General features: G+C 43.9%; 1 protein-coding gene across 3 annotated transcripts; it reads right to left on the bottom strand.

The window, feature by feature from the left end:
• Window positions 1–56278: 56278 nt before the first annotated feature.
• TMEM192 (transmembrane protein 192) lies at window positions 56279–87601 on the bottom strand. Of its 3 annotated transcripts, none has more exons than XM_020900090.2 (6): window positions 87497–87601; window positions 75790–75936; window positions 71341–71605; window positions 64697–64831; window positions 59094–59196; window positions 56279–58773 (listed from the first exon to the last, which is right to left on the bottom strand). In XM_020900090.2, exons 1-6 carry the CDS (start codon window positions 87503–87505, stop codon window positions 58635–58637), a joined length of 798 nt encoding a protein of 265 aa, XP_020755749.1. In that variant the 5' UTR covers window positions 87506–87601; the 3' UTR covers window positions 56279–58634. The 3 variants fall into 3 exon arrangements, with proteins under 3 accessions (XP_020755749.1, XP_070330789.1, XP_020755748.1); XM_070474688.1 differs by having other exon boundaries at window positions 87479–87573; XM_020900089.2 differs by lacking the exon at window positions 87497–87601 and adding an exon at window positions 77780–77883.
• Between the last annotated feature and the right edge of the window lie 56578 nt (window positions 87602–144179).

Raw genomic sequence — 144179 nt, forward strand, 5'->3', positions numbered from 1 at the left:
CGTGTTTGATGGGGAATGGGGGATGGCTCTGGAGTCAATGCAGGGGAATCGGGCCTCATCTCGAGTTGATTTGGGGTACATGGAGATGCATCCTGTTGCTGGCGTGACCTCAGGGTCCCTCTAGGCTTGTGAAACTTCGTGGGGACTGTCTGGAGATCCATCAAGCAAGTCCAGGCGCCTTACATGTTTGATGGGGATCACGGAATTACTCTGCATGCAATGCAGGGGAATCGGGCCTCATCTCGCTTCGAGGGGGAAGTCTCATGGTTTTTCTCGAGTTGCGGCGGGACCTGAGGTATATTCTCGAGTTACGGCAGGGATGGCTCTTCAAAACTCGTGTTTGTTCAGCGACATCAGGACTCCTGTCTAGTTACGAGGGACACCTCAGGAATCTCTTCGAGGCTTGGCAGGACAAAAGGGACGCTTCTCGAGGTGAGGCGGGAGACCCAGGGTCCCTTTCCAGTAGCCACAGGGATATTGGGATTCCTGTCAATGTTCAAGAGGAGTCAGGCATCGTCACCTTTTGAAGCAGTGAACTCCGCGTGCCTCTCGAGGTGTCAAAGGCATGTGAGGCAATTCCGTCGAAATGAGGCGGGGACCTAGGGCTTTCTCTAGGGACTCCACAGGGGATTCAGACATCCCTTCTCCTTGTGAGATGAAAGATGAGCCTGTATTCAAGCCACTGCAAGGAAATCCAGCCTCCTTTCGAGTCAGGGCTTCTCGGTGTATATTCCACTTGAGGCAGCAAACTCAGGGTCCCTCCCTCACACCTATTGCTGAGAGAAGCCTCTCTTGAGGGGCTTGTGGAAAATTGGCATACGTCTTGAGTCTAAGCAGGCAATCAGCTCTCATCTCGAGAAGATTTGGGGTACACGAGCATTCCTCGAGTTGCTGTGCTGAACTTGGTGTTCCTCTAGACTTGGGACGGTGTTCTCGGGGAATCTCTGGAGTTGCCTAAAGGAAGTCAAGCCACTGGTCGTGTTTGATGGGGAACGGGGGATGGCTCTGGAGTCAATGCAGGGGAATCGGGCCTCATCTCGAGTTGATTTGGGGTACATGGAGCTCCTTCACGTTGCTGGGGTGACCTCAGGGTCCCTCTAGACTTGTGACAGTGTTCTTGGGGACTGTCTCGAGATCCATCAAGCAAGTCGAGGCTCCTTACATGTTTGATGGGGATCACGGAATTGCTCTGCATGCAATGCAGGGGAATCGGGCCTCATCTCGCTTCGAGGGGGAAGTCTCATGGTTTTTCTCGAGTTGCGGCGGGACCTGGGGTATATTCTCGAGTTACTGCAGGATGGGTCTTCAAAACTCGGGTTTGTTCAGCGACATCAGGACTCCTGTCTAGTTATGAGGGACATATCAGGAATCTCTTCGAGGCTTGGCAAGGCGAAATGACGCTTCTCGAGGTGAGGCGGGAGACCCAAGGTCCCTTTCCAGTAGCCACAGGGATATTGGGATTCCTATCAATGTTCAAGAGGAGTCAGGCATCGTCACCTTTTGAAGCAGTGAACTTCGCGTGCCTCTCGAGGTGTCAAAGGGATGTGAGGCATTCCTTCGAAATGAGTCGGGGACCTAGGGCTTTCTATAGGGTCTCCACAGGGGATTCAGACATCCCTTCATCTTGTGAGATGAAAGACGAGCCTGTATTCAAGCCACTGCAAGGAAATCCAGCCTCCTTTCGAGTCAGGGCTTCTCGGTGTATATTCCTCTTGAGGCAGCAAACTCAGGGTCCCTCCCACATACCTATTGCTGAGAGAAGCCTCCTCTTGAGGTGCTTGTGGAAAGTTGGCATACGTCTTGAGTCTAAGCCAGGGAATCAGCTCTCATCTCGAGAAGATTTGGGGTACACGGAGCATTCCTCGAGTTGCTGTGCTGAACTTGGTGTTCCTCTAGACTTGGGACGGTGTTCTCGGGAATCTCTGGAGTTGCCTAAAGGAAGTCAAGCCACTGGTCGTGTTTGATGGGGAACGGGGGATGGCTCTGGAGTCAATGCAGGGGAATCGGGCCTCATCTCGAGTTGATTTGGGGTACATGGAGCTCCTTCGCGTTGCTGGGGTGACCTCAGGGTCCCTCTAGACTTGTGACAGTGTTCTTGGGGACTGTCTCGAGATCCATCAAGCAAGTCGAGGCTCCTTACATGTTTGATGGGGATCACGGAATTGCTCTGCATGCAATGCAGGGGAATCGGGCCTCATCTCGCTTCGAGGGGGAAGTCTCATGGTTTTTCTCGAGTTGCGGTGGGGACCTGGGTATATTCTGAAGTTACGGCAGGGATGGGCTTTCAAAACTCCTGTTAGTTCAGCAACATCAGAACGCCTGTCTAGTTACGAGGGACACCTCAAAAATCTCTTCGCGTCTTGGCAGGGCAAAAGGGACGCTTCTCGAGGTGAGGCGGGAGACCCAGGGTCCCTTTCCAGTAGCCACAGGGATATTGGGATTCCTCTCAATGTTCAAGAGGAGTCAGGCATCGTCACCTTTTGAAGCAGTGAACTCCGCGTGCCTCTCGAGGTGTCAAAGGCATGTGAGGCATTCCGTCGAAATGAGGCGGAGTCCTAGGGCTTTCTCTAGGGTCTCCACAGGGTATTCAGACATCCCTTCATCATGTGAGATGAAAGACGAGCCTGTATTCAAGCCACTGCAAGGAATCCAGCCTCCTTACGAATCAGGACTTCTCGGTGTATATTCTACTTAAGGCAGCATATTCAGGGTCCCTCCCACATACATATTGCTGAGAGAATCCTCGTCTTCATCAGCTTGTCGAAAATTGTCATACATCTTGAGTCTACGCCAGGGAATAAGCTCTCGTCTCGAGAAGATTTGGGGTAAACGGAGCATTCTTCGAGTTGCTGTGCTGAACTTCGTGTTCCTCTAGACTTGGGACGGTGTTCTTGGGGAATCTCTGGAGTTGCCTAAAGGAAGTGAAGCCACTGGTCGTGTTTCATGGGGAACGGGGATGGCTCTGGAGTCAATGCAGGAGAATCGGGCCTCATCTCGATTTGATTTGGGGTACATGGAGCTCCTTCACGTTGCTGGGGTGACCTCAGGGTCCCTCTAGACTTGTGACAGTGTTCATTGGGGACTGTCTCGAGATCCATCAAGCAAGTCGAGGCTCCTTACATGTTTGATGGGGATCACGGAATTGCTCTGCATGCAATGCAGGGGAATCGGGCCTCATCTCGCTTCGAGGGGGAAGTCTCATGGTTTTTCTCGAGTTGCGGCGGGGACCTGGGGTATATTCTCGAGTTACGGCGGGGATGGGTCTTCAAAACTCGTGTTTGTCCAGCGAAATCAGGACTCCTGTTTAGTTACGAGGGACACCTCAGGAATCTCTTCGCGGCTTGGCAGGGCGAAATGACACTTCTCGAGGTGAGGCGGGGGGCCAAGGGTCCTTTTCCAGTAGCCACAGGGATATTGGGATTCCTATCAATGTTTAAGTGGAGTCAGGCTTCGTCAAGTTATGAAGCAGTGAACTCCGACTGCCTGTCGATGTGTCAAAGGGATGTGAGGCATTCCGTCGAAAGAGGCTTGAAACTTGGACTTTCTCTAAGGTCTCCAGAGGGGATTCAGACATCCCTTCACCTTGTGGGATGAAAGACGAGACTGTATTCAAGCCACTGCTAGGAAATCCGGCCTCCTTTCAAGTCAGGGATTCTCGGTGTATATTCCACTTGAGGCAGCAAATTCAGGGTCCCTCCCACATACCAATTGCTGAGAGAAGCCTCCCTCTTGAGGTGCTTGTGGAAAGTTGGCATACGTCTTGAATCTAAGCCAGGGAATCAGCTCTCATCTCGAGACGATTTGGTGTACACGGAGCATTCCTCGAGTTGCTGTGCTGAACTTGGTGTTCCTCTAGACTTGGGACGGTGTTCTCGGGGAATCTCTGGAATTGCCTAAAGGAAGTCAAGCCACTGGTCGTGTTTGATGGGGAATGGGGGATGGCTCTGGAGTCAATGCAGGGGAATCGGGCCTCATCTCGAGTTGATTTGGGGTACATGGAGATGCATCCTGTTGCTGGCGTGACCTCAAGGTCCCTCTAGACTTGTGAAACTGTTCTTGGGGACTGTCTGGAGATCCATCAAGCAAGTAGAGGCTCCTTACATGTTTGATGGGGATCACGGAATTGCTCTGCAGGCAATGCAAGGGAAATCGGGCCTCATCAAACTTCGAGGGGGAAGTCTCATGGTTTTTCTCGAGTTGCGGCGGGAACCTGAGGTACATTCTCGAGTTATGGCAGGGATGGGTCTTCAAAACTCGGGTGTGTTCAACGACAGCAGGACTCCTGTCTAGTTACGAGGGACACCTCAGAAATCTCTTCGAGGCTTGGCAGGGCAAAAGGGACGCTTCTCGAGGTGAGGCGGGAGACCCAGGGTCCCTTTCCAGTAGCCACAGTAATATTGGGATTCCTCTCAATGTTCAAGAGGAGTCAGGCATCGTCACCTTTTGAAGCAGTGAACTCCGCGTGCCTCTCGAGGTGTCAAAGGGATGTGAGGCATTTCTTCGAAATGAGGCGGAGTCCTAGGGCTTTCTTTAGGGACTCCACAGGGGATTCAGATATCCCTTCACCTTGTGAGATGAAAAAGGAGTCTGTATTCAAGCAACTGCAAGGAAATCTGGCCTCCTTTCGAGTCAGGGCTTCTCGGTGTATATTCTACTCGACAGAGGACACTCAGTGTCCCTCCCAAATACCTATTGCTGAGGGAAGCCTCGTCTTGAGGTGTTTGTGGAAAATTGGCATACGTCTTGAGCATAAGCCAGGGAATAAGCTCTCATCCTGAGAAGATTTGTGGTACATGGAGCATTCCTCGAGTTGCTGTGCTGAACTTGGTGTTCCTCCAGACTTGGGAAGGTTTTCAGGGAATCTCTGGAGTTGCCTAAAGGAAGTCAAGCCACTGGTCGTGTTTGATGGGGAACGGGGAATGGCTCTGGAGTCAATGCAGGGGAATCGGGCCTCATCTCGTGTTGATTTGGGGTACATGGAGCTCCTTCGCGTTGCTGGGGTGACCTCAGGGTCCCTCTAGGCTTGTGACACTGTCTTGGGGACTGTCTCGCGATACATCAAGCAAGTCCAGGTGCATTTCTTGTTTGATGGTGATCACGGAATTGCTCTGCATGCAATGCGGGTGAATGGGGACTCATCTCGCTTCGAGGGGAAGTCTCATGGTTTTTCTCGAGTTGTGGCGGAACCTGAGGTATATTCTCGAGTTATGGCGGGGATGGTTCTTCAAAATTCGTGTTTGTTCAGCGAAATCAGGACTCCTGTCTAGATACGAGGGACACCTCAGGAATCTCTTCGCGGCTTGGCAGAGCGAAATGACGCTTCTTGAGGTGAGGCGGGAGACCCAGGGTCCCTTTCCAGTAGCCACAGGGATATTGGGATTCCTATCAATGTTCAAGAGGAGTCAGGCATCGTCATCTTTTGAAGCAGTGAACTCCTCTCGAGCAGTCAAAGGGATATGAGGCATTTCGTTGAAATGAGGTGGAGACCTAAGGCTTTCTGTAGGGTCTCCACAGGGAATTCATACATCCCTTTATCTTGTGAGATGAAAGACGAGCCTGTATTGAAGCCACCACAAGGAAATCCAGCCTTCTTTCGAATCAGGACTTCTCGGTGTATATTCTTCTTGAGGCAGCAAACTCAGGGTCCCTCCCACATTCATATTGCTGAGAGAAGCCTCGTCTTGAGGAGCTTGAGGAAAATTGGCATACGTCTTCAGTCTATGCCAGGGAATCAGCTCTCATTTTGAGACGATTTGGGGTACACAGAGCATTCCTCGAGTTACTGTGCTGAACTTGCTCTTCCTCTAGACTTGGGACGCTGTTTTCGGGGAATCTCTGGAGTCGCCTAAAGAAAGTCATGCCACCGGTCTTGTTTGACGGGGAACGGGGGATGGCTCTTAAGTCAATGCAGGGGATTCGGGCCTCATCTCGTGTTGATTTGGGGTACATGGAGCTGCTTCCTGTTGCTGGCGTGATCTCAGGGTCCCTCTAGGCTTGTGACACTGTTCTTGGGGACTGTCTCGCGATACATCAAGCAAGTCCAGGCGCATTTCTTGTTTGATGGTGATCACGGAACTGCTCTGCATGCAATGCAGGGGAATAGGGCCTCATCTTGCTTCGAGGGGGAAGTCTCATGGTTTTTCTCGAGTTGCGGCGGGACCTGGGGTATATTCTCGAGTTATGGCGGGGATGGCCCTTCAAAACTCGTGTTTGTTCAGCGACGTCAGGACTCCTGTCTAGATACGAGGGACACCTCAGGAATCTCTTCGCGGCTTGGCAGAGCGAAATGACGCTTCTCGAGGTGAGGCGGGAGACCCAGGGTCCCTTTCCAGTAGCCACAGGGATATTGGGATTCCTATCAATGTTCAAGATTAGTCAGGCATCGTCATCTTTTGAAGCAGTGAACTCCTCTCGAGGTTTCAAATGGATGTGAGGCATTCCGTCGAAATGAGGCGTGGCCCTAGGGCTTTCTGTAGGGTCTCCACAGGGGATTCATACAACCCTTCATCTTGTGAAATGAAAGATGAACCTGTATTCAAGCCACCACAAGGAAATCCAGCCTTCTTTCGAATCAGGGCTTCTCGGTGTATATTCCAATTGAGGCAGCAAACTCAGGGTGCCTCCCTCACCCATACTGCTGAGAGAAGCCTTCTCTTGAGGGGCTTGTGGAAAATTGGCATACATCTTGAGTCTAAGCCAGGCAATCAGCTCTCATCTCCAGGAAATTTGGGGTCCACGGAGCATTCTCGAATTGCTGTTGTGAACTTGGTGTTCCTCTAGACTTGGGACGGTGTTCTCGGGGAATCTCTGGAGTTGCCTAAGGAAGTAAAGCCACCGGTAGTCTTTGATGGGGAACGGGGGATGGCTCTGGAGTCAATGCAGGGGAATCGGGCCTCATCTTGTCTTGATTTGGGTTACATGGAGATGCATCCTGTTGCTGGCGTGACCTCAGGGTCCCTCTAGACTTGTGAAAGTGTTCTTGGGGACTGTCTCGAGATCCGTCAAGCAAGTCGAGGCTCCTTACATGCTTGATGGGGATCACGGAATTGTTCTGCATGCAATGCAGGAGAATCGTGGCCTCATCTCGCTTCGAGGGGGAAAGTCTCATGGTTTTTCTCGAGTTGCGGCGGGGACCTGGGGTATATTCTCGAGTTACAGCAGGGATGGGTCTTCAAAACTCGTGTTTGTTCAGCGACATAAGAACACCTGTCTAGTTACGAGGGACACCTCTGGAATCTCCTCGAGGCTTTGAGGGCAAAAGGGACTCTTCTAAATGTGAGTCGCGAGACTCAGGCTCCCTTTCCAGTAGCCACAGGGATATTGGGATTCCTATCAATCTTCAAGAGGAGTCAGGCAGCGTCACCTTTTGAAGCAGTGAACTCCGCGTGACTCTCGAGGTGTCAAAGTGATGTGAGGCATTCCGTCGAAATGAGGAGGGGACCTAGGACTTTCTCTATGGTCTCCACAGGGGATTCAGACAATCTTTCACCATGTGAGATGAAACACGATCCTGTATTCAAACCACTGCAAGGAAATCTGCTCTCCATTCAAGTCACGGCTTCTCGGTGTATATTCCACTTGAGGCAGCAAACTCAGGTCCCTCCCTCACACCTATTGCTGAGAGAAGCCTCCTCTTGAGAGGCTTGTGGAAAGTTGGCATACTTCTTGAGTCTAAGCCAGGGAATCAGCTCTCATCTCGAGACGATTTGGGGTACACAGAGCATTCCTCGAGTTGCTGTGCTGAACTTGGTGTTCCTCTAAACTTGGGATGGTGTTCTCGGGGAATCTCTGGAGTTGCCTAAATGAAGTCAAGCCACTGGTCGTGTTTGATGGGGAACGGGGGATGGCTCTGGAGTCAAGGCAGGGGAATCGGGCCTCATCTCGAGTTGATTTGGGGTACATGGAGCTCCTTCGTGATGCTGGGTGACCTCATGGTCCCTCTAGACTTGTGACAGTGTTCTTGGGGACTGTCTCGAGATACATCAAGCAAGTCGAGGCTCCTTTCATGTTTGATGGGGATCACGGGATTGCTCTGCATGCAATGCAAGGGAATCGGGCCTCATCTCGCTTCGAGGGGGAAGTCTCATGGTTTTGCTCGAGTTGCGGCGGGGACCTGGGGTATATTCTCGAGTTACGGCGGGGATGGCCCTTCAAAACTCGTGTTTGTTCAGTGACGTCAGGACTCCAAGTCTAGTTACGAGGGACACCTCAGGAATCTCTTGGAAGGCTTGGCAGGGCAAAAGGGACGCTTCTCGAGGTGAGGCGGGAGGCCGAGGGTCCCTTTCCAGTAGCCACAGGGATATTGGGATTCCCATCAATGTTTAAGAGGAGTCAGGCCTCGTCAACTTTTGAAGCAGTGAACTCCGCCTGCCTCTCGATGTGTCAAAGGGATGTGAGGAATTCCGTCAAATGAGGCGGGGACTTAGGACTTTCTCTAGGGTCTCCACAGGGGATTCAGACATCCCTTCTCCTTGTGAGATGAAACACGAGCCTGTATTCAAGCCACTGCAAGGAAATCCGGCCTCCTTTCGAGTCAGGGCTTCTCGGTGTATATTCCACTTGAGGCAGCAAACTCAGGGTCCCTCCCCCACACCTACTGCTGAGAGAAGCCTCCCCTTGAGGGGCTTGTGGAAAGCTGGCATACGACTTGAGTCTAAGCCAGGCAATCAGCTCTCATCTCGAGACGATTTGGGGTACACGGAGCATTCCTCGAGTTCCTGTGCTTAAATTGGTGTTCCTCTAAACTTAGGACGGTTTTCTTGGGGAATCTCTGGAGTTGCCTAAAGGAGGTAAAGCTACTGGCCGTGTTTGATGGGGAACAGGGGATGGCTCTGGAGTCAAGGCAGGGAATCGGGCCTCATCTCGTGTTGATTTGGGGTACATGGAGATGCATCCTGTTGCTGGCGTGACCTCATGGTCCATCTGGGCTTGTGACAGTGTTCTTGGGACTGTCTCGAGATACATCAAGCAAGTCGAGGCTCCTTACATGTTTGATGGGGATCACGGAATTGCTCTGCATGCAATGCAGGGGAATCGGGCCTCATATCGCTTCGAAGGGGAAGTCTCATGGTTTTTCTCGAGTTGCGGCGGGGACCTGGGGTATATTCTCGAGTTACGGCGGGGATGGACCCTCAAAACACATGTTTGTTCAGTGACATCGGGACTCAAGTCTAGTTACGAGGGACACCTCAGGAATCTCTTTGCGGCTTGGTAGGGTGGAATGACGCTTTTCAAGGTGAGGCGGGAGGCCGAGCGTCCCTTTCCAGTAGATACAGGGATATTGGGATTCCTATCAATGTTTAAGAGGAGTCAGGCCTCGTCAACTTTTTAAGCAGTGCACTCCGCATGCCTCTCGATGTGTCAAATGGATGTGAGGCATTCCTTCGAATGAGGCTGGAACCTAGGAATTTCTGTGGGGTCTCCACAGGGGTTTCAGACATCCCTTCTCCTTGTGAGATGAAACACGAGACTGTATTCAAGCCACTGCAAGGAAATCTGGCCTCCTTTCAAGTCAGGGCTTCTCGGTGTATATTCCACTTGAGGCAGCAAACTCAGGGTCCCTCCCTCATACCTGTTGCTGAGAGAAGCCTCTCTTGAGGGGCTTGTGGAAAGTTGGCATACGTCTTGAGTCTAAGCCAGGCAATCAGCTCTCATCTCCAGGCAATTTGGGGTCCATGGAGCATTCCTCGAGTTGTTCTGCTGAACTTAGTATTCCTCTAGGCTTGGCACATTGTTCTCGGGGAACTTCTGGAGTTGCCTAAAGGAAGTCAAGCCACTGGTCGTGTTTGATGGGGAATCGAGCATTGCCCTGGAGTCAGTACAGGGGACTCGCGCCTCATCTCGAGTTGATTTGGGGTACATGGAGACCTTTCACGTTGCTGGGATGACCTCAGGGTCCCTGTAGACGTGTGACAGTGTTCTTGGTGTCTCTCTCGAGATCCGTCAAGCAAGTCGATGTTCCTTACATGCTTGATGGGTTCACGTAATTGCCCTGCATAAAATGCAGGGGAATTGGGCTTCATCTCGCTTCGATAGAGAAGTCTCATGGTTTTACTCGAGTTGCGGCGTGGACCTGGGGTATATTCTCGAGTTACGGCGGGGATGGTCCTTCAACACTCGTGTTTCTCCAGCAACATCAGGACTCCTGTCTAGTTACGAGGGACACTTCAGGAATCTCTCGAGGCTTGGCAGAGCAAAAGGGACGCTTCTCGAGGTGAGGTGGGAGACCCAGTGTCCCTTTCCAGTAGCCACAGGGATATTGGGATTCCTCTCAATGTTCAAGAGGAGTCAGGCATCGTCACCTTTTGAAGCAGTGAACTCCACGTGCCTCTCGAGGTGTCAAAGGCATGTGAGGCATTCTGTCGAAATGAGGCGGGGACTTGGGCTTTCTCTAGGGTCTCCACAGGGGATTCAGACATCCCTTCATCTTCTGAGATGAAAGACGAGCCTGTATTCAAGCCACTGCAAGGAAATCCGGCCTCCTTTCAAGTCAGGGCTTCTCGGTGTATATTCCACTTGAGGCAGCAAACTCAGGGTCCCTCCCTCACACCTACTGCTGAGAGAAGCCTCCTCTTGAGGGGGCTTGTGGAAAGTAGGCATACGTCTTGAGTCTAAGCCAGGCAATCAGCTCTCATCTCGAGAGGATTTGGTGTACACGGAGCATTCCTCGAGTTGCTGTGCTGAACTTGGTGTTCCTCTAGACTTGGGATGGTGTTCTCGGGGAATCTCTGGAGTTGCCTAAAGGAAGTCAAGCCACTGGTCGTGTTTGATGGGGAACAGGGGATGGCTCTGGAGTCAATGCAGGGGAATTGAGCCTCATCTCGATTTGATTTGGGGTACATGGAGAAAATTCATATTACTGATGTGACCGCAGGGTACCTCTAGACTTGTGACAGTTTTCTTGGTGACTGTCTCGAGATCGAACAAGCATGTCGAGCCTCCTTACATGTTTGATGGGGATCACGGATTTGCTCTGCTGTCAATGCTGGGGAATCGGGCCTCATCTCGCTTCGAGGGGGAAGTCTCATGGTTTTTCTCGAGTTGTGGCGGGGACCTGGGGTATATTCTCGAGTTACGGCGGGGGATGGCCCTTCAAAACTCGTGTTTGTTCAGCGACGTCAGGACTCTCTGTCTAGTTACGAGGGACACCTCAGGAATCTCTTCGAGGCTTGGCAGGGCAAAAGGGACGCTTCTCGAGGTGAAGCTGGAGACCTAGGCTTGATTTCCAGTAGTCAAAGCGATATTGGGATTCCTATCAATGTTCAAGAGGAGTCAGGCATCGTCACCTTTTGAAGCAGTGAACTCCGCATGCCTCTCGAGGTGTCAAAGGGATGTGAAGCATTCCGTCGAAATGAGGCGGGACCTAGGGCTTTCTCTAGGGTCTCCACAGGGGATTCAGACATCCCTTCTTCTTGTGAGATGAAAGACGAGCCTGTATTCAAGCCACTGCAAGGAAAACCATCCTCCTTTCGAGTCAGGGCTTCTCGGTGTATATTCCACTTGAGGCAGCAAACTCAGCGTCCCTCCCTCACACCTACTGCTGAGAGAAGCCTCGTCTTGAGGGGCTTGTGGAAAGTTGGCATACGACTTGAGTCTAAGCCAGGGAATCAGCTCTCATCTCAAGATGATTTGGGGTACATGGAGCATTCCTCGAGTTGCTGTGCTGAACTTGGTGTTCCTCTAGACTTGGGACGGTGTTCTTGGGGAATCTCTGGAGTTGCCTAAAGGAAGTCAAGCCACTGGTCGTGTTTCATGGGGAACGGGGGATGGCTCTGGAGTCAATGCAGGGGAATCGGGCCTCATCTCGAGTTGATTTGGGGTACATGGAGCTGCTTTGCATTGTCGGGGTGACGTCAGGGTCCCTCTAGAGTTGTGACAGTGTTCTTGGGGTCTGTTTCAAAATCCGTTAAGCAATCGAGGCTCCTTACATGTTTGATGGTGATCACGGAATTGCTCTGCATGCAATGCAGGGGAATCGGGCCTCATCTCACTTCGAGGGGAAGACTCACGTTTTTTCCCGAGTTGCAGCGGGGACCTGGGGTATAATCTCGAGTTACGGCGGGGATGGCCCTTCAAAACTCGATGTTTGTTCAGCAACGTCAGGACTCCTGTCTAGTTACGAGGGACACTTCAGGAATCTCTTCGAGGCTTGGCAGGGCCAAAGGGAGGCGTCCCGAAGTGACGCAGGACTCCCAGGGTCCCTTTCCAATAGACACAGTGATATTGGGGTTCCTATCAAAGTTCCAGAGGAGTCGGATATCGTCACCTTTTGAAGCAGTGAACTCCGCGTGCCTCTCGAGGTGTCAAAGGGATGTGAGGCATTCCGTGGAAATGAGGCGGGGACCTAGGGCTTTCTCTAGGATCTCCACAGGGGATTCACATATCAGTTCATCTTCTGAGATGGAAGACGAGCCTGTATTCAAGCCACTGCAAGGAAATCCGGCCTCCTTTCGAGTCAGGGCTTCTCGGTGTATATTCCACTTGAGACAGCAAACTCAGGGTCCCTCCCTCACACCTACTGCTGAGAGAAGCCTCCTCTTGAGGGGCTTGTGGAAAGTTGGCATACGTCTTGAGTCTAATCCAGGGAATCAGCTCTCATCTCGAGATGATTTGGTGTACACAGAGCATTCCTCGAGTTGCTGTGCTGAACTTGTGTTCCTCTAGACTTGGGATGGTGATCTCAGGGAACCCCTGGAGTTGCCTAAAGGAAGTCAAGCCACTGGTCGTGTTTGATGGGGAACGGGGGATGGCTCTGGAGTCAATGCAGGGGAATCGGGCCAAATCTCGATTTGATTTGTGGTACATGGAGCTCCTTCGTATTACTGGTGTGACCTCATTTCCCTCTAGACTTGTGACAGTTTTCTTGATGAATGTCTCGAGATCCATCAAGCATGTAGAGGCTCCTTACATGTTTGATAGGGTTCTCGGAGTTTCTCTGCATGCAATGCAGGGGAATCGGGCCTCATCTCGCTTGGAGGGGGAAGTCTCATGGTTTTTCTCGAGTTGCGGCGGGGACCAGGGTTATATTCTCGAGTTACGGCGGGGATGGCCCTTCAACACTCGTGTTTGTTCAGCGACGTTACGACTCCTGTCTAGTTACGAGGGACACCTCAGGAATCTCTTCAAGGCTTGGCAGGGCAAAAGGGACGATTCTCGAAGTGAGGCTTGAGACCCAGCGTCCCTCTCCATTAGCCACAGGCATATTGGGATTCGTATCACTGTTCAAGAGGAGTCAGGCATTGTCACCTTTTGAAGCAGTGAACTCCGCGTGCCTCTCGATGTGTCAATGGGATGTGAGGAATTCCGTCGAAATGATGCCGGACCTAGGGCTTTCTATAGGGTCTCCACAGGAGATTCAGACATCCGTTCATCTTGTGAGATGAAAGAGGAACCTGTATTCAACCCACTGCAAGGAAATCCGGCCTTCTTTCGAGCTAGGGCTTCTCGTGGTGTATTTCACTTGAGGCAGCAAACTCAGGGTCCCTCCCACATAAGTATTGCTGAGATAATTCTCCTCTTGGGGGGATTGTGGAAAGTTGGCATACGTCTTGAGTCTAAGCCAGGGAATCAGCTCTCATTTCGAGGAATCGGGCCTCATCTCGCTTTGAGGGGGAAGTCTCATTGTTTTTCTCGAGTTGAGGCGGGGACCTGGGGTATATTCTCGAGTTACGGCGGGGATGGCCCTTCAAAACACGTGTTTGTTCAGCGACGTCGGGACTCCTGTCTAGTTACGAGGGACACCTCAGGAATCTCTTCGAGACGTTGGCAGGGCAAAAGGGGTGCTTTTCGAGCTGAGGCGGAAGACCCAGGGTCCATTTTCAGTAGCCACAGGGATATTGGGATTCCTATCAATGTTCAAGAGGAGTCAGGCATCGTCACCTTTTGAAGCGGTGAACTCCGCGTGGCTCTCGAGGTGTCAAAGGGATGTGAAGCATTCCGTCGAAATGAGGCGGGGACCTAGGGCTTTCTCTAGGGTCTCCACATGGGATTCCGACATCCCTTCGTCTTGTGAGATGGAAGACGAGCCTGTATTCAAGCCACTGCAAGGAAATCCGGCCTGTTTTCGAATCAGGGCTTCTCGGTGTATATTCCACTTTAGGCAGCAAACTCAGGGTCCCTCTCACATACCTAGAGCTGAGAGAAGCCTCCTCTTGAGGGGCTTGTGGATAGTTTCAACACATCTTGAGTCTAAGCCATGGAATCAGCTCTCATCTCAAGACGATTTGGGGTACCCGGAGCATACCTCGATTTGTTGTGCTAAACTTGGCATTCCTTTAGACTTGGGACGTTGTTCTCGGGGAATCTCTGGAGTTGCCTAAAGGAAGTGAAGCCACTGCTCGTGTCTGATGGGGAACGGGGGATGGTTCTGGAATCCATGCAGGGGAATAGGGTCTCATCTCGAGTTGATTTGTGGTACATGGAGCTCCTTTGCATTGTTGGGGTGACCTCAGGGTCCCTCTAGACTTGTGACAGTGTTCTTCCGGGCTGTCTCGTGATCCATCAAGCAAGTCGAGGCTCCTCACATGTTTGATGGGGATCACGGAATTGCTGCACATGCAACGCAGGGGATCGGGCCTCATCTCACTTCGAGGGGGAAGTCTCATTGTTTTTCTCGAGTTGCAGCGGGGACCTGGGTTATATTCTGAGTTACGGCGGGGATGGCCCTTCAAAACACGTGTTTGTTCAGTGACGTCGGGACTCCTGTCTAGTTACGAGGAACACCTCAGGAATCTCTTCAAGGCTTGGCAGGGCAAAAGGGACGCTTCTCAAGGTGAGGCGGGAGACCCAGGGTCCCTTTCCAGTAGCCACAGGGATATTGGGATTCCTATCAATGTTCAAGAGGAGTCAGGCATCATCACCTTTTGAAGCAGTGAACTCCGTGTGCCTCTCGAGGTGTCAAAGGGATGTGAGGCATTCCTTCGAAATGAGGCGGGGACCTAGGGCTTTCTCTAGGGTCTCCTTAGGGGATTCACACATCCCTTCATCTTGTGAGATGAAAGACGAGCCTGTATCCAAGCCACTGCAAGGAAATCCGGCCTGCATTCGAGTCGGGCCTTTTCGGTGTATATTCCACTTGAGGCAGCAAACTCAGGGTCCCTCCCACATACCTATTGCTGAGAGAAGCCTCGTCTTGAGGTGCTTGTGGAAAGTTGGTATATGTCTTCAGTCAAAGCCAGAGAATCAGCTCTCATCTCGAGACGATTTGGTGTACACGGGGTATTCCTCAAGTTCTTCTGGTGAAATTGGCGTTCCTCTAGACTTGGGACGGTGTTCTCTGGGAATCTCTGGAGTTGCCTAAAGGAAGTCAAGCCACTGGTCGTGTTTGCTGGGGAACGGGGGATGGCTCTGGAGTCATCACAGGGGAATCGGGCCTCATCTCGAGTTGATTTGGTGTGCATGGAGCTCCTTAACTTCACAGGGGTGACCTCAGGGTCCCTCTAGACGTGTGACAGTGTTCTTCGGGACTGTCTTGACATCCATCAAACAGTCGAGGGTCCTTACATGTTTGATGGGGATCACGAAATTGCTCTGCATGCAATGCAGGGGAATCGGGCTTCATCTCGCTTCGAGATGGAAGTCTCAAGGTTTTTCTCGAGTTGCGGCGTGGACCTGGGCTATATTCTCGATTTACCGCGGGGATGGCCTTTCAAAACGTGTTTGTTCAGTGACGTCAGGACTCCTCTCTAGTTACGAGGGACACATCATGAATCTCTTCGCGGCATTGCAGGGCAAATGGGATGCTTCTCGAGGTGAGTCGGGACACCCAGGGTCCATTTCCACTAGCCACAGGGATATTGCGATTCCTATCAATGTTCATGAGGAGTCAGGCATCATCACATTTTGAAGCAGTGAACTCCGCGTGCCTCTCGAGGTGTCAAAGGGATGTGAGGCATTCCGTCGAAATGAGGCGGGACCTAGGGCTTTCTCTAGGGTCTCCACAGGGGATTCACACATCAGTTCATCTTGTGAGATGGAAGACGAGCCTATATTCAAGCCACTGCAAGGAAATCCGGCCTGTTTTCGAGTCAAGGTTTATCGGAGTATATTCCACTTGAGGCAGCAAACTCAGGGTCCCTCCCACATACATATTGCTGAGAAATGCCTCGTCTTGAGGGGCTTTTGGAAAGTTGGCATACGTCTTGAGTACAATCCAGGGAATCAGCTCTCATCTCGAGATGATTTCGTATACACAGAGCATTCCTCGAGTTGTTGTGCTGAACTTGTGTTCCTCTAGACTTGGGACGGTGTTCTCAGGGAATCTCTGGAGTTGCCTAAAGGAAGTCAAGCCACTGGTCATGTTTGATGGGGAACGGGGGATGGCTCTGGAGTCAAGGCAGGGGAATCGGGCCTCATCTCGATTTGATTTGGGGTACATGGAGCTCCTTCATATTACTGGTGTGACCTCAGGTTCCCTCTAGACTTGTGACAGTTTTCTTGATGAATGTCTCGAGATCCATCAAGCATGTAGAGGCTCCTTACATGTTTGATGGGGATCTCGGAGTTTCTCTGCATGCACTGCAGGGGAATCTGGCCTCATCTGGCAGCGAGGGGGAAGTCTCGTGGTTTTTCTCGAGTTGCGGCGGGAACCTGGGTTATATTCTCGAGTTACGGCGGGATGGCCCTTCAAAACTCGTGTTTGTTCAGCGACGTCAGGACTCCTGTCTAGTTACGAGGGACACCTCAGGAATCTCTTCGAGGCTTGGCAGGGCAAAAGGGACGCTTCTCGAGCTGAGGCTTGAGACCCAGCGTCCCTCTCCATTAGCCACAGGCATATTGGGATTCCTATCTCTGTTCAAGAAGAGTCAGGCATCGTCACTTTTGAAGCAGTGAACTCCGTGTGCCTCTCGAGGTGTCAAAAGCATGTGAGGCATTCCGTCGAAATGAGGCTGGGACCTAGGGCTTTCTCTAGGGTCTCCACAGGAGATTCAGACATCTGTTCATCTTGTGATATGAAAGAGGAACCTGTATTCAACCCACTGCAAGGAAATCCGGCCTTCTTTCGAGTTAGGGCTTCTCGTGGTGTATTTCACTTGAGGCAGCAAACTCAGGGTCCCTCCCACATACGTATTGCTGACATAATCCTCCTCTTGGGGGGCTTGTGGAACGTTGGCATACGTCTTGTGTCTATGCCAGGGAATCAGCTCTCATTTCGAGACGATTTCGGGGACAAGGAGCATTCCTCGTGTTGCTGTGCTGAATTTGGTGTTCCTCTAGACTTGGGACGGTGTTCTCGGGGAATCTCTGGAGTTGCCTAAAGGGAAGTCAAGACACTGGTCGTGTTTGATGGGGAACGGGGATGGACTCTGGAGTCAATGCAGGGGAATCGGGCCTCATCTCGAGTTGATTTGGGGACATGAAGCTCCTTTGCATTGTCGGGGTGACGTCAGGGTCCCTCTAGACTTGTGACAGTGTTCTTGAGGTCTGTTTCAAAATCCATTAAGCAAGTCGAGGCTCCTTACATGTTTGATGGGGATCACGGAATTGCTCTGCATGCAATGCAGGGGAATCGGGCCTCATCTCGCTTCGAGGGGGAAGTCTCATGGTTTTTCTCGAGTTGCGGTGGGGACCTGGGGTATATTCTCGAGTTACGGCGGGGATGGCCCTTCAAAACTCGTGTTTGTTCAGCGACGTCAGGACTCCTGTCTAGTTACGAGGGACACTTCAGGAATCTCTTCGAGGCTTGGCAGGGCCAAAGGGAGGCTTCCCGAAGTGACGCAGGACTCTCAGGGAACCTTTCCAATAGACACAGTGATATTGGGATTCCTATCAATGTTCCAGAGGAGTCGGATATCGTCACCTTTTGAAGCAGTGAACTCCGCGTGCCTCTCGAGGTTTCAAAGGGATGTGAGGCATTCCGTGGAAATGAGGCGGGGGCCTAGGGCTTTCTCTAAAGTCTCCACAGGGGATTCACACATCCCTTCATCTTGGGAGATGAAAGAGGAGCCTGTATTCAAGCCACTGTAAGGAAATCCGTTCTCCTTTCGAGTCAAGGCTTCTCGGAGTAGATTCCACTAGAGGCAGCAAATTCAGGGTACCTCCCACTTACCTATTGCTGAGAGATGCCTCGTCTTGAGGGGCTTGTGGAAAGTTGGCATACGTCTTGAGTCTAAGTCAGGAAAACAGCTCTCATCTCGAGAGGAATTGGGGTACACGGAGCATTCCTCGAGTTGTTGTGCTGAACTTGGTGTTCCTCTAGACTTGGGACGGTGTTCTGGGGGAATCTCTGGAGTTGCCTAAAGGAAGTCAAGCCACTGGTCGTGTTTGATGGGGAATGAGGGATGGCTCTGTAGTCGATGTAGGGGAATCAGGCCTCATCTCGAGTTGGATTGTGGTACATGGAGCTCCTTCGCATTGTTGGGGTGACCTCAGGGTCCCTCTAGACTTGAGACAGTGTTCTTCGGGACTGTTTCAAAATCCATCAAGCAAGTCGAGGCTCCTTACATGTTTGATGGGGATCAAGGGAATCGGGCCTCATCTCGCTTTGAGGGGGAAGTCTCATTGTTTTTCTCGAGTTGCGGCGGGGACCTGGGGTATATTCTCGAGTTATGGCGGGGATGGCCCTTCAAAACTCGTGTTTGTCCAGCGACGTCAGGACTCCTGTCTAGTTACGAGGGACACCTCAGGAATCTCTTCGAGGCTTGGCAGGGCAAAAGGGACGCTTTTCGAGCTGAGGCGGAAGACCCAGGGTCCATTTTCAGTAGCCACAGGGATACTGGGATTCCTATCAATGTTCAAGAGGAGTCAGGCATCGTCACCTTTTGGAAGCAGTGAACTCCGCGTGCCTCTCGAAGTGTCAAAGGGATGTGAAGCATTCCGTCGAAATGAGGCGGGGACCTAGGGCTTTCTCTAGGGTCTCCACAGGGGATTCAGACATCCCTTCATCTTGTGAGATGAAAGACGAGCCTGTATTCAAGCCACTGCAAGGAAATCCGGCCTCCTTTTCGAGTCAGGGCTTCTCGGTGTATATTCCACTTGAGGCAGCAAACTCAGGGTCCCTCCCTCACACCTATTGCTGAGAGAAGCCTCCTCTTGAGGGGCTTGTGGATAGTTGGCATACGTCTTGAGTCTAAGCCATGGAATCAGCTCTCATCTCAAGACGATTTGGGGTACCCGGAGCATACCTCGATTTGTTGTGCTAAACTTGGCATTCCTTTAGACTTGGGACGTTGTTCTCGGGGAATCTCTGGAGTTGCCTAAAGGAAGTGAAGCCACTGCTCGTGTCTGATGGGGAACGGGGGATGGTTCTGGAATCCATGCAGGGGAATAGGGTCTCATCTCGAGTTGATTTGTGGTACATGGAGCTCCTTTGCATTGTTGGGGTGACCTCAGGGTCCCTCTAGACTTGTGACAGTGTTCTTCCGGGCTGTCTCATGATCCATCAAGCAAGTCGAGGCTCGTCACATGTTTGATGGGGATCACGGAATTGCTGCGCATGCAATGCAGGGGGATCGGGCCTCATCTCTGTTCGAGGGGGAAGTCTCATTGTTTTTCTCGAGTTGCAGCGGGGACCTGGGTTATATTCTCGAGTTACGGCGGGGATGGCCCTTCAAAACTCGTGTTTGTTCAGCGACGTCAGGACTCCTGTCTAGTTACGAGGAACACCTCAGGAATCTCTTCGATTCTTGTCAGGGCAAAAGGGACGCTTCTCAAGGTGAGGCGGGAGACCCAGGGTCCCTTTCCAGTAGCCACAGGGATATTGGGATTCCTGTCAATGTTCAAGAGGAGTCAGGCATCGTCACCTTTTGAAGCAGTGAACTCTGCGTGCCTCTCGAGGTGTCAGAGGAATGTGAGGCATTGCTTCGAAATGATGCGGGGACCTAGGCGTTTCTCTAGGGTCTCCTTAGGGGATTCACACATCCCTTCATCTTGTGAGATGAAAGACGAGCCTGTATCCAAGCCACTGCAAGGAAATCCGGCCTGCATTCGAGTCGGGCCTTTTCGGTGTATATTCCACTTGAGGCAGCAAACTCAGGGTCCCTCCCACATACCTATTGCTGAGAGAAGCCTCCTCTTGAGGTGCTTGTGGAAAGTTGGCATATGTCTTGAGTCTAAGCCAGAGAATCAGCTCTCATCTCGAGACGATTTGGTGTACACGGGATATTCCTCAAGTTCTTCTGGTGAAATTGGTGTTCCTCTAGACTTGGACGGTGTTCTCGGGGAATCTCTGGAGTTGCCTAAAGGAAGTCAAGCCACTGGTCGTGTTTGATGGGGAACGGGGGATGGCTCTGGAGTCAATGCAGGGGAATCGGGCCTCATCTCGATTTGATTTGGTGTACATGGAGCATATACGCCTTGTTGGGGTCCGGCCTCAATTTGACAGGATTTCGGGTCTCGACACCCAAAACGTCGAGGTCCTTACATGTTTTGAGGGGTCAGATCTTGAGGCAATGGGGGAATGGGCTTCATCTCGTTCAGGGGAAGTCATGGTTTTTTTCAGTTCGGCTGGACTGGTTTTCCGATTCAGTTTGAAGCGCCAGGATGGAGGGACGCTGAATCTGTTTAAAGGAGTCAGCCATTCTGTTTGAGGGAAGATGTCTGGAGCTCATTAGGGAACTGCCATCTCGGTGAGTTGGGCATTGAGTCTCCTAGCACGTTGCTTTACCTATTTGTGAGGGTTCGGGCATCATTTGAAGCATGAACTGTCGGGCTCTTCAATGGATGGGATTCCGAATGGTGGACTAGGTCTCGATCCCAGGGTCAATTCTTTGTTGAGTGCGACCTATCAGACTGAGACTCGGTTTTCGAGGCATGGTTTTATATTCGATTTGGGAACTCAGGTCCTCTCATTACAGGAAATGCATCTCTTCGAGGCTTGAGGCATTGGCTATTCTTTAGTAACCCAGGATCCATTCCTATCAGAGGATTTCGGATCGACCTTTTTGGGACTGCGTTCATTACTTGGCAGTGTCTCGGTCCTCTGGAGGTTAAAGAGAAGTGAATCCGGAATGTGTTTGGGATGGGCTCTCGATGGTCTGCATGGGAAATCGGCCTCAATGAGAGTTTATTCATGAGGGTCGCTGTTGACTCAGTTCTCGGATATTTCATTTGCCAAATCCGGGTCCACACATTTTGAGAAACTCTTGATGGGATTGGAATTTCTATGCTGTAAACAGGAACTCTCACCGACGTGACGACTCCCATGGTCCTCTCCCTGACTGGGACTTGTCCTCTGATGCGAAGTCAAGCCCTGCTTTGAGGGAACTGGATGGTTTCTATGAGTTGGCTCACTGGTTTTTTGGATTGGCGATGGTTCGGACTTTGCCTCGACTGTGTCGTTTACCATGAGCTCAGATCTCTCGAGTTGAGGCTAAAGTGATTGTCACGAGTTAGCTCAGCGTCCTCTATCGGCCACGCTTGGATCTCTCTGTTGATGAGGCGTGCAACCTGAGCGTCTCGGTCCCAAGTGTCAAATGGGATTGTCGAAAAGTAAGAGCCGGTATCTTAGTGAACAAGGGATTCTTTGTCAGCGAGGAAGAAGGGACCGGTAGCAAACCAGATCCTTATAGCCATTTATTTGGATTCTGACTGTTTCAGGTAGGATTCACCTTTCAGGTCCCTAGATCGAATAGATCCATTTGGGGGATTCTTGGAGGGTGCTTTCTAGGGTCATAGTTCAATCGTAATTTGGTGAATCAAAGTATCTGGATGAATTTTAACGGTTTCTTGGGAATCTCGGGTTCTAACTTGAGGCAACCAACTCTGGGTTTCAAACTTTTAGATGTAGGGGGCTTATTGTATTTGGGATAAGCCTGCATTTCTCGTTGGAATGGGCTAACTGGAATGTCTAGGTGTGTAAATTGTTCTCTGACTTAAATGTTTTGAGTCTGGAGTTGCTGTCAGTCAACGGGTGCTTACGTGAGGGGAAGGTCATGTTTTCTCGAATTGGTGGGGACCTGGGTATATTAGTTGCGTTGTGGCTTAAACTGTTTGTTCACGACTTTCCTGTCTTTACGGGGACACTCAGGAACCAGTTGAGGGCAAGGTGTTGTCGAGTGACGGATTGCCCGGTCCATTCAGGAACGCTGTTTGGGAAAAAGTCCGAGGAGTTTGGATTCGTCCTGAGGATCTCCACGTTCTACGGGTTGAAGCCTGAAGCGCTTGGTGAGCGTCAGCTTTCTTTCTGGACACCTCAGGATCCTCTTCGCTTGCAAGGGAAAAGGGCCGTTCAAGGCCTGTAAGGAATCCGTTCCCTTTCACAGGCTCCGATATTGTTCCACTAGAGGATGGATTTACCTTTGAGAGTGAACTCCGATGCTTCTGATTCAAAGATTGAGGTCCGGGAAAAGTTTTTCGAAAGAATTGGACCGCATCCCAGGTTTCGAACATTTCTCTGACTTGGAGAGGGGTTCGAGCTAAAGGAATCGCCTTCGGTATGGTATCGGGACTCACTCGAGCAGCAATCAGCCTCCCAAATTGATTGTGGACATGAGCTCCTTGGCTTTGGTGACCTCAGGTCCTAGAATAAGGAACGTCTCACTGTCAAGCATCAAAAGCAGCTCCTTAATGTTTGATGGGGACAGAATCCCTACTGGTGGGGTAATCTTGGATTTCTAGGTCAGACACGTGTGGGTATTCTCGAGTTAGGCTGGGTTTGCCATCAAACTCGGTTTTTCACGCGTTGGCTTGTGTTACGAGGACCTGATCTCGAAGCTACTGCAAAATGGGGTTTCAGTTGGGGAACCCATCCATCATCAGTAGCCCTACAGTTATTCAAAGGTTCAAGGATCGGTACTCCCTTTGAGGTAACTCTGGTTCTCGAGATGGGGGGTGGGTAGCATTTCGGAATGGGGTGGACTACACTGTTAGTCACCACCAGGATCCTTCGTTCGGAATGAGTTCTGATCAGCCCTGCAAAAACGGGTTTTCGAATAGGCTTCTCAGGTCTTCTCAGGCACAGATAGGATTCCATATTTTAGGGTCAGGCATGTCACCTTTAGCAGTGAACCAGTGCTATATCTTAGTTGGAATTCGTCAATAGACGATTTGGGTTCGGAGTACCTCGATTTGGTCAAACATCCTTTCTTGGAGATGGGGATCTGATTCTATGAAGGAAGCCTTTCTTCTATGGGGGGATGTTTTTCCTGAGGAAATCGTCTTCAATGTTGCTGGGATCCTGGGGGTGTGGAGGCATCTGACAGCAGGGAATCGTCATTGACTTTGATTCAGCATCGTTTGTTCTGATTGGAATTTTTCCCTGCTGACCTCAAACGTGATCCTGAGTTGTAAGGACACATGTCCTATGAATGGGGATCGGGCTTCTGCTAGGGCTTTCTCTAAAGTCTCCACAGGGGATTCACACATCCCTTCATCTTGGGAGATGAAAGACTAGCCTGTATTCAAGTCACTGGAGGGAAATCCGGCCATATTTCGAGTCACGGCTTCTCGGTGTTCATTCCACTTGAGGCAGCAAATTCAGGGTACCTCCAACTTACCTATTGCTGAGAGATGCCTCGTCTTGAGGGGCTTGTGGAAAGTTGGCATACGTCTTGAGTCTAAGTCAGGAAATCAGCTCTCATCTCGAGAGGAATTGGGGTACACGGAGCATTCCTCGAGTTGTTGTGCTGAACTTGGTGTTCCTCTAGACTTGGGACGGTGTTCTGGGGGAATCTCTGGAGTTGCCTAAAGGAAGTCAAGCCACTGGTCGTGTTTGATGGGGAATGAGGGATGGCTCTGTAGTCGATGTAGGGGAATCATGCCTCATCTCGAGTTGGTTTGTGGTACCCGGAGCTCCTTCGCATTGTTGGGGTGACCTCAGGGTCCCTCTAGACTTGAGACAGTGTTCTTCGGGACTGTTTCAAAATCCATCAAGCAAGTCGACCCTCCTTACATGTTTGATGGGGATCAAGGAATCGGGCCTCATCTCGCTTTGAGGGGGAAGTCTCATTGTTTTTTTCTCGAGTTGCGGCGGGGACCTGGGGTATATTCTCGAGTTATGGCGGGGATGGCCCTTCAAAACTCGTGTTTGTCCAGCGACGTCAGGACTCCTGTCTAGTTACGAGGGACACCTCAGGAATCTCTTCGAGGCTTGGCAGGGCAAAAGGGACGCTTTTCGAGCTGAGGCGGAAGACCCAGGGTCCATTTTCAGTAGCCACAGGGATACTGGGATTCCTATCAATGTTCAAGAGGAGTCAGGCATGGTCACCTTTTGAAACAGTGAACTCCGCGTGCCTCTCGAAGTGTCAAAGGGATGTGAAGCATTCCGTCGAAATGAGGCGGGGACCTAGGGCTTTCTCTAGGGTCTCCACAGGGGATTCAGACATCCCTTCATCTTGTGAGATGAAAGACGAGCCTGTATTCAAGCCACTGCAAGGAAATCCGGCCTGTTTTCGAATCAGGGCTTCTCAGTGTATATTCCACTTGAGGCAGCAAACTCAGGGTCCCTCACACATAGCTATTTCTGAGAGAAGCCTCCTCTTGAGGGGCTTGTGGATAATTTCAATACGTCTTGAGTCTAAGCCATGGAATCAGCTCTCATCTCAAGACGATTTGGGGTACCCGGAGCATACCTCGATTTGTTGTGCTAAACTTGGCATTCCTTTAGACTTGGGACGTTGTTCTCGGGGAATCTCTGGAGTTGCCTAAAGGAAGTGAAGCCACTGGTCGTGTTTGATGGGGAACGGGGGATGGCTCTGGAGTCAATGCAGGGGAATCGGGCCTCATCTCGAGTTGATTTGTGGTACATGGAGCTCCTTCGCATTGCTGGGGTGACCTCAGTGTCCCTCTAGACTTGTGACAGTGTTCTTGGGGACTGTCTCGAGATCCATCAAGCAAGTCGAGGCTCCTTACATGTTTGATGGGGATCACGAAATTGCTCTGCATGCAATGCAGGGGAATCGGGCCTCATCTCGCTTCGAGGTGGAAGTCTCATGGTTTTTCTCGAGTTGCGGTGTGGACCTGGGCTATATTCTCGACTTACCGCTGGGTTGGCCCTTCAAAACTCGTGTTTGTTCAGCGACGTTAAGGCTCCTGTGTAGTTACGAGGGACACTTCAGGAATCTTTTCGAGGCTTGGCAGGGCAAAAGGGACGCTTCTCGAGGTGAGGCGGGAGACCCAGGGTCCCTTTCCAGTAGCCACAGGGATATTGGGATTCCTGTCAATGTTCAAGAGGAGTCAGGCATCGTCACCTTTTGAAGCAGTGAACTCTGCGTGCCTCTCGAGGTGTCAAAGGCATGTGAGGCATTCCGTCGAAATGAGGCGGGGACCTAGGGCTTTCTCTAGGGTCTCCACAGGGGATTCAGACATCCCTTCATCTTGTGAGATGAAAGACGAGCCTGTATCCAAGCCACTGCAAGGAAATCCGGCCTGCATTCGAGTCGGGCCTTTTCGGTGTATATTCCACTTGAGGCAGCAAACTCAGGGTCCCTCCCACATACCTATTGCTGAGAGAAGCCCCTCTCTTGAGGTGCTTGTGGAAAGTTGGCATATGTCTTGAGTCTAAGCCAGAGAATCAGCTCTCATCTCGAGACGATTTGGTGTACACGGGGTATTCCTCAAGTTCTTCTGGTGACATTGGAGTTCCTCTAGACTTGGGACGGTGTTCTCGTGGGAATCTCTGGAGTTGCCTAAATGAAGTCAAGCCACTGATCGTGTTTGATGGGGAACGGGGGATGACTCTGGAGTCAATGCAGGGGAATCGGGCCTCATCTCGAGTTGATTTGGTGTACATGGAGCTCCTTAACTTCACAGGGGTGACCTCAGGGTCCCTCTAGACGTGTGACAGTGTTCTTCGGGACTGTCTCGAGATCCATCAAACAGTCGAGGCTCCTTACATGCTTGATGGGGATCACGAAATTGCTCTGCATGCAATGCAGGGGAATCGGGCCTCATCTCGCTTCGAGGTGGAAGTCTCATGGTTTTTCTCGAGTTGCGGCGGGGACCTGGGGTATATTCTTGAGTTACGGCGGGGATGGCCCTTCAAAACTCGTGTTTGTTCAGCGACGTCAGGACTCCTCTCTAGTTATGAGGGACACATCATGAATCTCTTCGCGGCATTGCAGGGCAAATGGATGCTTCTCGAGGTGAGTCGGGACACCCAGGGTCCATTTCCAGTAGCCACAGGGATATTGGGATTCCTATCAATGTTCAAGAGGAGTCAGGCATCATCACATTTTGAAGCAGTGAACTCTGCGTGCCTCTCGAGGTGTCAAAGGGATGTGAGGCATTCCGTGGAAATGAGGCGGGACCTAGGGCTTTCTCTAGGGTCTCCACAGGGGATTCACACATCAGTTCATCTTGTGAGATGGAAGACGAGCCTATATTCAAGCCACTGCAAGGAAATCCGGCCTGTTTTCGAGTCAAGGTTTATCGGAGTATATTCCACTTGAGGCAGCAAACTCAGGGTCCCTCCCACATACATATTGCTGAGAAATGCCTCGTCTTGAGGGGCTTTTGGAAAGTTGGCATACGTCTTGAGTACAATCCAGGGAATCAGCTCTCATCTCGAGATGATTTCGTATACACAGAGCATTCCTCGAGTTGTTGTGCTGAACTTGTGTTCCTCTAGACTTGGGACGGTGTTCTCGGGGAATCTCTGGAGTTGCCTAAAGGAAGTCAAGCCACTGGTCGTGTTTGATGGGGAACGGGGGATGGCTCTGGAGTCAAGGCAGGGGAATCGGGCCTCATCTCGATTTGATTTGTGGTACATGGAGCTCCTTCGTAATTGCTGGTGTGACCTCAGGGTCCCTCTAGACTTGTGACAGTGTTCTTGATGAATGTCTCGAGATCCATCAAGCAAGTCGAGGCTCCTTACATGTTTGATGGGGATCACGGAATTGCTCTGCATGCAATGCAGGGGAATCGGGCCTCATCTCGCTTCGAGGGGGAAGTCTCATGGTTTTTCTCGAGTTGCGGCGGGGACCTGGGTTATATTCTCGAGTTACGGCGGGGATGGCGCCTTCAAAACTCGTGTTTGTTCAGCGACGTCAGGACTCCTGTCTAGTTACGAGGGACACCTCAGGAATCTCTTCGAGGCTTGGCAGGGCAAAAGGGACGCTTCTCGAGGTGAGGCTGGAGACCCAGCGTCCCTCTCCGTTAGCCACAGGCATATTGGGATTCCTATCACTGTTCAAGATGAGTCAGGCGTTGTCACCTTTTGAAGCAGTGAACTCCGCGTGCCTCTCGATATGTCAATGGGATGTGAGGAATTCCGTCGAAATGATGCCGGACCTAGGGCTTTCTATAGGGACTCCACAGGGGATTCAGACATCCCTTCACCTTGTGAGATGAAAGAGGAACCTGTATTCAAGCCACTGCAAGGAAACCCGGCCTCCTTTCGAGTCAGGGCTTCTCGGTGTATATTCCACTTGAGGCAGCAAACTCAGGGTCCCTCCCACATACCTATTGCTGACATAATCCTCCTCTTGGGGGGATTTTGGAAAGTTGGCATACGTCTTGAGTCTAAGCCAGGGAATCAGCTCTCATTTCGAGACGATTTGGTGTACACGGAGCATTCCTCGTGTTGCTGTGCTGAAATTGGTGTTCCTCTAGACTTGAGACGGTGTTCTCGGGGAATCTCTGGAGTTGCCTAAAGGAAGTCAGGCCACTGGTCGTGTTTGATGGGGAACGGAGGATGGCTCTGGAGTCAATGCAGGGGAATCGGGCCTCATCTCGAGTTGATTTGGGGACATGAAGCTGCTTTGCATTGTCGGGGTGACGTCAGGGTCCCTCTAGACTTGTGACAGTGTTCTTGGGGACTCTCTCGAGATCCATCAAGCAAGTCGAGGCTCCTTACATGTTTGATGGGGATCACGGAATTGCTCTGCATGCAATGCAGGGGAATCGGGCCTCATCTCGCTTCGAGGGGGAAGTCTCATGGTTTTTCTCGAGTTGCGGTGGGGACCTGGGGTATATTCTCGAGTTACGGCGGGGATGGCCCTTCAAAACTCGTGTTTGTTCAGCGACGTCAGGACTCCTGTCTAGTTACGAGGGACACTTCAGGAATCTCTTCGAGGCTTGGCAGGGCAAAGGGAGGCGTCCCGAAGTGACGCAGGACTGCCAGGGTCCCTTTCCAATAGACACAGTGATATTGGGATTCCTATCAATGTTCCAGAGGAGTCGGATATCGTCACCTTTTGAAGCAGTGAACTCCGCGTGCCTCTCGAGGTTTCAAAGGGATGTGAGGCATTCCGTGGAAATGAGGCGGGGCCTAGGGCTTTCTCTAAAGTCTCCACAGGGGATTCACACATCCCTTCATCTTGGGAGATGAAAGAGGAGCCTGTATTCAAGCCACTGGAAGGAAATCCGGCCTCCTTTCGAGTCACGGCTTCTCGGTGTTCATTCCACTTGAGGCAGCAAATTCAGGGTCCCTCCCACTTACCTATTGCTGAGAGAAGCCTCGTCTTGAGGGGCTTGTGGAAAGTTGGCATACGTCTTGAGTCTAAGTCAGGAAAACAGCTCTCATCTCGAGAGGAATTGGGGTACATGGAGCATTCCTCCAGTTGTTGTGCTGAACTTGGTGTTCCTCTAGACTTGGGACGGTGTTCTAGGGGAAATCTCTGGAGTTGCCTAAAGGAAGTCAAGCCACTGGTCGTGTTTGATGGGGAACGGGGGATGGCTCTGGAGTCAATGCAGGGGAAAGCGGGCCTCATCTCGTGTTGATTTGTGGTACATGGAACTCCTTTGCGTTGTTGGTGTGACCTCAGTGTCCCTCTAGACTTGAGACAGTGTTCTTGGGGACTGTCTCGAGATCCATCAAGCCAGTCGAGGCTCCTACATGTTTGATGGGGATCACGGAATTGCTGTGCATGCAATCAGGGGGATCGGGCCTCATCTGTCTTCGAGGGGGAAGTCTCATGGTTTTTCTCGAGTTGCGGCGGGGACCTGGGGTATATTCTTGAGTTTTGGCGGGGATGGCCCTTCAAAACACGTGTTTGTTCAGCGACGTCGGGACTCCGTGTCTAGTTACGAGGGACACCTCAGGAATCTCTGCGAGGCTTGGCAGGGCAAAAGGGACGCTTCTCGAGGTGAGGCGGGAGACCCAGGTTCCCTTTCCAGTAGCCACAGGGATATTGGGATTCCTATCAATGTTCAAGAGGAGTCAGGCATCATCACCTATTGAAGCAGTGAACTCCGCGTGCCTCTCGAGGTGTCAAAGAGATGTGAGGCATTCCGTCGAAATGAGGCGGGGACCTAGGTCTTTCTCTAGGGTCTCCACAGGGGATTCAGACATCCCTTCATCTTGTGAGATGAAAGACGAGCCTGTATTCAAGCCACTGCAAGGAAATCCGGCCTCCTTTCGAGTCAGGGCTTCTCAGTGTATATTCCACTTGAGGCAGCAAACTCAGGGTCCCTCCCTCACACCTATTGCTGAGAGAAGCCTCCTCTTGAGGGGCTTGTGGATAATTTCAATACGTCTTGAGTCTAAGCCATGGAATCAGCTCTCATCTCAAGACGATTTGGGGTACCCGGAGCATACCTCGATTTGTTGTGCTAAACTTGGCATTCCTTTAGACTTGGGACGTTGTTCTCGGGGAATCTCTGGAGTTGCCTAAAGGAAGTGAAGCCACTGGTCGTGTCTGATGGGGAACGGGGGATGGCTCTGGAGTCAATGCAGGGGAATCGGGCCTCATCTCGAGTTGATTTGTGGTACATGGAGCTCCTTTGCATTGCTTTGGTGACCTCAGTGTCCCTCTAGACTTGTGACAGTGTTCTTCGGGACTGTCTCAAGATCCATCAAACAGTCGAGGGTCCTTATATGTTTGATGGGGATCACGAAATTGCTCTGCATGCAATGCAGGGGAATCGGGCTTCATCTCGCTTCGAGGTGGAAGTCTCATGGTTTTTCTCGAGTTGCGGTGTGGACCTGGGCTATATTCTCGACTTAGGGCGGGGATGGCCCTTCAAAACTCGTGTTTGTTCAGCGACGTCAGGACTCCTGTGTAGTTACGAGGGACACCTCAGGAATCTCTTCGAGGCTTGGCAGGGCAAAAGGGACGCTTCTCGAGGTGAGGCGGGAGACCCAGGGTCCCTTTCCAGTAGCCACAGGGATATTGGGATTCCTATCAATGTTCAAGAGGAGTCAGGCATCGTCACCTTTTGAAGCAGTGAACTCCGCGTGCCTCTCGAGGTGTCAAAATCATGTGAGGCATTCCGTCGAAATGAGGCGGGACCTAGGGCTTTCTCTAGGGTCTCCACAGGGGATTCATACATCCCTTCATCTTGTGAGAAGAAAGATGAGCCTGTATTCAAGCCACTGCAAGGAAATCGGCCTCCTTTCGAGTCAGGGCTTCTCGGTGTATATTCCACTTGAGGCAGCAAACTCAGGGTCCCTCCCTCACACCTACTGCTGAGAGAAGCCTCCTCTTGAGGGGCTTGTGGAAAGTTGGCATATGTCTTGAGTCTAAGCCAGGCAATCAGCTCTCATCTCGAGATGATTTGGGTACACGGAGCATTCCTCGATTTGCTGTGCTGAACTTGGTGTTCCTCTAGACTTAAGACGGTGTTCTTGGGGAACCTCTGGAGTTGCCTAAAGGAAGTCAAGCCACTGGTCGTGTTTGATGGGGAACGGGGGATGGCTCTGGAGTCAAGGCAGGGGAATCGGGCCTCATCTCGAGTTGATTTGGGGTACATGGAGCTCTTAGTATTACTGGTGTAACCTCAGTTTAGCTCTATTCTTGTGACAGTTTTCTTCGGGACTGTCTCGACATCCATCAAACAGTCGAGGCTCCTTACATGTTTGATGGGGATCACGAAATTGCTCTGCATGCAATGCAGGGGAATCGGGCATCATCTCGCTTCGAGGTGGAAGTCTCATGGTTTTTTTCGAGTTGCAGCGTGGACCTGGGATATATTCTCGATTTACCACGGGGATGGCCCTTCCAAACTCGTGTTTGTTCAGCGACGTCAGGACTCCTCTCTAGTTACGAGGGACACATCATGAATCTCTTCGCGGCATTGCAGGGCAAATGCGACGCTTCTCGCGGTGAGTTGGGACACCCAGGATCCATTTCCACTAGCCACAGGTATATTGCGGTTTCTATCAATGTTCATGAGGAGTCGGGCATCATCACATTTTGAAGCAGTGAACTCTGCGTGCCTCTCGAGGTGTCAAAAGGATGTGAGGCATTCCGTGGAAATGAGGTGGGACCTAGGGCTTTCTCTAGGGTCTCCACAGGGGATTCAGACACTCCTTCACCTTGTGAGATGAAAGAGGAGCCTGTATTCAAGCCACTGCAAGGAAATACGGCCTCCTTTCGATTCAGGGCTTCTCGGTGTATATTCCACTTGAGGCAGCAAACTCAGGGTCCCTCCCACACCTACTGCTGAGAGAAGCCTCCTCTTGAGGGGCTTGTGGAAAGTTGGCATATGTCTTGAGTCTAAGCCAGGCAATCAGCTCTCATCTCAAAACGACTTGGGGTACACGGAGCATTCCTCGATTTGCTGTGCTGAACTTGGTGTTCCTCTAGACTTGGGACGGTGTTCTCAGGGAATCTCTGGAGTTGCCTAAAGGAAGTCAAGCCACTGGTCGTGTTTGATGGGGAAAGGGGGATGGCTCTGAAGTCAATGCAGGAGAATCGGGCCTCATCTCGAGTTGATTTGGGATACATGGAGCTCCTTCGCATTGTTTTGGTGACCTCAGCATCTCTCTAGATTTGTTACAGTGTTCTTGGGACTGTCTCGAGATCCATCAAGCAAATCGAGGCTCCTTACATGTTTCATGGGGATCACGGAATTGCTCTGCATTAAATGCATGGGAATCGGGCCTCATTTGGCTTCGAGGTCGAATTCTCATGTTTTTTTCTCGAGTTGCGGCGGGGACCTGGGGTATATTCTTGAGTTACGGCGGGGATGGCCCTTCAAAACGCGTGTTTGTTCAGCGACGTCGGGACTCCTGTCTAGTTATGAGGGACACCTCAGGAATCTTGCGAGGCTTGGCAGGGCAAAAGGGACGCTTCTCGAGGTGAGGCGGGAGACCCAGGGTCCATTTCCAGTAGCCACAGGGATATTGGGATTCCTGTCAATGTTCAAGAGGAGTCAGGCATCGTCATCTTTTGAAGCAGTGAACTCGCGTGCCTCTCGAGGGGTCAAACGGATGTGAGGCATTTCGTGGAAATGTGGCGGGGACCTAGGGCTTTCTCTAGGGTCTGCACAGGGGATTCACATATCCCTTCATCTTGTGAGATGAAAGAGGAACCTGTATTCAAGCCACTGTAAGGAAATCCGGCCTCCTTTCGAGTCAGGGCTTCTCGGTGTATATTCCATTTGAAGCAGCAAACTCAGGGTCCCTCCCTCATACCTATTGCTGAGAGAAGCCTCCTCTTGAGGGGCTTGTGGAAAGTTGGCATACGTCTTGAGTCTAAGCCAGGAATCAGCTCTCATCTCGAGATGATTTGGTGTACACGGAGCATTCCTCGAGTTGCTGTGCTGAACTTGGCATTCCTCTAGGCTTGGGACGGTGTTCTCGGAGAATCTCTGGAGTTGCCTAAAGGAAGTCAAGCCACTGGTCGTGTTTGATGGGGACGGGGGATGGCTCTGGAGTCAAGGCAGGGGAATCGGGCCTCATTTCGAGTTGATTTGGGGTACATGGAGCTCCTTCCTATAACTAGTGTGACCTTAGTTTAGCTCTAGTCTTGTGACAGTTTTCTTGATGAATATATCGTGATCCATCAAGCATGTCGAGGCTCCTTACATGTTTGATGGGGATCACGGAATTGCTCTGCATGCAATGCAGGGAATAGGGCCTCATCTCGCTTCGAGGGGGAAGTCTCAAGGTTTTTCTCGAGTTGCGGCGGGGCCCTGGGGTATATTCTCGAGTTACGACGGGGATGGCCCTTCAAAACTCGTGTTTGTTCAGCGACGTCAGGACTCCTGTCTAGTTACGAGGGAAGCCTCAGGATTCTCTTCGAGTCATGGCAGATAAAAGGGACGCATCTCGATGTGCGGCGGGAGACCGAGGGTTGATTTCCAGTAGCCACAGGGATATTGGGATTCCTATCAATGTTCAAGAGGAGTCGGGCATCCTCACCTTTTGAAGTAGTGAACTCCGCGAGCCTCTCCAGGTGTCAAAGGGATGTGAAGCAGTCCATCAAAATGAGGCGGGGACTTAGGGCTTTCTCTAGGGTCTCCTTATGGGATTCACACATCCCTTCATCTTGTGAGATGAAAGATGAGCCTCTATTCAAGCCACTGCAAGGAAATCCTGCCTGCTTTCAAATCACGGCTTCTCGGTGTGTATTACACTTGAGGAAGCAAAATCAGGGTCCCTCCCACATACCTATTGCTGAGAGAAGCCTTCTCTTGAGGGGCTTGTGGAAAGTTGGCATACGTCTTGTGTCTAAGCCAGGAAATCAGCTCTCATCTCGAGATGATTTGGTGTACATGGAGCATTCCTCGAGTTGCTGTGCTGAACTTGGTGTTCCTCTAGGCTTGGGACGGTGTTCTCGGGGAATCCTCTGGAGTTGCCTAAAGGACGTCAAGCCACTGGTCGTGTTTGATGGGGAACGGGGGATGGCTCTGGAGTCAATACAGGGGAATCGGGCCTCATCTCGAGTTGATTTGGGGTACATGGAGCTCCTTCTTATTACTGGAGTTACCTCAGGTTCCCTCTAGACTTGTGACAGTTTTCTTGGTGAATGTCTCGAGATCCATCAAGCATATCGAGGCTACTTACATGTTTGATGGGGGCCACGGAGTTTCCCTGCATGCAATGCAGTGGAATCGGGCCTTGTCGCTTTGAGAGGAAGTCTCATGGTTTTTCTCGAGTTGCGGCGGGGACCTGGGGTATATACTCGAGTTACGGCGGGGATGGCCCTTCAAAACTCGTGTTTGTTCAGCGACGTCAGGACTCCTGTCTAGTTACGAGGGACACCTCAGGAATCTCTTCGAGGCTTGGCAGGGCAAAAGGGAAGCTTCTCGAGGTGAGGCGGGAGACCCAGTGTCCCTTTCCAGTAGCCACAGGGATATTGGGATTCCTATCAATGTTCAAGAGGAGTCAGGCATCATCACCTTTTGAAGCAGTGAACTCCGCGTGCCTCTTGGTGTGTCAAAGGGATATGAAGCATTCCTTCGAAATGAGTCGGGCATTTAGGGCTTTCTCTAGGGTCTCCACATGGGATTCAGACATCCCTTCGTCTTGTGAGATGAAAGAAGAGCCTGTATTCAAGCCACTGCAGGGAAATCCGGCCTCCTTTCGAGTCAGGGCTTCTCGGTGTATATTCCACTTGAGGCAGCAAACTCAGGGTCCCTCCCTCACACCTACTGCTGAGAGAAACCTCCTCTTGAGGGGCTTGTGGAAAGTTGGCATACGTCTTGAGTCTAAGCCAGGGAATCAGCTCTCATCTCGAGACGATCTGTGGTACAGGGAGCATTCCTCGATTTGTTGTGCTAAAGATGGCTTTTCTTTATACTTGGGACGGTGTTCTCGGGGAATCTCTGGAGTTGCCTAAAGGAAGATCAAGCCACTGGTCGTGTTTGATGGGAATGGGGGATGGCTCTGGAGTCAATGCAGGGGAATCGGGCCTCATCTTGAGTTGATTTGGGGTACATGGAGCTCCTTCGCGTTGCTGGGGTGACCTCAGGGTCCCTCTAGACTTGTGACAGTGTTCTTGGGGACTGTCTCGAGATCCATCTAGCAAGATGAGGCTCCTTACATGTTTGATGGGGATCATGGAATTGCTCTGCATGCAATGCAGGGGAATCGGGCCTCATCTCGCTTCGAGGGGAAGTCTCATGGTTTTTCTCGAGTTGCGGCGGGGACCTGGGGTATATTCTCGAGTTACAGCGGGGATGGCCCTTCAAAACACGTGTTTGTTCAGCGACGTCAGGACTCCTGTCTAGTTACGAGGGACACCTCAGGAATCTCTTCGAGGCTTGGCAGGGCAAAAGGGACGCTTCTCGAGGTGAGGCGGGAGACCCAGGGTCCCTTTCCAGTAGCCACAGAAATATTGGGATTCCTCTCAATGTTCAAGAGAAGTCAGGCATCGTCACTTTTGGAAGCAGTGAACTCTGCGTGCCTCTCGAGGTGTCAAAGGCATGTGAGGCATTCTTTCAAAATGATGCGGGATCCTAGGCCTTTCTCTAGGGTCTCCTCAGGGTATTCAGACATCCCTTCATCTTGTGAGATGAAAGATGAGCCTGTATTCAAGCCACTGCAAGGAAATCCGGCCTCCTTTCGAGTCAGGGATTCTCGGTGTATATTCCACTTGAGGCAGCAAACTCAGGGTCCCTCCCTCACACCTACTGCTGAGAGAAGCCTTCTCTTGAGGGGCTTGTGGAAAGTAGGCATCCTTCTTGTGTCTAAGCCAGGCAATCAGCTCTCATCTTGAGATGATTTGGTGTACACGGAGCATTTCTCAAGTTGTTGTGCTGAACTTGCTGTTCCTCTAGACTTGGGACGGTGTTCTCGGGGAATCTCTGGAGTTGCCTAAAGGAAGTCAAGCCACTGGTCGTGTTTGATGGGGAACGGCGGATGGCTCTGGAGTCAATGCAGGGGAATCGGGCCTCATCTCGATTTGATTTGGGGTACATGGAGCCCCTTCTTATTACTGGGGTGACCTCAGGATCCCTCTAGACTTGTGACAGTTTTCTTGGGGACTGTCTCGAGATCCATCAAGCAAGTCGAGGCTCCTTACATGTTTGATGGGGATCACGGAATTGCTTTGCATGCAATGTAGGAGAATCAGGCCTTATCTCGCTTCGAGGGGAAAGTCTCATGGTTTTTCTTGAGTTGCGGCGAGGACCTGGGGTATATTCTTGAGTTACGGCGGGGATGGCCCTTCAAAACGCGTGTTTGTTCAGCGACGTCAGGACTCCTGTCTAGTTATGAGGGACATATCTGGAATCTCTTGGAGGCAGGGCAGGGCAAAAGGGACGCTTCTCGAGGTGAGGCGGGAGACCCAGGGTCCCTTTCCAGTAGCCACAGGAATATTGGGATTCCTCTCAATGTTCAAGAGCGAGTCAGGCATCGTCACCTTTTGAAGCAGTGAACTCCGCATGCCTCTCGAGGTGTCAAAGGGATGTGAGGCATTCCGTCGAAATGAGGCGGGGTCTTAGGGCTTTCTCTAGGGTCTCCAAATGGGATTCAGACACCCCTTCGTCTTGTGAGATGGAAGACGAGCCTGTATTCATGCCACTGCAAGGAAATCCGGCCTCCTTTCGAGTCAGGGCTTCTCGGTGTATATTCCACTTGAGGCAGCAAACTCAGGGTCCCTCCCACATAACTATTGCTGAGAGAAGCCTCCTCTTGAGGGGCTTGTGGAAAGTTGGCATACGTCTTGAGTCTAAGCCAGGGAATCAGCTCTCATCTCGAGACGATTTGGGGTACACGGAGCATTCCTCGAGTTGTTCTACTAAACTTGGCATTGTTTAGATTTGGGACGGTGTTCTCGGGGAATCTCTGGAGTTGCCTAAAGGAAGTCAAGCCACTGGTCGTGTTTGATGGGGAATGGGAGATGGCTCTGGAGTCAATGCAGGGAATCGGGCCTCATCTCAGGTTGATTTGGGGTACATGGAGCTCCTTCGCATCTTTGCGGTGACCTCAGGGTTCCTCTAGACTTGTGACAGTGTTCTTGGGGACAGTCTCGAGATCCATCATGCAAGTCGAGGCTCCTTACATGCTTGATGGGGATCACGGAATTGCTCTGCATGCAATGCAGGGGAATGGGGCCTCATCTCGCTTCGAGGGGGAAGTTTCATGGTTTTTCTCGAGTTGCGGCAGGGACCTGGGTATATTCTCGAGTTATGGTGGGGATGGCCCTTCAAAACACGTGTTTGTCAGCGACGTCGGGACTCCTGTCTAGTTACGAGGGATACCTCAGGAATCTCTTCGAGGCTTGGCAGGGAAAAAGGGACGCTTCTCAAGGTGAGGCGGGAGACCCAGGGTCCCTTTCCAGTAGCCACAGGGATATTGGGATTCCTATCAATGTTCAAGAGGAGTCAGCCATTGTCACCTTTTGAAGCAGTGAACTGCACGTGTCTCTCGAGGTGTCAAAGAAATGTGAGGCATTCATTCGAAATGAGGTGGGGATCTAGGCCTTTCTACAGGGACTCCTTAGGGGATTCACACATCCCTTCATCTTGTGAGATGAAAGAAGAGCCTGTATTCAAGCCACTGCAAGGAAATCCGGCCTCCTTTCGAGTCAGGGCTTCTCGGTGTATATTCCACTTGAGGTAGCAAACTCAGGGTCCCTCCCACATACCTATTGCTGAGAGAAACCTCCTCTTGAGTGCTTGTGGAAAGTTGGCATACGTCTTGCGTCTAAGCCAGGGAATCAGCTCTCATCAAGAGACGATTTGGTGTACACAGAGCATTCCTCGAGTTGCTCTGCTGAACTTGGTGTTCCTCTAGACTTGGGACGGTGTTCTCGGGGAATCTCTGGAGTTGCCTAAAGGAAGTCAAGCCACTGGTCGTGTTTGATGGGGAATGGGGGATGGCTCTGGAGTCAATGCAGGGGAATCGGGCCTCATCTCGAGTTGATTTGGGGTGCATGGAGCTCCTTACTTTGCAGGGGTGACCTCAGGTTCCCTCTAGACGTGTGACAGTTTTCTTGGTAAATGTCTCGAGATCCATCAAGCATGTAAAGGCTCCTTACATGTTTGATGGGAATCACGGAATTGCTCTGCATGCAATGCAGGGGAATCGGGCCTCATCTCACTTCGAGAGTGAAATCTCACGGTTTTTCTCGAGTTGCGGCGGGGACTTGGGATATATTCTCAGTTACGGCGGGGATGGCCCTTCAAAACGCGTGTTTGTTCAGCGACGTCGGGACTCCTGTCTAGTTACGAGGGACAACTCAGGAATCTCTTCGAGGCTTGGCAGGGTCAAAGGGACGCTTCTCGAGGTGAGGCTGGAGACCCAGTGTACCTTTCCAGTAGCCACAGGTATATTGGGATTCCTCTCAATGTTCAAGAGGAGTCAGGCATCGTCACCTTTTGAAGCAGTGAACTCCACGTGCCTCTCGAGGTGTCAAAGGCATGTGAGGCATTCTGTCGAAATGAGGCGGGGACCTTGGCTTTCTCTAGGGTCGCCGTACGGTATTCCCACATCCCTTCACCTTGTGAGATGAAAGAGGAGCCTGTATTCAAGCCACTGCAAGGAAACCCGGCCTCCTTTCGAGTCAGGGCTTCTCGGTGTATATTCCACTTGAGGCAGCAAACTCAGGGTCCCTCCCTCACACCTACTGCTGAGAGAAGCCTCCTCTTGAGGGGCTTGTGGAAAGTTGGCATAAGTCTTGAGTCTAAGCCAGGGAGTCAGCTTTCATCTCGAGAGAATTTGGGTACACGGAGCATTCCTCGAGTTGCTGTGCTGAACTTGGTGTTCCTCTAGACTTGGGACGGTGTTCTCGGGGAACCTCTGGAGTTGCATAAAGGAAGTCAAGCCACTGGTCGTGTTTGATGGGGAACGGGGGATGGCTCTGGAGTCAAGGCAGGGGAATCGGGCCTCATCTCGATTTGATTTGGGGTACATGGAGCTCCTTCGCGATACTGGTGTGACCTCAGGTTCCCTCTAGACTTGTGACAGTTCTTGGTGATTGTCTCGAGATCCATCAAGCATGTCGAGGCTCCTTACATGTTTCATGGGGATCACGGGATTGCTCTGCATGCAGTGCAGGGGAATCGGGCCTCATCTCGCTTTGAGGGGGAAGTCTCATGGTTTTTCTCGAGTTGCGGCGGGGACCTGGGGTATATTCTCGAGTTATGGCGGGGATGGCCCTTCAAAACTCGTGTTTGTCCAGCGACGTCAGGACTCCTGTCTAGTTATGAGGGACAACTCAGGAATCTCTTCGAGGCTTGGCAGGGCAAAAGGGACGCTTCTCGAGGTGAGGCGGGAGACGCAGGGTCCCTTTCCAGTAGCCACAGAAATATTGGGATTCCTCTCAATGTTCAAGAGAAGTCAGGCATCGTCACTTTTGGAAGCAGTGAACTCTGCGTGCCTCTCGAGGTGTCAAAGGCATTGTGAGGCATTCCGTCGAAATTAGGCGGGGACCTAGGCCTTTCTCTAGGGTCTCCTTAGGGGATTCACACATCCCTTCCTCTTGTGAGATGAAAGACGAGCCTGTATTCAAGCCACTGCAAGGAAATCCGGCCTGCTTTCAAATCACGGCTTCTCGGTGTGTATTCCACTTGAGGAAGCAAAATCAGGGTGCCTCCCAAATACCTATTGCAGAGAGAAGCCTCCTCTTGAGGGACTTGTGGTAAGTTGGCATTCGTCTTGAGTCTAAGCCATGGAATCAGCTCTCATCTCTAGACGATTGTTGGTACAGGGAGCATTCCTCGATTTGTTGTGCTAAACTTGGCGTTTCTTTAGACTTGGGACGGTGTTCTCGGGGAACCTCTGGAGTTGCCTAAAGGAAGTCAAGCCACTGGTCGTGTTTGATGGGGAATGGGGGATGGCTCTGGAGTCAAGGCAGGGGAATCGGGCCTCATCTCGAGTTGATTTGTGGTACATGGAGCTCCTTCGAGTTGCTGGCGTGACCTCAGGGTCCCTCTAGACTTGTGACAGTGTTCTTGGGACTGTCTCGAGATCCGTCAAGCAAGTCGAGGCTCCATACATGCTTGATGGGTTTCACGGAATTGCTCTGCATGCAATGCAGGAGAATCGGGCCTCATCTAGCTTCGAGGGGAAAGTCTCATGGTTTTTCTCGAGTTGCGGCGGGGACCTGGGGTATATTCTCGAGTTACGGTGGGGATGGCCCTTCAAAACACGTGTTTGTTCAGTGACGTCGGGACTCCAGTCTAGTTACGAGGGACACCTCAGGAATCTCTGCGAGGCTTGGCAGGGCAAAAGGGACGCTTCTCGAGGTGAGGCGGGAGACCCAGGGTCCCTTTCCAGTAGCCACAGAAATATTGGGATTCCTCTCAATGTTCAAGAGAAGTCAGGCATCGTCACTTTTGGAAGCAGTGAACTCTGCGTGCCTCTCGAGGTGTCAAAGGCATGTGAGGCATTCCGTCGAAATGAGGCGGGGACCTCGGGCTTTCTCTAGGGTCTCCACAGGGGATTCAGACATCCCTTCATCTTGTGAGATGAAAGATGAGCCTGTATTCAAGCCACTGCAAGAAAATCCGGCCTCCTTTCGAGTCAGGGCTTCTCGGTGTATATTCCACTTGAGGCAGCAAACTCAGGGTCCCTCCCTCACACCTACTGCTGAGAGAAGCCTCCTCTGGAGGGGCTTGTGGAAAGTTGGCATACGTCTTGAGTCTAAGCCAGGCAATCAGCTCTCATCTCGAGATGATTTGGGGTACATGGAACTTTTCTCGATTTGATGTGCTAAACTTGATGTTCTTCTAGACTTGAGACGGTGTTCTCGGGGAATCTCTGGAGTTGCCCAAAGGAAGTCAAGCCACTTGTCTTGTTTGATGGGGAACGGGGGATGGCTCTGGAGTCAAGGCAGGGGAATCGGGCATCATCTCGAGTTGATTTGGGGTACATGGAGCTCCTTCGCGTTGCTGAAGTGACCTCAGGGTCCCTCTAGACTTGTGACAGTGTTCTTGGGGACTGTCTCGAGATCCATCAAGCAAGTCGAGGCTCCTTACATGTTTGATGGGGATCACGGAATTGCTCTGCATGCAATGCAGGGGAATCGGGCCTCATCTTGCTTCGAGGGGGAAGTCTCATGGTTTTTCTCGAGTTGCGGCGGGGACCTGGGGTATATTCTCGAGTTACGGTGGGGATGGCCCTTCAAAACACGTGTTTGTTCAGCGACGTCGGGACTCCAGTCTAGTTACGAGGGACACCTCAGGAATCGCTGCGAGGCTTGGCAGGGCCAAAGGGACGCTTCTCGAGGTGAGGTGGGAGGCCCAGGGTCCCTTCCAGTAGCGACAGGGATATTGGGATTCCTGTCAATGTTCAAGAGGAGTCAGGCATCGTCACCTTTTGAAGCAGTGAACTCCTTGTGCCTCTCGAGGTGTCAAAGGGATGTGAGGCATTCCTTCGAAATGAGGCGTGGACCTTAGGGCTTTCTCTAGGGTCTCCACAGGGGATTCAGACATCACTTCATCTTGTGAGATGGAAGACTAGCCTGTATTCAAGCCACTCCACAGACATCCGGCCTGTTTTCGAGTCAGGGCTTCTCGGTGTATATTCCACTTGAGGCAGCAATCTCAGGGTCCCTCCCTCACACCTATTGCTGAGAGAAGCCTCCTCTTGAGGGGCTTGTGGAAAGTTGGCATACGTCTTGAGTCTAAGCCAGGGAATCAGCTCTCATCTCGAGACGATTTGGGGTACAGGGAGCATTCCTTGATTTGTTGTGCTAAACTTGTCTTTTCTTTAGACTTGGGACGGTGTTCTTGGGGAATCTCTGGAGTTGCCTAAAGGAAGTCAAGCCACTGATCGTGTTTGATGGGGAACAGGGGATGGCTCTGGAGTCAATGCAGTGGAATCGGGCCTCATCTCGAGTTGATTTGGGGTACATGGAGCTCCTTCGCATTGCTGGGGTGACCTCAGGGTCCCTCTAGAACTTGTGACAGTGTTCTGGGGACTGTCTCGAGATCCATCAAGCAAGTCGAGGCTCCTTACATGTTTGATGGGGATCACATAATTGCTCTGCATGCAATGCAGGGGAATCAGGCCTCATCTCGCTTCGAGGGGAAGTCTCATGGTTTTTCTCGAGTTGCGGCGGGACCTGGGGTATATTCTCGAGTTACGGCGGGGATGGCCCTTCAAAACTCGTGTTTGTTCAGCGACGTCAGGACTCCTGTCTAGTTACGAGGGACACCTCAGGAATCTCTTCGAGGCTTGGCAGGGAAAAAGGGACGCTTCTCGAGGTGAGGCGGGAGACCCAGGGTCCCTTTCCAGTAGCCACAGGGATATTGGGATTCCTATCAATATTCAAGAGGAGTCAGGCATCGTCACCTTTTGAAGCAGTGAACTCTGCGTGCCTCTCGAGGTGTCAAAGGAATGTGAGGCATTCCATCGAAATGAGGCGGGGACCTCGGGCTTTCTCTAGGGTCTCCACAGGGGATTCAGACATCCCTTCATCTTGTGAGATGAAAGACGAGCCTGTATTCAAGCCACTGCAAGGAAATCCGGCCTCCTTTCGAGTCAGGGCTTCTCAGTGTATATTCCACTTGAGGCAGCAAACTCAGGGTCCCTCCCTCACACCTATTGCTGAGAGAAGCCTCCTCTTGAGGGGCTTGTGGAAAGTTGGCATACGTCTTGAGTCTAAGCCAGGCAATCAGCTCTCATCTCGAGATGATTTGGTGTACACGAAGCATTCCTCGATTGTTGTGCTGAACTTGGTGTTCCTCTAGACTTGGGAGAGTGTTCTCGGGGAATCTCTGGAGTTGCCTAAAGGAAGTCAAGCCACTGGTCGTGTTTGATGGGGAATGGGGGATGGCTCTGGAGTCAATTCAGGGGAATCGGGCCTAATCTTGATTTGATTTGGGGTACATGGAACTCCTTCGCATTGCTGGGGTGACCTCAGGTTCCCTCTAGACTTGTTACGGTGTTCTTGGGGATTGTCTCGAGATCCATCAAGCAAGTCGAGGCTTCTTACATGTTTCATGGGGATCACGGGATTGCTCTGCATGCAATGCAGGGGAATCGGGCCTCATCTCGCTTCGAGGGGGAAGTCTCATGGTTTTTCTCGAGTTGCGGCGGGGACCTGGGGTATATTCTCGAGTTAAGGCGGGGATGGCCCTTCAAAACTCGTGTTTGTTCAGCGACGTCAGGACTCCTGTCTAGTTACGAGGGACACCTCAGGAATCTCTTCGAGGCTTGGCAGGGCAAAAGGGACGCTTCTCGAGGTGAGGTGGGAGACCCAGGGTCCCTTTCCAGTAGCCACAGGGATATTGGGATTCCTGTCAATGTTCAAGAGGAGTCAGGCATCGTCACCTTTTGAAGCAGTGAACTCATGGTGCCTCTTGGGGTGTCAAAGGGATGTGAAGCATTCCTTCGAAATGAGGTGGTGACTTAGGGCTTTCTCTAGTGTCTCCACATAGGATTCAGACATCCCATCGTCTATTGTGAGATAGAAGATGAGCCTGTATTCAAGCCACTCCACGGACATCCGGCCTGTTTTCGAATCAGGGCTTCTCGGTGTATATTCCACTTGAGGCAGCAAACTCAGGGTCCCTCCCTCACACCTATTGCTGAGAGAAGCCTCCTCTTGAGGGGCTTGTGGAAAGTTGGCATACGTCTTGCGTCTAAGCCAGGGAATCAGCTCTCATCTCGAGACGATTTGGGGTACAAGGAGCATTCCTCGATTTGCTGTGCTGAACTTGGCATTTCCTCTAGACTTGGGACGGTGTTCTCGGGGAACCTCTGGAGTTGCCTAAAGGAAGTCAAGCCACTGGTCGTGTTTGATGGGGAATGGGGGATGGCTCTGGAGTCAAGGCAGGGGAATCAGGCCTCATCTCGAGTTGATTTGGGGTACATGGAGCTCCATCGCATTGCTGGGTGACCTCAGGGTCCCTCTAGACTTGTGACAGTGTTCTTGGGGACTGTCTCGAGATCCATCAAGCAAGTCGAAGCTCCTCACATGTTTGATGGGGATCACTGAATTGCTCTGCATGCAATGCAGGGGAATCGAGGCCTCATCTCGCTTCGAGGGGGTCGTTTCATGATTTTTCTCGAGTTGAGGCGGGGACGTAGGTATATTCTCGAGTTACGGTTGGGATGGCCCTTCAAAACTCGTGTTTGTTCAGCGACGTCAGGACTCCTGTCTAGTTACGAGGGACACATCAGGAATCTCTTCGAGGCTTGGCAGGGCCAAAGGGACGCTTCTCGAGGTGAGGTGGGAGACCCAGGGTCCCTTTCCAGTAGCCACAGGGATATTGGGATTCCTATCAATGTTCAAGAGGAGTCAGGCATCGTCACCTTTTGAAGCAGTGAACTCCTGCGTGCCTCTCGAAGTGTCAAAGGGATGTGAAGCATTCCGTTGAAATGAGGCGTGGACTTAGGGCTTTCTCTAGGGTCTCCACAGAGGATTCAGACATCCCTTCATCTTGTGAGATGGAAGACAAGCCTGTATTCAAGCCACTGCAAGGAAATCCGGCCTTTTCGAGTCAGGGCTTCTTGGTGTATATTCCACTTGAGGCAGCAAACTCAAGGTCCCTCCCACATATCTATTGCTGAGAGAAGCCTCCTCTTGAGGGGCTTGTGGAAAGTTGGCATACGTCTTAAGTCTAAGCCAGGGAATCAGCTCTCATCTCGAAATGATTTGGGGTACCCGGAGCTTTTCTTGATTTGTTGTGCTGAACTTGCTTTCCTTTAGGCTTGGGACGGTGTTCTCGGGGAATCTCTGGAGTTGCCTAAAGGAAGTCAAGCCACTGGTCGTGTTTGATGGGGAATGGGGGATGGCTCTGGAGTCAATACAGGGGAATCGGGCCTCATCTCGAGTTGATTTGGGGTACATGGAGCTCCTTTGTATTACTGGTGTGACCTCAGGTTCCCTCTAGACTTGTGACAGTTATCTTGGTGAATGTCTCGAGATCCATCAAGCAAGTCGAGGCCTCCTTACATGTTTGATGGGATCACGGAATTGCTCTGCATGCAATGCAGGGGAATCGGGCCTCATCTCGCTTCGAGGGGGAAGTCTCATGGTTTTTCTCGAGTTGCGGCGGGGACCTGGGGTATATTCTCGAGTTACGGTGGGGATGGCCCTTCAAAACACGTGTTTGTTCAGCGACGTCAGGACTCCTGTCTAGTTACGAGGGACACCTCAGGAATCTCTTCGAGGCTTGGCAGGGCAGAATGGACACTTCTCTAGGTGAGGGGGGAGACCCAGCTTCCATTTAAAGTAGCCACAGAAATATTGGGATTCCTCTCAATGTTCAAGAGAAGTCAGGCATCGTCACTTTTGGAAGCAGTGAACTCTGCGTGCCTCTCGAGGTGTCAAAGGCATGTGAGGCATTCCGTCGAAATGAGGCGGGGACCTCGGGCTTTCTCTAGGGTCTCCACAGGGGATTCAGACATCCCTTCATCTTGTGAGATGAAAGACGAGCCTGTATTCAAGCCACTGCAAGGAAATCTGGCCTGCTTTCGAATCAGGGCTTCTCGGTGTGTATTCCACTTGAGGCAGCAAACTCAGGGTCAATCCCACATATCTATTGCTGAGAGAAGCCTCCTCTTGAGGGGCTTGTGGAAAGTTGGCATACGTCTTGCGTCTAAGCCAGGGAATCAGCTCTCATCTCGAGACGATTTGGGGTACAAGGAGCATTCCTCGATTTGCTGTGCTGAACTTGCTGTTGCTCTAGACTTGGGACGGTGTTCTCGGGGAATCTCTGGAGTTGCCTAAAGGAAGTCAAGCCACTGGTCGTGTTTGATGGGGAACGGGGGATGGCTCTGGAGTCAAGGCAGGGGAATCAGGCCTCATCTCGAGTTGATTTGGGGTACATGGAGCTCCATCGCATTGCTGGGGTGACCTCAGGGTCCCTCTAGACTTGTGACAGTGTTCTTGGGGACTGTCTCGAGATCCATCAAGCAAGTCGAAGCTCCTCACATGTTTGATGGGGATCACAGTCGTGCTCTGCATGCAATGCAGCGGAATCAGGCCTCATCTCGCTTCGAGGGGGTCGTTTCATGATTTTTCTCGAGTTGAGGCGGGGACGTAGGTATATTCTCGAGTTACGGTTGGGATGGCCCTTCAAAACTCGTGTTTGTTCAGCGACGTCAGGACTCCTGTCTAGTTACGAGGGACACCTCAGGAATCTCTTCGAGGCTTGGCAGGGCCAAAGGGACGCTTCTCGAGGTGAGGTGGGAGACCCAGGGTCCCTTTCCAGTAGCCACAGGGATATTGGGATTCCTATCAATGTTCAAGAGGAGTCGGGCATCGTCACCTTTTGAAGCAGTGAACTCCTTGTGCCTCTTGGGGTGTCAAAGGGATGCGAAGCATCCTTTGTCCTTCCTTTGACATGAAGCGTGGACTTAGTGCTTTCTCTAGGGTCTCCACAGAGCATTCAGACATCACATCATCTTGTGAGATGGAAGACTAGCCTGTATTCAAGTCACTCCACGGACATCCAGCCTGTTTTCGAGTCAGGGCTTCTCTGTGTATATTCCACTTGAGGCAGCAAACTCAGGGTCCCTCCCTCACACCTATTGCTGAGAGAAGCCTCCTCTTGAGGGCTTGTGGAAAGTTGGCATACGTCTTAAGTCTAAGCCAGGGAATCAGCTCTCATCTCGAGACGATTTGGGGTACACGGAGCATTCCTCGATTTGTTGTGCTAAACTTGTCTTTTCTTTAGACTTGGGACGGTGTTCTTGGGGAATCTCTGGAGTTGCCTAAAGGAAGTCAAGCCACTGGTCGTGTTTGATGGGGAATGGGGAATGGCTCTGGAGTCAATGCAGGGGAATCGGGCCTCATCTCGAGTTGATTTGGGGTACATGGAGCTCCTTCGCATTGCTGGGGTGACCTCAGGGTCCTTCTAGACTTGTGACAGTGTTCTTGGGGACTCTCTCGAGATCCGTCAAGCAAGTCGAGGCTCCTTTCATGCTTGATGGGTATCACGGAATTGTTCTGCATGCAATGCAGGAGAATCGGGCCTCATCTCACTTCGAGAGGGAAGTCTCATGGTTTTTCTCGAATTGAGGTGGGGACCTGGGTATATTCTCGAGTTACGGCGGGGATGGCCCTTCAAAACACGTGTTTGTTCAGCGACGTCAGGACTCCTGTCGAGTTACGAGGGACACCTCAGAAATCTCTTCGAGGCTTGGCAGGGCAAAAGGGACGCTTCTTGAGGTGAGGCGGGAGACCCAGGGTCCCTTTCCAGTAGCCACAGGGATATTGGGATTCCTGTCAATGTTCAAGAGGAGTCAGGCATTGTCACCTTTTGAAGCAGTGAACTCCGCGTGCCTCTCGAGGTGTCAAAGGAATGTGAGGCATTCCGTCGAAATGAGGCGGGGACCTAGGGCTTTCTCTAGGGTCTCCACAGGGGATTCAGACATCCCTTCATCTTGTGAGATGAAAGACGAGCCTGTATTCAAGCCACTGCAAGGAAATCCAGCCTCCTTTTCTAGTCAGGGCTTCTCGGTGTATATTCCACTTGAGGCAGCAAACTCAGGGTCCCTCCCTCACACCTATTGCTGAGAGAAGCCTCCTCTTGAGGGGCTTGTGGAAAGTAGGCATCCTCTTGAGTCTAAGCCAGGGATCAGCTCTCATCTCGAGATGATTTGTTGTACACGGAGCATTCCTCGAGTTGTCGTGCTGAACTTGGTATTCCTCTAGACTTGGGACGGTGTTCTCGGGGAATCTCTGGAGTTGCCTAAAGGAAGTCAAGCCACTGGTCGTGTTTGATGGGGAACGGGGGATGGCTCTGGAGTCAATGCAGGGGAATCGGGCCTCATCTCGATTTGATTTGGGGTACATGGAGCTCCTTCGTATTGCTGGTGTGACCTCAGGTTCCCTCTAGACTTGTGACACTTTTCTTGGTGAATGTCTCCAGATTCATCAAGCATGTCAAATCTCCTTACAAGTTTGATGGTGATCATGGAGTTTCTCTGCATGCAATGTAGGGGAATCGGGCCTCATCTCGCTTCGAGAGGGAAGTCTCATGGTTTTTCTCGAGTTGAGGCGGGGACCTGGGGTATATTCTCGAATTACGGCGGGGATGGCCCTTCAAAACACGTGTTTGTTCAGCGACGTCGGGACTCCTGTCTAGTTACGAGGGACACCTCAGGAATCTCTGCGAGGCTTGGCAGGGCAAAAGGGACGCTTCTCGAGGTGAGGCGGGAGACCCAGGGTCCCTTTCCAGTAGCCACAGAAATATTGGGATTCCTCTCAATGTACAAGAGAAGTCAGGCATCGTCACTTTTGGAAGCAGTGAACTCCACGTGCCTCTCGAGGTGTCAAAGGCATGTGAGGCATTTCGTCGAAATGAGGCGGGGACCTTGGGCTTTCTCTAGGGTCGCCTTAGTGGTTTCACACATCCCTTCATCTTGTAAGATGAAAGACGAGCCTGTATTCAAGCCACTGCAAGGAAATCCGGCCTGCTTTCGAGTCAGAGATTCTCGGTGTATATTCCACTTGAGGCAGCAAACTCAGGGTCTGTTCCACATACCTATTGCTGAGAGAAGCCTCCTCTTGAGGGGCTTGTGGAAAGTAGGCATACGTCTTGAGTCTAAGCCAGGGAATCAGCTCTCATCTCGAGATGATTTGGGGTACACGGAGCATTCCTCGAGTTGCTGTGCTGAACTTGGTGTTCCTCTAGACTTGGGACAGTGTTCTCCGGGAATCTCTGGATTTGCCTAAAGCAAGTCAAGCCACTGGTCCTGTTTGATGGGGAAAGGGGGATGGCTCTGAAGTTAATGCAGGGGAATCGGGCCTCATCCCGATTTGATTTGTGGTTCATGGACTTCCTTCCTATTACTGGTGTGACCTCAGGTTCCCTCTAGACATGTTACAGTGTTCCTGGGGTCTCTCTCGAGATCCATCAAGCAAGTCGAGGCTCCTTACATGTTTGATGGGGATCACGGAATTGCTCTGCATGCAATGCAGGGGAATCGGGCCTCATCTCGCTTCGAGGGGGAAGTCTCATGGTTTTTCTCGAGTTGCGGCGGGGACCTGGGGTATATTCTCGAGTTACGGCGGGGATGGCCCTTCAAAACACGTGTTTGTTCAGTGACGTCGGGACTCAAGTCTAGTTACGAGGGACACCTCAGGAATCTCTGCGAGGCTTGGCAGGGCAAAAGGGACACTTCTCGACATGAGGTGGGAGACCCAGCGTCCATCTCCAGTATATATATATATATATATATATATATATATATATATATATATTTGTATAACAGTTTTTCTAGTAGAATTTTTGGAGTTTTCCTGGTATTCAATCACATTATTCAATCCTAAAAGATGATGCTGTTAAACTGCTGCACTCAATATGCCAGAAAACTTGGAAAACTCAGCAGTGGCCACAGGACACTTTTCACTCAAAACCAACGAAAGGCAGTGCCAAAAAATGTTCAAACTACTGTTCAATTGTACTCATCTAAAACGCCAGCAAAGTAATGCTCAATATTCTCCAAGCTAGGTTTCAACAGTTTGTGAACCATGATCTTCCAGATGTTCAAGATGGATTTAGAAAAGACAACAGAACCAGAGATCAAATTGCCAACATCCACTGGATCATTAAAGAAGCAAAAGAGTTCCAGAAAACCATCTACTTCTGCTTCACTGACTAGGCCAAAGCCTTTGACTGTGTGGATCACAACAAACAGTGGAAATTTTTTAAAGAGATGGAAATACCAGACCACCTAACCTGCCTCCTGAGAAATCTATATGCAGGTCAAGAAGCAACAGTTAGAACTGGACATGAAACAATGGACTGGTTCCAAATTGGGAAAGGGGTACATCAAGGCTGTATATTGTCACCTTGCTTATTTAACTTATATTCAGAGTACATCATGCAAAATGCCAGGCTGGATGAAGCGCAAGCTAGAATCAAGACTGCAGGAAGAAATATCAATAACCTCAGCTATGCAGATGACACCACCCTTATGGTAGAACGTGAAGAGGAACTAAAGTGTCTCTTGATGAGAGATGAAAGAGGAGAGTGAAAAAATTAAAACTCAACATTCAAAAAACTAAGATCATGGTGTCCAGTCCCATCATTTCATGGCAAATAGATGGGGAACAATGGAAACAGTTAGAGACTGTATTTTCTTGGGCTCCAAAATCACTGCAGATGGTGACTGCAGCCATAAAATTAAAAGATGTTTGCTCCTTGGAAGAAAAGCTATGACCAACCTAGACAGTGTCTTAAAAAGCAGAGATATTACTTTGCTGATGAAGATCTGTCTAGTCAAAGCTATGGTTTTGCCAGTAGTCATGCATGGATGTGAGAGTTGAACCATAAATAAAGCTGAGCACCAAAGAATTGATGCTTTTGAACTGTGATGTTTGGAGAAGACTCTTGAGAGTCCCTTGGATTACAAGGAGATCAAACCAGTCAATCGTGAAGGAGATCAGTCCTGAATATTCATTGGAAGAACTGGTGCTGAAGCTGAAACTCCAATACTTTGGCCACCTGATGTGAAGAACTGACTTATTGGAAAAGACTGTGATGCTGCAAAAGATTGAAGGCAGAGGAGAAGGGGACAACAGAGGATGAGATGGTTGGATGGTATCACTGACTCAATGGACATGAGTTTGAGCAAGATCCAGGAGCCTGTGAAGGACAGGGAAGACTGGCATGCTGCAGTTGATGGGGTTGCGAAGAGTCAGACACGACTGAGCAACTGAACTGAATTGAATCATATAATCTGGAAGTAATGGTAATTTTCATTATTTTTTCCATCTATAAAGATCCATATATTTTATCTCATCTGAATATTCTATTGGAACCTCCAGAATGATAATGTGTGAACACTTTTGTCTTAACTCTAATGTTAATGGGAACATATCTGATGTTTTCTACTACCCTTGTCTGTTTTCTGTTGCATTCTTTTCAAATTGAAAATGTTAAATAAGCATGTTTGACTCTTACATTGTAAATATTTTCCCCACATATTCTTAATTTTATATATGGCACCAGACATCTTCTATATCAGTGTATATGTTTATATATATATATATATATATATATATATATACACACACACACATATATATATACATAACATTAAGTGTATATATATACTTACTCCCCTGAAACTATTTCAGTGTATTATGAAATTTTTCACTTATAATCATTACTGCCATGATTTTAGATGTCTTTGTGCACTTGTGAATAATATAGGGAAATGGTTGTATTTTTTTACTTTTAAATCTTTGTTACATCTTAAATTAATATGTTACATTCCAGTCAGGGGAGAGAAAAAGTAAGTAAGTAAATTACATAATATGGAAGGTGGAAAGTGCAATGGGAGAAAAACAAACAAGATGTAGGGGCAGAAAAATCTTCTTCACTCCTTGTTTCTTTGACTGATTTAATAATATAATGGCTATAAGGCCATTAGATTACCAGGAGAAAAAAATTTAATTTTGTACACATGGGAGCCCCATAAAAGCATGACTTGTAAAGAAGTGACCAAGCAATTAGCTACTCTGTTTAAAGAAACATTTATATTTATAAATAAAATCTCTATGTGTAAGGGTATCTCCCTCTCTGTGCCAGGGTGGGGCAGATAGTTCTACATCTTATAATCTGACCAGTGGAGAAGACAAAGACCTAAATCTACATAACAATGACACTCTCCTTAGCTGTGCCTTTCCTGTAGCCTCCATGACTGGCTTCCCCACCCTTCAACATGTTCACTGGTCCTTTGCCGGAGGTATTTAAGGTGGTGGCTTGGGGCTTCCCTTGTGGCTCACCTGGTGAAGCATCTGCCTGCAGTGCGGAGACCTGGCTCAATCCCTAGGTTGGGAAGATCCCCTGGAGAAGGGAAAGGCTACCCACGCCAGTGTTCTGGCCTGGGGAATTCCATGGAGTCCATGGGGTCGCAAAGAGTCAGACACGACCGAGCAACTTTCACTCTGTGTCACTCTTGGGCCATTTGGGGATATCACTCAGTATTCCTGGCTATCTCCCATGTACACAGAAGGTATACATGCTGATAAAGTTTGGGTTTTTTTTTTTTTTTTTTTTTTTTTTTTGGTCTCCTGTTTACTATCTTTTATTACAGTGGGTTCCCAGGAAAGAACCTAATAGGGCAGAGGAAAAATTATTTTTCCTTCCCTAAACAAGGTTTGTTTATTTAGAGCCTTCTTGGCTCTAAATTCTGTCTGGTGTTACGTATGACTTCTCCTCTCCTGGTGTTACCAGATCAGTCCTGGGTCTGCATGCACACCATGCTGCAAAGCCAATCTAATGACACCAGTGGTGGTGAAGAAAGTATAGCATTTATTTCAGCTCCAAGTAAGAATGGGCAGCTCATGCTCAAAAGACCCCCAGATGGCTCTCAGGACAACTGGGATGAGGGTTGCAGGGTACATGGCTTTCTTCTGATTGTTTGGTGGTCAGGTAACTGGGTGGTTTCAAGAATCTTAATTATCAGCCTTCTGGTTCCAACCAGTCTTGAGCTACATACTCATCCTTAGTTTGCAGTTACCATCCTACATATGGGTGCAGTCTTAGTTCCTGCAGAAAAACTCAAAGATATGCATCAGATTGCTATATATGTCACTTGGGAAGGAACCAGGACTCTTTCTATCTCTGCACTATTGTGTCTTGGGGCTTCCCTGGTGGCTCAGATGGCCAATAATCTGCCTGCAATGCAGGAGACCCTGGTTTGATCCCTGGGTCGGGAAGATACCCTGGAGAAGGAAATGGCAACCCACTCCAGTATTCTTGCCTGGAGAACCCCATGGACACTGTTGGGCTACAGTCCATGCGGTCACAGAGTCGGACACAACTGAGCAACTAACACTGATGATGATGATTATTTCTTGACTGCTTTTCCTTTGTGTCTGTATTCCCTCTCTCCACTAATTAGTAACTTCTTGTGCCTGCTCTTTGGAACTCAGGGAAGGCCTAGGAGACTAAAGCCTTTTTTCTATATAAACAAGAAACAAGGGACACAGAGGGTCTTTTGAATCCAGCAGGGCCATACAGGGTCCTACTGTTTCACTGCTGAGGGGAGGGTACCTTTCACATGGCAGTTTTATCTCCTGCTTTCACAGGGACAAAGGAGAATAAGAGCTTACTTCTTTTTTTTAAGTGACTCTTTTATGAGTGGTGGGTTTTCTCTTCTGAATTCTTTTCTGCAGGGGTTCTTTTTTTTTGCTGGGCCAGGCAGCATGTGGGATCTTAGTTCCCCAACCAGGGTTTAAACCAATGCCCCCTGTAGTGGAAGGCAGAGTATAAACTACTCAACTGACCACCTGGTCAGCACCAAGAGTTTACATTTTTGTAAGTGGTTGTTTCTCAATAACTTTAGTTCAAAATAACCAATATGCCAAACTGATCTATTTCGAGGGGATATATATTCAGAACCCCTACAAGGTAAGGGAGATAGAGGGGGTGAGTGTGAGCAGGAGGCCTCAATAAGCAAGAGACATGTGAACATACGATTGAAGGAGATAAAGTTCCATAGGAGTTGATCTTTCCAGGCAGAGGGAACAGGGGTGCAAAGTCCTGAGTTGCGGATGTGTCTCACAGGCCAGAAACAACATGACCAGAGCAGAGAAAGTGAAGGAAAAGCTGAGGTGTGCGGGAGCTGATTTTCTAGAGCCCTGGATGTCACTGCCAGGGACTTGGATTTTTATTAAACATTTAGGACTCCCCTGGTGGCTCAGCAGTAAAGAATCTACCTACAATGCAGGAGACCTGGGTTAGATCCATGGGTCAGGAAGATTCCCTGGAGGAGGGCATGGCAACCCACTCTAGTGTTCTTGCCTGGAAAATCCCCTGGACAGAGGAGCCTGATGGGCTACAGTCCATAGGGTCACAGAGTCAGACAGGACTGAAGTGACTAAGCAGCAGGGAATCATCAGAGTAGCATGGCATATGTGTGCTTCAGCATGTCCTCTTTGGCTGCTACATTAAATGCTGATGTTTGGGGTGGGGATATGTGGGGGAAGAACATTGGTTAGAAGCTGAATGTCCATGTAAAGAGACTATTTCAACAATCCATGTGAAGGTGATGGATTCTGGCTCTATTTTAAAGGAAAAGCCAGCAAGGTTTGCTGATAGATTTTGTGGGCGTGTGAGAGGAAGAGGAGCTACCCTGGTGGAGATAGAGAAGGCTGTGTTGGAGGGCTTAGTTTTGCAAAATGCCTTTTAGGCATCGCAGTGGGGATCTAGAGGAGAAGCTGGGTATATGCATCTGGAGGTCAGGGAGGACACATCTGGAAGGGGCCAGCTTGTACACTCTGCTATAGCCATGAGGTCAGCAAGAGCAAGAACTGATGGAGAAGAAAGAGGACCAGGAGACACTAACATCAAGAAAAGTAGCCTGCAAAGGAGATAGGACAGGAAGCCAGTGAAAAGGAAAATTGCAGTGTCCTGGAAGCCTGAGTAAAGAAAATCAAGTGAGGAGAGAGCGGGGAACTGAGAAGACCACAGCAGGCAGGCCGAGGAGGTGCACTCAGTCCCAGGTAAGAGATATCCTACCCTTTGCCTTGATAAGAAGTTCCAGTAGAGTAGCTGGGTAAAAACGCTGGGTCAGAACAGAAAGAATGGGAGGGGACAATTTAGAGACATGTTTAATACAATCTTCTTTAGGAAACCTAGGAAATGTCTTGAGGTTTTTATGATTTGTGACTGTCATATATTTGAGGTTTGTTTCCCCAAGAATTCAAGAGGCTGCCAGATGGGAGTTTTGTATTCAAGGTTCACATGAGCATTTCTGATCAGGCTGTAAGACCACTAAATACTGGTGTCTTCTGTAAAAAGTATGAAGCAGACATAAAGTTCACTTCCTCTACCATTCAGTTTTCTGAATGTTTATAGGATACTGAAGCTAAATTCTTTCCACAAGTCATATTAACATTAAAATCTCCACGAGGCCTGATTTACAAAAAAAAAGAAGTGTATTCTTCAAACCAGATACTGGCTTGTTTGTCTGCGTTCACTTCCACCCTCCCTCTATCTTACTCCTCCCAACTGCACCCCAGAATGTAGATTCCATCACCAGAGAAACCATCTCTGTCTGACTGATCCCTGTTGCCAACACCTACAACACTTCCTGGTGCACATTAGCTCTCACAAAATGTGAGTATTAAGTTAAATGAAATGCCTGTGTACAGATGTTACAGAATCGCAAGTCTGTGTGCCCGATACACAGTAAGACCCATCAATACTAAAACATTAGCGTTTGGAACAGAGAAAGGTTTATTACAGATTCATACTGGGAAATGGGTGGCTCACACCCTAAGAACCACAAAGTTACTGAAAGCTTTTAGCAAGCCCCTTTAAAAGCAAAAATTGAGGGACAGGTAGTTAGTTGTTGCAAACTTCTTGGTGTCAGATCCTTTGTTCTTGGGGTCAGGTCATGGTCCGGTAACAATTTTCCTGTAAATCTCCACCAAATGAATGTTATTCGTTTATTATTAACAGAATAATGTTACTCTGTCCTGACAAGAAAGGGCAAAGTCCCAAGGCACAACTTTCACCCTCCAAGGTCCCAGTCCTGGCTAAGAGGAGGCAGAGCTCAGCGACAGCTCGTCAGGGCCAGGCCCGCACACTGCCCACCTGTCACCCCTGATGGAGTCGGGCATCGACCAAACTGGCCCTCAGTCTCCTCAGGCTGCCCGAGTAGGGGAGACCAGGTCTCACAGACTGTGACCCAGACAAACGGACACTGCTATTAGGTCACAGACAGGTTCACTGCTGCCTCAAGGCCTGGGCCTCGGCATGGAGGGCCTGAGTGGGGGCTCTGGAGCCCTGCAGGACAGAGTGTCCAGCCTGCTCCCTGGGCCCACCAGCTCACCCATGGGCCCAAGGCTGGGTAAGCTGGAGGGCCTCCAGGAGAAGCCTGAATCTGCCTCTTACCTCACTCTCCACCTGGTGACCACTACACCACTGACCCTGGCTGAATCACTTCCCTAATGGTCCCGTGGGCAGGGCCCACTGTGGTGCTGACCAATAGCTGCGCAGGGCAACTAACAGCCGTTCATTGATGCTTGCTTGTGGGCAGGGCCTACTGAGGTACCAGCCAACAGCTGAGCAAGACCCGTTGCCTAGTAACAGGGTGCGGAGTAATAAGGCACAGCAATGGCTGCCTGCGAAGGACTGTGCTCATCCTGCTGTTACATGGAGACACTTCTGGTTGTCACAAGTAGAGGTTGCTACAGGCATCCCAGTAGTCATACTGCTAAACATCCTATGATGCACAGGACAGTCCCTGAAACAACGATTATACAACTCAAAATGCCCATAGCGCCAAGGATAGAGAACCCTGTCTTAAAGAAAAAAGGAAAAAGAATTAACTCAATTCATATAAGACCTCTGTTTGAATCACTGGAAAAAGAAAAAGGCCTCCAGCAGAAGCCTCTGTGTGTGTGTGTGTGTGTGTGTGTGTGTGTATACATATATATTTGGCCTTGCTGTACAGCTTGCATCTTCCTTCCCTGATCAGGGATTAAATCTGGGCCCTCAGCAGTGAAAGCGCAGAGCAGCCCTAATCATTGGAACTCCAGGGAATTCCCAAGTCTGGGTATATTAAAATTCCCTCAAGATACTCTTGGCTTTCACCCAATGTACTTTAGGGATCTATTTGTTCAGTCCCACCAACGTTGCAGGGACAGAATCCAGGCTGTAGTTGAAGAGTTCATGGCAAAAGAACCCCAAACAAATTAGAAAACATTCCCAACAACTATAAACTGAAGACTATCCTGATATAGAAAGGCAGATCATGTTTGTTAAGAAAAAGAATATCCTAGGAGAATAATAAGCAAAAGACTTACACATGTACATCATAAAATATTTGTAAAAGGACAAACAATGAAAATAAAAAAAGTCAACCTCATTAATATTCAAAGAAATGCAGTAAGTCATGATGCTACTGTCATTTGAAACACAATTTTCAAATTAACAATATAGAAATACATCACAGCTATAAACAAACACACGCACTATAAAATGTACATCACAGATATAAACATACATACGCATGATAAAATGTTACTCCACCTGCCTTTGTTCATTCAGCACCATGGACTCTGCCGCCCATTTTCCCATTCCACCCTGACAGTCTGATCCTCCTGAAACTAAAACCAATTGCCACTTCCCTGCCTAGAACTAACTCTTCAGTGGGACCCATTCCAGCGCAGGGTCAGGGTCCCCAGAATCTTGGTTGTTCCTCCTCCCAGTCCTGCCTCACACTTTGGGCTCAAGTTATACACAGCACGTATGGTCCTCAGTAGCTATCGCACTTCTTGTTTACTCATGAATTTCCCTGGAGTTCCTAAAGCTTTCTCCTCCCCCTTCCCCGCCAGAGAAATCTCTGACCTGGAGCCCCTGTGGTACCTTGCGGTTGCTGCCATCACCTCACACAGCACAGAGCCTGGAAATCCCAGTCCTCTCCTTAGAGTATAAGTTTTAAACAAGGACTGTCTCACTAATTTTTGTATCCATGGTGCTAGCACATTGTCTCTGGTGCACAGAATGATTAACATTTAAACGGTTTGGTTCATTCTTTTTTAAATTTCTTTTATTGTTTGAAATGTTCAGCATTTTGTTTAGAAAAGTGTGTTGGTGATTTTACAGACATCCCATCAGAACTTGAGTGTTCTAACATTTAAACTATACTTTTCTCTGTAAACCAAAGTTCATCTCATAACCTTAGAAACTGGTGATAGATACAAACTGAATTTGAAAAATATATATGAGCATTAATCACCTACCACCAGTGCTTTCCTTAAGGAAAACACCTAAAGGCAAAAGCTCTCCAGGGCACAGAGACAAATTTCCACAGCTTTGAGAAATGCTAAAAGGAAGGGAAAAAGAAAAAAAGGGAGGAAGAGAAAGTCAGGAAACCTGGATATAATTTTAAATTTAAAAATACAACTTTGGGTTTAGTTTGTGAATGCTGTCACTTTTGGGGACTCAGTGGGGCTGATTGCAGGTGACAAGCAATCAATCACCTGACCTCAGCAGAAAATCCTGAGAGTGCTCTGAGAGGGCTGTATCCGAAGGAAATAAACGTGTGCCATTTCATAAGTGTGGGATGACCCACTGAAGTCATTCTTTGTCAAACAGTTATGTATAGCTCAAAGATTTTTAAATCAAATGTTCATTATTCAGCTAAATATAAAAGAGATTTTTAGCAGCATACCTAATCACAAATATCCCCTCTCGTTAAGCATTCAAGCAAGAAGTTTTCTGAGGCAGCATGGAAAGGCGCCAAAGCAAACTGCTTAATGAAAAGGGCAAAGCAGGAAAAATGGAGGAAAAATGCCATTTACACATAGAAATGCTTCATTTTATCTGAAGAATTAGATATGTTTAATATCTGTATATAAACAGTTGATAAGACATTTTTCCCATAATTTTTAAGTATAATCCAAGATTTAAAAAAAGTTCTTTTTTTCTTTCAGACAAACTAAAAGCCACAGAAGACTCCTTTTAAATCAGTGAACTTACTGATTCAATGAGAACTGGTCAATACTGAAACTGCAATCTCTCAAAGAAGGGTCAAAGGAAAGAAAGAGAAAGCCTGAAGTCCTCTCCATTTCAGGTGCTGCCAGGCACAGCCCCTGCTGCAGTCACAGGCGGCACCGGTTGGCCTAACACTGCTCCAAGTAAACTTCACATCTTCTGGAGGATGGAAAACTGTAGGGTTTGGAAGGTAAATCACCTAGTGGGAAATTCTTTATAAAAACTATAAGGGCCAAGGATATCCAATACCACAGAAGCATATAAAATACATCGGCTCCATGGAAAAAACCACTAATCATGACAAATGATGACTTCTCTCACCTGTATAAAAGTGGGAAAAACTCATTTGATCAAAACCCCATTTTAAGTAGCTTGTCATGTCAGACTTTCTTTACAAAAAGACAAATTATCACCAAGTTGCAAAGAGTATGGAAAAAATGTTGGCCAAGGAGATGTCTAAACTACACTTTGACCTAGGATAAACCAAGTGGTTAAATAATTTCAAAATGTGCAGACGATATACCTTCCATGAGTTATCAAGGCTCTTCAAAGTGCCTTTCAAATGATCCATGTGTCCTACTTATTAAACAGTCACACAGGTGAGAATCAGATTCAGGTTTCCAACAGAAACTATAGAATGGTACTTGGCAAAGCTGCAATCTCCTGTGACACCTTGTCAGGGAGTTGATCAGTCTTAAGTGACTCTGGTTCCTCTGGAATTGCTGTCAAATCCCACTTGGCTGAGAGCCGAGGTCAGAGGATGAGAAGGACAGCAGCCGCTGACTGAGGAGCGCGTTGTGTCGCTTCAGGTACACTATGATGTCTCCCTGCTTCTCCACAACCTCCTCCAGGCTCGAGAGAGGCCTGCATAGAACCAAGGTGGCCATGGTTACATATGTTCACCAACAGTCTCTTTGCTAATGGAGCCCTACTATTTTTCAGGTTTTTTGAAGAAAATTTTGTTATTTTTCTTAGACGTCACAAGCCAAAGCAATATCCCCAAGTGAGATTCTTTCTTTAGACTTAGTTTCACCACAGCTGAGAGGAGAGAAATCAATCAAACACAGTTGTAAACATATTCTAACATATGCAGAGTCCTAAACTCCAAGCATCAGAATGGTCTCTAGATTTTTAAATGAAAAAACTTTTAATTCTCTTTCTCTAATATTTCACTCTGCACATACCTGAATCCAGTCTCTGAGGTAATATTGTTGGAGTAAGCATAGATTTTCTCTTCTTCAAGTACGTCAGGCTGTGGCTTGGCTTTATTAAATTTTTGGATTTTCACTAAAATAAGAAAGTCATTATTGTCAGGTTATCCAATCACAAAAATTTTTTAATTCCATTTATTCAAATTACATTAGGAATTGCCTATTCTTTTCAAATAAAATGTAAAAAAAAAAAAAAGCACTTCATAAAGTGAAAAAACAAAAATAGGAAAAATCAACTAAAAGGGAATGGAAATGCTGATGCAGAGAGGCAGGAGTAGAGTCAGGAAACAGCCATCAGTGATCACTGCCAGGAAGTGAAGACACACAGAAGAGCCAGAGAGTTTGGTGACTTGGAGGCCACTGATGAACTTGAAGCCCTAATCCCAACATGACTGTCCTTGCAGACAGTGCCTTTGGTGAAGTAATCAAGGTAAAAACAAATGGGATTGCTGATCTGATACATGAAGAGACGCCAGGGATGCATTTACACAGAGTCAAGGCCACATGAGAACACAGTGAGAAGGCAGCCACCTACATCCCAAGGGAGAGGCCTCAGGAGTCATCCTTGCCACACCCTAATCTCGGATGTCCAGTCTCCAAAACTGAGAGAAACTAAGCTTGTGTGTCTTAATCATCCAGTTCTGGACGCCCCAGGAGACTAATGCCACTGGCAGAAGTCAGCTGCAAAGACAAGGCTGCTGTTCCCAACCTCAGATCTGTCTATACACCTGCATGTCTGAATAACAGCCACTGTCCAGGCACCTACTCCAACTGTATAACAACCCCGGGACATGGCTGGAATGAGCACTCCCACCGGAGATGGTACAAGGAGACAAAGAGGCTGAGGCAGGTCTGCATAATAGGCAGTGACTGCCCTTGAGAATTATTTCTGCAGCTCGAAATGCGTGGAGTATTCATGTGTGGAGGGGAGAGGAGGTGAGTTAGGCCCTGGCACAACTTTTAAAAACTCTACAGGAGTCTTTCCTTTCCTGTAATAACCCTTGAGATATAATTTCCATATGATGCAGTTCACATGTAATTCCTTTAATGTGTACAATTCAATGGTTCAATATATTCAAAGAGTTGTGCAACTATCTCCACAATCAATTTTAGAACATCTTACCACCCCAAAAAGAAGCTTGGTTTCCTTGAGCAGTCATTCTTCATGCAGCCCAGCCTCTAGGACTAGGCAACAACTTACACATCTCTATAGATGTGCCTGTTCTGGTCATTTCAAGTATTATAGAATCATAATATTTATGACTGTTTTTTCCTGTGGGCATAATGCTTTCAAGGTTCATTCATACTGTACATGTCAGTGCTTCATTTCATGTACTCCTTTTTTTGTGCCTGAACACTATCCTCTGTATAGACAGAATATCTTTTGTTGGTCTAGTCATCACTTTATGCCTTTTGGGTTGTTTCTACTACTGTGTGTGTGTGTGTCTGTGTGTGTGTGTGTCTCTGTGTGTGTGAGTTGCTCAGTGGTATCAGACTCTTTGTGATCCCAGGGGCTGTAGCCTGCCAGGTTCTTCTGTCCATGGAATTCTCCAGGCAAGAATACTGGAGTGGGTTGCCATTCCCTTCTCCAAGGATTCTCCCAATCCATACTATAAATAATGCTACTTGGAACACAAAGTGTAGAAGTAGGCAGACACCCAGAAGTGCATGTGCTGAGTCATATGTTCAATCTGTCATGGAACCACCAGGACCCAAAGATGATTTTGATGTGACTCTCAGCTGAGAACAAGGCAAAAGAAGCTTAAACAATGATGTTAAAGAGAAATGTGGGAAGGTTAGGAGATATGCAGAGGGTTCACCAGAAAGGACCAGAAGCAAGTGAGATGCCAAAAGAACGAAGTGAGGGAATGTAACAAGAAGCCCTTAACTTTCAGGAGATGGTCAAGAGAATTAGAAATGAGAAGCCCCTCACACAAAAACAGACACATAGATCAATGAAGCAGGATAGAGAGCCCAGAAATAAACCTATACACTTATGGCAAATTAATCTATGGCAAAGGAGGCAAAAGAATACAAGGGAGAAAAGAAAGTCTGAACTTCAGTAAGAGGTGCTGGGAAAACTGGATGGCTACATGTAAAAAATAAAATTAGAACACTCTCCAACACCATATGCAAAGATAAACTCAAAATGGTTTAAAGATCTAAATGTAAGGCTGGACACTATAAAACTCCTAGAGGAAAACATAGGTAGCATAGCCTGACATAAATCGCAGCATTTTTTTTTTTTGGATCTATCTCTTACAGTAATGGAAATAAAAGCAAAACTAAACAAATGGAACATAATTAAGCTTAAAATCTTTTGCAGAGCAAAGGAAATGATAAACAAAACAAAAAGAAAACCTAAAGAATGGGAGAAAATATTTCCAAACCAAACCATGACACCAACAAGAGATTAACTTCCAAAATATAAAAACATCTCATACAGTTCAACATCAAAAAAACAAACAACCCAAACAAAAATGGGCAAAACTCCTAAATACACATGTCTCCAAGAAGATATCAAAATGATCAACAGATATGAAAAGATAATTAGCATCACTAAATAGAGAAATGCAAATCAAAACTATAATGAAGTATCACCTCACATCAGTCAGAATAGCCATCATCAAAAAGTCTACAAATAATAAATGCTGGAGAGGGTGTGGAGAAAAGGGAACCCTCCCACACTGTTGGTTGGAATGTAAATTGGTGCAGCCACTATGGGAAACAGTATGGAAGTTTATTAAAAAACTAAAAACAGAGCTACCATATGATACAACAATCCCATTCCTGGGCATATATCTGGAGGAAAAACGTGGTTTGAAAGGGTACATCCACCCCAATGTTCATTGCAGCACTGTTTACGATAGACAAGACATGAAAGCAACCTACATGTTCACTGGTGGAGGAGTGGAGAAAGAAGATGTGATACATATATACAATGGACTACTGCTGCTGCTGCTGCTAAGTAGCTTCAGTTGTGTCCGACTCTGTGCGACCCCATAGACAGCAGCCCACCAGGCTCCTCCATCCCTGGGATTCTCCAGGCAAGAACACTGGAGTGGGTTGCCATTTCCTTCTCCAATGGAATACTAGTCAGTCACTAAAAAGAACGAAATAATGCCATTTGCAGCAACATGGATGGATCTAGTGATTATCATACGAATGAAATAAGTCAGAGAAAGACAAATATATGATATCACTTATATATGGAATCTAAAATATGATGCAAATGAACTTATTTGCAAAACAGAAATAGACTCACAGACACAGAAAACAAACTAGGATTTCCAAAGGGGAAATGGGGAGGGAGGGATAAATTAGGAGTTTGGAATTAACAGATATACACTACCACACATAAAATAGATAAACAATGAAGACTTACTATATGGCATAAGGAACTATATTCAATATCTTATAATAACTTATAATGGAAAAGAATCTTAAAAAGCATATATATATCTGAACCACTTTGCTGTACACCTGAAACTAACACAACACCATGAATCACCTACACTTCAATGAAAAAAAAAAGACATGAACAGCCCATTGGCTCCCAGTGGCACAAGCACAGTGCCCTCATCCAAGAGCATGTAGGACTGAGCTCTGGGCTCCACCGTGCAGGCTGGGAGAGTTCAGCAAAAAAGATGAGGTTACCAAGGGGGCGGGCAGGGCCCCGGGGAGTAAAGAATGCATCTCAAGGAGGGAGCAAACCACCGCGTCCCATGCCACTCTGGAGATGAAGGGTGAGACCTGACTGCCCCAGGAGGTTTGCTTCTGAATCGGAGTTATGTTCATATGGCATCTCCTTATAATGTTGTCTTCCACATAATAACTCCTAGATAAATGAAGAAACTTGGAACAACTTTAAGTTTCTTGAATTCAGGAACAGAAATAACACTTAACAGGGTATTAAAATAAAAGTTAAGAGGCAGAAATGAAAGACGTAGCTCAACAATATAAAAATGTCCAACTCTCAGACTCATCTTTGTAAGTTTTTTTTTTTTCCTGAAGATATTCCACTTTTTAAATTGAAGTATAGTTGATTTACAACGTTGTGATGATAGTTTCTGCTGTTTGTGGTTTTTAAAATAAGATGCATGCAGTCAGCATTTTACGGATCGCAGGCCAGGCAACAACATGAGTGCACTCTACATAGAATAAGAATCTTCCACTCTTTCTTTTTGCTACAATAAGCCCAGGAGAGCTCTCACTAAACTGCAGGACATGGGACATGGGCCTGCTGCCCTTACACTCCTTTCCTCCTGAGCTGAAGCCAGAACATCAGGGCTGCTAGAAGACTGGTAACTGAGCAACAATTTTTGAAGCTTGACTTGTTTTTGAACAAATGGTGAGCTAATCAAATCACAAAGCTTTTAAGTTCCATGTTCCTAATTTTTTCCTGCAGAGGCAGTCCAGTGCTCAATGAAAAAATCCATTTGTATTTCCAGAGATTACCTACTTTACTACAGACAAGTTAGTCAAGTTTAGGTTAGAATTAGTGTATCAAAGAATCACGTCACGAAGAGTTACTATTCACATTACCAAAACTAGGTATCTTTTAAATCTTTTTAATATAGGGAGGAAAAATGCATGTATCAGGAAATTAACCTTAAATTTTTTGTGATACACTTCAGTGTATCATAACAAAAGCAATATTTGCCCTAGAAGTCTCAATTAGAGGCACAAAATAGTAAATTGGAACACGGGTTTTGGTCCACGTGACTTTTCCTTCACAACTGAAGAAATTATCTCTTTCAAATGGGACAGATAGGGTATTTTATTGTCACAAAACAACTGCTGATCAACACTACCATTATTAGCTGTATTACAGATTTTGGTGATGTCAATATTGCAACAGGAGTGAAATCTTGATTTCTTCCAGGCTTGGATTTTTTTCTGTTCAAGAATCCTTCCACCTATTTTTCTTGTTAACATACTTGAAGCTTATTTAATTTTACCCCTCAGACTTTTGAAAGACAGCCAGACAGAGCAATCAGACAACTCTAAATTTAGAAAGAAGTGGGTTCTTAAATGGTTTATCAAAAACAAGTTTGGTCTAAATGCAGTTTTCATGTATTAACTTATTTACTTTCATTTTGTATTATGATTTTGACCCCACCAGCATGTGGGATCTTACTTTCTGGATGAGGGATAGAACCCATGCCCTCTGCAATGGGAGTTACAGAGTCTTAACCAACATGACCACCAGACAGTCCTATATTTTGTTATTTTCTAATTTAAAGCCAGACTTACATCTCAGTTGCCTTTGAGGATGCAGAATTTATGGATTTTTTTTAATCATTTCTGTTTTTTAGTGAAAAGCTTTCATTCTATTTAATAAGAATTTGTTGATGACACAAATTTAGAAATATGACTCGCTGGTATGTTCCTAGTGGTTTGAAATTAGAGGAGTTTGGATGTGGCCAGCAATGAGAGACATGGGTGCTCAATAGGGTCTCAGCCACATAGAAAAGCTTTCCTGCCAAAAAGGTAAACGAGCTGGACTTCAGGTGGGGATGCAACCTGCAGTTAAAGACCTTTCTCAGTATTAACAGGCTCCTTGTCATGCTCACCTGTGTACACAAGCAGGCATGTCAGGGAACAGATCAGCTCCAGGGCCAGGATGGCCAACATGAGGTCCAGGTACCATGTGCTGGGCTCAGGGAAGGAGTGCTGCAGGCAGAGGAGGAGGAGGAGCGCCGTGCTGCCTGCAGGGAGGAGATGCATAGCTGGGGTGCAGCCGGGGTCCTGGGGCCCCGGCCAGCACCACAGCAGGGGCACCACAGGGCATGCGCACACCCCCAGTTACTCAGCAAGAAGGAAGCTAGACGATGGAAGTCAAACACAATTAAACAACACTGCCAAAAGCAAATGATGCCCATAACACAAATGGAGAAGAATCTGGACTTTCTTAAAACTCAAGGAGTAAGTTTCTACGAGGACCCAGTGGCCCCTTCTGGTCATGCACCATAGTCAAGGGCAGGGCAAGGGTCCAGAAAAACCCAGGACACGCTGCTGACCTTGGACAGATGATCCAACACTTCTACTTGGCTGTGACATGCGGGACAACAGTACCTTCCTCACAGAGCTGCTATGAGGAGTAAATGAGTTTGTGTGTGAAAAACACTTAGAATGATGCCTAGCCTGTAATTATTCAATAAATAAGAGCTGTGTCCCCCTGCTCAGATATCCATTATTTACTTTTGAAGATCATTTTAACTTCAACCTGTACTTTTATTATGAAGACTACCAAAGCAAAGTTTCAGCTTCCCAGGTGGCTCAGTGGTAAAGAATCTGCCTGCCAATTCAGAGGCTGGAGGAGTCATGGGTTTGATCTTTGAGTTGGGAAGATCCCTTGGTAAAGGAACTGGCAACCCATTCCAGTATTCTTGTCTGGAGGATTCCGTGGACAGAGGAGACTAGAGGGCTACAGTCCATGGGGTCACAAAGAATTGGATGTGACTTAGCATGCACATGCATCAAAGAAAAGTTTAGGGGCAGAAATCATTCCTATAGTGCTTTATCTTGTATTTTCCTAAAACTAACACATTTATCTAAATCTGATCATGGCTGGGGAGATGCCTATTTGACTTACCTTTTACTTCTTGGTACAATGGGATGATTTTGAGTCATGATTTTAAATAACGTATCAGAAGTCCCTCTACTCAAAGCAACAGTCCAGCACAAATCCATAAGGCCTCTCCTTACTCACAAAGGACAGTTTCTTAGCATGTTGACCAAGAGCTCAATTTATGAATTAGTTTTATGTACAAGGAATATTTAACTTTACAGCTTTAGGAACAGGGAAAAACCTCTGCAGGGAAAGTAAACAGTTTCCAAAGGATTTTTGACATCCTGAAAAGGCCTGTGTGAGCAGGGTGGCGGGTCACGGGCTGAACTCGCAGGCAGCAGCAGAGACTGCTGAGGGAAGACACTCTCCTGAGTGGCCAGCGCCGCAGACAGTGAGGGCACCCCACCCACCCTGCCCATATCTCAGGGAAGGGTTAAGGTTTCAAATCAATGAAAAGACAACTACACGTGCAACTTGCTACGTAGCTAATAACATTTGACAGAGTTCAAGATTAACTAAGGAGAAGAGACAAATTAGATAAATACTTTCAGCTTACTGGAAGGAAACCAAAGCCCTTTCTCCAATCTCCACAAAATAAAGTAAAATCAATTTATTTTTCTCTCCGCAGAGAAAAACAAGTGTCAAGATGAAGCTAAACAATACCCAGAAATACTATCATAGGCAAAAAAAGGAATGGTTACACCCTTCAGATTAGCTGGAAGTTCTATATCCTCATAGATTTATGTTCTTTTTCTTCAAATTACAGATTTTCTGGGTCCTTATATAAGCAACTTAAAAGTTAAGGGTCATACATATAGCAATAATTTGAAAGTCAGAAGAAAGGCAAAAGATAGCTAGGATATGGAAGCAACCTAGATGACCATCGGCAGATGAATGAATCAGAAAGTCGTGGTACATATACACAATGGAATATTACTCAGCTATTAAAAAGAATGCATTTGAATCAGTTCTAATGAGGTGGATGAAACTGGAGCCTATTATACAGAGTGAAGTCAGTCAGAAAGAAAAATGCCAATATAGTATATTAATGCATATGTATTGAATTTAGAAAGATGGTACTAATAATCATATATGCAAGACAGCGAAAGAGACACAGCTGTAAACAGCAGACTTCTGGACTCTGTGGGAGAAGGCGAGGGTGGGATGATTTGAGAGAATAGTATTGAAACACGTATATTATCACATGTGAAACAGACTGCCAGTCCAAGTTCTAAGCATGAAACAGGGCACTCAAAGCCGGTGGCACAGGGACAACTCTGAGGGATGGGAGGGGGAGGGAGGTGGGAGGGGGGTTCAGGATGGGGGACACATGTACACCTGTGGCTGATTCATGTCACTGTATGGCCAAAACCACCACAGTATTGTAAAGTAGTTAACCTCCAATTAAAATACATAAGTTAAAAAAAAGATTAGACAATCTCTTGGTGGGCCTCAACAGTACTATCTCCAGACCATCACTGGAGAAACTGAAGTCAGTATACAGACAGGCTTTCACTTTTGCTTTGTCAGAGGCACAGAGCATAAGTGACATCTTCTGGCGAAAAACAAGTTATTGCACATTATTGCACATTAGCCGTGAACTGAACGCTGCTCAGCCATGTCCAACTCTTTGGGAGCAGGCCAGAATACTGGAGTGGGTAGCCTTCCCTTCTCAAGCAGATCTTTTCAACCCAGGGATCAAACCCATGTCTCCAGGATTGCAGGCGGAATCTTTACCAGCTGAGCCACAAGGGAAGCCAAAGAATATTAGAATGGGTAGCTTATCCCTTCTCCAGGGGATCTTCCCAACCCAAGAACTGAACCAGGGTCTCCTGCACTGCAGGCGGATTCTTTACCAACTGAGCTATCAGGGAAGCCCACACATTAGCAGAAGAAGGCAGAAGCAGCTCTTCCTCTGGGGACGTTAAAGACCGCCCCCTCGGAGATGTGTCAGGACCAGTCATCCCACTACAATGCTTCTTTCTCTGCAATCCCTGGGCCCTCCACTCCCACTGAGAACCTCACTGAGCAGATGAACTCACAGCCTGACTTTTAAGAAAATGCACTACAGAATACAGAAAAAAAAAATACATTAAATTCTATAGAGCTGTTTTTCTGTGAAAAAATTAAATTCCTAATTTGGCTTCAAAATGTTTAAACATTTATTCTGGACTCAAATCGAAATGGAGGGCTTTTTTTTTTTTTTAAAGGTAGAAACCTTGACAATTAAGCAAAAATAAATAACAGACTTCAAATTAATTCCATTAAGCCTTTAAAACGTCTGCAGCAATAAAGAAAAGCAGCTAGGCATATGTTCAAAGTCCTTGATGGACTTTCTGATCTTGCATTCATAAATTGTTTTCCACATTTGTGTTTTAAATAATATGTCTTATTATAAAACAATCTCTATCTTACTGCAAGAAAAGCACTAAGCTGTTGTTTGTGGGGTTTTCTTATTTATTTTTATTAGTTGGAGGCTAATTACTTTACAATATTGTAGTGGTTTTTGCCATACATTGACATGATTCAGCCATGGATTTACATGTGTTCCCCATCCCGATCCCCCCTCCCACCTCCCTCCCCATCCCATCCCCCTGGGTCTTCCTAGTGCATCAGCCCTGAGCACTCATCTCATTATGCTGTTGTTTAGTCATGAAGTCATGTCCGACTCTTTGTGATGCTATGGACAATAGCCTGCCAGGCTCCTCTGTCCATGGGCTTTCCCAGGAAAGCATACTGGAGTGGGTAAAAAAAGCATGAAGCTTCATGTAAAATAAAACAACTGTCTCTTACCCTACAAGTATAAACTAGCATCAGCTTTATATCTCCTTGAGATAAATAAGCCTGCTAGTACCAAGAGAAATGGGGGGAGTCACATTTCACCCAGGCATACCTTGCTCACAATGAAGTGGACAGACAGTGCCACAGTAAAATATGCCTTTTTGTCATAAAGGTTGTTTTAAGCTGATTAGTTTTAAGAAGTGGCAGACAAAGATGAAGTTCTGAAAACCAACTAGGAGTTACCTTTTACGAGAGACATTTACATTTACAAGGGAAATCTCCATTTATAAGGTGATATCCCTCTCTATACCAGGATAAGATAAGAATGCCTTCCTAAGTGAACAAAGCAAAGAAACAGAGGAAAATAATAGAATGGCAAAGACTAGAGTTCAAGAAAATTAGAGTTACCAAGGGAACATTTCATGCAAAGATGGGCACAATAAAGGACAGAAATGGTATGGACCTAACAGAAGCAGAAGATATTAAAAAGAGGTGGGAAGAATACACAAAAGAACTATACAAAAAAGATCTCAATAATCCAGATAACCATGCTGGTGTGATCACTCACCTAGAGCCAAACATCCTGGAATGTGAAGTAAAGTGGGGCTTAGAAAAAAATCACTACGAACAAAGCTACTGGAGGTGTGATGGAATTCCAGCTGAGCTATTTCAAATCCTAAAAGATGATCCTGTTAAAGTGCTGCACTCAATATGCCAGCAAATTTCGAAAACTCAGCAGTGTCCGCAGAACCGGAAAAGGTCAGTTTTCATTCTAATTTCAAAGAAGGGCAATGCCAAAGAATGCTCAAACTACTGCATAATTGCACTCATTTCACATGCTAGCAAGGTCATGCTCAAAACCCTCCAAGCTAGGCTTTAACAGTATGTGAACTAAAAACTTCCAGATGGACAAGCTGGATTTAGAAAAGGCAACGGAACCAGAGATCAAATTGCCAACATCCGTTGGATCACAGAAAAAGCAAGAGAATTCCAGAAAAACATCTACTTCTGCTTCATTTTGTACTCTAAAGCCTTTGACTGTGTGGATCACAACAAACTGTGGAAAATCGTTAAAGAGATGAGGGTACCAGACCACCTTACCTGCCTGCTGAGAAACCTGTATGCAGGTCGAGAAGCAACAGTTAAACTGCACATGGAACAACAGACTGGTTCCAAATTGGGAAAGGAGTATACAAGGCTGTATATTGTCACCTTGCTTATTTAATTTATATGCAGAGTACATCATGTGAAATGCCGGGCTGGATGAAGCACAAGCTGGAATCAAGATTGCAGGGAGAAATATCAGTAACCTCAGATATGCAGATGATACCACACTTATGGCAGAAAGTGAAGAAGAACTAAAGAGCCTCTCAATGAGAGTGAAAGAGGAGAGTGAAAAAGCTGGCTTAAAACTCAGCATTCAAAAAATCAAGATCATGGTGTTCAGTCCCATCGCTTCACGGCAAATAGATGGGGGAAAATATGGAAACAGTGAGAGACTTTATTTTCCTGGGCTCCAAAATCACTGCAAATGGTGACTGCAGCCATAAAATTAAAAGATGCTTGCTCCTTGGAAGTAAAGCTATGACAAACCTAGATAGCATATTAAAAAGCAGAGACATCACTTTGCCAACAAATGTCTGTATAGTCAAAGGTTTGATTCTTCCAGTAGTTACATGTGGATGTGAAAGTTGGAACATAAAGAAGGCTGAGTGCCAAAGAACTGATGCTTTTGAACTGTGGTGTTTGAGAAGACTCTTGAGAGTCCTTTAGACAGCAAGGGGATCCAACCAGTCAATCCTAAAGGAAATCAAACTTGAATATTTATTGGAAGGAAGCTGAAGCTTCCAAACTGAAGCTCCAATACTTTGGCCACCTGACATGAAGAGCCGACACATCAGAAAATACCTTGATGCTGGAAAAGATAATAAGCAGGCAGAGAAGGGGATGACAGAGGACGAGATGGTTGGATGGCATCACTGACTCATTGGACATGAGTTGGAGCGAGCTCTGGGAGACAGTGAAGGACAGTGTAGCCTAGTGTGCTACAGTCCATGGGGTCGCAAAGAGTTTAGACATGACTGAGGGACTGAACAACAACAAATACCATGATGACTCTAACTCTCTACAAACTCTAATCATGGAGAAGACAAGAAATCAATGGAAATCTGCTTAACAACCTTACCAGTGCTTCCTGTGCTTTTCCTGGTCACCTCTCAGAACTATTGCCCCCTGCAATCTTTCCCATCTTCTTTGGTCTTTAGCTATAGATATTTTTGAAGTGGGTGGCTTAGGCCATTTTCAAGTCACTCAGTTCTCTTGGGTCTCTCCCTTGTATATTGTTGTTGAGTTGTGAACTGTGTCTGACTCTTTTGTGACCCCATGGACTATAGCCCGCCAGACTCTTCTATAAATGGGATTTCCCAGGCAATCATACTGGAATGGGTTGTCATTTCCTTCTCCAGGGGATCTTCCCAACCCAAGGATTGAACTCGCATCTCCTGCATTGGGAAACAAGTTCTTTACCACTGAGACACCAGGGAAGCATGTCCCTCGTATACAGGAGGTATAGTGTTATTAAACTTCTGTTTGTTTTTCTCCAGTTAACCTGTCTTTTTTTGGTGGAATTTCAGCTAAAAACCTAGAAGGGAAGAGAAAATATTTTTCCTCCCCTATATAACACAGATTTCAAAGGGAAATACAAGAAAAATTTCAAGACATTAAGGTGACATGAATTTTAGCGGTCACATCACTCTCACAGAAATAACAACATATATTTGATTATAAAATCAAACACTTTATTCTGCTCTCATTTATGCCACTCAAGCAAGCTGCCAAAGAGCTGAGGGAGACAACTGAACTTACCAGTTGAGTGTATCATCAGCGGAAGTCTTTTCAGATGTCTTGTTGACCGGTAGATCTTGTTATAGCCTCGGTTTCTTACTTTGCAATGGTGATACTGGACGTATTGTTCAAGAAGGAAATACAGAATCCACAAAATAACTTTTCCAAGGATTATGACTGTCTGAACTTTCAACGGGTTGGTGTAGTTTCCCGGGCACGTGTCCTCCATTGGATTGGGGTAAGAACAAAGCACACCTGTTAAAAGCGCTAAAATAACAAACACAAGCTGGTGGGAAGGAAACAGCAGGATTAACCTTCAGTATTCGGATTTAAGAGACAATAATGTCCATGCCCAGCACATACTCTTAAACCTATGACTTTCACTACCCTATTTTTTATGAATTAAAAAATACATTTTTGCTATTTTTACAAACTTTTTAAACAGATAACCTGGAGAAAAATTTGCAGAAAATTTGGGGAACAGACAAAATTGGAAATAAGAAAAAAACCACCCTAAATTCCATCTGCTAGAGATGAGTACTTCAATGTTAAATGCAGTCTCCTGTCCACTTCTTTTATTAAAAAGACTAAAAACAATTAATTCAGCACCTCAAAAGTAACTAATAACCATCATGCATTAAAGTTTATTTCTAATTTCAGTTTTAAGAGAATTAAAATAATTGTCCAATTAGATTCACAAAATTTTAAAGATTGGTATCAAAATATGGGCAAACAGACAGTCTTACAAAATGCTGACTGGTCTGGGATGTGCTGTTGAAAATAATTTGGAAATATCTTAACTGAGAAATCCTATCTTAAGGACCCTGTCACTCAGAAGTAAAAGCAGAAGTAAAAGATATTTTACTGCAGTTTTCTCTGTATTTGAAAAGAAAAATATGTAAACTGCCCAAGTATATGTGTGTATCCATAGCAGAACATTTGAATAAATTAAGGTATACTCACTCACATAATAGAATGCTATTCAGCTATAAAAGAATTAACTGAAGTTCTATGTATTAGTTTGGGTGGATATCTATGACATGTTAAGATTTAAAAACACTAAGGTGTAAAGTACTAGTTGAAAGTGTGGTCTCCAGACTAGTTAGAAATGCAAATTCTCAGGCCCCAAATCAACACCTCGGGGGGAGCAGCCAGCAGCCCGTGGTGTAATAAGCCTGTCAGGGTGTCTGATGTATGTTCAAGTTTAAGAAATGTTGTTTAGAAATAAATACCATAGTACCCATTCTTTTTTTTTTTCTTGGAAATGGGAGACCTCTTTTTATAATGTGGTAATCTTTTTGTATATATTTCTATGAACTTAACAAAAGATACTGTAAGAAATACAACAAACTCTGAGATACATTTATTAACTCAGGGAGAAGGGATGAAGCAGAGAAATGGGAAGATTATATCTTTGTATACTATGTTTTACTTGTTACAATAAGGAAGTATTATTCTGTAATATTTTAAAAAATCAAATTAAAGAAAATTTTAAATGCTGTCATTAGCATCCATCACCAAGCAGGCACCTATCACCAAGCAGGAAATCTTATCATGTAATAAATCTATTTTAAATGTATGTGATTTGTCAAGAGCAGTATTTGCTACTAGCAGCTCCAGATACATATCCTCATAAAGCGAAAGTGGGAAAGTCAACCTACTCACTCTACTGTAATGTACTGTACATTGAACCTAACTGAACCCCTTTATACAAAGTAGCATATAAAGGCATTAATTTTTCTTGTTCTTTAACACAAGATTATCTTAGTCCTAAAATTAGGGCAATCAGTGCCATTATAGCAAAGGCAGGCAATTTTTTTTAAGTGTTGTGTGCATGTGTATGTATGTATCACATACATAAAAATTATGTAATACAAATTACACAAAAAGGCACCAGGAAAGAAGTGCTTCAGCTGCTGTCTGGAGATTAGGAAGCCATGGCAGAACCAGGCCACTTACTAGATGTATATGAGGAACACAGGTGCCCCTCTGTCCTCAGTGCAGTCAGTTATCTCACGGCGCACCTCACTGGAGCGGCAGCTGGGCCAGTCCTCAACCACAACCACTCTCCTCATGAACACCCAAGAAGTGGCAAGATTTTGCCCTCTTTTGATTTTTCACATTTCAGCAAAAAGCAACTGCAGCCCCTAGTGCTTGAGACTGCAGTCATCAAAAAGAAGAAGAGACTTGGAACAGAGCCCCCAGTAAGCCTCTAACACCATTCACACACGTGTCTTATTTTTATGATGTTGAACTTTACTTATTTCTTTTTATTGAGGAATATAACTAACATAACATTGTGTAAGTTCAAGGTGTGCAATGTGTTGATTTTAAACATTCATATGTTGCAAAATGATGGCCACCATAGCTTTAGCCAACACCTCTACCATATTATATAATTACCATTTCTTTTTTGTAGTAAGAGCAATTATTTAGTTTCTGAGCAACTTTGAAATTTATATTATAGTGTTGACTATAATCACTATGTTATGCGTTAGATCTCCAGGATTTATTTATCTCATGGTTAACATGTTTTAAAAATCCCCAGACATTTATAATTTTATCATATAAAACATGGGAAAACATTACACTGATTTCTCTGTTTAACATTAGTTCCTAGGTGTAAATAAATTGATAAATGTCTGTCAACATATAGATTTATCTATATCTTTTTTTTTTTTTTGGGAATTCCAGCTGAGCTATTTCTTTTTTTATTTTTATTTTTTATTAGTTGGAGGTTAATTACTTTACAATATTGTAGTACAATTTTGTCATACATTGACATGAATCAGCCATGGATATACAGATTTATCTATATCTTTTTGTTTGTTTGTTTTTATAACTGAAAAAGTAATATATGATATGGTAAAAATAATTTTCAAATAGTACAAAAGGTAAACATTAAAACATATCAGGTGTCCCTTCCATTAAGGTTCTCAGTGCAACTAGTATTAAAAGGGTCATGTCTGCTTCTGGAAATACTCTATTAAAGAATACAGAATAAATGTTAATGTTTCCAGTACCAATTCCAAGGGGGTGGGTGAGCAGGAGGTAAGCAAGCCTTTAACACCAGCTTTAACACCAGCTGCATGTACTGCAGTTCAACTCAATTCTGACACCATCCACCTGGTATATCCATTACCTACCTAAAATCACTCCCACTATCCACCGAGGTATCAAATTCCCTCGGATTATAGGCTCAGTCCCACAAGACTACCTCCATTTCAGATGCTAATTGCAAGTCCAGCTTGTAACAGTGTTTCTTACCCACTGGCTACAAATCTAAGATCCCCACCAACTCCCTCTTGGGCTCAGTTAGTTTGCTAGAGGGGCTCACAGAACACAAGAAACCTACTTACTCTCCAGATTACCAATTTATTACAAAGGATATTAAAGGATGCACATCAACAGCCCAATGAAGAGACACACTGGGTGAGGTCACAAAGGAGCTCCTGTCCTGGTCGAGTCTGGGGTCTGGCAGTATGGCACATCACGAGTGTTCTGGCTCACTAACGTAGAAGCTGTCTGAACCCCTTCTTTTTGAGCTTTTATGGAGGCTTCACTACATACGCCTGATTGACTAAATCACTGGCCATCAGTGAATGATTCAACCTCCAGCCCCTTTCCCACGCCCAGAAGTCAGAAGGTGGGACTGTATGTTCCAACCTCTGTCCCTGCTTAGTTTCCCTGGCTGTTGCCTCCATCCTTTAGGTGCTTTTCAAAGTCAACTCATCAACATAAACAGAAATGGTGGAAATATGCTTGCTATGAATATCAAGACACCCAGTTCACCTTTATGACACTGAAGTGATTTTAGGACCTGAAGACAAAAGACCAAAAATTGTAACAAAGGTTACTCCCATTGCTCTTATTACTCAGGAAATTCCCAGTGTTTTTGGGAGCTGAGAGCCAGAAATCAATGGATGATGACCAAATACACATGAGAACTCTACTCTGATCACCTGAATGACCAAATAAATTTCTTGTAAGTCACAATATCACCCACATGCCCAAAAGCTCTCTCAACTCCCTTTTAAAACATGCAAATAGGAACATTCTGTTCACACCATTGTAAACCTCATTTTTTTCCATTCAACAGTGAATCATGAAGAGTAAGTAGTTTAAATACATATGCATCTACCCCAAATTTCTAAGTTTCTCTTTTAATACTACATAAGCATTCCTTCATACGGAAAGGACATACAAAACATCTGGGCAGTGGTAGCTTGCAGTTCCTTCATACTGCAGACAACATTGCTATCACAAACAATATCCTTATGTGTTTGCAAATGTGTCTACAATAAATTCTTTGCAGTAGAAGTATGAGTAAAAAAGTATGCACACTTTAAATGCTGATAGATACAGCCAAACTGCCCTCTGCCCTCTGAGGAGGTTATAAATTTTTTTTAGAAACATCACCTCTAGAAAAACATCACCTCCAAATGGATCACTTTCCCCCAGCCAACTTACATGTATCAACAAGAGAAGATTTGCTATGATGACTGTAGGAAGAGGGTGGAATCTGGGCCAAAAATGAGCATGTAAAGAGTGATGTGGAAGATGCTGGGTGTCCAGAAGGGGGTCATCTTCAATACTCTGGATGAGATCCAAGGAACCCTGGGGTACAAAAAAAGGAAGCAAGCAATAAACACCACTTTCTGGATTATGTTTTCAAGAAAAACTACTAACTACAAAGCTTTAAAATTCATTACAAAAATTACAGACAAGAAAACACACTTCCTACCTAAAGCCAAATTTGAAAAAATACCATAAACCTCTTAATAACTACTGTAAATAAATTGGTAAAAATAACAATTATTAAAACAAGTAAAGGAAATATTGATTCTTTATCTCCAAATAAGGTAATACATAATGGGATTAAAGCAAATAATTTTCTTCAAGCCCTGAAAACTTACTGATTTTTAAAATACTTTACTCAACACCTTTATTGAGATATAATGTATATAATGTAAAATATACTAGCTTAAGTATACAATAAATGTCTGTATATTTATAGTTCTGCAACTACTACAATTTTAGAACACTTGCAATGTGTTAATCATGCCCATTTATAATCACTTCCCATTTCTGCCCCTAGACCTAGGTTAACTGCTAATCTGTCTTTATAGATTGTTTTCTTTTTTTTTTTTGACATCTCATGTAAATGAAATCATAAAAAATGTGCTGAGTCCTGCTTCTTAATACTGAATGTTTCTGAGTTCATCTGTGTTGTGGCATGTATCAGTAATTGCTTCATTTTTTTAATTAGTTCATTTTTATTGATGAATATGGTATTTCATTATATGGATATATCACATTTTGTTTGACCATTATAAGATGATGTCTATTAATAATAATGCTGCCTCACACAACTCAATAGCAAAAAAAAACAAAACAAAAAACAATTCAATTAAAACATGGGCAAAGGAACCAAATAGATATTTTTTCAAAGAGGACATACAGGTGGCCAACAGATACACAAAAACATGTTTAAAATCCCTAATCATCAGGGAGACACAAATCAAAACAATGAGCTATTAACTCACACTTGTCAGTATGGCTTTTATCAAAATGACGAGATAATATGTGCTAGAGAAGATCTGGAGAAAAGAGAACCCTTGAGCATTGATGGTGGGAAAGTAAATTGGTACAGCCACTGTGGAAAACAGTATGGAGGGGCCTTAAAAAATCAAAAATAGAACTATTATATGGCCCAGCAAATCTACTTCTGGGTATATTTCAAAAGGATACAAAATCTTATCTCAAAGAAATATCTGTACTCCCATGTTCATCACAGAATTGTTCATAATAGCTAAGACATAGAAACAATCTAATATATTTTTATATAACAAATTATTATTTAGTCATAAAAAAGAATGAAGTCCTGTCATTTGCAACAACATGGATGGATCTTGAAGGAATTATATCAAGTGATATAAATCAAATAGAGAAAGACAATTGCTGTATGGTCTCACTTTTATGTGGAATCTATAAAAACTGAAGATAGATACAGAAAATAGATTGGTGGTTGCCACAGGAGGGGGATGGGAGAGTAGGGAAATGGGTGAAGGTGGTCAAAATGTAAAAATCTGATGGTAAATAAGTCCTGGGGAAACATAATTTGTGGCCCAGTGACTACAGTTACCTGCAATGTATATATATTTGAGTGTTGTGAAGAGAGTAGATAATTTTTTTCACAACAGTAAAAGATGCTTATGAGTTTTCACATTTAATAGCCATACACAAAAAAAGATATTTATAATTGCAAGTCATAATGGAAACATGATTAACCTAACAGTATAAAATAACTGCATACAATTTGGAGAGTTAAGTAGAGTGACGTGGTAAAAGGAAGTGCATATATACATATGTTTTCATCTACTCAGCCAGTTTATGTCTTTTGGTGTGCATTTAACCCATTTATATTTAAGGTAATTATCAATATGTATGATCCTATTACCATTTTCTTCATTGTTTGGTGTTAATTCTTTGTAGGTCTTTTCCTTCTCTTGTGTTTCCTGCCAAGAGAAGTTCCTTTAGCATTTGTTATAAAGCTGGTTTGGTGATGCTGAACTCTCTTTTTTTTTTTTTTTTTTTTTATAGATATTTATTTTTTTTTTTAATTTTTTTTAATTTTTATTAGTTGGAGGCTAATTACTTTACATCATTACAGTAGTTTTTGTTATACATTGATATGAATTAGCCATGGATTTACATGTATTCCCCATCCCAGTCCCCCCTCCCACCTCCCTCTCCACCCGATCCCTCTGGGTCTTCCCAGTGCACCAGGCCCGAGCACTTATCTCATGTACCCAACCTGGGCTGGTGATCTGTTTCACCCTAGATAATATACATGTTTCAATGCTGTTCTCCTGAAACATCCCACCCTCGCCTTCTCCCAGAGTCCACAAGTCTGTTCCATACATCTGAGTCTCTTTTTCTGTTTTGCATATAGGGTTATCGTTACCATCTTTCTAAAGTCCATATATATGTGTTAGTATACTGTATTGGTCTTTATCTTTCTGGCTTACTTCGGTCTGTATAATGGGCTCCAGTTTCATCCATCTCATTAGAACTGATTCAAATGAATTCTTTTTAATGGCTGAGTAATATTCCATGGTGTATATGTACCACAGCTTCCTCATCCATTCGTCTGCTGATGGGCATCTGGGTTGCTTCCATGTCCTGGCTATTATAAACAGTGCTGCGATGAACATTGGGGTGCATGTGGCTCTTTCAGATCTGGTTTCCTTGGTGTGTATGCCCAGAAGTGGGATTGCTGGGTCATATGGCAGTTCTATTTCCAGCTTTTTAAGAAATCTCCACACTGTTTTCCATAGTGGCTGTACTAATTTGCATTCCCACCAACAGTGTAAGAGGGTTCCCTTTTCACCACACCCTCTCCAGCATTTATTGCTTGTAGACTTTTGGATAGCAGCCATCCTGACTGGCGTATAATGGTACCTCATTGTGGTTTTGATTTGCATTTCTCTGATAATGAGTGATGTTGAGCATCTTTTCATGTGTTTGTTAGCCATCTGTATGTCTTCCTTGGAGAAATGTCTGTTGAGTTCTTTGGCCCATTTTTTGACTGGGTCATTTATTTTTCTGGAGTTGAGCTGGAGGAGTTGCTTGTATATTTTTGAGATTAATCCTTTGTCTGTTGCTTCATTTGCTATTATTTTCTCCCAATCTGAGGGCTGTCTTTTCACCTTGCTTATAGTTTCCTTTGTTGTGCAAAAGCTTTTAAGTTTCATTAGGTCCCATTTGTTTATTTTTGCTTTTATTTCTAAAATTCTGGGATGTGGGTCATAGAGGATCCTGCTGTGATTTATGTCGGAGAGTGTTTTGCCTATGTTCTCCTCTAGGAGTTTGATAGTTTCTGGTCTTACATTTAGATCTTTAATCCATTTTGAGTTTATTTTTGTGTATGGTGTTAGATTCTTTAATCCCAGGAATGCAAGGATTCTTTAATATCTGCAAATCAATCAATGTAATACACCACATCAACAAATTGAAAGATAAAAACCATATGATTATCTCAATAGATGCAGAAAAAGCCTTTGACAAAATTCAACATCCATTTATGATTAAAACTCTCCAGAAAGCAGGAATAGAAGGAACATACCTCAACATAATAAAAGCTATATATGACAAACCCACAGCAAGCATCACCCTCAATGGTGAAAAATTGAAAGCATTTCCCCTGAAATCAGGAACAAGACAAGGGTGCCCACTCTCACCACTACTATTCAACATAGTTTTGGAAGTTTTGGCCACAGCAATCAGGGCAGAAAAAGAAGTAAAAGGAATCCAGATAGGAAAAGAAGAAGTGAAACTCTCGCTGTTTGCAGATGACATGATCCTCTACATAGAAAACCCTAAAGACTCTACCAGAAAATTACTAGAGCTAATCAACGAATACAGTCAAGTTGCAGGATATAAAATTAACACACAGAAATCTCTTGCATTCCTATACACTAACAATGAGAAAACAGAAAGAGAAATTAAGGAAACAATACCATTCACCATTGCAACAAAAAGAATAAAATACTTAGGAGTATATCTACCTAAAGAAACAAAAGACCTATACATAGAAAACTATAAAACACTGATGAAAGAAATCAAAGAGGACACAAGCAGATGGAGAAATATACCATGTTCATGGATTGGAAGAATCAATATTGTCAAAATGGCTATACTACCCAAAGTAATCTATAGATTCAATGCAATCCCTATCAAACTACCAACAGTATTTTTCACAGAACTAGAACAAATAATTTCACAATTTGTATGGAAATACAAAAAACCTCGAATAGCCAAAGTAATCCTGAGAAAGAAGAATGGAACTGGAGGAATCAATCTGCCTGACTTCAGACTCTACTACAAAGGCACAGTCATCAAGACAGTATGGTACTGGCACAAAGACAGAAATATAGATCAATGGAACAGAATAGAAAGCCCAGAGATAAGTCCACAAACCTATGGTCACCTTATCTTCGACAAAGGAGGCAAGGATATACAATGGAAAAAAGATAACCTCTTTAACAAGTGGTGCTGGGAAAACTGGTCAACCACCTGTAAAAGAATGAAACTAGAATACTTTCTAACACCATACACAAAGATGCTGAACTCTCTTAACTTTTGCTTGTCTGGAAAACTTTTGATTTCTCCATCAAATCTGAGCAAGAGTCTTACTGGGTAAAGTATTCTTGGTTGTAGGTTCCTCCCTTTCATCATTTTAAATATATCATGCCATTCTCTTCTGTTGAAGGGAATTTCTGTTGAGTTTCTGTTGAGAAATCAGTTAATAATCTTATGGGAATTCCCTTGTATGTTGCCATTTTTCCCATTGCTTTTTAATATTTTATCTTTGTTTTTAATTTCTGTCAGTTTGATTACTTTGTGTCTTGGTGTATTCCTCCTCAGGTTTATCCTGCCTGGGACTCTGCACTTCCTAGATTGGTTGACTATTTCTTTTCCCATTTTAAGTAAGTTTTCAACTAAAACCATCTCTTCAAATATTTTCTTGGATCCTTTCTCTCTCTCTTCTCCTTCTGAGACCCCTATAATGTGAATGTTAGTGCACTTAATGTCATCCCAGAGGACTCTTAGGCTGACTTCAGTTTTTTCCTTTTTTCTTTTTTTCTATATTCTGTTTTATAACAGTGATCTCCACATTCTGTCTTCCAGGTCACTTATCTGTTCCTCTGCCTCAGTTATTCTTCTACTGATTCCTTCTAGTGTATTGTTCATCTCTCTTTTGTTTGTTCTTTAGTTCTTCTAGGTCTTTCATGAACATTTCTTACATCTGCTTCATTTTTTCCCCAAGATTCTGAATCATCTACACTACCATTATTTTGAATTCTTTTCCTGGAAGGCTGCCTAGCTCCACTTCATTTAGTTATTTTTCTGGGGTTTTATCTTGTTCTTTCATTTGGGAGATAATCCTTTGCCTTTTCATTTCAGTTAACTTTTATGATTGTGGTTTTCATTCTGGAGGCTTCGAGATTATAATTCTTCCTGTTTCTTCCTTCTGCCCTCAGGTGAATGAGGCTGATGGGAGGGACTGGTGGTGGGAAAAACTGGGTCTTATTCTTGTGGGCTGGGTAAAACTTTAATCCAATTATTGGCTGATGGGACAGGTGGGGATAGTATTTTGGCCTGAGGCAACCCAGCCCTCGGAGAAGGCAATGCCACCCAACTCCAGTACTCTTGCCTGGAAAATCCCATGGATGGAGGAGCCTGGTAGGCTGCAGTCCATAGGGTCGCTAAGAGTCGGACATGACTGAGCGACTTCCCTTTCACTTTTCACTTTCATGAACTAGAGAAGGAAATGGCAACCCACTCCAGTGTCCTTGCCTGGAGAATCTCAGGGATGCAGGAGCCTGGTGGGCTGCCGTCTATGGGGTCACACAGAGTCAAACATGACTGAAGTGACTTAGCAGCAGCAGCAACAGCAACCCAGCCCTGGAGTCTACAGGCTCTATGGTAGGTCTAATGCCTCTTCCGAGAGGGCTCACTTGCCAAGGAGCACCTCCCAGGACTGCTGCTGCCAGTGTCCCTATCCCCACAGTGAGCCACTGACAACACACACCTCCACGGGAGACCCTCCAACACTAGCAGGTAGGTCTAGTTCTGTCTCCTATAGGGTCACTGCTCTTTTCCCCTGAGTCCTGGTGCATGCAAGAGTTTGCTTGTGCCCTCTAAGAGTGGAGTATCTATTTCTTCCAGTCCTGCGGAAACCCTGTAATCAAATCCTGCTGGCCTGCAAAGTCAGATTCCTAGTGGATTCCTAGTCCCTTTCCCAGATCCCCATATTGGGAAGACTGACATAGAGTTCAGAACCCTCACAACAAAGGGAGAACTTCTTAGGTATTATTCTTCTCCAGTTTGTGGGTCACCCACCCAGAAGGTATGGGATTTGATTTTATCATCATTGTATCCCCTTCTATTGTCTCATTGCAGCCTCTCCTTTGTCTTTGGACACAGGGTATCTATTTTGGTGGGTTCTAGCATCCTCCTGTTAATGGCTGTGCAACAAGTTGTGATCTTGGTGCTGTTACAGGAGGAGATGAGCACATGTCCTTCTACTCCACCATCTTGATTTGATCTCCGGATTTAACATTATACATATATATATATATATATATATATATATACACACACATATATATAATGATATATATATACATACACACACACATATATATACATGTATATATATATATATACTGTTGTTGTTTTTCAGTCACCCAGTCGTATCCAACTCTTGGCAACCCCGTGGACCACAATGTGCCAGGCCTCTCTGTCCCTCACTATCTCCCAAAGTTTGCCCAAGTTCATATCCATTAAATCAGTGATGCCTTCCAGCCATCTCATCCTCTGACACCCTCTTCTCCTTCTCCCCTCAATCTTCCCTAGCATCAGGGACTTTTCCAATGAATCGGCTGTTAGCATCAGCTGTTCACACATATATGTATGTATATATATAAATATATAGGGCTTGCCATGTGGCTCGAGTGGTAAAGAAACCACTCCTGCCATGCAGGACACAGAAGAGACACGGGTTGGATCCCTGGGTCTGGAAGACCTCCTGCAGGAGGGCACGGCAACCCACTTGCCTGGAGAATCCTATGCACAGAGGAGCCTGGTGGGCTATAGTCCATAGCGTCTCAAAGAGTCCAATACGACTGAAATAACTTAGCACCAGCACCACACACACACACACGTGTGCATAGATACATACATAGGTGTGGTGTGTGTGTGTGTGTGTGTGTGTGTGTGTGTGTGTGTGTGTGTATGAGGCTTCCCAGGTGGCTCAGTGGTAAAGAATTCACCTGCCAAGCAGGAGATGTGGGTTTGATCCCTGGGTCAGGAAGATCCCCTGGTAAAGGAAATGGCAACCTACTCCAGTATTCTTGCCTGGGAAATCCCAAGGACAGAGGAGCCTGGCAGGCTACAGCCCATGGGCTTGTGAAGAGCTAGACATGGCTTAGTGACTTAGCTTATATATTTACTTCCAGAATTTTAGAAATAAAAGCAAAAATAAACAAATGGGACCTAATGAAACTTAAAAGCTTTTGCACAACAAAGGAAACTATAAGCAAGGTGAAAAGACAGCCCTCAGATTGGGAGAAAATAATAGCGAACGAAGCAACAGACAAAGGATTAATCTCAAAAATATACAAGCAACTCCTCCAGCTCAACTCCAGAAAAATAAATGACCCAATCAAAACATGGGCCAAAGAACTCAACAGACATTTCTCCAAGGAAGACATACAGATGGCTAACAAACACATGAAAAGATGCTCAATATCACTCATTATCAGAGAAATGCAAATCAAAACCACAATGAGGTACCATTATACGCCAGTCAGGATGGCTGCTATCCAAAAGTCTACAAGCAACAAATGCTAGAGAGGGTGTGGAGAAAAAGGAACCCTCTTACACTGTTGGTGGGAATGCAAATTAGTACAGCCACTATGGAAAACAGTGTGGAGATTTCTTAAAAAGCTGGAAATAGAACTGCCATATGACCCAGCAATCCCACTTCTGGGCATACACACCAAGGAAACCAGATCTGAAAGAGACACGTGCACCCCAATGTTCATCGCACCACTGTTTATAATAGCCAGAGCATGGAAGCAACCTAGATGCCCATCAGCAGACGAATGGATGAGGAAGCTGTGGTACATATACACCATGGAATATTACTCAGCCATTAAAAAGAATTCATTTGAATCAGTTCTAATGAGATGGATGAAACTGGAGTCCATTATACAGAGCGAAGTAAGCCAGAAAGATAAAGACCATTACAGTATACTAACACATATATATGGAATTTAGAAAGATGGTAACGATAACCCTATATGCAAAACAGAAAAAGAGACTCAGATGTATAGAACAGACTTGTGGACTCTGGGAGAAGGCGAGGGTGGGATGTTTCAAGAGAACAGCATTGAAACATGTATATTATCTAGGGTGAAACAGATCACCAGCCCAGGTTGGATGCATGAGACAAGTGCTCGGGCCTGATGCACTGGGAAGACCCAGAGGGATCGGGTGGAGAAGGAGGTGGGAGGGGGGACCGGGATGGGCAATACATGTAAATCCATGGCTAATTCATTTCAATGTATGACAAAAACTACTGTAATGATGTAAAGTAATTAGCCTCCAACTAATAAAAATAAATGGAAAAAAAATTTTTTTTAAAGTAAATATATTTATAATATATAAATACATATATTATATATTTAATATAATTTAATTATAGCTATTATTAATAATTGACTGTTGTTAATTGATATTAATATATATTTAGTGTGTATATTAAATATATATAACATTTATATATTATATTATATGTATATATTTACTTTGGATGGGGTAGAGAGGGGGACAAATGGTGTAAGGGTGGGCTCTGGGCACCGAGATTATAAAGATAACACAGAAGTCTGGGACATCACCAGATATGGGATGGGCTTCTCGATTTCCACTAGCAGGCATTCAACAATGCTACATTTTTTTTTTTAATTCAATGCCTAGATAGCTTCCTGATTAGTTTGCCATAACTCAAGGAGCAATTCTGATGATTTCTGTTTTCTCCATGACTTTTATTCTTCCAGCTTTCTCAGCAGCTGTCCCACCTCCCTGGCTATTCCCTTAGCTAACGCCCATGAACACCTCCAGGGGCCATTTTTCCAAGCTCTGTGCCTCTTCATCCCTCCCCACCTGTCAAACGGCTGTCTTGCAAACATGCTGCCTTCCCTGATGCCTCAATGCTGTTCCCTCTGCCTTTTTTTCATTTTGACACTGTATTTCTTATTTCTACAAGTTTGAATGGGTCTATTTTATATCTCTCATGTCTTTTTAACCTTTGGAACATATAGAAAAGTTATGGTAGTTTTTTTAAATGTCCTTGTTTGCTATTTCATGTCATTTTTTAATGAGTTTTAATTGATTTGTTATGTCATATTTCCCTGCCTCTTTGCATGGTTGGTCATTTTTTCCACTTTATTGAGATATAATTAACATGTCACATTGTGTAAGTTTGCATATCATGAGTTGATTTGATACACTTACATACTGCAAAATGATTACTATGATAACATTACTTAACATCTTCATTATATCACATAATTAGGAATGCCTGGTAATTTTAGATTGGATGCCAGACACTGCAAAAAAATTTAACTCTTTGAGTGCTGGATACTTTTGTATTCCTGTAAATATTCTTGAGCTTTTTTCTGGATTCAGTTAAGTCACTGGAAACAATTTGATCTCTTTACTCTTTTAAGGTGCTTCTTAGGTGGGACCATACCATGTTTGGTCTAGTGCTAAATATTTCCTACAAGTGAAGCAAGACCTTTCTGAATACTCAGTACCCTGTGATTATGAGGTTTCCAGTCTAGCTGGAAGAACAAGCACTAATCCTGACCCTGCGTGAGAGTACTGCTCCTTCTAGTCCTTCTGGGTCGTTTTTTTTTTTTTTTTTTTTTTTCCCTCAGTTGTCAGAACATTACCTCAGAGGCATACAGAAGAGGACTTAGCTGAATAGGGATTCTGCATTCTTTGAAGCTCTCCCTCTGTACAGCACTCTGCTTTCTAGGTTCTCTGTCTGGTGAACCCAAGCTGCTTCAGTATCCCCAGATTCAGCTCCACCTCCTCAACTCAGTCTGCTGAAGCCCACCCAGTGCCCCTACCTCTGCCAGAGTCCCTGCAGGACTCCTGTCACTGCATCTCTTAAGCAGCACTTGTTTGAATCCTTTCAGAGGATTAGGTGTTCATCTACCCTATATCCTTTCAAATAAATCCCTTTCTTCCTTAAAGTAGCCAAAATTGGTTTGCAAACAAAGAACCCAAACTAAAAGTCTTTGCCTCTCTTAATTCATTTAGGTGTCTGGGCCTAAGACTTGGCACATAGTTTTTAGCTTTCTCTTGAGTGGGAGAAATCATATCCACAAATACCAAAGGTAGGCAATTGTTCATACCTAAAGTGACCTAGCTATGTAGCTATTGGTGAAACATTACTCTTCAATTGTTGGTGAAACAAATTTCTAGGACTGTACTAATCCTAAAGCTAAAAGTTACAGATCCAAGAACCGAGAGGCAGCTTAGCACCAAGCAAGAAGCATTTACTGCACACATTTTTATGAGTCTAATTTTCCATTTAGATACTCATTTTCTCCACACATTTTCAATTCATGAATCTTACCCTTTAAAAATTCAAAAACAATCCATTTCTAAAAAAATATATGAGTCTCAAATCTACTTGCAAGTGTTAGAGTTAGCTTTCCACCTTCTCATAGTGGAAAAACCGTGGTTTTTAGTCCTATCATTAGAAATTGTTTGGTCTTTATTTGGTCAAGATAATTGAACTATGGTCACTATCTGCACAAGAATCTAAGGTATTGTAGGGCTGGAACTGTATTTCAAGTGTCTTGCCTGATGCATCTCATTCAGTGGCAGGAGCACAGTAATATTCCTATTAATTTATTAACTCAAATCAGTGCTTTAATATAACTATCAACTTTGCATTTTCTCAAGAGCAAGAATTTTGTGTCAATGTGTAATCTAGTTAATTCTGTGCACAAATACATGATTTTCCTAAAAATGTTTTAATACACTTAAGCAAAGACTTTTACAGTTACGCCGCACTCTGTACACAGTAACTAGTGCAGTGGCTTCTTAATAATCTGGTTTGGATCCATCTTAAGTAAGGAGATTTAAAAATCCCTTCACTCCTACCAGTCCTCCATTCAAAACATCACATTGTTTTCCTCCAGTGTGTGTTTCCGGGTGATGATAGCGACAGATCTGCCCTCAGCGCCAAGGCCGGAGGCCAAGAGGAGGTGGACTCGCTCCTGCGCCCGAGCCTCCCCGCGCCCGAGGCCAAGCGCACACCGCGGGCCTCCCCAGTTCCTGAACCCGACACGCGACCGCACGGGCTGGGCGCCCCTCCTGCCTCCTCTGCCGAGAAAATAAGCCCAGGGCCAGCAAGGCGCGGACCCCGCCGGCGCCCCTGTGCTCCTCCCGCACACCGCAGCCCGGCAGCCGCGCGCAGAAGGATCCCCTCCGCCAAGGCTGCTCCCAACCCCGTCTCTGACCCAGGGCGCCCAGCATCAGAAGAGGGGGAGGCGGGCCGGCCGCTCGCCACCTGCAACTGAGCACTCACGTCCTCCATACTGCCGGCCGCCGGAGGCCGCAGCCGAGCCGCCCAGTCTCCGCACCTGCGCCCACACCGCCTTCCGGAACACGCCCTGGGGCCCGCCCTTTGCTTTCAATTGGCCGAAGCGGAGAGGCGGGCCCCTCCTCCTCGCTCCAGGGCCCGGCTTCCGGCGGCCGTCCCAGACCCGCCCCTCGCCCTCGATTGGCAGAGGGGCAAAGGGACTAGTCCCGCCTCTCGCGAACTATTGGTAGATTCCAAGGGGGCTGACCCGATACCTCAATCCCGAATGGCCGAGGAGAAAGGGGCGTGATCCTGCCTAAAGTCCATCCCTGGGAGGCCGCTGCCTCTGGGAACGCTGCGGTGCCTACGGACTGCGAAACCTGAGCTGGTGTCCTAGGTTGGCTGGAGATTTGGGTGCTAATGGATGCGTTCTAAGTCCAAGAATTGAACTATTTTTGGCCGTCAGCTGCTTCTTTGTAAAGCATTAGCTTTTATCGGCCTTCCTTAGTTACTGTTTGCAGCGTAGGTCTGTGCATAGGACCAGCGGTAGAATCCCAGGTTTTCATTGATAGCACAAAACTCCACCAGCAGAGGAACACAAACAGAATAAAAAGTGGTTTCGAGGACACAGTTAAAGATTTCACCAGTGGGAAAGGAGGCAATAAGAGGGGTTTTTGGACTTTTTATTTCAAGTGAAATTGAAGAAGAAATTTTCTGGCATTTTTCTGAGAATACACTATCTTTTGTTAAAACGTGAAAGTGAAGTCGCTCAGTCGTGTCCGACTCTTTGCGACCCCGTGGACTGTAGCCTACCAGTCTCCCCCGACCGTGGGATTCTCCAGACAAGAATACTGGAGTGGGTTGCCATTTCCTTCTCCAGGGGATCTTCCCAACCCAGGTATCCAACCCGCGTCTCCCGCATTGGAGGGAGACACTTTAACCTCTGAGCCACCAGGGAAGCCTGGTTAAAATGTAAAGAAAGTTAAAATTCTTGTCAGTATTAGCCCCCATTATATTCTGATATTGTAGTAATACACTTTCATACTTTTTTAATGCTTATTTGTACATTGTGTATGGTGTAATCTTGTTTATATCATTATTGAAATAATATTATTTAAGTATCAGCAAAGATGGAAGAGCAAGCAGATCAAGCCAGTCAATACTAAAGGAAATCAACCTGACTATTCACTGTAAAGACTGATGCTGAAGCTGAAGCTCCAACAGTTTGGTCACCTGGTGTGAAGAGCCGACTCACTAGAAAAGATTGATGCTGGAAAAGATTGAGAGCAGGAGGAGAAGGGGGCAACAGAGGATGAGATGGTTGGATGGCATCACCGACTTGATAGCTATGAGTTTGAACAAATTCAGGGATGTAGTGAAGGACAGGGTAGCCTGGCTTTCTGCTGTCCATGAGGTCACAGACAGTTGAACTTAGCAACTGCGCAACAACATAATAAAAGATGAACTTTTGATCTTTCAAATCTCAACGCAACTTTAAATCTTTAAAATTTTCTGAGACTCTATGAATTATATCTCAAGAGCTTTGTCTAGATGTGCATTTCCCCTCAACATTTTATTTTAAAAGTTTTCAAACCTGGGAAACTTTGAAAAACTAACTAGTACAGAGAACATCCGTATACCCCTCACATTGATTCAACAGTGGTTAACATTATCTCAACAGTTAGTTGCTCTGTGTGAGGGCTCATGCTTGTGTGTGTGTCCCATGTTTTTAAATTGAACTATTTGAAGGTAGATTGAGTTCAAAGTGAAGCTGTTTCTAGATAGTTCATTGCCTAAAAGGAAGGATGTTTTCATGTTAACTGCAGGTTTCCCTGGCGGCTCAGATGGTAAAGAATCCACCTGCAAGAGACCTGGGTTCCATCCGTGGTTGGGAAGATCTCCAGGAGAAGGGACTAGCAACCCACTACACTATTCTTGATTGGAGAATTCCATGGAGAGAGCAGCCTGGCAGACTCCAGATCATGGGGTCACAAAGAGTTGGACACAACTGAGCAACTTTCGCTTTCCTTCTTAACTACAATAATATGATTATGCTTAAGAAAACCAATAGTAATTCCATATTTGCAAATCCATGGCAAAAATTTCCAAATTGTCCTGCAAATGCATGTTTTGTTGCTTCCCTTCACCCAACCATCTAGGATCCAATTGTTGGGAGAGTGTGTAATTTCCTCAGTTCTGTCTCACCACAGCAAAGATTTGAATGGTGGGCCAGTGTTACAGCTCCATTACAGCTCAGAGTTTTATTCCACAGACAAAGGATAGTACACCCTCGAGGCCTGAGGGCAGGCCGAACCCAAAGGAGAGACCCCAGCCTGTCTTAGCTCCCTCTTTTTAAATGTTTTGTCTCCTCACCCTCTGAGCCTGTGCTATGCAAATCAGGGCTAGCCAGGAAGGGGGTGTGTTTGTTTTGCCTGAGGTTCTCACTCTGGTCTGTGTATTTTTCCTTTGTTCCCTTTGTGTGGGCTTTTCCCTTTGTTTGTCGTTTTGCCACCACCACTTTAGACTCCTTTTTCCTATTCTAACTACCTAAAATACTCCCCTCAAGAAATGGGAGGCCCAATTCTTTGGGATTAGGGGCACCAAGGTCTCTCTGGCTACTTCCTGCTAAGCTGGGTCAGCAAGGGGCATTGGGCTTCCCCCTCTTGCTAGTCTCAAGCCTCAGAGTCCTTATAGTGGTATCCGTCTAAGGGTGAGTGATAGATGTTTTCTGTGGTTGGTATAGTTTTATATATCCTTGTTGAACTAGCACTGCATTTTGTAGCTTGTTGACCTGGGCAGAGACAAAATGAGTTAAATAATTGATACTACATGGAACAATTATAAGCAGTGTCAATATGGTGCTAATAGAGGTTAGTAGGGACATTAGTCAACTCCAAATCCCCCCTCACTAGGAGAAAGATCCCCAAGGAGAGATTATAGCCACCCTGAGGACTCTCCAGCTCATTCTTTGAGATCCTGTAGGATCTGAATATTTTTCTTGAGGACTGTGAGACTTTCTTCAACTTGGCTGGAGGGGTTTAGCCAGAAACAACACATCTCATTCAAGATAGCCCAAGTACCTCCTTTTGGAACCATCCCATATGATCTTCTTGAAAGCCCTTACTCTTAGCTTTATGAGTCTCACCTTCAGTATATAAAGGAGTTTCTGGCAAATTAATCTGTGGAACTAGGGTGGAAACTCCTATTAGGTCATGGTTCTGTAACACTGCTCTCTTAGCTGCCTGATCAGCTGCTTGGTTCCCTCGTGCCTCTTCCATGCTCCCTTTTTGGTGTCCTTTACGGCAGGACACTTGATTGAGGACAACACCATTGACTGATTACAGCATCATACTTGATTGAGGACCCTCTGGTGGTCAAGTGGCCTCTTCCTTTCCAGCATGTGCATGTAGCGCCAGAAAGGCATACTTAGAGTTGCTGTAGATGGCTACTCTTTTTCCTTTTCCCAGCTTTAAAGCTCGAGTCAGAGCTATGAGCTTAGCCAATTGGGCTGATGTACCTGGTGGCAACAGTTAGCCTCTATGGTCTCGAAATTGGAGACTACTGCATATCTGGCTCTTCTTTTTCTATCCAAGACAAAGCTGCTTCTATCAATGTATCAGATTTCCTCAGCATTGGTCAGAGGATCTTTGGGCAATCCCTTTCAGGGTTTTGTCCATGGTCCAAAGTTTCTAGGCTGGAGTGAAAGGGGAGAGAGCCCTTGGGGGTAGGCAGGAGGGCAGCTGGGTTAACAGCCTCACAAGGGGATATAGTCAAGCCTGGATTTTCACCAGCACTACTTCATACATGAGGATCCTTTGATCGGACATCCATAAATTGCCTCTCCCATTCAGGAGTTGTTTCACTTGGTGGCTGGTAAAAAGTTAGTTTTCTCCCCAGAGAGAGTTTTAAAGCATCTTCTATCAGGACTGCAGTAGCTGCAAGATTTCAAAGGCAGGGAGGCCAGCCTCAGGTGGTTGGGTCGAGCCTCTTGGATAAGTAAGCTACTGGCTGGGGCTCAGGTCTCAACCTTTGACTTAACACTCCCAAGCCTATTCCTTCCTTTTCGTGGACACATAGTTGGAATGCTTTTTCTGGGTCTGGCAACCTCAAGGTGGGTGCTTGAGTTAAGGCTTGTACACTAAAGTAGCCTCTACCTCCTTTTGAGGAGTTCCCCTCTTCAATGGGATTGAATCATCCAGTTCCTTTAAGTTTTCATGTAAGGGCTGGGCGGTAGACCATAGTTGGGTATCCAGATCCTACAATACCCAGTTAGCTCACTATTGTTTTAGATTTGTGAGGAAAGGCAACTGCAGGGTTCCTTGTTCTCGGTCGGTGGACAGCCTCCTGGACCCATGCATAATCTGAACTCCCAGGTAAGTGACCATTGTCTGAACTATCTATGCCTCAGCACAAGAGATTTTATATCCCCTCTCTGCCAAAAAGTTTAGAATTTGAATCACACTTTACTAGGCATTTCCCTCATCTACAGATTAGTAGGTCACCTACATGTTGTAATATTTTCTCATTTGGTCCCAGATCCAGATCTAGGAAATCATAGCTAAGAGCCTGTCCAAACAGATGAGGACTATCTCTGAACCACTGATGTAATAATGTCCAGGTTGTTGTTTTTCTCCTGGAGCCTCCCATAGTTTTTGGTCCCTCCCTGTTGGAGAGGGAGTAATGGGTTCCTCAGTAGTAACCAAAAGCCGTAAGGCTCTAGGGGCTGAAAATCTTCCCATCACAAGTGTGGTTCCCAGTTTAGTGAGTATATTTCTTCCCATTAAGGGAGTAGGACACTCAAGGACCACCAGAAACTGGTGGGAAAAATATTTGCCCATTCCAGTAACAAAGAAGTGCTCAGGTGAATCTTTTTGTAATTGTTTTTCCTGTAGCACCCAAAATGGTATAGGTTTGGGAGGAGAAGGCTCTGGAGTAGGAGATCAGGATAGAGTGGGTAGCCCCTGTGTCAACCAAAAGAATTCTTGGGTCTACCTGCCACATTCAGTTGTACCCTCGGCTCCAGCCCTGTGATGGTTATCTATGACAGGCGGGCTGGCTGGAGTGGGCCACTTCAGTCCTGTTGAACCATAGTGAGGGAAGGCTTGGCACTTGACCTTGAGACTGTACTGCCCTGTGTCCCAATTGACAGCATTTGTAGAAAGTTGTTTTAGGGAGTTTACCACGATTTTGACACTCTTTGGCCCAATGTCCCATCTGTCAACAGATTAGGCATTCATCTCGTGCCTTGTCCTTCAAGAACACGGAGTTTGCCATAGCGCCTCCCTGGAGGGCAGCCAACATCTGGGCATGCCTAGTCTCTCCTTCTCTCCCTTTCCTGGGCCTTGACCTCCCTCTTATGTTCTGTTATAAAAGGTATTGGTGTCCATGTGGCCCATCTTGTCTAAAGTGGAAGCAGGGTTCTGCTGCTATAGCTGTTGAAACTTTATCCTTATATCTGATGCATATTAGGACAGGAATTTGTCCTTTAAAATCACCTGTATCTTGTAAGAGTGTCAGTCCAGATTGGTAAACTTCTGGAGGGCCTCTTTTAGCCTTTCCAGAAAGACAATCAGGTTCTTGTTGGGCTCCTGAATTGTTACTGAGACTGGGCATAGCACCACAACTAATATGCTTCCTACTATTTCCATGGGTGGACTTCCTTAGGGGTGAGTCTTTCTGAAGCTTGTCCTACCCAGTACTGTTGCAACCTGGGAGCCGGGCATCCCTGGGTCAGGGTGCAGATCCCCAGGCAGGTTGAGGCACGTCAACCTCCTGGAGATTGAATCCCCAGGCAGGTCAAGTCATATCAGCTTCCAAGGGTCAACTTCCTGGGACCCCTGGACTGGTGGATCCCCAAGCAGGCTGAAGTATGACACCCTCCTGGGGACCAGATCTCTAGGAAGGTCTAGACAGGTCGACCTCTTGGGCCCCGTGGGCTGGAGTTGGGTGTCTCCAGCATAACTAGTGCTGGGTAGGATTAAGGGGTTGTAATCTTAACTCATTGCCAGTTTGTCCACTGTGATGTAAAGCAATCCAAGCCTGTGCCCTGAGACTGGGAACCTGGCAAAACAGCCGCAAGGCTAATTCTCTTAACCCTTCTGTGGAAATGTAAGTCCCTGATTTCCTCCCCTAGTCCTTCATAAGAGAAACATTTCATTGTCATAGATCCACTCTAGGTAATAACAGAAGTAATGATAAAGGAGTGGGTTACTGGCTGGGTGGAGTGGTATTGCCTACAGAAGGGGCAGGGTTGTGGTTGTAGGAGTTGAGGCAAAGTGGCCTAAGGACAAAATGACAAAAGGCAGCTGACTGGTTTTCAATAAAGTGGAGTGGAGATTTGATCCAGGGGGGTACATTTTTCACAGCTTTAGGAGAAGGGTGGTAAGGGTGTGGGCCCAAATGGCCTGCCTGGCCTGGTGGCCCGAGTGCCCCTGCAGGGATGCCAGCAACATGGACTTCTAGCAGGTCTTATGTGCCTGTCACCCGCCCTAGTGCATCCACTGCGCGGTGCTGTTCTTACGCATGTTGTAGGAAACATGGAAGACGAAGGCCTGAATCTCTAGAGGGATTGCCTATTATACCATCTTTCCCACACAAGTGCCAGCTATTTTCTTTTCTTTTTTTAAATCAATTATTTTTTTTATTGAAGGATAATTGCTTTATAGAATTTTGCTGTTTTCTGTCAAACCTCAACATGAATCAACCATAGGTATACATATAACCCCTCCCTTTTGGGACTCCTTATTTTCTGATTGTCCTGCCAGAAGATTGTAGAGGCAACATTGTGGTCCCAGACAGGGTTCACAAAAAGAGCATGAGACAGGAGGGAAGGGGGCAAGGCACAACTTTTGAGAGAATGACATAACCCAAGAACATAACATAAGCCAATTAAATCAAATGGGTCCAAGATGGCAGACAAGTCGACTTCAACTAAGCCTTGATCCTCAGTCTGCCAGTTAAATGACACACCTAGAGGTGCCAGGACAGTTCCAAGGCATTTATCAAAAGACAAAGAGTGGGCAGTTCCCCAATAGTTGGAATGATCCTCCCACTTATTACCAAATGAAATTGCGCAGCCCTTAAAAACTAACCACACCACATTTCACAGCCACCACACTCACCTTCTTGGATGGCCCACACTCTGTGGAGTGTGTTTCTCTGAATCTGAACAAATCTACCCCTTACCTATCCCTGTGTCTCTCACTGAATTCTTTCTGCAATGAGACATCAAGAATCTGAGCTTCATTAGGCCCTAAAACCAGGCATCGTGGGTTTTGGCCAGACTGGAGTCCTGGTCAGACATGACTGAGAGACTAAGCACAACACAACACAGAGTCCCAGTCACATGGATTTGAGTTCCAGCCTTAGGTAAACGGTCTCAAGCACAACTTTTGGAAGTGGAAAGATGATGACCTGCCCAATACTTTGTAAACAGTGCTATAGATAGAGAGAGGAGCTGAAGGATGACAGGAAAAAGCAGTGGGGAGAATGTGCCAAGGAATCCCCTTCATAACCTGCTGGAAAAACTGCTAAATGCCTGACCTGTGCCCACAGTTTTCATTGGCCTGATCCTTTGGACAAAGGAGATTAAGGAGAGAAGAACTCTCACTTGCTTGGGCAACAGTTACTAGGGCACAGCAGATAGTGGAGCCTTCAGGACACGCTGGGGAGTAACCCCTACCAGAGTCCCTCAGTTGTGCCCACTGTTTGCAGAGGGTTCGAGGAAACAAGAAATGAGAGATTGTAAATGAATTGATTTTGTTAGCCATATGTCCTTCCAGCCATAGGGGTGAGGCCTTCGTAACTTAACTGGAAGTCTTCTGGAATCTGAGACTGAGCAGTGTGAGCTTTCTGCTAAGTGTGTGTTTGCTGTCCTGGTTTCCAGCATGCTGGGCTTCTTGTCACTTCCACTGCACTGGGTTTCTTTTTCTGCAGTTTCCACAGCATGAACTTTTGCCAAGTTGGGCTTCTCCTGTGCTTGGTCTCTGCCTCACTGGGGCTGAGCCAAGGTTGCTTCAGCTAGGTTACATCCCGGTCATAGCACCAGATATGTAGGGAGAGTGTGTAATTTCCTCAGTTCTGTCTCACTGCAGCAAAGATTTGAAACAGTGGACCAGTGGTACAGCTTGGTTACAGCTCAGAGTTTTATTCTGCAAGCAAAATATACCCTCAAGGTGTGAGGGCAGGCTGACCCCAAAGGAGAGCCAAGACCCCAACCCAGCTTGACTTCCTCTCTTTATACATTTTGTCTCCTCCGCTCCGAGCCTGCCCTATGCAAATCATGGCTAGCCAGGATTGGGGCGTGTCTGTTTCACCTGAGGTTCTCACTCCGGTCTGTGGATTTTTCCCTTGTTCCTTTGCATGGGCTTTTCCCCTTTGTCTTTTAGCCACCACCATTTTGGACTGTTTTTTTCCTATTCTAACTACTTAACACAATCAAGGTTCACATACAACATTTAGTTATTATGTCTATGTGTACAGTATATTGCTTTCAAGAAGGTAGAGTAGAAGGACATGTGCTCATCTTCTCCTGGGAGAACTCCAAAAGGGCAACTAGCTGCTGAACAACCATCAGCAGGAAAATACTGGATCCCACCAAAAAAAAGATACCCCATGCCCAAGGGCAAAGGAGAAGCCCCCAGCAAGATGGTAGAAGGGATGAAATCACATTTAGATTCAAACCTCATGCTTGCCAGAGACACTCAGAGGGCACAGACGAAACATTGTGCACCAGGACCCAGGGACCCCATAAGAGAAAGAACCAGACCTTCCTTTAAGTGTTTGAGTGTCTCCTGCAGAGGCATGGGTCAGCAGTGGCCTGCCAATGGGACAGGGGCTCTGGCTGCAGCAGACCTGGGAGGCATGGCATGTGGCATAAGTCCTCTTGGAGAAGGTGGTCATTAGCCCCACCATAGAGCCTCTGAACAGAACGCCCACAAACTAGAGAACAATTATACAAAGAAGTTCTTGCAATATTGCAAAAGTTCTAGGGCCTGCAATAGATTTCCCAACCTGGAAATCCGGCAAAGGGATTGAGAACCCCAGGAAATTTGACCTTGAAGACCAGTGGGATTTTATTACAGAACTTCCATAGGACTGTGGAAGCAGACTCTTGAAGGGCATAAACAAATCCTTGTGAGCACCAGGACCCAGGAGAAAGAAGCAGTGACCCTATAAAAGACAGAGCCAGACTTTCCTGTGAGTATCCAGGAGTCTCCTGCAGAGATGTGAATGACAGTGACCTGCCATGGGGTCAGGGATACTGAATACAACAGTCCTGGGAGCCACACATGCTGGTATAAGTCCTTTTGAAAGAGGTCACCATTACCACCATTACCCCTATCATAATTTGGCCTCACGCTAAACTACAGAGAAGGAACACAGCACCTCCCCTTCAGCAGAAAATTTGGATTAAAGATTTACTGAGCATGGCCCCACCTATCAGAGCAACACCCAGTTTGCCCCACAGCCAGTCTCTCCCATTGGGAAGCTTTCTCAAGCCTGTTATTCTTCTCCATCAGAAGGCAGACAGAACAAAAACCACAATAACAGAAAGCTAACCAAACTGAGCTTAAGCAAGCTTCAGGGGATGGTTAAGGACAGGGAAGCCTGGTGTGCTGCAGTCCATGGGGTCACAAAGAGTCAGACATGACTGAGCAACCGAACATCAACAACCAAACTGAATATATGGATCACAGCCTTGTGTAACTCATTGAAACTATGAGCCATGCCATGCAGGGCCACCCAAGATGACGGGTCATGGTGGAGACTTCTGATGAAACCTGGCCCACTGGAGAAGGGAATGGCAAACCACTTCAGTATTCTTGACTTGAGAACCCCATGAACAGCATGAAAAGGCAGAAAGGTTTGAAACTGGGTAATGAGCCTGCCAGGTTGGTAGGTGTTCATTATGTTACTGGGGAAGAGCAGAGAATTAGCTTCAGAAAGAATGAAGAGGCTGAGCCAAAGTAGAAATGATGGCCAGTTGTGGATGTGTCTGGTGGTGACAGTAAATGGGGAAACAATGGAAACAGTACAGACTTTTATTTTCTTGGGCTCCAGAATCACTGGGGGTGGTGACTGTAGCCATGAAATTAAAAGACGCTTGCTCCTTGGAAGAAAAGAAATGACAAACCTAGACAGCATATTATAAAACAGAGACATTACTTTGCTGACAGAAGTCCATATGGTCAAAGCTATGCTTCTTCCAGTAGTCAGGTATGGGTGTGAGAGTTGGACCATAAAGAAGGCTGAGTGCCAAAGAACTGATGCTTTTGAACTATGGTGTTGGAGAAGACTCTTAAGAGTCCCTTGGACTGCAAGGAGATCAAACCAGTCAATCCTAGAGGAAATCAACCCTCTAGGGTTCAATCAACGAATATTCATTGGAAGGACCTGGGATGATGATGATGTACTTGGTAGGCTAAGGGACTTACTTACACTTTAGGGTAGAAATCATCTGTGATTACACATCATCTTTGTCTCCCTATAATAGAGAAGAGGGCTTCCCAGGTGGCACTAGACATAAAGAACCTGCCTGCCAATGCTGGAGACAAATCCCAGGTTGGTAAGATCTCCTGGAGACAGGCATAGCAATGCACTACAGTATTCTTTCCTGGAGAGTCCCATGGACAGAGGAGCCTGGTAGGCAACCGTCCATAGGTTTGCAGAGTCAGACAAAACTGAAACAACTTACCACACATGCAATAGGGAAGAACCTTTGATATTCGATAGAAGTCAAACTTTAATGACAAGTTAGTCATTAAAATGATTTGCCTATAAGCTTTATTATACATAATGGCCCATCCATGGGAATTCTACCTTCCTGATACTGGACATTTAGCTTTGTTTTACTCATAGGAAGCATCCAGACCAGACCCACCTGTGAAGACTGCAGGAAAGAAGAAATAAGCAAGTCCTCTCTGAAGGCTGATTGCAACCAAGAAATGTTTGACTTTACTCCCTCTCATTTTAATATTAAAGAAGCCTGAATTCTAACTCAGAGAAAATGGTTCCTTGGGACATTAGTCCACCATCTTCTTGGTCTGCTGGTTTTCTGAATAAAGTTGGTATTCCTTGCCCCAACAACTTGTCTCTCAATTTATTGTCCTGTTGTGCAGTGAGCAGTACAAGCTTGAACTTGGTAATACTATAAACTTCTTATTTGAAAAAAAGAGGTGCAGGTTCAGCTCCAATGGTAGAGCTAATGGTGACCTCCTCCAAGAAGACTTAGGCCAACAAGCCATGTCTCCCCAAACTGTTGTTGCCAGTACCCCTGTTCCTGCAGCAGGCCACTGCTGACCCACACCTCTTTAGGAGATCTTCAAACACTTATAGGCAGGTCTGACTCAGTCTCCTGTGGGGGGAGGTCACTGTTCCTTTTCCCTGATCCTGGTGCACATAAGCAGTTTTATTTGTGCCCTCCAAGAGACTCTGGTGGGTATGAGGTTTGATTTTAACATGATTGTGTGCCCCTCCTACTGCGTTGTTGAGGTTTTTCCTTTGTCCTTGGATGCGGGGTATCTCTTTTCTTGGTGAATTTCAACATCCTCCTGTTGATGGTTGTTCAGCAGCTAGTTGTGATTTCAGTGTTCTTGCAGGAGAAGATCAGCACATGTCCTTCTTGTCCATTTTAACTCCCTATAGGTGCAAACAATGGGTTCCTAATTAATATTTATTATTGATTTTAAAGTGAGATCTCTTTATTCACTCTCATTCTCCTTAGCTACTGATACTGGAGATTGTTTTGGGCTTCCCTGGTAGCTTCCCTGCATTGCCTGCAATGCAGAAGACCCCAATTTGATCCCTGGGTACAGAAGACCCCCTGAGAAGGGAATGGCCACCCACTTTAGTATTCTTGCCTGGGAAATTCCATGGGCAGAGGAGCCTGGAAGGTGGGCTACAGTCCATGGGGTCACAAAGTGTTGGACATGACTTAGCAGCTAACACTTTCATTGATAGTTTTTAAAAATTTATTTATTTTTGGCTGCATTTGATCTTCATTACTGTGTGGGGGCTTTCTCTAGTTGTGGAGAGCAGGGGCTACTCTCTAGTTGCTGTGTTCTGGCTTCTCACTGTGGTGGCTTCTTTTGTTGTGGAGCATAGGTTCTAGGGCTCACAAGCTTCAGTGGTTGTGGCACATTGGCTCAGTACCTGTGGCTCCTGGGCTTAAGAGCACAGGCTCAATAGCTGTGGTGCACGAGCTTAGTTGCTCCACAGCAAGTGGAATCATTCCTGATCAGAGAATGATCCGCATTAGCAGGTGGATTCTTTATTACTGAGGCACCAGGAAAGTCGATACTGATTTCTAACTTGGCTTTAAATCAAATTTCAAATTTGACCTTTTCACAAATCTCTTAAGTTTCCCCATACCTTTATCAGGAATGCATATATTCCAAATTCAAGCTTTGAAATAAAGCTTTATAGCTAAGTCTCTCTTAGATTCCCAGAGATGTGTCATTGAAAATTTTCCTTTCAATCAACAGTCAGAAAAAGTAAGTCAATGGTTATTATAGTGTGTCAAATTATTTTTTGGCTTATGAACTTTCTAGAAAGAAATTTAAGGATATTATAAGCAATTGTAAATATTCTGCAGTTTCCATTTATTTGTTCCATAAATGTTTGTATCTTTCAGAGCACTGTGTACCACAAATAGAATCCAATTGTAAGAAAACTTCAAATTTGGGTGAAAATGTTCTATTAGAGGTCCTAAGGACCTATGAAATTTCAGACTTATCCATCACTTTCTCCCAAGTTCTTGGTTTGTGTTCTCCAGTAGTTCTTGTGCTTGATATTTAAAAACACACTTGTTTTTGAAGACAGAAAAATTTTATATTTGTTTTGCTGACTAATTCTAAGTGGGAGAACAAATTTGCTAAAACTTCCAAAAATACTTTGTCCTTGGATAGATACCAAATGTGAAGATTTAGCCCAAAAGCAAAATTACTCTGAAAGTTTAGAAAAAACCATTTACAGAAACAGGATGAAATGAATTTTGTACACTTTATGGAAATCATGGCTACTACTTAGTAATTTAGAGGTGGTCTCATCTGATCTCTGTTCCTGCCTGATTCAACTCCAAAGCTAAGTCCCAGGCCCTGAAATCCAGCCAGGTTAGTTCTTAGTATTTCCATGGAGGATTTCCTTATTTCAGAAATAACCAGAAGATGAGGCTTTCAGCTTTCTGTGGTGATATCTCATTTAATTACTTTCTAGGCTTTAAGAAAAATTTTTTCTTTTAAAATACAATTCACAATTCTGTGTGCTGAGATTTAAAAGACATTTGAAAGTATCTTCCAACAACTTATGAAATAATTATTTTGATTTTCCAATATTTAGAAAAGTTTTTAGTTTCAGTCTCTGAAGTTGTTTGTACAAAGGTGACATAAAACAGGACATGTGATGATTTGCTGTTTACAGCATTCTTGTTAATATAAACTAGAGAAGAATTTATTCTTTAAAATAAATGAAAATTAAGTTACTTAGAGTGTTATAAAGGAGAAAAAACAGAAGACACAAAGGAATAACATGTACATTTATACATGGACATGTGTATATCCTGCCTCTTTCTAAGAAGGATCCTATGTGCAGCGTTTATGTGGATGTGACAATTTATAAAATCTTTACACATTTTTAAGCAACATTTCTATTTTAGTCTTTATAACAATCCTCAGAGATGGGCTTGTAAAATATTATTGCTTGCATTTTACAATTCAGAAAACTGGCCAGAGTGTTTAAATGACTTTCCCAAGATCACAGGGAAGCTAGAGTTTGAGTGTATGTTCAGCACTCCTCACTCATTCATTTATTCATTCATCAATAAATATTTGCTAAAGCCCTCCAGTGTGGGACACCGATAGGCAACATGGGAAACTGAAAGAAAATCACCGCTGTTGCCTTGTTTCTGTTCCTTTGTTGTTGTCGTTTATCACTAAGCCGTGTCTGACTCTGCAACCCCATGGACTGCAGCAGCCAGCCTTCCCTGTCTAACCATCTCCCAAAGCTTGCTCAAGCTCATGTGTATTGAGTCAGCGATCCCATCCAACCATCTCATTCTCTGTTTTTACCTTCTCCTCCTGCCTTCAATCTTTCCCACCATCAGGGTCTTTTCCAAGGAGTCGGTTCTTCACATCCGGTGGCCAAAGATTGGAGCTTCAGCTTCAGTATCACGTCCTTCCAATGAACATTCAGAGTTGATTTCATTTAGCATTGACTAGTTTGATCTCTTTCCAGTCCAAGGGACTCACAGGAGGCTTCACAGTTTGAAATCATCAATTTTTTGGCACTCATCCTTCTTTATGCTCCAACTCTCAAGTCCATACATGACTACTGGAAAAACCACAGCTTCGACTATATGGAACATTGTTAGCAAAGTAATGTCTTTGCTTTTTAGTATGCTGTCTAGGTTTATCATGGCTCTTCTTCCAAGGAGGAAGCATCTTTTAATTTCATGGCTGCAGTCACCATCCAAAATGATTTTGGAGCCCAAGAAAATAAAATCTCTCATTGTTGTCATTTTTTCCTCATCTATTTGCCATGAAGTGACAGGACTGGGTGCCATGATCTTAGTCTTTTGAATGTTGAGTTTTAATACAGCTTTTTCACTCTCTTCTTTCACCTTCATCAAGAGGCTCTTTAGTTTCTCTTCTATTTCTGCATAAGGGTTGTGTCATCTGAATATCTGAGGTTATTGATATTTCTCCTGGCAATCTGATTCCAGCTTGTGCTTCTTCCAGCCTGGCATTTTGCATGATATACTCTGCATATAAGCTAAATAAGCAGAGTGACAAAATACAGCCTTGATGTTCTATTCCTTGTCTCCTGGCTAATCATTATAAAGTCTGCTCTAATATTTGCCCTTAGACTCCTGCTTTTAGGCTTAATCGCTACATGCACTGAGCACAGTATATTCACAAATGTCCATAACTCTCCGAATTATGCCCACACATGATGTTCTAGTTTCCAGCATAAGCCCAATTCTCTGGTCTCCATTCAACCCTTTCCCATTTTCAGCTTTCTATTCTCAGCTGACAGTCAAAAATGATTCCTGGATGTTCTGATATGTGTGTTTGAAATGAAGCAGGAGAAACCACAGAAATTTTGGAGAACTTATAAATATTTTATTATGGTTGAGGTAGCAATTCAGTTGGCCTGAGGGATAGTTGAATTAAAGGGAAGGAGCAAAGAACCCAAATTAGAAACCATAGTATCACACACTGGGCTGGCAGTAGTTCCCTAATCTGGCTCCAATTCAGTTCTGGTCGATAAGTAGTTTTCTGTTGTCATGAAACTCATGCTGTAGAATAAACCTTTTAAACTTTCAGTGGGTAAAAATGCCCTAGTCATTTTTTAACTTGAACTTTATATTTCTTTTATAAGTACCTCCCAGTTGATGGATTATTTAATGAATGATGTTGGGAAAACCAAATAGTCATTTCAAAGAAAATGAAACTGATCACTCCCACATTCCTTAAGACAATAAATTCCTAAACTTCTAAAAATTTAAACATATAAGATAAATTGACAAGTGCTCTAGAACAAAGAATGACTTTTAACATATATTTATATTAGTTTTATTTTATGCTAAGTTATATAAAGAAAGACTTTACATGCATCACCCCAAACCCAGAAACACCAAAGGAAAAAATGTAATGAATTTGAATATATAAAAGGTTTGAGACTGCTGCATAAGAAAAAAAGACAACATAAAGTTAAAATATAAATGTCACATAATTGGAAATAACCTAAATACCCATTATTTGTGAAATGGCTATAATTAGAATACTATCCAACAATTTTTAAAATGAGTTAGATATATATATGTTGGACTGAAAAAGGAAGCAGCTCTATAATATGTTGCTATTGTTGTTGTTCAGTTGCCCAGTCATGTCCAACTCTTTGCAACCCCATGGACTATAGCACATCAGGCCTCCCTGTCCCTCATCATCTGAAGTTTGCCCAAGTTCGTGAATATTGTATCAGTGATACCATCCAGTCATCTCATGTTCTGACACCCTCTTCTCCTTCTGCCCTCAATCTTTCCCAGCATCACAGACTTTTCCAATGAGTTGGCTCTTCATATAACATGACCAAAATACTGGAGCTTCAGCTTCAGCTTCAGCATCAGCCCTTCCAATAACTATTCAGGGTTGATTTCCCTTAAGATTGACTGGTTTTATCTCCTTGCTGTTCCAAGGGATTTTCAGGAGTCTTCTCCAGCACCACAGTTCAGAAGCATCAATTCTTTGGTGTTCTGCCTTCTTTATGGTCCAACTCTCCCAAACGTATGTGGCCATTGGGAAGATCATAGACTTGACTATATGGACCTTTTTTAGGCAGAGAAGTGTCTCTGCTTTTCAACACAATATCTAAGTTTGTTATAGCTTTCCTGCCAAGAAGGAATCATCTTCTGATTTCATGGCTGCAGGCACATGATCCACTGAAGGAGGGAATGGCAAACCACCCCAGTATACTTGCCATGAGAACTTCATGAACTGTACGAAAGGACAAAAAGATATGACACTGAAAGATAAGTCCCCCAGGTCAGAAATTGTCCAATATGTTACTGGGGAAGAGCAGAGGACAACTACTAATAGTCCCAGGAAGAATGAAGCGACTGGACCAAAGTAGACATGATGCTCACTTACGGATGTCTCTGGTGATGAAAGTAAAATCCGATGCCGCAAAGAACAGTATTGCATAGGAATCTGGAATGTTAGGTCCATGAATAAAGTTAAATTGGATGTAGTCAAGCAGGAGATGGTAAGAATAAACATTGACATCTTAGGAATCAGTGAACTAAAGTGGACAAGAATGGGAAAATTTAATTCAGTTGACTGTTATATCTACTGTGGGCAAGAATCCCATAGAAGAAATGGAGTAGCCCTCATAGTCAACAAAAGAGTCAGAAATGCAGTACTTGGGTGTAACCTCAAGAATAACAGAATGGTCTTGGTTCATTTCCAAGGTAAGCCATTCAACATCACAGTAATTCAAGCATATGCCCCTACCACTGAAGCCAAAGAAACTGAAGTTTCTTTGAAGTTTCTTCACAGTTCTGTGAAGACCTGGAAGACCTCACCTAGAAAAACTAACACCCAAAAAAGATGTTCTATTCATCATTGGGAATTGGAACACAAAAGTAGGAAGTCAAGAGATACCTAGAATAACAGGCAAGTCTGGACTTGGAGAACAAAATGAAGCAAACGCTAACTGAATTCTTCCAACAGAATGCACTGGTCATAGCAAATACCCTTTTTCAACAGCAAAAGAGATGACTTTATATGTGGACATCACCAAATGGTCAACACCAAAATCAAATTGATTACATTCTTTGTAGCCGAAGATGGAGGAGCTGTATATAGGCAGCAAAAAAAAAAAAAAAAAAAAAAACCTGGAGCTGACTATGGTTCATATCATCAGCTTCTCATTGCAAAATCCAGGCTTAAACTAAAGAAAATGGGGGAAACCACTAGGCCAGCCAGGCACCATCAAATCCCCAATGAATATGCAGTGGATGTAATGAATAGACTCAAGGGATTAGATCTAGTTAATAGTGTGCTTGAAGAACTGTGGACCGAAGTCAGAAATATTGTACAGGGCAGTGAACCAAGCCATCCCAAAGAAAAAGAAAAGCGAGAAGGCAAAGTGGTTGCCTGAGGAGGCTTTACAAGTAGCTGAGGAAAGAAGAGAGGCAAAAAGCAAGGGGTAAAGTAAAAGGTATATCCAAAGAATAATGTGGAGAGACCAGAAGGCCTTCTTCAGTGAACAGTGCATAAAATGAGAAGAAAGTAACAGAAAGGGAAAGACTAGAGATCCCTTCAGGGAAACTGGAAATATCAAGGGAATATTTCACCCAAAGATGGACACATTAAAGGACAGAAACAGTAGTGAACTAGTACACGCTGAAGAGATCAAGAAGAGATGGAAAGAATACATGGAAGAACTGTACAAAAAATATCTTAATGAACCGAATTACTATGGTGTGGTCAGCCACCCAGAGCCAGACATTCTGGAGTGTGAAGTCAAGTGGGCCTTAGGAAGCCCTGTTGCTAATAGAGCTAGTGGATGCAATGGAATTCCAGTAGAGCTATTCAAAACCCTAAAGGATGATGCCATCAAGGTGTTACATTCAATATGTCAGCAAATCTGGGAGACCCAGCAGTGGCCACAGGACTGGAAAAGGTCAATCCTGATCCCAATTCCCAAGAAGGGTAGTACTAAAGAATGTGCTAACCATCAGACAATTGCACTGATCTCCCAAGCTTAAAATCTTGCACCCAAACTTCAGCATTATGCGAACCAAGAACTTCCAGGTGTCCAAGCTATGTGTAGAAAATAAAGAGGAACCAGAGATCAAATTGACAACATTAGCTGGATAATAGGAAAAGCAAGAGAATTCCAGAAAAACATCCACCTCTGTTCATCAACTATGCTAAAACTTTTGACTGTGTGTCATGAAAGCAGATAGCAAAATAGTAGTCTGTTATAAATTTTTTCATAAAAAAGAGTACATATGTAGTGCAAAAAACAAATATTTTGATGTATAAATATATGTTATGAATAGATACAGAGCAAGAGAAATTAGGCAAGAAAAAGAAATAAAAGTCATTCAAATAAAAAAGAAATAAGTAAAGCTGTTCATAGAAATCATGATATTACATCTAGGAAACCTTAGGGAATGCATAAATACACCAATTGAGCTAATAAACAGATTTAGCAAAGTCTCAGGATATACAACTACTCACAAAATGATTTGCAGTTCTAAGCATTAGCAACAAATGAGTGTTTGTTCTGGAGTCAGAATAAAAGAAACTCCAAAAATAATTACACTTACAATAGCATCAGAAGAATAAAATACCTAGGAATAAATTTAACCAATGAAGTGCAAGACTTGTACACTGAAAACTGAAGAACATTGCTGAAAAAAAATTAAAGAAGACCTAAATAAATGGGAAGACATCTTATGGTCACTGACTGCAAGACAATATTGCTAAGATGACAATACTATCCAAAGTGACAAACAATTTCAATGCAATCACTATGAAAATCCTAACAGTATTTTTTCAGAAATGGACAAACTCATCCTAAAAATCATATAGAACTTTAGGTGGCCCAGAATAGCCAAAATAATCTTGAAAGAGAAGAACAAATTTGGAAGACTCATCTTTTTCCTGATTTCAAAACTTGCTACAAAGCTATAGTAATAAAAATATTATGATACCAGCATACAGCTAGGCTTTAGAACAGTAAAATAGAACTGAAATCCCAGCAATAACCCACACATTAATAATCGATCGATTTTCAACAAAGATTCCAAGATCATTCAATGAAAGAAAGAAAAAACTACAGAAAATGGATTAAAATCTAGATTTAAGAACCAGAACAGTGAAACTATTAGAAGAAAATGTAGAGTCAAATCTACATGACCTTGAATCTGGCAGTTTTTAAAAATATGACATAAAAAGCACAGAGAACAAAAGAATGAAAAGATAAACTGGACTTGACTAAAATGAAAACCTTTGTTCATCAAAAAATGTTATCAAGAAAATGAAAAGAGAATGAAAAATATTTGATGCTCATATATGGAATAAGGGTTTAATATCCAGAATAAATAAAGAACTCCTACAACTCAACAGATCCCTGGGTTGGGAAGATCCCCTGGAGAAGGCAGTGGCAACCCACTCCAGTATTCTTGCCTGGAAAATCCCAAGAATGCAGGAGCCTGGGTGACTACAGTCCACGGGGTCACAAAGAATCAGACACAACTGAGTGACTTCACTTTCACTTTCACAGCTCAAAAACATTTTTAAAAAAACTAAAAAACTGTATAAAGAATTTCAAAAGACATTTCTCCACAGAAAACATACAAATAGACAACAGGCACATCAAAAAGTGGTCAACATCATTAGTCAACAGAGAAATGCAAATCAAAAAACCCCAATGAAATGCCACATCATACATATTATATTCAGAAAAAGAAAACAGCAAACAACAATGTGGGAAAATTGGAATCCCAAACATTGCTTGCAGAAATACAAAATAATGTAGCTGAAATCAGTTTGGCAGTTCCTCAAAAAGCTAAAAGAATTACTATAAGACACAACAATTCCTTTTGTAGGTACACAACCAAGAGGACTGAAAGCAGGCACTGAGCCAGGTATTTACCTGACAATGTCCACCATAGAATTGTTCACAGTAGGAAAAGTGTGGAACACTTCTTTTCCTTTCGTTTCGTTCTGTTGCTGCTGCTGTGCACTTCTCTATGTTTACTGTGGGATTACAGATAGGAGATATAAGCCTTATTAAGTAGGGTGAGGAGCAGTCTGGTTAAAGTAAAAATGGTTACGTGTGTGTGAGTATATATATATATACCTATATATATATATATATACACACACACACACACACATACTGTATATCAGTTCAGTCGCTCAGTCATCTCTGCCTCTTTGCTACCCCATGAACTGCAGCACACCAGGCCTCCCTGTCCATCAGCAACTCCTGGAGTTCACTCAAACTCATGTCCATTTAGTCGGTGATGCCATCAAACCATCTCATCCTCTCTTGTTCCCTTCTCCTCCCACCCTCAATCTTTCCCAGCATCAGAGTCTTATCAACTGACTCAGCTCTTCGCATCAGGTGGCCAAAGTATTGGAGTTTCAGCTTCAATGTCAGTCCCTCCAATGAACATCCAGGACTGATTTCCTTTAGGATGGACTGGTTGGATCTCCTTGCAGTCCAAGGGACTCTCAAGAGTCTTCTCCAACACCACAGCTCAAAAGCATTGATTATTCAGTGCTCAGCTTCTTTTATAGTCCAACTCTCATATCCATACATGACTACTGGAAAAATCATAACAGATTAGACGGACCTTTGTTGGCAAAGTAATGTCTCTACTTTGTCATCTAGTTTTGTCATTGCTTTTCTTCCAAAAAGCAAGCGTCTTTTAATTTCATGACTGCAGTCAACATCTGCAGTGATTTTGGAGCCCAAGAAAATAAAGTCTGTCACTGTTTCCATTGTTTCCCCATCTATTTGCCATGAAGTGATAGGACTGGATGCCATGATCTTACCAGGTTGGATCAGGTTACCATGAGGTTACCAGGGGTCTGGAGAAAGGAGGAAGTAGGGAATTATTTTTCAATGGGTAAAGATTTCTGCTTTGGGAAATGAAATATTTGGAAATAAATAGTGGTGATGGTTGCATAATATTGTGAATGTAATTAATTTCACAAAAATCATACACTTAAAAATGAGGAACATGGCAAATGATATGCTATAAATATTTTACCAAAATAAGAATATAGTTAATAAAAAATCTGGAACACACACACACAAAGCTATTTACTCTAATTATGAATTATTGCAGGATTCTAATTTTGATTCATAATTAAAAGTTAATTTCCCTATTATACAAAGAGTGCTTCAAATCACTGTTAAACAAATATGTTGGGACAAAAGGGGGAGTGCAAATGATAATAGTAAATGGTTCACTGAAACAGAAATACAACAGCATAGGAAAAATATAATCAGTTTCACTCATAATTTTTAAAATGCAAATTAAAACAACATACGATGTCATCTTATGTATCAGACTGATGAAGTTGAACAGTCTGATTGAGAGTGTGGGAAACATTCACACCCTGTTAGAGACAACATACAATACCACACCATTCTGAGAAAAATTTGGCCAAATCTGTCTAACTTGCCAAATCAAATCCAAGTTTTAAATGTTTATCCTTTGACTCTAGGAGTGTTTCCTGGTGTTATGGGAGAAAAGGGAAAAAAGATATTTGTTTATGGATATTTGTTGGAACATTGTTTCTAAATTCTCCTCTTTATTAAAAACAATAACAATCTGAATATCCACCAGTAGGGGACTAGTTAAATAAAACACTGAACCAATGAAACTTACCATTAAAAAGCATAGGGGTAGGTCTAAGTGAGCTGATCTACAAATACTGCAGAATGGTGTAGCTAAGGAAAAGGTCTCCAATTTGCAATTATATGTATTACATATATGTTTCTATCAAGTTACCTCTACTGAATTAGGAGTAAAGGTGTTGAAGAATGCTTTCTTTTCAGATTACATTTTTCCACAGTTTGAAATGTTTACTATATGTGACTTTTAACACTTTAACTTTTAAATGTTTCATTAATCAGGTAATTCATAACTACATCATGAGCAGTGTGGCATGTGTATTCTTGCATATATTTTTTCTGTATACTTTTATAGCATACATTTGCATTTGGTTTTTCTATTATGTATACATTTTTCATGAATGAAATGATATAATAACTTTTTAATACACTGTAGAACAGATTTTAGGTTAATGTTTATAAATGAACTTCATTATTTAAAAATCGTTGAGTAGTAATTTAATTATGAATATCATAGTTCAGTGTTCTTGCCTGAAGAATCCCAGGGGCGGCGGAGCCTGGTGGGCTGCCGTCCATGGGGTCGCACAGAGTCGGACACGACTAAAGCGACTTAGCAGCAGCAGCAGCAGTCTATTTAACCTCAAATAATATATATCCTCACATATTATATAAATTCAAATAATATATATCCTCAAATAATATCATCAAATGATGGCTATTTAGCTTGTTTCATTTGATATTTCAAACAATGCAAAAAATGAACGTTTTCCACTTCCTTCCTAAAGTACATGTATGCCTTTTAATGAATTTTTTGGAACAGATATGTATGTTATTTTTATAATTAAAAATAGTTTGAAAAAGAACTGTGCTTTGGAAAGCTAGAAGACACAAATTTGGAAAGTCCAGACATAAATATCCAACAATATGAATAGATGATATACTTAAAGGATGAAGATGTCTCTTTATGTATCATTGGAAAGTATTCAAGAGAAATAAAATGGGTGGGTGTGACTTAAAAACCTACCTCATAGTCTACATATCGGAAACACAGTTTGAATTAAGTACTTTGAGTCAAAAATGGAAACTGTAACCAAAGGAATTTAAAAAAATAAAAAGAAAATAATGTGACAAAAACAAACATCAACAGGAATTGGGGGAGGAGTCCTCCAGGATTACAGACAAGGGGAGTGAGAGTAAGAGTTTCCTCAGTCAGGATCAGGTGGGATTCAGGCAGAAAGATGCGCTGATGCCCTTCAGCTCCTTGACGCTCCTTGACACATGGATCCTTTTCTTTCTGTAACAGATTTTCTCCAGCCACTTGAAAGTAATAAACCTGAATTTATTTATTAAATGTATCCTTTTCTTACACATTATAACATACATTTTATATGTTTTTCTGTATACTTTTATAACATACATTTGCGTTTTACTTTTCCATTATGTATTATATATATATATATATATATATATACACACACACACACACACACACACACATGATTTTTATACATATATATATAAATTGACCTTTATCCTTTAATGAGTGAGAAATTAGCAAATTTCAAGTCAGATATTTAGAGTTTATAAGGTTAAAAAGAAGACCATAGCCTTTCTCATATCTTTAGATCCCAGTTCACACCATGTTTCTGAATTCCATTAAGAATTTCCTGTAATCGCCGAGTTTCATGGTTATGACCCCTGACCCCATGCCACCACCACCCTGCTCCACGCCCTGCAAACATCAGATACTCTGAAATGGGATCCACACACATAGCCCAGAACTGAATGTGCAACAAATGAAGGTTGAAATGAACTCAAAGAGAAATGAGGGGAAAGGAGTACAAAACAAAATGCAGCTGGAAGGTCGGAGTGGGAAAAATATGATCAAGAAGGATGGGTCAGAAGGAGAGTTGCGGGAAGGAGGAGGACAGAGAGGGACAGTGAAGGAACAGAAAACACTTGTGGTAGTTGAGCAGAGGTACAGAACAGTGGTGGGGAGAGTCTTGAGGGGCACTGACCTGGGAGCCATCACACCACTCATTACTTAGTTCGAGGTGTGGAGAAGGAGATCTACTGAAACACCAAGAGCTGGTAGGGGCACAGGGAGATGAATCGTGTAGGCTCCAGAGGCAAGATAGGAGAGGCACCAGCACTCAGACAGTCTGTGCTCACAGTGAGTGGCAGCCTGATACCAGGCTGCAAGCCTGACTGGCCACTAATCACTGCAGTTTCTTCACCATTTCTTGGATCCTGCCATAGCCTTGCGGGCTTACCCTCAAAAGGCACCTGATCTGTGGCAGATTGAGTGTCCAGAAGCATTAAATACTAAGGGTAATCTTCAGATCTCCTAGGACAATTCTAAGACTCAGGTTCAAATAAAGTTTGACTAAATATGACCATGATGTCCTTCCACGTCAAGTCAAAGGCCATGGCAATATGTTGGGAAGTATCTGTATAGCTACCTGGGTCATCTGTATAGCTTCCCAGGTTTTGTTTGATCTGTCTTAGTTCTCAGAGGGAGAAGAGCTTATGGGCCTGGGTTAGTCCAAATTCTCCTCCAGTTTCAACTAAGAGACATACTCATGTTGGTTTTAGTGGAAGGGGTGCTCCTGGATATGGGGGCACATTTGGATATGAGGAAGGCACACTGGGCAACTCTGGAGGCATGAGAGGTGAGCCTTCACATGTGATCAGCCTTCACATCAGGGTTCCTTCTCTTGGTTGTTTGTGCCTAACACCATTTGCCTCATAGGCTCACTTTTAGGGCATACAATAATCCCATACTTAAGACAAAGTTCCTTCATATCTCTTAGTCAGAAGAAAATTTGCACACAGGGAGTCTGTCCACTTCCCTTGCTTTTTACAGAATATGTCTAGCTGCAAGATGGTATTGTAATTTAAACTCCCATCCTCAAGCCAGTGTTCCTTGTCCCCCAGAGGATACTGTGGCCATGCAGTGGCACAAAAGCATCTTAAGCAACTTCTCCTTAGAGTTAGGGGATCAAACATCTTCCTGTTATCCAGGATGCACCTCAAGGGCATCTGTTGGGAAGTGGATTGGTTATTTCCCATCTGAAAGACAGCAACAGCAGGGAGAAAAAAACAAAACTAGTAGGCCCCACTATTTCTAAGGGTGGACCTACTTGGGGCTGAGCCTTCATGAAGTTTACCCTACCCAGTACTGTTGCAACCTGAGAACTGGGTGTCCCTTGGTCAAGGTGCAGATCCCCAGGCAGTCTGAGGTATGACAACCTCCAAGAAATCAAATCCTGGGTTGAGGCATATTGCCTTCCAGAGAATTGGGTCCCTGGGCAGGTCGAGGCATGTTGACCTCCTGAGATCCCTGGACTAGCAGATCCCTGAGTAGGTTGAGGCATGACAAACTCCCAGGAACCAGATCCCTAGGCAGGTCAAGGCAGGTTGATCTCCTGGGATCCCCAGACTGGAGTTAGGCATCCCCAAGTTCTCCAGCATGACTTGTGCTAGGTAGGATTAAGGGGTTGTAATCTTAACTCATTGCTGGTTTGTCCACTATGGATGGGAATAGATACCATGACATAAAGCAATCCAAACCTGTGCCCTGAGACTGAGAACCTGGAGAAACAGCCATAAGCCTTATCCTCTTATTGCTCTGACTTTATTTTTGGGGGCTCCAAAATCACTGCAGATGGTGACTGCAGCAATGAAATTAAGACACTTACTCCTTGGAAGAAAAGTTATGACCAACCTAGACAGCATATTAAAAAGCAGAGACATTACTTTGCAAACAAAGGTCCATCTAGTCAAGGCTATGGTTTTTCCAGTTATCATGTATGGATGTGAGAGTTGGACTATAAAGAAAGCTGAGCGCTGAAGGGTTGATGATTTGAACCGTGGTGTTGGAGAAGACTCTTGAGAGTCCCTTGGACTGCAGGGAGATCCAACCAGTCCATCCTAAAGGAGATCAGTCCTGGGTGTTCATTGGAAGGACTGATGTTGAAGCTGAAACTTTGGCCACCTGATGGGAAGAGCTGACTCATTGGAAAAGACCCTGATGCTGGGAAAGATTGATGGCAGGAGGAGAAGGGGACGACAGAGGATGAGATGGTTGGATGGCATCACCGACTCGATGAGCATGAGTTTGAGTAAACTCCAGGAGTTGGTGATGGACAGGGAGGCCTGGCATGCTGCAGTCCATGGGGTTCCAAAGAGTAAGACACGAATGAGTGACTGAACTGAATTGAACTTATTGCTCCGAGGTAATATAAGTCACTGATTTCCTCCCCTAGTCCTCCATAAGAGCAGTTTAGGGTGTCTCCAATGGTAAATATTCCATTGCCATAGACCCAGTCTAGGTAGTAATAGAAGTAATGACAAAGGAGAGGGTTCTCTGGTCCTGTTAGGGGAGTTAAGAGTACTTAGTATTAGGCTGGGTAGTGATGTTGCCTACAGAGGGGGCAGGGTTGTGGTTGCAGGAGTTAATAAGGGGCTTAAGGAAAAAATGATGAGGCAACAGATTGGATCTGGGGGTATGTTTGCAGCTTTAGTAGAAGGGTGGTAAGGGTGTGGGCCCAGATGGCCTGCATGCCTAACTCCAAAGTGGCAAATGTTGTCCCTGGTAGCCCAATTGCCCTTGAAGGGATGCCACCAACAGATGGACTTCTAGCAGGCCTTGTGTGCCTGTCACCCACCCTAGTGCATCCACTGCGCGGTGCTGTTGTCACACATGTAGGAAACATGGAAGACGAAGGCCTGAATCTCTAGAGGGATTGTACATTGTGCAGTATCTCCCTCCCAATGTACAGGCATTTTCTGGTTGTCCTGCCAGAAGATTGTAGAGGCAACATTGTGGTCCTGGATGGGACTCATGAAAAGAGCATGAAGCAGGAGGGAAGAGGACAGGGCACAACTTTGAAGGAATGACATAGCCCAAGGGCATAACACAAACTGATTAAAATCAAATAAGTCCAAGATGGCAAATTCAGGTAAACCTTGATTCTCAACCTGCAAGCTAAATGACACCCCCATGACAGTTCCAAGGAACCATCAAAAGACCAAGGAATGGGTGGCTCCCCAATAGTTGGAATGATCCACCCACTGATTAGCATATGAAATCACCCACTTCACGAAAAAAGCCATACATTTCAAGAACTGTAAAGGATTGTAAGGAAACTGTAAAGGAATTAAGATTTTGTTAACCACATGTCCTTGCGGTTTTAGAGGCAAGGACTTCCTAGAATCTGAGCCTGGGCCGTGTGAGCTTTCTGCTGAGTGTGTGTTTGCTGCCCTGGTTTCCAGCGCCCTGGGCTTCATGTCGCTTCCACTGCACTGGGCTTCCTCTGTGTTCAGCTTTCACAGCCAACTGTTGCCAAATTGGGCTTCTGCTGTGCTTGGTCTCTACCTCACCAAAGGGGCCAAACCAAGGTTGCTTCAGCCAGGTTACATCAGAGTCTTGGCACCAGATATGTCCGGAGAGTGTGTCATTTCCTTGGTTCTGTCTCACTGCAGCAAAGATATGAAATTGTGGACCAGTGTTACAGCTCAGAGTCTTTTAGTCACCACCATTTTGGATTCCTTTTTCCCATTCTAGCTACCTAACAGCTCCCTTCATGTCTCACCCTCCATCCTGGCCACTTCTCTATACTGTAAACTGCTGAAGGTGGGACCAGGAGCACATAGTTCTGTCTATGGGCAGAGCAACTCCTGTAATTTACTACTTCACATATGCTTTTTGATTAAGGTTAGCAGCATCATAGCAGGTGAAAGCACTTTGTTCTATCACCTTGATTAGATATTTTTCCTTGGCAGAAATTCAGATGGCACCAATGCTAATTTAAAGTGTTGTTTTGGCAAGTCACATAATGATACTTCAAATAATTTCTCCCTAAGATGGGAAGATACTTCTCACACCAACTTTGCTTCTATGTCACAGGGCAGTCAGATGTCTAGAATTTGAGGGCCTGCCCTTAGACCACATAGTTATAAGATAGAGGTAAAGAGGTTAAGCTGGAGTTTATTTAGAGAGGCTGATGAAATTCCTTGTCTCTTGTTCATTGTCACCACCTCTTCAAAAGTCAGAAGTGCTCCTTTGAGGTCAGGAGGGTGAGATGAGGCTTTCAGTAGCAAATCGGATGTTAGCTGGGGTCTCCTGGCCCTTCTCCCTTCACTGTTTTCTGCAAGAAACCAATTTATTCCAGGTGTTTGTAGGTTGAATTCTCTGAGGTTTTAAGGAAGTATGGGCTTTCTGCCATCCTACTGGCTCAGCCCCTTTGCCCCGTCCTTGCTCCATGTATACCCTTGCTTACATCTTTTGTTGGCCAATCAAGCTCTTAGACCCTGCCCTCCTTCCCTAGCAGCTTCCAAACTCAGGACTCTCCCCAGGAGAAACTCTGTGGTGTGGAATCTTCTCGACTTCAGCACTCTTCCTCCTTCTCCTTAATTCCTACCCCTCCCCTGCACTGCTCAGGTGGCTGTCTCCTAGCAGCAAGCAGTGAAGTTTGGGAAGGATGGCGTACTTATCTCATTGCGTTAAGGACTGAACACTATCCAGAAGCTTTACTGAACGGACTTGCTTCGCAAAAGCTGGGCAATCTAGTTGTAAGTTCTCTGTCCACCCCTGTAATTAGAGATGCAGTTCTTATCCAGGCCACTGAGCAGTGCTATTCCTCCACTAGTAAATGGACAATGGTCCCTTAAAAATGTAATCATTCTCATCAAATGGATAAATATTTAGTGTTTCTAGCTAATTGTTTAAAGACAGATTTTGTTTTCTTTTCATGACATGTATAAAGAGGCTCTTTAGTGGGCACTAAATAAGCACAGCAAACTATTATTTGAATAGCAGTTAGCATGCATCAGGCATTGTGCTAAGAGATTGAGATACCAGAATATCTAAAGACAGTTTTAAAATGTGAGACCTTAATAACATACCTCAACTGTGATGATGATCATCATCATTTTCATTATCACTAAAGCTGGAGTCTTTAGTTCTATATTAAGCTGTTACCATGTACTTGGATACTCTTGTCTTTGTGCAGGTGGCAGGAATATGAAACTGGATAATAGAACCAAAATTCTTTACCTGTGAGTTTGGGAAGAGGGATTCAGGTGTCTTAATCTTTTCTTTCTTGAGAAAGAGGGCAGGGAAATGAGATTAATAGTTATTAAATGACTCCTGTACATTATGTATTATGTTGTTATTTTATAAAATTACCTCATTAAACCTCATAACTTTATGATGTAAGTGATATTATGCTGAGTTTTGTTGTTCAGTCACTCAGTCGTGTCTGACTCTTTGTTACCCCATGGATTGCAGCACCCTAGGCTTCCCTGTCTTTCACCATCTCCTGGAGTTTGCTCAAACTCATGTACACTGAGCCAGTGATGCCATCCAAGCATCTCATCCTCTGTTATCCCCTTCTTCTCCTGCCTTCAATCTTTCCTACCATCAGGGTCTTTTCCAGTGAGTCAACACTTCACATCAGGTTGCCAAAGTATTGTAGCTTCAGTTTCAACATCAGTCCTTCAAATGAATATTCAGGACTGATCTACTTTAGGATGGCCTGGTTTGATCACCTTGCAGTCCAAGAAACTCTCAAGAATCTTCTCAAACACCACAGTTCAAAAGCTTGAATTCTTTGGCACTCACTCTTCTTTATGGTCCAACTCACATCCACACATGACTACGGGGAAAACCATACCTTTGACTAGACAGACCTTTGTTGGGAAAGTAATGTCTCTCTTTTTTAATATGCTGTTTAGTTTTGTCATAGCTTTTCTTCCAAGGAGCAACGGTCTTTTAATTTTGTGGCTGCAGTCACCAACTGCAGTGATTTTGGAGCCCAAGAAAATGAAGTCTCTCATTGTTTCCATTGTTTTTCCATCTATTTGCCATGAAGTGATAGGACCAGATGCCACAATCTTTGTGTTTTGAGTTCCAAAAGGGAGGGAATAGATGTATACCTGTGGCTGATTCATGTTGAGGTTTGACAGAAAACAGCAAAATTCTGTAAAGCAATTGTCCTTCAATAAAAAATAAATTAAATTTAAAAAAATTGAAATCAGCTAGAGAAGTGAACATTTGCATATTCAAATAAAAACTTGCATATTGCAAATTAAAAAAAAAAAAAGATTTAAGCCAGCTTTTCCACTCTCTTGTTTTACTTACATCAAGAGACTGTTTAGTCCCTCTTCACCTTCTGCCATAAGGGTAGTGTCATTTGCATATCTGAGGTTATTGATATTTTCCTGGCAATCTTGATTTCAGCTTGATCAGTTTACAGAAAAGAAAACCAAGGCTCAGATAAGCTAGATGACTTGGCTAAAGTCACATACTTACACCAATGTAAAAACTCAAATATGTGCTGTGTTGTGCTCAGTCACTTCAGTCCTGTCTGACTCTTTGCTAACGATGGACTATAGCCTGCCAGACTCTTCTGTCCCTGGGATTCTCCAGGCAAGAATACTGGAGCGGGTTGCAATGCCCTTCTCTGGGGTATCTTCCTGACCCAGGAATCAAACCCGTATCTCTGGCATCTCTTGCATTGCAGGCAGGGATTTTACCCACTGAGCCACCTGGGAAGCCCAAACTCAAATATATGTGACAGCAGAGTGATGACTTTTTAGCCTAGACATACATACTGCAACAACAAACAGAAGGCAGATATTTCTGATGGGACTGTTTGCAAGTTTTTGAAATTCTTTTTAAAAATTGCAAAATTAGGAAAATTAAGGTTGAGTTTTCTAGAAAATCAGTGTTGTACATTCATTTTCTTTTTAAGCCATTTTCTTCAATATTGATTGCCTTTATAGAAATCTTAGATAATGAGGATTTAAACTAAATGCAAAGCAATATAAATCTACTACAGACTCCTCAGCAGATATTGGGAGAGTAGAAAGAGGAGAGTCAAGAACCTGGCTTAAAACTCAACATTCACAAAATGAAGATCATGGCATCTGGTCACACCACTTGATGGCAAGTAGATGGGGAAACAGTGGAAACAGTGACAGCCTTTCTTTTCTTGGGCTCCAAAATCACTGCAGGTTGTGACTACAGCCATGAAATTAAAAGATGTTTGCTCTTTGGAAGAAAAGCTATGACAAACCTAGACAGCATATTAAAAAAGCAGAGACATTACTTTGCAACAAAGGTCCATATGGTAAAACATATGGTTTTTTCAGTAGTCATGTATGGATGCTGAAGCTGAAGTTCCAATATTTTGGCCACCTGATGTGAAGAACTGACTCATTGGAAAAGATCCTGATGCTGGGAAAGACTGAAGGCAGGAGGAGAAGGGGACGACAGAGGATGAGATGATTGGATGGCATCTCCAACTCAGTGGATAGGAGTTTGAGCAGGCTCCAGGAGATGCTAAAGGACAGGGAGGCCTAGCGCAGTCCATGTGCTCACAAAGAGTCATACACAACTGAGTGACTAAACAATAGCAGCAGCAGATATTATATTCAAATGAACTCTGTACATTTTAGAGATGTTCTTTTTTTGCTCTAGGCAGGGATTACATGACCTTTACTTTCTTACATAGCAGCCTAATAATGATACATTTGGTTCTGTGTTTTAGGGTGTCTTCAGCCTTTTAAAAGAAAGCTATGTGAGTTGCCACCCACCCCAGGTGAGAGAAGTTTGCAAAGTTAAATTGACTATGTGCTAAAAAGAATGGTCAACATTCTTCAGAGAAATATAATGGAACCCATATCTCTATAACATAACATCCACAATGTCTAGTATACAATACAAAATTACTTGATTTACAAAGAATTAGGAAAATCTGAACTATTCTCAAGGGGAAGAATTTCAGTAGAGGTCAACCATGAGATGAACCAGATGTTAGAATTTAAAGGACTTTCAAGCAGAACAATGGAAATATACTCAGAACAGAAATATGAAATAGGATTTGTAGATGGAAGTGGGAAAGGGGGAGAAAGAGGGACAAATGGCATACACAGAAAGTCTGTCCCTTTCTCTGTCAGGCTCATACAAAGCATTTGATTATCTTTTCACCCCTTGGCAAGCGCCGTGTGTATTTTCTTGAAAAAACCTGTATTGATAGAAAAGTCACTGTTTCAAGGTAAAGGAAAATGATTCAAAGTTGAGTCAGTATTGTAGGTTGGGAGGAGAAAAATGCGAAGATGCACACACTACAGAATCTAAAGAATTAGATAAGAGCCATCAATTAATTATGTTATCTTAGGTATATCATTTAAGATTTTTAAGCCTCAAATTTCCTCAGCTGCAGAACGGGGATATTAATAACACTTACTCTAAAAGGTTGTTGTAGAAGTCAACTAGATAAATATAGCACATGTGTATGTATATTTTATAAAGTACTATATCTTCAGTCAGTCAGTCAGTTCAGTCGCTCAGCCATGTCTGACTCTGTGACCCCATGAACCGCAGCATGCCAGGCCTCCCTGACCATCACCAACTCCTGGAGTCCACCCAAACCTACATCCATTAAGTCAGTGATATCATCCAGCCATCCCATCCTCTGTCATCCCCTTCTCCTCCTGCTCTCAATCTTTCCCAGCATCATGGTCTTTTCAAATGAGTCAGCTCTTCGCATCAGGTGGCCAAAGTATTGGAGTTTCAGCTTCAACATCAGTCCTACCAATGAACACCCAGGACTGATCTCCTTTAGGATGGACTAGTTGGATCTCCTTGCATACCAAAGGACTCTCAAGAGTCTTCTCCAACACCACAGTTCAAAAGCATCAATTCTGTGCTCAGCTTTCTTTATAGTCCACTCTCACATCCATACATGATAACTGGAAAAACCATAGCCTTTACTAGATGGACCTTTGTTAGATATCTTAAATACAGCATTCTAAATTTAGTGCAAGACATAATAAGAAAAGGTTTCTATTTTGAAGGACATTTGGAACCAACAAACAATAACACAAAAATAAAATGAGTGGTTTCAGCAATGTTTTTTGTTGAACAATTTTGGGGAAAGTTTCCTTTTTTCCACCTATAAATCCAGTTAAACAAATTTAATTTAGCTATTGAGAAATATGATTAACTTTAAGTGTACTTTACATAGAAAATTTGTGCTTTATGTATCTAGAAAAGACTGACTTTAAAGCATTTTTAATATGTTGTATTTTTCTTAAATATTCTATGGCATTGTGATTTTTTAAATGTATTTATTTATTTTAAAATGAAACAAAGATTAATATCTTTAATGATAAAACAATTCACAAAGAAAATAGACATCATAACCCATTAGACACTTAACCACAAAGAAACAAAGATACATAAATAAAAAATCAGAAGAAATATAAAGGAAAAAATATATATACAATCATAGTGAGACATATTAACCTTTCTCTGAGAATATTTTATCTAGTGAAGAAAAAATAACAATAGGATCATCTTGAATGATGTCATTAATAATTTAAATATAATAGAGTTTTATTTATATTAATTTACATTAATATTATATCCTACACTAATATATTTGAAATTTGTATCTCATACATTGTTATTAGATGAATAGGACATTTAGAAAAACTGACAAAAAGATAAACATTACTAAGTTTCCAAAAGTAGACTTCTTTTTTGTGTGATTCAGTTACACATACACATGTATTATTTTTGAAACCATTTTCTGTTATAGGTTATTACAAGAGACTGACTATAGTCCCCTGTGCTATACAGGAAACCTCTGATGTTTGTTACATATCTACTTTTTAAAATTAGAAAGCTAGAATTCCATTTATACTAAGTCAAACAAGTAGAATCAAAATGTCATAAATTTTTTAGTTAGGCAAAAATTCATGTTTCCTAAAATGTATATTATACATATTATTTATATATATGTAGAACTTTACTACTACACTTGATAAGGCTTGAGAAAGAACATTTAAAAAAAAAGAGATGGAGAAATTGGAAACCATAAACTAAATGAAATGGGAGCACTGAATATGAAATAGAAAAAGTGAAACAAGCTAGATAAAAGTGAAAGATCCTCATATAGTCCAGTTGTTTTTAAACATGACTGCTCATTAGAAACATATCTGGAGCTCTGGAAAAAAAAAAAAAAAAAAGGCAATACTTGGGCATTTGCATTCTTCAAAAAATTCCAAGATAATTCTGATATGTTCCTGGATTTTAAAAAGTGATCACAGATTTTCCTACTAAATGGTATTTTTTGTGATATAGAATTCTATTATTTTTCCATTGACCAATCATGATACAATGGTATTAAATAACAGTTACATAATTACCATAGTGAAGTTACATAATTACCATAGTGAAAGATGTTTATCAGTTTTCACAATCAGTAACCAGACAAAAAATGAAAGATAATTACAATTGCAAGCCATGACAGGAACATGAGTAGCCTAACAAAATAAAATAGTTACATACAACTTGGTTGGGTCAAGCAAAGTGATGTGGTGAGTAGAAGTGCATACATGCACATGTTTTTATCTGCTCAACTGACACTCTATCTGTTGGTTGATGCATTTAATCCATTTACTATCAATATGTATGATCTTATTATCATTTTCTTAATTGTTTTGGGTTTATTTTCTATAAGTAGGTCTTTTCCTTCTCTTGTTTTCTGCCTAGAGGAGTTTCTAAAGCATATGTTGTAAAGCTGGTTTGGTGGTGCTGAATTCTCTTAACTTTTGCTTGTCTGGAAAACTTTTGATTTCTCCATCAAATCTGAAGGAGAGTTTTGCTGGGTAAAGTATTCTTGGCTGTAGCTTCTTCCCTTTCATCACTTTAAATATATCATGCCATTTCCTTCTGGCTTGTAAAGTTTTTTGTTGAGAAACAGCTGATAGCCTGGTGGGATTTTCCTTGTATGTTATTTGTCACTTTTCCCTTGTTGCTTTTAATATTTCATCTCTGTCTTTAATTTTTATCACTTTGATTGCTATGTGTCTTGGTGTGTTCCTCCTTGGGTTCATCCTGCCTGGGACTCTCTGTGCTTCCTGGACTTGGCTGATTATTTCCTTTCCCATGCTAGGGAAGTTTTCAACTATTATCTTTTCAAATATTTTCTTAGGTCCTTTCTCTCTCTGGGGAAAAGATCCTTTCCTTTTCGGGATCCCATAATGCAAATGCTGGTGTGTTTAATATTGTCCCAGCAGTCTCTAAGGCTATGTTTATTTCTTTTCATTCTTTTCTCTATATTCTGTTCTGTGGCAGTGATTTCCACCATTCTGTCTTCAAGGTCATTTATCTGTTCTTCAGCCTCAGTTATTCTGCTATTGATTCCTTCTAGTGTATTATTCATTTCTGTTTGTTTGTTCTTTAGTTCTTCTAGGACTTTGGTAAACATTTCTTGCATCTTCTAAATCTTTGCCTCCATTCTTTTTTCTGAGATCCTGAATCATCTTCACTATCATTATTCTGAATTCTTTTTTTGGGAGGTTGCCTATCTCCACTTCATTTAGTTGTTCTTCTGGGGTTTTACCTCCTCCCTTCATCTGGGGCATAACTTTCTGCTTTTTCATGCTGATTAACTTTCTGTAATGTGGTTATTGTTTCAATAGTAGCTTTTTGGAATGAGGCAACCCAGTCCTTGGGTCTTTGGGTTCTATGGTAAGGTTAAAGGTGACCTTCAAGAAGGTTTACGCCAAAGAGGACTTCCCAGACTGCTGCCGTCAGTGCCCCCATCCCCATCGTGAGCCCTTGCTGACTCATGCCTCCACAGGAGACCCTCCAACACTAGCAGGTAGTTTTGGTTGAACCAAAACTGGGGTCACTGCTCCTTTCCTCTGAAACTTGGTGCATGCAAGGTTTTGTTTGTGCCCTTCAAAACTGAGTTTTTATTTCCGCTAGTCCAGTGGAAGTCTTGTAATCAAATCTCTCTGGCTTTCAAGGTCAGCTTCCCTGGGGATTCCCAGTCTCTTTGTCAGATCCCCAGGTTGGGAAACCTGATATAGGGTTCAGAGCCTTTACAATAGTGAGAGAATTTCTTTGGTATTATTGTTCTTTAGCTTGTGAGTCACACCTGGCAGGCATGGAATTTGATTTAATCATGATTGTGCCCCTCCTCCCATTCACTGGGGCTTCTTCTTTGTCTTCAGATTTAGGATATAATTTGTTTGGTGGGTTCCAGCATCCTCCTGTTGATGGTTGTTCAACAACTGGTTGTGATCTTGGTGTTCTTGCAGGAGGAGATGAGCACTAGTTATTCTACTCCCCCATCTTGAATCAGAAGCTTTTAGTGACCTAGTATTGTAATTTTTGTGTCTTTATTTCCTGTTAAAATCTCAGTCTGAAAAGATATTAAGTACCTCTCTCTTCAGCAACATTACAACACTTGTGTTATTTATTGAGCAAAAGTCAGTTTCTTTTAAACACAGCTACAGCAACTCTCTGTTTAATCTAAGTATATATTTAATCCAAGAAATTTCCTTGCAAAGTGGTGAAATATCACATAGCTCATTGGCATTTCTATAAGGATGTCTGTTTCATGACCACTGAGATTATCATGAGGACTGACTATAAAGTATTCTAAAATACATACTTACAGGGTACAGCTCAAGCAGCAATTAGGTGCCTTTTGTTCATCCCAAATTGAAAAAATATGAATCTCTGAAATTTTGCCATCAGAAAATGGCATAGCATTTTGTCCCTTATTGAAATTAAACAACTTCTGAAAGGAGACTGCTCAAAATACTCCAAGCCAGGCCTCAACAATATATGAACTGTGAGCTTCCAGATGTTCAAGCTGGATTTAGAAAAGGCAGAGGAACCAGAGATCAAATTGCCAATATCACTGGGTCATCAAAAAAGCAAGAGAGTTCCAGAAAAACATCTATTTCTGCTTTATTGACTACGACAAAGCCTTTGTGTGGATGACAATAAACTATGGAAATTTTTGAAAGAGATGAGAATATTAGACCACCTGACCTGCCTCTTGAGAAAAATGTATGTAAGTCAGGAAGCAACCGTTAGAACTGGACATGGAACAACAGACTGGTTCCAAATAGTAAAAGGCGTACGTCAAGGCTGTATATTGTCACCCTGGTTATTTAACTTATATGCAGAGTACATCATGAGAATGCTGGGCTGGATGAAGCACAAGCTGGAATCAAGATTGCCGGGAGAAATATCAATAAGCTCAGATATGCAGATGACACCACCCTTCTGGCAGAAAGTGAAGAACTAAAGAGCCTCTTGATGAAAGTGAAAATGAGAGGGGAAAAGTTGGCTTAAAGCTCAACATTCAGAAAACTAAGATCATGGCATCTGGTCCCATCACTTCATGGGAAATAGATGGAGAAACAGTGGACACAGTGTCAGACTATTTCTGGGGGACTCCAAAATCACTGCAGATGGTGACTGCAGCAGTGAAATTAAAAGATGCTTGCTCCTTGGAAGGAAAGTTATGACCAACCTAGACAGCATATTAAGAAGCAGAGACATTACTTTGCAAACAAAGGTCCATCTAGTCAAGGATATGGTTTTTCCAGTAGTTATGTATGTATGTGAGAGTTGGACTATAAAGAAAGCTGAGGACTGAAGGACTGATGCTTTTGAACTGTGGTGTTGGAGAAGACTCTTGAGATCACTTGGACTGCAAGGAGATCCAACAAGTCAATCCTAAGGGAAATCAGCCCTGAATATTCATTGGAAGGACTGATGCTGAAGCTGAAACTGCAGTACTTTGGCCACCTAATGGGAAGAGCTGACTCTTTTGAAAAGACCCTGATGCTGGGAAAGATTGAGGGTGGGAGGAGAAGGGGATGACAGAGGAAGAGATGGTTGGATGGCATCACCGATTCAATGGGCATGAGTTTGAGTAGACTCCAGGAGTTGGTAATGGACAGGGAGGACTGTCCTTTGTGCTGCAGTCCATGGGGTCCCAAAGAGTCAGACATGACAGGGCAACTGAACTGAAAAGGAGAATATATAAAATTTTCATCAAAATTCATAGCTTGGTGTGAATTAAGTCTTTGCCTGAGAACTTGGTGGGAGGAAGGGAAAAGATTAAGGTACTTAACCTCTAAATTATAGACTAATATATTTTAAACATCTATCTCTCGTTACCTCCTCTACCATCTCCTAATCTAGATCATCATTACTTCTCACTTGGACTATCTCTCTTTTTAATTAACTAATTTAATTTTGGCTATGCTGGATCTTTGTTGCTGGGCTGGCTTTGCTCTAGTTGTGGCAAGTGGAGGACAGCTTCTAGCTATGATATGCTGGCTTCTCCTTGTGGCAGCTGCCCCAGTGGTGGACACACGCCCTGGAGTGTGCATGCCTCACCAGCTGCACCACATGGGCTCAGTAGCTGAGGCATGTGGGCTTAGTTGCTCCTTGGCTTGTGGGATCTTCCCAGACCAGAGGTGGAACCTGGGTCTCTTGCATTGGCAAGCAGATTCTTTGCCACTGAGCCAGGAGGAAAGCCCATCCCTTAAACTATTTCAATAACTTTCAAATAGTTGTTTCAATCCTTACCCTCATCCCAGTCTTGTTTTCTACACATCAGCCAGAGTAATCTGTGAAAGTAAAAATTACATCCTGACAGTTCTCTACTCAAAATGCTCAAATGGTTTGCCATCTCAATCTGATAAAATCTGAAGGCCCTGCCATGGTTTTTTGGGTAAGGAAAGCAAAACATCAGCACTCACTTTATTTTAGTCTGAGAGATTCTAGATCTAAATCCACAAAACTCATACAGAATCATGAAGATCCTAGGGGATTTGGATAAGGCATTCAGGATACCATAACACAGAACTGACATTGAGACAAAACCCATGACCTCCAGGTTTTAACCGTGAAAGGAGAAATTCCTGAGAGGGAAGTAACTTAACAAACCCTCTTGCCTTCTTGAATTTTACTTTAAGTTTGAGATCTTTCTATACTTCATTTTACGCTGCCACTACCAGACTGGTACCTTAGTTTCTTCATTCTGTACATGGACCTATTAAGAGTACCAATCTCATATGATTGTGGTAAAACCTTGAGTTACATGGGTAAAATGCTTACAAACTCTTGTACACAGTAAGTGCTCAATAAACTTTAACTGTTATTAAATAATCCTATCTTAGTACCCAATCATAAATGTTGAATTTATGTAATATAATTGGTCCCTTTTGGGTAATAGCTAATTCCCTTACCTATCATGGCTCATAGGCAGTTATTCACATGGGTAAAGACAGTGGTCAGGGAAAATTTTTCCCAAAATATTTTGATAAGAAAGTAGCATGTTATCTAACTTCTCTATGTACATGTGTGCTGTTAATCCCTCAGTCATGTCTGACTCTTTGCAACTTCATGGCCTATAGCCTGTCTGACTCTTCTGTCCATGGAATTTTCCAGGCAAGAATACTAGAGTGGGTTGCATTTCCTCCTCCAGGGAATCTTCCCACCCAAGGGACTGAACCTGAGTCTCCTGCATTTCAGGCAGGTTCTTTACCATCTGAGACACCAGTGAAGCTCTTTTTGAAGATTAGTAAATATTATTTCTAAAGAATTAATTTTTTATTTTATTCTTGAGTCTTTGTTTGCAATAGGGTCTGACTTAGTCAAAAGTTTAATGCGTGGTTGACTATGTTACTGATGTACCATCACACCTCATATGGAAACCCCATTCTATCATTCTGTCATATGGTAAAAATTCAAAAAGTGAATGTACCACTCAGAGAACAAAGGGAACTATAAGCTATGTAATCAGCAGTTAACAAGCAAAGGAGAACAAGCATGTTGTCAGAGAGATAAAAAATTCATTTTGTTTCAAGGACCATTAATAATTTAATTTTCTTCTAAGATTTGTCTTTGACATCAACTTTCATGGAAAGTGCAGGGTTCAAGGATGACTAATAGGCTAGATCCACTCTGGGGATAAGAGGGGGGAAGTGTGGCTTAAGTACTTTCCTATCCACCAAAGACTTCTGTCCTTTTTCATACTCCTCTTTCCTCTTTCTTCTTCCTATCCCACTATCTGATCCCCTATTACTCTTACCGTAGATGCCAAACTTTAATGCTACCTTCTAGTGTTTAGGACCAAGAAGGACGTAGCTTATTCTTTGACCATTACCCACCTTCTCACCACTATATCGTCCCCTCGTCAACTGTCCATATTGAAAAGAACATATATTTTTCCATAATATTTTCTCTCCACAAGTTTCCAATAATTACAAGAGTGAACTGCCAATAATATATTTTTATGTAATGTTGCAAATATTTAACTTATATGCAGAGTACATCATGAGACTGCTGGACTGGATGAAGCACAATCTGGAATCAAGATTGCTGGGAGAAATATCAATAACCTCAGATATGCAGATGACACCACACTTATGGCAGAAAGCGAAGAAGAACTAAAGAGCCTCTTGATGAAAATGAAAAGGAGAGTAAAAAGGTGGCTTAAAACTCAACATTAAAAAAATTAAAATCATGGCATCTGGTCCCATCACTTCAGGGCAAATAGATGGGAAAACAATGGAAACAGTGACAGACTTTATTTTCTTGGCCTCCAAAATCACTGCAGATGGTGACTGCAGCCATGAAATTAAAAGACACTTGTTCCTTAGAAGAAAAGTTATGATCAAACCTAGACAGCATATTAAAAAGCAGAGACATTGCTTTGCAAACAAAGGTCTGTCTAGTCAATGCTTTGGTTTTTCCAGTAGTCATGTATGGATGAGAGCTAACTATAAGGAAATCTGAGTGCTGGAGATTTGATGCTTTTGACCTGTGGCATTGGAGAAGACTCTTGAGAGTCCCTTGGACTGCAAGAAGATCCAACCAGTCCATCCTAAAGGAAATCAGTCCTGAATATCCATTGGAAGGACTGATGCTGAAGCTGAAACTCCAATAATTTGGCCACCTGATGTGAAGAACTGACTCCTTGGAAAAGACCCTGATGCTGGGAAAGATTGAAGGCAGGAGAAGAAGGGGGCGACAGAGGATGAGATGGTTGGATGGCATCACCGACTTGATTGACATGAGTTTGAGCAAGCTCCGGGAGTTCGTGATGGACAGGGAGGCCTGGGGTGCTGCAGACCATGGGGTCACAAAGAATCAGACACGACTGACTGAACTGAACTGGACTGAACTGATTTTGGCTGGTGAGGGATTTTTTTCTGAATTACATCATCAACCATTTCAATTGTATTACATTATGTTCTAATTTAAACCAAACACTGTAGCTATTTGTTGTTTTTATTAATGTTTATTGATATTTAGTTAACATATCATAAAACTGCCATTTAAAGTGGATAATTCTATGATTTTTAAAAATAGATTTACAAGGTTACCATTATCTAATTTGAGAATGGGGAATGGGAAAATATTTTTGAGCAGGAAAATTTTTCAACAAAATGCCTCAAAACCTGCTTACTTTACTTTGGAAGATTATGCTGAGAAAAGTGTTAATTGAAATATACTTTGAAAGACTCAGAATTCTTTTGAGTAAGAGGAATTTCCAAGGTAAGCATATAATTATGTCATTCTACAGTCAAATTTATTACATTTGCTAATTGATCATGAATGCTATGATAATAAATAGTTTTCAATTGTTTTGCTAAGAAAAAAGAAAAGATGGAATAAGGACAGTAGGGGAGAAAATATATTGTTTCCTCACCACTTGAAAATAATTAGCATGCTCTTTTTTCTCCGGTAGGGTGGTTTAAAAAATGTTAAAAAGGATGTGGGTGGTTGTATTATTTAGAATTATCTTGTCTGCAAAGAGTAGAAACCAACCCTAGCCAGCACTAAGATGGAGATGGGGAGGGAGAGGAGTGTTAGGGGAGAGGGAGGGAGAGGGAGGGAAAACTTGAGAGAATTTATTATAAAGAGATAGTGAACTGGAAATAGGATACGTATAGCATCCTAATGAACCAAAGAAATATTTGGCACCATTTTTCTCTATTTACTGACCAGGTTTCTCTGTTTCCCAAGCCACATGGTAGAAAATCTAGCTGCCAAAATATCCCCAGTTTTTACTAGCCTATACATATCCAATCACCTGTTAAAAGAATTTTTTGATTCCCAAGGATTGGAACTGACCCAGTTTGGGATAGTTGTTCACAGTAGAACAAATCTATCAGTGATAATTTATAGACTTCAGGGGTAAGAAGAACAGGAAAGAGTTCCCATAAGAGGAGAAATTTGAGCAATCAAACAGATTTTCACTACAGTGATCTTTGTGGTCTCATCCATCTAAATTCTTCAAGCTAGGCTTCAGCAGTAAGTGAACTGAAAAATTCCAAATGTGCAAGCTGGTTTTAGAAAAGGTAGAGGAACCAGAGATCAAATTGCCCCCATCCATTGGACTGTAGAAAGAGCAAGGACATTTTAAACAAAAAAAAAGTCTACTTCTGCTTCATTGACTACTCTAAAACTTTCGACTGTGTGAATCACCAAAAATCTGTGGAAAATTCTTAAAGAGATGGAAGTAACAGACCACCTTACCTGTCTCCTGAGAAACCTGTAGGCAGGTCGAGAAGCAATAATTAGAACAAGGCATGGAACAATGGGCTAATTCCAAAGTGGGAAAGGAGTACATCAAGGATGTATATTGTAATCCTGTTTATTTAACTTATATGCAGAGTACATCATGAAAAATGCCAGGCTGGATGAAGCGCATGCTGGAATCAAGATTGCTGGGAGAATTATCAATAACCTTAGATATGCAGAAGACACCACCCTTACAGGAGAAAGTAAAGAGAAACTAAAGAGCCTTTTGATGAAGGTGAAAGAGGAGAGTAAAAAAACTGGTTTAAAATTCAACATTCAAAAATTAAGATCATGGCCATAAGAAAAGAAGTATACTCACTGCTTTGTTTGAAAATTACAGTTAACACTTCCAATGTCGAATGTCTATTTTGCAGTTTGAAGAAGGAGGGGGCATTTAATCATATACATAGTAGAAAGGTATATTCTATTCAACCTAACTTTTCAGTGAACTCCAATGAGACTGGTTAGAAAATAGCATTCAGAAGATAAGAAAAGCTCTGTTACTGACATACTCTCAGATATACAGGAGTTTTCCATCCCATCATTTAAATAATGAAGAGCTGTTGGGAGTTAAAGCCAAATGTTTCTGTTATCCAGCTATAACTAGAAAGAAAACAAAGCCCTCTTAAGATTTTGCAGAAAGCATTATTTCTGGGATTCTGGTAATAATACTCGAAAATTGGCTTCTGTGGTTATCATTTTGCCTAGAGAGGGTCTAAAAAGCATTTTATGAAAAACAAATGACTAATAAAATTTTATGTGCAACTTCATTAATAATAAAATAAATGAAAAATAAAGCAGAAATCACCCTTGATAGTATACCTGTTTCAATGCTATTCTCTCAGAACATCCCACCCTCGCCTTCTCCCACAGAGTCCAAAAGTCTGTTCTGTACATCTGTGTCTCTTGTTCTGTTATGCATATAGGGTTATCATTACCATCTTTTTAAATTCCATACGTATGCATTAGTATACTGTATTGGTCTTTATCTTTCTGCCTTACTTCACTCTGTATAATGGGCTCCAGTTTCATCCATCTAGTTAGAACTGATTCAAATGAATTCTTTTTAATGGCTGAGTAATATTCCATGGTGTATATGTACCACAGCTTCCTTATCCATTCGTCTGCTGATGGGCATCAAGGTTGCTTCCATGTCCTGGCTATTATAAACAGTGCTGCGATGAACATTGGGGTGCACGTGTCTCTTTCAGATCTGGTTTCCTCCGTGTGTATGCCCAGCAGTGGGATTGCTGGGTCATATGGCAGTTCTATTTCCAGTTTTTTAAGGAATCTCCACACTGTTCTCCATAGTGGCTGTACTAGTTTACCAGCCCAGTTGGATGCATGAGACAAGCGCTCAGGGCTGGTGCACTGGGAAGAACCAGAGGGATGGGATGGGGAGGGAGGTGGGAGCGGGGATCGGGATGGGGAACACATGCAAACCCATGGCTGATTCATGTCAGTGTATGGCAAAAACCACTACAATATTTTAAAGTAATTAGCCTCCAACTAATAAAAATAAATTTTTTTAAAAAGCAGAAATCATTGGTTTGGTGTTAAATTTGGAAATGAATTTGAGAAAATGATCATTGTTCATTATTGACAGGAATGTGCTAAACACTATCAGGTTCTGACGATAGGGTTAAAATTGGTACAAACTTTCTAGAGATAAACTTAACTGTGTATATCAAGTGGATTTTTTCAAGTTTTTTTTTTTAGTAATTAGCCTCTAACTAATAAAAATAAATGGGAAAAAAAAGAAATGTAAAGAAAAAAAATCAAAAAGAATTTATCCCTGCCACCCACCCCCCGCCCTCCACACACACATTCATTATGACACTGTTTCAATAATAAAGATCAAAGAGTAAGAAAAAATTAAAATATCAAGTATGAGAGGAATAAATGGCTAAGTAAATTAAGATTTAGCAACACAATAGAGCACAATAAAAGTGCTTTAAATTGTGCACAGATACTAGTATCACTCCATACTTATATTAAAGAAAATTGACAATTCTCAAATGTTCAATAGTACATATAATAAATGTAAATACTATTTGATAAATGTATGTCCATAAATTAGAGTCTGGACTAGTCATACAAAACTAGTATGGTGTTAAGTGAAAAACAGTAGGATTCAGTTTGTTACTTCCATACACATGTGAATATAGAAAACAGAACTGAGGAATTACTCTACCGTTTGAATAGTGGCTATCTCCCACATATGGAATTACATAATTTTTTACAGTTTATGACTTATTTTTTTTATTTTCTAGCTTGTATATTGATCATATGTATTAGCTTTATAATAAATATGTTGAAGTGCTATTCAGCTGGTCTCTAGGGGTCCACTTTGATAGCACTATAATGGCACCTTCTAGGAAGTAACAAAGGCTGTCTATACTTCCAGGCCTCTTCTGCCTGACTGTTGAGTTCTAAGTCTTCTTTCCTGACCCTATTCCCTCAGAACCATAGTGCTTTAGTGTCTCAGATGCAATCCAGTCCTGTGTCTCCCCCCAGTGTTTCTTTCCCCATGCACCTCATATTAATAACTGTTGTTGTTCAATTGCTGTCATGTCTGGCTCTTTGCAACCCCATGGATAATAGCACACCAGGCTCCTCTGTCCTCCACTATCTCCCAGAGTTTGCTCAAATTCATGTCCACTGAGTCAGTGATGCTATCTAACCATCTCCTCCTCTGCTGCCCCATTCTCCTTTTGCCTTCAATCTCTCCCTGCATCAGGATCTTTTTCAGTGAGTCAGCTCTTCACATCAGGTGGCCAAGATATTGGAGCTTCAGTTTCAGCAACAGTCCTTCCAATGAATATTCAGGGTTGGTTTCCTTTAGGATTGACTTGTTTCATCTCCTTGCTGTCCAAGGGACTCTCAGAAGTCTGCTCCAACACCACAATTTGAAAACATCAATTCAAAATCATATTAATGATATTGGCTATTTATTGTTGTTGCTCAGTTGTTAAGTCATGTCCAACTGTTTGTGACCCCATGGACTGCAGCACACCAGACTTCTTTGTCCCTCACTATCTCCTGGAGTTTGCTCAAACTCATGTCCATTGAATTGGTGATGCCATCCAATCATCTCATCCTACTTATTCAGTACTTATCAAATGTCAGGCACTTGCTTTCACAGACATTATCTCATATAATGTTTACAATAATGCGGTGAGATAGTTATTTATGTGGGGAATTAGAGCTTCAGAATGTTAAGCAATTTCCCTAAGGTCACACAGCTAGAATACGACATGACCAGCTTTCAAACCCAAGTCTGTTTTGACTAGAAAGGCAAAGTGCCACTAGAAATGAGCTGGTCTGCCTGAAAAATTCTGCACTTTCATTATGCAAACCTCTCTAAAGATCCCTCCTCCCTCATCTTGCTGCCCTCAACTGCAGTCTTACATTTCAGTTCAGTTCAGTCGCTCAGTCGTGTCTGACTCTTTGCAACCTCATGGACTACAGCACGCCAGGCTTCCCTGTCCATCACCAACTCCTGAAGCTTGCTGAAACTCTTACATTTACCTGTACTGTAATTTGACTTGAGTTGTCAATCCCATGGACTGGGGAGTCGGGTGGGTTACGGTCCACAGGATTGCAAAGAATCAGATAATGCCTGTAGCAACTTAGGACACATGCCAATCTTGTCGCTGATTAATAATTAAGTTCAGCTTGCTTTAAAGTCATACTTTTACTCTGAATTTTGTCTACCCTGGCTGCACTCCATGTTGACTCAGTATCTGAGCACCTAGCTGACAGATTGTCACTCTTTCTGCTTTTTTCCTGTTAACCTTTTGGAGATCACCTTGCTGGTGCCAAGTTTCCTGCCCATCCCTTACTTTTTTCTGTCTGTTTCTTCTTAAAACATTTTTCGCACATAACAGGATGCTATGTATTTAACCAATGTTTCTTCAATTATATTCAATCTTCCTTTTCTAACAATTGTCATTATATTGTTTGACTATCTTGCAAGGTTATTCTTTTCCTATGGCTTTTCTAACCATCTTCATCCCCAGCAATTTGGCATTCATCCTCACTAAAATTACCCTTTCTCATCATCACTGATTTCCTGATTATAGAATAACTTAAATTTTTTTGGTGTGCTCTCATCCTTTTTGATATTCTAGGTCACTCAACAGCACTTTAATAGTGATTTTTTCTGGTTTTGGAATTTTTCTTATTGAAGTACAGTTGATTTCAGGTATACAGAAAAAATAATTGGGTTATACATATACATATTATTTTTCAGATTCTTTTCCACTATAGGTTATTACAAGATATTGAATATAGTTCCCTGTGCTATACAGTAGGTCCTTGCTGTTTATCTATTTTATATATAGTAGTGTGTTTATGTTCATCCCAAATCCCTAATTTATTTCTCCCCCACTCTTTAGTAAGTATAAGTTTTGTTTTCTATGTTTGTGGATCTATTTCTGTTTTCTGAATAAGTTCATTTGCATCATTTTTTTTTCAATTCTAAGTATAAAATGTTAGCCACTCAGTCATTTCCAGCTCTTTGCAATCCCATGGACCGTAGCCTGGCAGGCTTCTATGTCCACGGAATTCTTCAGGCAAGAATACTGGAGTGGGTTGCCATTCCCTTCTGCAGGGGAACTTCCCAACCCAGAGATCAAACTCAGGTCTCCCACATTGTGGACAGATTCTTATCTGAGCCACCAGGGAAGACATAAGTGATACAATATTTGTCTTCCTCTGTCTTACTTCACTTAGTATGATAATCTATAGGTCCATCCATGTTAAAAATGGTATTATTTCATTTTTTCCTATAGTTGAGTAATATTCCATCATATATATATATATATACACACATATATATATGTATATATATATATACACCCACATCTTTTTTATCCTTTCATCTGTCAGTGGACATTTAGGTTGCTTCCATGTCTTGCTATTGTGAACAGTGCTGCTGTGAACATTGGGGTGGACATCTTTTCAAATTAGATTAACAGCATCGATATCTATGCTTTACCTTAGCCTGAGATCTGGGCTACTATTATTCTCTTCTTTCCTTTTCCTGATCTCTCCCCATCTCTTTCACTAAATTTTCTCCTGCTCCTTAATTGTGGCTTATCTCTTAAACTTATCTTTGACTTTGATTTTTCTCCCTTTTATATAGTAGCCACTTTTAGAATGAAATAATTTCAATACCCTGTCTTTCTCCAACAGCCTCTGCATAACCATAATGAAGCTTTTAAGCTGAAGATTTGCCTCCACTCAATAAGAGGTTAGCAAAAGCAAAAAGGAGGGCTGTTATGGATTCAGAGTTTACCAGGCAAGTTCCATGAGGCTGTATTCTCAGACTTACAGATCTTGTTGGGTAGATAGTGATGCTTATTTCTTCCTTCTACTTTGGCTAATTCTCTGCTTGCTGAAACCTTCACTATAGGCTGTATCCCTTCTGCCTGGCTGGAGTTCCCTTTCTGGTTACTACTAGGTGGATGTCTTCAGTGCTTCTTATGCCTGGGCAATTCTCTATTTTCCTATTTGTCAAAATCACCTAACTATTAATAAATAAACAACTTTCAAATACAAGGAACTAGCACTTATTTCTCAATTTTCTCTAGATTTATATACCAAATCCTGATAAGAGCATTTCACTTGATTATTGACACCTGAAGCTTTGCATCCTGGTAATTGGCTAGATCAGCTTTACCCACTTGTCAGCATTCCCATTGGTTCCTAGAAATACAACCAGTCTGGCATTGTAATGTTTCGTTGTTCTTTTGTTGCTAAGTCGTGTCTGACTCTTTGTGACTCATGCACTATGGCCTGCCAGGCTCCTCTGTCCATGAGGTTTCCCAGACAAGAATATGGGAGTGGGTTGCCACTTCCTTCTTCAGGGGATCTTTCCAACCCAGAGATCAAACCTGCACCTTCCACATTGGCAGGAGGATTCTTGACTGCTGAGCCTCTAGGGAAGCACCAGTCTGGCATACTGCGTATCAAACCTTGTGCTATATCTTTTGACTCATGCTTCGCTTTTCATTTGTGGTCTGAATGGCTCCTCTTTTCAGAGTCCTGAGAACCTTCCTATGCTTGATATTGCCTATTCTCATCATTTTTTACCATCCCACTCTCCTTGTTTCATTTTTTAAATTCTTATTTACATCCAGTGAGGGCTACTCCCTAACCGTGGTACACAGTCTTCTCATGGCGGTGGCTTCTCCTGATGCAGAACCTGGGCTCTAGGCACAAGGACTTCAGTAGTTGTGGCTTGTGAGCTCAGTAGTTTTGGATCAGGAACTCTAGGGTTCAGGCTCAGTGCTATGGTGCACTGGGTTAGATATCCCATGGCACATAGAATCTTTCTGTACCAGGGATCAAGCTTTCTGTGTCCTCCTGCATTGGTAGGTCAATTCTTAACCCCTGAACCACCAGTGAAGTACTTTCCTTATTTCTAGTACACCATTCTCCCATTGCCTCTGAAGCTGAATTCTTCAGATAATTTCACTTAAAAACAGTTTTCATCATGGTGTTTCCCTTTTCAAAGTTATGCTGTGGCATTTGGAATGCCTAATCATAACAGATAAAAAGCCTCCAGCAAAATCAGCACTGCTAAATTCACTCCTCCTTACAAGCTCCCTCAAGCTTATTTACATTACTTTTTGTCTCAATTCTTCAACTCCATCCCAAACTATCAGTTTCCCTTCTTTTGTATTAATACACAGATATTGTTCAAGTGAAGATCAACTAAATTAACTATCTCTGTCTGAGAGATCATTTCGGGCAGCACTGGAGTTAGCAGTCATAGATCTGCCTCCCACCTATGCCATTCACTCATGACCTTGTTGAACTGACTCCCTTGAGCAGTTTCCCACTTATAAAATAAGATCAAAAGGACTTTGTTGTGAGAACCCCCTAAGATAATGCATGATAAAGTGTTTTATAAACCTCCAAGCAATGTGCAAGAACAAGGGCACCCAGTGATGTGAACAGCTAAGTTTTCAAGAAGCTGCTGCCATCTCCCCTTTTATGTGATCTGATTTTGACTAGAGAAGCATGTATCAAATAATTTTTCAATTTAAATGTGCTAAAATTGTAAAGAATCCAAACTTCTTAATAAAAACATCTGACTTGCAGATGTCACTCTGCTTGGTCCCTGCGTTTTACTTGAGAATCTGTTTTCTGCTCAGCATCTTGGTTCATCATGACAAGCAAATCCTGATTCATTAAAAGTTGGCAAGCAAAAGTCTTGTTTCTGAGGATATTTAAATCTTTCTTGGCTCATGATCATTTCCTCTTGTGTGTTAAGATGAAATGATGTCTTCCAGTCTTTCTGAAATAGAGCTGTAAGAAAGACTTGTGATGCTCTCATTTTGATAAAATGATCTTCATAATTCACAGATGTAATGAGCTGTGGTCAAGTTAACAGTTCTTCTAGATCTCTCAGATCTCCTACTTTGATTTTAGATCCCAATTATTTAGATTGTTTTTCTAACTCTTTCTTTTTTCCCCTTAGTATTAATTAACTGAGGATATTTCTCTGATATTATTTCTCTTTTATTTCCCCAGTGCTTGCATTTTTTCCCCTGGTAGTTCTAACAGACCATCTGTCAAAATTTTGCTAGTTTCACAGCAGCTGCCTGCTTGTTTTCTCTCTCTCTCTCTCTCTCTCTCTCTCTCTCTCTCTCTCCCTCTTTAAATCTGCTCAAATAATACACAATATAGAAGTTTGTAGAATAACACTTTGTGTTCCTATTCACCCCACTCTCATCTCTCATTCCTAATTCCCTTCATAGAGGTAACCACTACTATTACATTTTGATGGGTAACTCAGTGATCTCCAGAGAAACAGAATCACTAGTATATATATATATGTGTGTGTGTGTGTGTGTGTGTGTGTGTGTGTATACATAATCTCTTTTATCTGTATCAATAGCTATAGTTATAGCCATGTATATGTATATACACATATAAATATATATATATATATATATATATATATATATCCTATGTTATATCATATATTATGGCCTATATGGCTATAACTATAGCTATAAATACAGATAGATATTATATAACTATATTTATATATGGCTATATACATATAGATATAGATATAGCTACAGAGAGAAGAGATTTATCATAGGAATTGGCTTACATGATTATGGAGGCCAAGATGTCCCACAATCTACTATCTGCAAGCTGGAGAACTAGGAAAGCTGGTGGTGTCATTAGGTCCAAGTATGTAGGCCTGAGAATGGGGATGATGGTGTAAGACCCAATCTGACTCCAAAAGCCCAAGAACAGGGAGCATGATGTCTGAAGACAGGAGAAGATGCAAGTCTCACCTGAAACAGAGGTACCAAACTCACCCTTCTTCCACTTTTTTGTTCTATTCAGACCTTCCATGGGCTGGATGATGTTCATGTGCATCTTCTTTACTCTATCTACTGATTCAAATGCTAATTGCTTCCAAAGACACCCTCACAGACACACCTAGAGTTAATGTGTTACCACATATCTGGTCATTCCTTAGCCCATTCAAGTTGACACATAAAATTAACCATAACAATTTCCTTCACTTCTCTTTCTGTACATTTATATCATGGACATACACATCTTTCCAAAATGGATCTATGATAAATCTATTTAATTATTTTTTAAATTGAGGTATAGTTAATGTATAATATATAAGCTTCAGGTATACAACATAGTGATTCACAAGGCTAAAGGTTATATTCCATTTATAAATACCATAAACTATTGATTATATTCCCTGTATTGTGCAGTATATCCTTGTAGCTTATTTATTTTATCGATAGTAGCTTGCACCTCTTAATCTCCTACCACTAACTTGCCCCTCCTCTCTTCTCTCTCCCCACTGGTAACCCATGGTTTGTTCTCTGTATCTGTGACACTGTTCCTTTTTTACTATATTCACTGTGCATGTGTGCTGAGTTGCTTCAGTCATGTCTGACTCTTTGTGACCTGATGGACTGTGGCCTGCCAGGCTTCTCCGTCCATGGGATTCTTCAGACAAGAATACTGGAGTGGGTTTCCATGCCATCCTCCAGGGGATCTTCCCAACCCAGGGGTCAAATCCTCGTCTCTGGCATCTCTTGCATTATTAGCAGATAGGTTCTTTACCACTAGAACCACCTGGGAAGCCCTTTATATTCAGTAGTCTGTTCTATTTTTTAGATTCCACATACAAGCGATATCATACAGTATGACTTATTTCAGTTAGTATAATACTCTCCAAGTCTATCCACATTGCTTCAAATGGCAAATTTTCATTCTTTGATATGGCTGAGTAGTATTCCAATGCATATCCATATCACATCTTCTTGATCCATTCTTCTCTTGATATACACTTAGGTTGCTTCCATATCTTGGCAATTGTAAGTAATGTTGCTATGAACATTGGGGTGCATGTATCTCTTCAGACTGGTGTTTAGCTTATTCAAATATACACCCAGGAGGGGAATTGCTGAATGATACAGCAGTTCTATTTTCAGTTTTCAAAGAAACGTCCATAGTGTTTTCCACAGTGGTTGTACCAATTTATATTCCCACCAACAGTGCAGAAGGGTCCCCTTTTCTCCATGTCCTCACTAACATCTGATTTTTGTAGATTTTTTGATGATAGCCATTATGACAGATGTGAGGTGATATCTCATTGTGGTTGTAATTTGCATTTCTCTGATCATTAGTGATATTGAGCATTTTTTCATGTGCCCATTGGGAAAATGTCTATTCAGGTATTCTGCCTATTTTTTGTTTCTTTTATTAAAAACTATTCAGTTGTATGTTTTGTATTATGTATTTTGGATACGAATCCCATACTGGTCATATCATTTGCAAATGTTTTCTCTCATTCAGTAGGTTAACTGTGGTTTTTTGTTTTCTTTGTTTTGGAAGAGAGATCCAAGAATATTTCTGTGATTAATTTCAAAGAGCATTCTGCTTGTCCTTTTTTCTTGGGGTTTTATAGTGCCATATTTTATGTATAGGTCTTCAATCCATTTTGAGTTTACTTTTGTATGTGGTGTGGAAATATGTTCTAAATTCACTGTTTTACATATAGCTGTCGAGCTTTTCCAGCATCATTATTGAGGAGATTGTCCTTTCTCCATTGTATATTCTTGCCTCATTTGTTGTAGATTAATTGACCATAACTATGTGGGTTTATTTCTGGGCTCTTTATTCTGTTCCACTGATTTATAGCTGGTTTTTGATGATGCAATTCTTTTTAAATTTAATCATCGTAAAGAATGTTTTGGTGTCAGTACACATGTCTAATGCATTCTTTAATAGTTGCACAGCATTCTCTTCATGAATGTATCATTTCACTATCACTTAGCTGTTGTTGAATATTTTTAACATAGAAAATCATTCCAATAAAAATGGATATCACCAAATGTTCAACACCAATATCAGACCGATTATATATTTCAGTCAAAGATAGAGAAAATCTATACAGTCAACAAAAACAAGACCAGGAGCTGACTGTGGATCAGATCATCAACTCCTTATTGCCAAATTTAGACTTAAATTGAAGAAAGTAGGGAAAACCACTAGACCATTCAGGTACGACCTATATCAAACCCCTTATGATTATACAGTGGAAGTGACAAATAGATTAAAGGGATTAGATCTGATAGATAGAGTGCCTGAAGAACTATGGATGGAATTCATGACATTGTACACGAGTCAGTGAAAAAAACCATCCCCAAGAAGAAGAAATGCAAAAGGCAAAATGGCTGTCTGAGGTGGCCTTAAAAATAGCTGAGAAAAGAAGAGAAGCTAAAGCCAAAGGAGAAAAGGAAAGATATACCCATCTGAATGCAGAGTTCCAAAGAATAGCAAGGAGAGGTAAGGAAGCCTTCCTAAGTGGTCAGTTCAAAGAAATAGAAGAAAACAATAGAATGGGGAAAACTAGAGATCTCTTCAAGAAAATTAGAGACATTAAGGGAGCATTTCATGCAAAAATGGGCACAATAAAGGACAGAAATAGTATGGACCTAACAGAAGCCGAAGGTATTAAGAAGAGGTGGCAAGAATACACAGGAGACCTATACAGAAAAGATTTTCTTGACCCAGCTAACCATGATGGTGTGATCACTCACCTGGAGTCAGACATCCTGGAGTCAAGTGGGCTTGGGAAGCATCACTACAAATAAAGCTAGTGGGGGTGATGGAATTCCAGTTGAGCTATTTCAAATCTTAAAAGATGATGCTGTTAAAGTGCTGCACTCAATATGCCAGCAAATTTGGAAAATTCAGCAGTGGCCACAGGACTGGAAAAGGTCAACTTTCACTCCAAAACCAAAGGAAGGCAATGCCAAAGAATGTTCAAACTACTGCACAATTGCACTCATCTCACACACCAGCAAAGAAATGCTCAAAATTCTCCAAGCTAAGCTTTAACAGTAGATGAACTGAGAAATTCATGATGTTCAAGGTGGATTTAGAAAATGTAGAGGAACAAAACATCAAATGGCCAATATCCACTGGATCATAGAAAAAGCAAGAGAGTTCCAGAAAAGCATCTACTTCTGCTTCACTGGCCATTCTAAGGCCTTTGACTGTGTGGCTCACAACAAGCTGTGGAAAATTCTTAAAGAGGTGGGAATACCAGACCACCTTACCTGCCTCCTGAGAAACCTGTATGCAGGCCAAGGAGCAACAGTTAGAACCAGACATGGAACAACAGACTATTTCCAAACTGGAAAAGAAGTGTGTCAAGGCTGTATATTGTCACATTGCTTATTTAGCTTATATGCAGAGTACATCATGCAAAATGCTGGGTTGGATGAAGCACGCGCTGGAATCAAGATTGTCAGGAGAAATATCAATAACCTCAGATATGCAGATGACACCACCCTTATGGCAGAAGTAAAGAGGAACTAAAGAGGCTCTTGATGAAAGTGAAAGAGGAGAGTGAAAATGCTGGTTTAAAACTCAACATTCAGACAACTAAGATCATGGCATCCAATCCCGTCACTTCATGGCAAATAGATGGGGAAACAATGGAAACAGTGAGAGACTTTATTTTCTTGGGTTTCAAAGTCACTGCAGATGGTGACTTCAGCCTTGAAATTCAAAGATGCTTGCTCCTTGGAAGAAAAGCTATGATAAACCTAGACAGCAGAGACATTACTTTACTGACAAAGGTCCGTCTAGTCAAAGCTATGGTTTTTCCAGTAGTCGTGTATGGATATGAGAGTTGGACTATAATGAAAGCTGAGCACCAAAGAATTGATGTTTTTGAACTGTGGTGTTAGAGAAGACTCTTGAGAGTCCCTTAGTTGGCAATGAGATCAAACCCATCAATCCTAAAGGAAATCGGTCCTGAATATTCATAGGAAGGACTGATTCTGAAGCTGAAACTTGAATACTTTGGTCACCTGATGCAAAGAGCCAACTCACTGGAAAAGACCATGATGTTGGGAAAGATTGAAGGCAGGAGGAGCAGGGGATGACAGCAGATCAGATGGTTGGATGGCATCAATGACTAAAAGGAAATGAGTTTGAGCATGCTACAGGAATTGGTGATGGGCAGGGAAGCCTGGCATGCTGCAGTCCATGAAGTAGCAAAGAATCGTACAGGACTGAGCAACTTATCTGATGACTGAATTGTTATGCTATATTTAGGAGTATATCTGTAGAATAAATCCCTAGTAGGAGAAATACTATTTATATGGATCCATTACAATATATACTTGATGAGGTGAGACTCATTTTTCTTTATTTTAATTAGTTAATTTATTTCATTTATTTTTTAATTTGTTTATTTTAATTGGAGGCTAATTACTTTAAAATATTTTAGTGGTTTCTGCCATACATTGACATGAATCTGCCATGGGAGTACCTGCGTTCCCCATCCTGAACCCCCTTCCCACCTCCCCCCCGCCATCCCATCCCTCATGGTCATCCCAGTGCACCAGCCCTGAACACCTTGTCTCATGCATCAAACCTGCACTGGCGACCTATTTCATGTATGATAATGTACATGTTTCAATGCTATTCTCTCAAATCATCCCACCCTCGCCTTCTCCCACAGAGTCCAGAAGTCTGTTCTTTACATCTGTGTCTCTTTTGCTATCTCACATATAGGGTCATCATTACCATCTTTCTAAATTCCATATATATGCGTTAGTATACTGCATTGGTGTTTTTCTTTCTGACTTACTTCACTCATCCACCTCATGAGAACAGATTCAAATGCATTCTTTTTAATAGCTGAGTAATATTCCATTGTGTATATGTACCATAGCTTTCTTATCAATTCGTCTGCTGATGGACATCTAGGTTGCTTCCATGTCCCGGCTATTGTAAACAGTGCCGTGATGAACATTGGGGTACATGTGTCTCTTTCAATTCTGGTTTCCTTGGTGTGTATGCCCAGCAGTGGGATTGCTGGGTCATATGGCAGTTCTATTTCCAGTTTTTTAGGGAATCTCCACACTGTTCTCCATAGTGGCTGTACTAGTTTGCATTCCCACCAACAGTGTAAGAGGGTTCCCTTTTCTCCACACCCTCTCCATCATTTATTATTTGTAGACTTTTTGATAGCAGCCATTCTCATGAGCATAAGATGGTACCTCATTTTGGTTTTGATATGCATTTCTCTGAAAATGAGTGATGTTGAGCATCTTTTCACGTGTTTGTTAGCCGTTTGTTCGTCTTCTCTGGAGAAATATCTGTTTAGTTCTTTGGCCCATTTTTTGATTGGGTTGTTTATTTTTCTGGAATTGAGCTGCAGGAGCTGCTTGTGTATTTTTGAGATTAATTATTTATCAGTTGCTTCGTTTGCTATTATTTTCTCCCATTCAGAAGGTTGTCTTTTCACTTTGCTTATAGTTTGCTTCGTTGTGAAAAAGCTTTTAAGTTTAATTAGGTGCCATTTGTTTATTTTTGCTTTTATTTCCATTACTCTGGGAGGTGGGTCGTAGAGGATCGTGCTGTGATTTATGTCAGAGAGTGTTTTGCCTATGTTTTCCTTTAGGAGTTTTATAGTTTGTGGTCTTACATTTAGATATTTAATCCATTTTGTGTTTATTTTTATGTATGGTGTTAGAAAGTGTACTAGTTTCATTCTTTTACAAGTCGTTGACCAGTTTTCCCAGCACCACTTGTTAAAGAGGTTGTCTTCTCTCCATTGTATATTCTTGCCTCCTTTGTCAAAGATAAGATGTCCATAGGTGTGTGGATTTACCTCTGGGCTCTCTATTTTGTTCTATTGATTTATATTTCTGTCTTTGTGCCAGTACCATACTGTCTTGACTTGACTGTAGTGTAAATTTGTAGTATAGTCTGAAGTCAGGCAGGTTGATTCCTCCAGTTCCATTCTTCCTTCTCAAGATTGCTTTGGCTATAGGAGTTTTTTTTTGTAGTTCCATG

The sequence above is a fragment of the Odocoileus virginianus genome, chromosome 12 (assembly GCF_023699985.2).
Source record: "Odocoileus virginianus isolate 20LAN1187 ecotype Illinois chromosome 12, Ovbor_1.2, whole genome shotgun sequence".
NCBI lineage: Eukaryota > Metazoa > Chordata > Mammalia > Artiodactyla > Cervidae > Odocoileus > Odocoileus virginianus.

Excerpts from the sequence above, each read along its gene's own strand:
- TMEM192 (XM_070474688.1), bottom strand. The coding sequence starts at position 87,505 with ATGGAGGACGTGAGTGCTCAGTTGCAG. Across the intron at positions 71,606-75,789 it reads ATCTTCTCTTGTTGATACAT|CTTGTGTTTGTTATTTTAGC; the intron begins GTAAGTTGGCTG and ends CCTTCCCACCAG. Across the intron at positions 64,832-71,340 it reads GCTGATGATACACTCAACTG|GCAGCACGGCGCTCCTCCTC; the intron begins GTAAGTTCAGTT and ends TCCTCCCTGCAG.